The sequence below is a fragment of the Poecilia reticulata genome, chromosome 19 (assembly GCF_904066995.2).
Source record: "Poecilia reticulata chromosome 19, P_reticulata-male-v2, whole genome shotgun sequence".
NCBI classification, from domain to species: Eukaryota; Metazoa; Chordata; class Actinopteri; order Cyprinodontiformes; family Poeciliidae; genus Poecilia; species Poecilia reticulata.
The window spans coordinates 12,264,335-12,386,230 of NC_088848.1; the positions used below are offsets into that span (position 1 = coordinate 12,264,335).

Consider the following 121,896-nt stretch of genomic DNA (forward strand, 5'->3'; position numbering starts at 1 on the left):
ATTTGATGATTGATGTCTCATAAGGTAAATATAATTATTATATTTGAAGATAAAGAATGGGTTGGCTTTTGTTGCTGTCTTTCTTTCCTGGCAGGACTCATATGGGCGGTACCTAAAATCTCCTGTGTTTAAAGAAACCTTAAAGAAAGCCATCTGTCCCGAAGAGCACAAATTCAAGTGAGGGACATCTTTTAGACGTTTTTGCATTTGACGTCCGATACTTGAAGAATGCTGAACTATCTATCCACTTAAACGTGTTTTGGAAAAATCACATCCATCACTCTCCACTGTCTCCTTTTTCCATTTCCCTCAGTGAAGTCCAGTTGGAGCAGAATGCCAGGAACAGACGGCCCAGTCTTAGCCCCATCATCATCCGGCAGCAGGAACAGGAGCAAAGGGCCAAGATGGCCGCCAACGCGCCGGTTGACATTACACAGGTCATGAGCAAACTCAGCAAGCAGGGCAAGGAGATGGGTCCTCGTCACTCCAAGTGAAAACACCTCAAGTTCAGCGACAAACATGACTAGCGTTTATGTTTTTTTCCATTTCTGCAGAGGTTTAGTTTGAGATTGAATTGGTACTTTAGTAATATTCATTTCGATCTCAAACTGAAGAGAAATGTGAAGTGAAGCTGTAGAGTAAATTCAATGTGACTCATGTTCAAAATGTTGTTAGTTATACAAAACCTTTATTTAAAATAGTAGAAATAGTCATATATTTTTGGTAAGCCTCCTTACTAGAACATATACTGAGCAACAGTGAAAATGTTTTTTGTGAGCAATCCTGTTTTAATCAAACTCAGATGAGAAGTTACACTTGTTAAATTACAGTTTTACGATGCATGATGAGTAACGACAAGCAGAGGACCAAAGTTTGTTGTCTTATCAGTGAAAGCTGCCATTGTTTCTCATAAAGTGTCCATCTTTTTCTGTTGTTGTTCTGTAGTGCTGCTCTCTGTCTTTCTTTGTCATCAGTCATAAGTGAATAAATCAAAATCACCTCATTTTTATTGGTTTGTGTTATTTACTGTGTTTCAATGTAATCAGTTTGTTGCTATGCACGTTGTTAGGATCAGATTTATTCCTTCCTTTGTTTCTTCTTTCCTTCCTTCTGTCCTTTTTCCTTTCCTTTCTTTTCTCTTTCCTCTCTTCCTCCCTCCCTCCCTCCCTAATATCTTTCTCTCCTATATTCTTCTTTTTTCATTCTATTTGTTGTTTCTTCCTTTCTTCATCTCCTTGGATGTTTTCATATTTCTTTCTTACCCTAATCCACTGTTCTTCTTTCTTTCTCTCCACTTAACATCCCTTTGTCACTTTCTGTCTTCCCTCATATTGTACCTTCCTTCCTTCATTCGTTCGATCATTCCTTTTATCTTTAATTTCTTCCTTTCAACTTGACTCAGCTGCTGCACAATAAGATATTTTAAAGGTAATTAACCAGTGACTGTAATTTGTCTGTTTCATGAAATATTCAGCTGTAATAATGTTTTAAACTATCAGTTAATATCAATATCTCTCAGTTAACTCTTAGTTGGTTGATTGAAATATACAAGATAGGAAACTTTAGAATTTTCCAGATCCCACACACTGACTCTTCCCAACCCAGATGCCCTCTGACTGTTGTGTCTTGCCCTCTGATCCAACAGCTGTGCCGATTTACCACTCCCGTCCCTCACCTCGCTGTCTACACTGGAATCCCTGACCCACCTTCTGTCACCGCCTCACCCTCCCTCCCTTTCCTCGCCCACACCCCAGTCTGTCCGTCCCCAATCAGCGTGGCCTTAGACAGCACCTCGGCTTCTGAGCGGCGGATGGAGGCCAGCGACGGTGAGGGCAACGCAGAAGTTCGGGCCCCTGAGGGGGGAAACTTGTCCAAGTCTCGAATGGCCCTGTCTCTGCGCCGACTGCTGAAGAGAGGATGCAGCCCCTCCGCCATGTTCGCCAGCCTGTCGCCCAAATGCCACACGGCGGCCACAACAAGTAGCCGCATTCAGCCAATCACACCAGATGAGCCCAGCCAGGCTCCACCCAGAAGAATCGGCAAGTAAGTGGTGGCAAATACAACCCTCAGTCGAAAGCACTTAGACAACGCTTTAGCTCTGATTAACACTTTAGTTCATGTAGTGCAATCATCAAAGTGCACAAGCCACAGCCACAAAAGAGGTGAAAATGGTGGGAAAACATTTAAGAACAAAACATAGATAGGGACAAATACACACACTCTTTCTATTGCAATTTTAAGAGTAAGAACGTATCTTTAGTACGCTCCATGCTTCTTTGTATGTGTTAGAAACGTTGTAATTAAACCATCTCATCTAATCTCATCCCATCTCATTTGAGTTTGATTAAAACAGGATTGCTCACAAAAAACATTTTCACTGTTGCTCAGTATATGTCACTAGTAAGGAGGCTTAGCAAAAATATATTTCAAATGTTCTGTATGAAGAAAAAATAGTTAATGGCAACAAAAACTCCTTTAGTGGCTTTGCTTAGAGAGACACAGCTACAGTCATATGAAAATAATGAACACCTCATTAAACATTCAGTTTATTTAGATCAGAACACCAAAAAACAGAACAAAATCCTCTGTTCGATATCTTTCAGCTTCTTCCAGATCAAAGTAGACATTCCTCCGGAGTGCCGGATCTACCCCATTGAGTCTGAGGACGAGGATGAGGAGAACAGGCCTGCATCTCGGGACGCGGTGGTAACAGAGGAGATCATTTGCCCCTGGGAGAGTCTTACTCGACAGAATGGGACAGGATAATTGGCTGGATTTAAACAGGTGCAACGCCACAGGACATTTAGGGTGGAACATGTAACACAAATACCAAACAACATCAAGACCTGCAAGAATCTCTCAGTCTGGGACACCAAATGACAAGAACCCTTCAGCATCTGACCGCCTGCTGCTTTGAAAGGTTGTTGCAGAGATGTTCCATTGCTTACCCTGTTTTCTGTCAAACACCATGAAAAAAGCAGCTGCGAAACAAAAAGGCTGGTGAAATTTTAAAAGGTCAATTTTTGTTTTCAAAACGAGGGTTTATTGGGGTTCAGTCGCCTGGTCCTGGAGTGTTTTGTCGACTTGAAAGAGACATTTTGTAGGGAGGCTGCAGAAGTGGGGATGGTCAACATCAGTCCCAAACCAAGAGCTGTGTCCATAATCTGAACACAAAACAAAAACATTTTTCCAGACCGAACCAGGTCTGTCTTTTGTCCCCAATCCTACTTCTGGTGTTCATGGACTGGATGCATGACTTAGTCTCGTCTTTGCTTGTTCAAGCCAGGACCTCCAAGTCAAGAGACAGCTCCCGTATGTCTAATCCATGGGTCTCAGTAAGAAAATGATGGATTAATCTTCCAGGGCAGAGTCTGTCTATTCCTCTAGAGGCGGATGGGAGAGCTACTCTTGTCTGTTGTGCTGAGAAAACCCCCCAGAAAAACAACAAAGATCTCCTTTTTATTTAATAACCCATTTACATTCCATTCTAAAGCAGTTTTAAAAAATAAGGTAAGAAGCTTTGCTTTTAGGGAGGAGATTAGAGCAGAGCTGCAGCTCCTCTGCATTGAAAAAAAAGTCTGTTGACGTGGTTTGGCTATCTGATTATAATTCTGCCAGGACACCTCCCTTTGGCAACGTTTCAGCCATGTCCCAATGGGAGGAGACACCAGAAGACAATGGATGGATGCATTTTGCCTTTCAACAAAAGCAGAGCTAAGCAGCTCACATGGTTTAGGTCCACAAGACGTAAAAAGTCTGTCTAAAAGTGTTTCTTTAGTTACAGCCTTACCAACCAGGACTGATGTGAGCCCCAGCGGAGCTCTGGCCGGAGGATGGTTTTAACAAGAGTCACTCCACATGGGGATATCAGAGTTTACCAAAGTTCAAGCGCTTGAACTTTAACTTTCATGTTGGAACCTTACTCTGCATCTCAAGATGAACTGGAACCCAACAGCAGCCTTAAACCACATCTCAGTTTGACCTCGAAACTTTCAATAAAGTAAGACAAAGACATCCAAGGTGTTATTTTCAGAATGGCAAGGATAAAGAAGTCAAAAGCATAGAGTACAAAGACAGACATACATTCACTGACATCGTTGTGGCTGTAAAGGAACATTAATTCAACAAGTAACTGAGTGTGAAACCCTAGGCGGAGAATAACCAAAGCAGACAGAGACCTGTAGACTCTGCTTCCACATGCTTGTTCAGATATTTCTATATACTTACTAATGTAGAGACGTTTTCTTGTACTGCAAGATAGATTTAGAAGCCTCTGTCTATCAAATGATCTATTTTGTGGAGAAAAAAAAAACTGAGCCAGACCAGTTTGGGGTAAAGTGGGAGCACAGGAACAGTTTGTATAAAAAGATATACAAGCTGTCATATAAAAAGATACACCCTCTTTTAGTCCTAGGGTTATAAATAATCTTGTCTTTATCAAGTCTTAAAATTATAAATGTAACCTCAAGTGTGTAAAAACAGACAACAGCTTCCATACTGCCACTATTTAATAAGCAAAGATCAAGTCAAAAATGGAGAAGTTGTGTGTGCAAAAATAAACAAATAGCAGTTAGATTTTCTCATTTGGTTATTTTGGAGGAATTTTGGCCCATTTTTCTTTGCGGCATTGATTTTGTTGTTTGAGGTTCTCAGATGTTTGTATCTGCACTGGTTTCTTAAAATATCACCACATTATCCCGCCTTACTTCTCATCAACAATTCAGTTATAGATTTGCTGGAATGTTAAGGATCATTTTTGACTTTTGATGGCCCAGTTTAGACTAAACTTCAGACAGGAGGTCTAATCTTTGACTCTAGACTTATTTGGTTGGAGATGAGTTTGTGTTTGACTCAGTGGCCTTGAAGTGCAAAACAGGTCTAGGCCCATATTATCACACTTCAACTATGCTTGAGAGTTTTTTTATGAGAATGTTGTGCATTCTGGTTTACACAGGAGTTCATGGTATCCTCAATAGGGCCTTTCGGGTAATAGTTTCTACAAGAAAGGTTTGACCTGCAAACCCTTGTTTATGAATACTTTTGCCTATATTACACAGGCTGATCTTGCAAGACAAACAGGTAGATGTTGTGTTTCAGAGCATGATGTTGGAGTTTTTGCTCAAATAATCATTTCTCCATCACAATGTATTTTATAGAAAATGAAACAAACTTCTCTCATAAGATTGAGTTCTTCCACTGCAGTGGAATTAGCTCCAAGTCTTTGATGCTCAGTAGCATCTCTGTCTTCATCTTAGTGTTTAACTTTTAGACGAATCCCATTTGATTCAGGTGTATTCGAGAAGGGATGCATCTAGAAGTTGCAGGCGAGTATCTCCTGAAAGTTGGACATGTCATGCTGCTTTTTTCATTCAACACTCTCAAGGAAGCTATAGATGTTCCCTTTTATTCTTGCTATTCTCTCATGAGAATAGCAAGAATAAAAGGCTGAGGCTTATATGGAGCTCTTGGGTTTTGGGCTCTTCTGGGTTTGACCAGCAGCTATCTTAAAAGCTTTTTCCACTTGGGTGTAATCGCTCTCTCTTCCGAATGATGGACTTCTTAATGTTTGGAAAAAAGGCTTTATGACCCTTCCCAGACTGATGGACAGTCACTACGGATGTTTTTCTGCCTTGGCATCTGCATTGCAGAAACTCCTGCTTTTGTAGCAATTGTCACACTGACGGTAATCATTAAATTTAATTGCATCTTGCTGACCCTTTTCCTTTTCACCTCCATGGACGCAGCAAAGGTGTACTTAGTTTTTCAAACACTGATTTCATTGTTGGGATATATTTGTTTCATAAATGACAATGTTGAATCTGGTGTGTCTTCTTATAACCCTAGATTTAAAAGAGGGTGCTCTTTCTTTTTACCCAGGAGGATACAAGTTGTAGTTTTGTATTTGGCGCCACTGCTGTTTTGTACCCTCTGTGTAGCTGTTGTGTACCAAACACCAAACAGAACGAGATGTTTATGGTCTCTTCTTTTGGGGAGGGACAGCAGAACATGAACTAACTAACTGAATGTATTATATTTATCATGTTTACAGATGCAAGAATGTGAAAAGTACCTTGAATTTGTTGTAATTGATATGTACATTCCATGGCTAGTGTCAAGTGCCTCAATAAAAAAAAAGTGTCTTTTCAACAGTTTCACATGTATTTTTATTTTTTTTTTTGTCAGGGCTTCCCAGGTCCAGTCCTCAAGAACTATTGTTTTGCAACATTTAGATGCATCCCAACGCACCTGAATGAAATGAATGCCTCATTATCAGGTGTCTGCATAGTTAAATATCATGCAGATGAGCAAATTCAGTCATTTGATTCATGTTTTTGGAGAAAGAATGCATCTAAAAGTTGCCGGATACCGGACTTGGGCATCCCTGTTTTATTTTGTTCCAACTATCATTGAGTTGTAATGATTATGTCTTACCACTAGGTGGAAACATAGAGAAGAAAATAAAAATATATGTTGTTGCAAACAAGGACAGTTCAGTTTATTCAATAAAACAGAATTATTTCCAGAAATCAGTATAGTTTTTGGACATGTTTCCTTTTTTTATTTACATTCTGCAAATTACCAAGATCTTCACCTTGCACATCATTTTATTATACAGACAAAGAGTTCTCAAATGTCTTAACCATTTTTTATTTTGTTGGTGAAAGTAACCTAATATCCAGACATATATAACTGCGATCTATACACATGCCTGTTTTTTGCGACCACATTACTTCTGCTGTTTCAGATGTCACCGACTGATGTGCAGAAAGAAGCACAGCGTCACTGAGGTGACTGAACAAAGACTGGAGCAAAGCTTTGATCTGCCTCTGTTTTTATGGCGTCTCTGAGCTCAACAATCTGATTGCTCCTTTTCAACTCTCACGGTGGGACATTCACACAAAGTCCACTGATGCATTAGCCCAGCAAAGAGACAGAGAAATATCCAGGTGTTCAAGTGTTAAGAAGCATTTCTGAAGATGCATTCACATCACACATTTTAAGTTGTAGTATGATGTAAAAAGAAGTACACATGCTTATAGGTAAATGTATTTGTTTGTAGTCTCTAAATTTATTTGAAATTATGCAAAAGGAAATAAAAGAAAGGAATAATTTAAGGAATTAGTCGTAGAACAAATCAGAAATCAACAAACATTTCAGATTCATGGGAACAATTTGCAACAAGAATAGCTGAAAAGACTAATAGCATTACTGTCAAATATATATTCATCAGTTGGCTCAAGTTTTTCATCCATCAAGTCCTGAGCTAAATTGTCTGAAATAACACTTTTATTCATTAAACAAAGCTTAAAGAGTGCTGGAAAACACATTTGTAAGAAGTAAAAGCTGTTTAACATATAGCAAGATCCACATCACAACACAGTGGGAAAGGGCCACATTGTCATTTAAAGTGGACTTCCTGCAGTCCAGACTTGCTACTGTGACAACCATGCAGCAGCATAGGAGTTGAACAAATTACACTCTCTTCTGTCACTTTGAAGAAAATATTTAATTAGCCAAAACCTCCCTGGCTCAAATACTTACATAAGAAGATTTAGAAAACATGTGGAACGCAATCCAACATTTCACCATCAAATATCAACTCTGTCGATACAGACATGATGGTCGCTTTGCGTGACCTTGCCGTGACATGATGAATGACCAAATCAGAAGTGTAATGAAACTCCAGACGTTCTCCTGCTGCTCCCCCGTGATTTTCATCTATATACGTGTGTGTATGTGTGTGTGTGTGTGTGTGTGTGTGCGTGCGTGTGTGTGCGTGAGTGCCCAGAACCTCCATCAGACTCACAGGTGACCCAGTGTTTCTCCCCGAGCCTCCAGTGTTTGACGAGAACAGGTAATTATCAGTGACCTGCTGCCTTATAAAATTTAACAGAGTGAGAAAGTGATGTGAAAGGATGAGCAAGAAGCAACCTTGAAAGTTTAACATCATCTTGATGTCTCCTTACACCTTTTTTCCCTGGATTCTTCCCTCAAGCCACCAAAGCTCTTCTTGGCCCCTTTTAATTCTGCCTCTTTGTCCCTGAGGACTTTGATCATTAAGTGAAAGTTGATGCAATTCTACTGTAAACCTGCGCCTCTCAAAATGATTTATATTCCTTAAACTTTTCCCAAATTTGTTAGGTTATAACCACTAACTTCAAAGCAGTCTTAATTCTTTAAAAGCCACTAAAGTTATTGGGGGTTATTTTGAACTTTTTCAGTAGTTATGCTACTGTATATTTGGGCCTCCAGATATCTTACTAACTACATTTCCTTAGTCTTTTCTATTAAGCCACATTTGTGCATTATTAGTTTAAACGCTGTAGCCATTCACAATTTTTTCCATACTCTTTTTGTCAGTAAACTACTTCTCCATACTTAGTGCTATTTCAACCATTCCACATTTCCCATATTCTTCTCATTCAGAACATTACAACTATGTTTTATGGTATTGATATTTTCAGTGGTTTATGAAATATTCAACTTTTTGGGATCAACTTGGGCCCAATTGAAATGAATGGAACATCCCATAATTTATGAAAAATTCTGCTAAGAATTTTGTGCTCTTTCACATCTAAATACCTCCTTGTTTTCAGTGAGAAATGCCATTCAAATTTTAAAATGTAGTCACATCCTTCAACTTCTTCACTTTATATATATATTTTCCAAATTTCATAAAATCCCTCTTCAAGTTTTTGCTTGCATTATGCTCAGTCGTCCGAAAAAAACCTCCATAAACAAAACATTGGCCCATTACCTCTGAGGGTTCCCAATCTATCCCTAATTCAAAAACTTGGTGCAATTGCAACGCTCCTTTCAACCCTAATCCTAACCTATACATGCCCCTAATTTCAGCATACGAACAGATTTGCACTGTTCTAGATGAGATAAACTTTTTTCTTAATTTTTAAATTCTTCAACATATGATAAGCAGAAAGTTTTGCTTTGAACGAAGATTGCAGTTTTTTTTTTTGTTCCTGCTTTTTTTTTCACTCTGCATGAAGTATGCTACTGTAGGTCAAGATGCTGGTCCTAATCTAGAGGCTATCATTAGTAATTCAGCTAACTTTAGCTTTTTAACTCATTTTAGCTTATAATCTGTTGTGATCTTAAAGTTTAGCTTTGTAAACTTTGTTCTGAATGTAGTGGTATAGAAATATACATAATTCTACAAAAATAGTTTCCAGGTGAGAAGTTTCGGTTCTTAAAGTGGGCGTGGTGTTTATATAAGGAGCTGCGGCGCTCATTCAGGCATGTGTCCCACTGTGTGGTTCGCGTCCTGTGGGCTCTGGCAGCGAAAGGCAACAAATCGTCGGATTGTGCATGTTGCGCTGATATCCTGGTGGTAAAACGCCACTGCGCTGCGCTCCTTCTCTCCCTCGTTTTGCGAGTGTGTGTGCGTCTTTGTGCATCGGCGCGCCCATTTCACCTCCTGCCTGGTCCTGATGTTTTTAATTTGTATTTTCTATTGTTAATTAGTTTCTATTTCTTTTACTTATTTTGTTTACGGCAATTTTTGTTCTTTAGTCGGGCTGTTATTGTTTTTATTATTAGGTTGAAGATTGTTATGTTGGTTAACTGTTTTTCTTTTGTTGTTTTGCAGTTGCTGAGGTCCGGTGGCGGTGTTGGTGTGGTGATGGTGTCTTCCTCTTCTGCGTGCTGTGATTGGGTGGTCTCACTGCGTCTGGTGAGACAACTAGACGCAGTCTTGCTGTGTTTGGATGCCGTCCCCATAGTGTCCCCTACTGCCGGTAACTTCAGCTACAGCACTTTCTTTGATTTCCTTTGTTTTCCTCTGTTTTTCTTTGTGTTTCATTCTTAAAAAGAAGCTGGTATTAAAAAGAATTTAATGTTTTTTTTTTATTATTATTTTTTTTTATAAATTTGAAACTGTCTCAGATGTTTCAATCCGTGCACAACCAAACCTGGTGGCGTTGTTGAGCAATTTATTAAAACAAAAATTCCACAAAATCTTGAGTTTCATCTAGTGTCGCCACATGTACAAATTTCTATTGTCTTTTTTGCATTGGCTGAAAGTTTTCACTTCACTTCTACAGTTTTTCTATTTGCGATTTTTAGGCTTTTGCTTTATTATGCTGCTTCTGCCTATTTCTTGCATTTCTGCAAGTCTGCTGCAGCCGACTTCAAATGCTTCACTTGAAATATTCAGTTTACAGCATTCAAACTGCATTTTCTGAAAATTGCAAGAAATGCAATTTTCCTACTGGCATAATTTTTCTGCTCTCCTTTCTTTTCCCGTTCAGGTTACGCCTGGCCCTTCTTCAACTCATCTCCCTCAGAAATAAAATTTCACCCACAAAATCGAAACATGAACAAGCACACGTAAACTCATGCAAGCCTATCGTTTGTCTTTTGAGGAACGATATTAATATCTGACACATTTCGAAATGTCAACCAAACTCAAACAAGGTGCACAAATACCTAATTTATTTATAGATCTGACACCTCTTATGTCTCTTCGGCTCTCAAGCTATTTCTGTTTTCAAAGAGTGTTTTTTTCAGAGAGAGAGGGTGGATGAAGAGGGAGATGAAGACTGACAGACGGGTCAAATGCAGGGAAAGGTGTGTGGCTAAAGAGATCAGCCAGCAAAGCCCCTGAGAAGTTAGTATTTTAATCAACACTTGCGGGGGAAAAAAAAAAAATCCTTTAAGACGATCCTTCCACTTGTGACACATGAGTGTGATCAAAGACTCGTGTTGAGTGATAAAAATACCCCAAATGTGGGCTAATCACAAATCTGCATTCAGGCCTGATGGCTGCTTTCTAATATGGGCTTGTGGGGTTTAGTTTCTCCTCCTCCTCGCGTCGGCTTCCTTTGTGTTTTCAGATTCTCTCTCCGTCTCTCTGTCCTCCTGTCTTAGTATTCACCTCCTGTCATGCAAATGTTAGTTCAATCTCTAGAGCTGTTTACTCATTGAGTGATGATTGCCTGTTCAAACATCTGTCCTCGGCCGTGTACGCACCACCACACATACGAATGCTTCCACACTTCTAGACATTGAGTGGCATCAGTCTCAATTTAAAGTCTAAATAAACCAGAAGGGTTTGCTCATTACGTTATTTACATAACTCTTTAAAACAATTTACAGCAGAGCAGCGTGCTTGACATTTAGAGTGGGTGATTTGTGAATTGCACTTCTATTTATTCCGAGAGCATCCATACCTGTTGAGCCTTTCCACATAAGCTTCTGAATGTTTCAGTGAGTGCTGTTGGAGCCATAATCAGAAAGTGCAGGATTTGACTACACACCAGTGGTGGGAAGTAACGAAGTACAAGGACTTCGTTACTGTAATTAAGTACAATTTTCGTGTATCTGTACTTTACTTAAGTAGATTTAACAATGGATACTTTCTACTTTTACTCCACTACATTTTACAGTAAGTATCTGTACTTTCTACTTCACTACATTTCTACAAAACTGTCTCGTTACTCGTTACATCCAAGTCGCGTTGCTCTTTTTTTCCGTTAAAATGTGAAGTTCAGGGATTTAAGGTGGCGCCGTAAAATCCGAGCAATAACGTGACTTTGTGTCTGCTGTCACCCATCGGCTCCACCTTTACTCGCACGCGAAGCTCCAGACATGCGCAGTGGTTTCCTCTGAGCGAGTCTAATCAGTAATATAATAGCACTGCATAAATTGATATGGCTACATGTAAAATCAGCAGCGCTTCGCTTTCACAGATGGTGGGGACTTCATCCAACTTTTAGCGTCACTTGGAAGGAAAGCTTAAAGAAAGGTGAGGTGTGTGGACGTGATGCTAGCAAAGCTAGCTGTACTGACTGAGACACACATGTTGCATCTGCGATGAAAGAAAGTTGTCACTCATGCACTGAATTATTGTGTGGAGGTGTTACTGAGGTGTTGCAAATATGGGGCAACGCTGGTACATTCAGGAACGATCCGATTCTTGTGGACTGATCTTTACTAATTACATTTATTTCAGCTCTAAGTATTTAATATCTAGTTTTTTAAGGGAATGTGGATCTTTCAGATCAATTTGAGAAGCAATTTTGATAAGTAAAAGTTAATTTTTTTGTGTCACGTAGCGCGGGTTGCTGGTCTTGACTTGGTCTTGGGTAGGTGGTCTTGACAACAACACTGCTATTGACTCCTTGGTTGCCTGTCCTCTCCCACCCACCTTCTTTCCATCCCCTTTCTGTTGGATTTCTTTAAAAATAAATGCCACTAGTGGCAAAAAAAAGTGAAGTTCATGTTGTTAGGACAGGAGACGAGATGTTTCCATCCCTGAAATTATGATGGATAGAATCACATGTCTAAGTCTAAACTATGTTACAGAGTAAACATAATAAAACCATGCTTTATCTGTGGCATTGTTCATTAAAATGGCACATTTCTAAAGTATTAAAATTAATTACGATCGGTTCCCTTAATGATTAGGTAATCCATTCAGCAAGTACTTTTACTTTTAATACTTAAGTATTTTTAAAAGCCAGTACTTTTTTACTTTTACTTAAGTACAAATGCTAATGTGGTAGTTTTACTTTTACTTGAGTACATTTTTGTCTGTGTATTTGTACTTTTACTTAAGTACATTTTTTGAGTACTTTCTCCACCACTGCTACACACCATGTGCGCTCATACGATCTCTGACAAAAGGAGTCAAACTAATAACCAAAAGAATATCCCAAGAGCCGAGGAGCAGTCAAAGAGAGCTTCAGAAAGACCTTGAAAAATAAAGTCGAGCTTTTCCTGTGAAAACAATACACGCTGCTTTCATCTGCACTGGTCTCAACACACATTCAATGCTGACCTCGTATAACTTAAGGAAATGTGAATGGAGAAATGTACCTTAATAAAAACGGGGAGACGAAAAAAGTGTGGACGTCCAAACAAGGCAGTGGTCTCCAACACAAAGCCAGTGAAGCGCTAAACTTTTAGTTTCAGAGAAAAAAAGAAAGAAAAAACTTGGATTTCTAGAAAGAAAGTAAAATTACTAATATGTCCCAGTCAATCAACTGAGTTGCATCCAACTCAAAATCTATTAAAAGATCTGAAGATCAGAGCACATAAAGACCTCTAGTACCTTCTAGACATTATGAAGGTTTATGTAGAAGAATGAGTCAAAATCACACCTGAGTAAGTCATGTGACAAGCTTCTCAATGCATGAGATCTTTTAATACTTCACTAACAGAGGTGCAAACTCGAGTTACATGGCTAATATTCGAGTCAAACTCCAACTTATTGTCATTAGACCAACTTGGACTTTCAGACCAATGACTTGAGACTTCACTTTGACTTGAACCCTTTTATTTGAAAAGCCTTGATATGTTACACCAGATAGAAGGTGTGTTTCTGGGCATGTAACAATGTCACCATACCTGTCCTGCACCCTTTGTGGCCATTTTTTAATATTTCCTTATTTTGTTGCTTCAACAAGCACACTTGATCTACCTTGTTTACCTGATTTTCTTTTACATTACGCAATGACAGCAAAGTCTCCAATGGTGCTAGAGAGGTTCCTTTTTCCAGCAGGAGGGCTGTGCGAAGTTGAACAAGGAAAAAAAAATAAAAAATCCAATTGGCATTATCCAAAAGGCAGACTGCTTTGCATAGTAAGTTTTTAAAGTCAGACAGAAGCAAGTGTCCCAGACACATTCTTAATTGCGAGCCAAGAGGCAGTGACTTGAAGGATGTCAGCAGCTGTATTGACATTCTGTGAGAGATCCCAGAACTGCCACAAGTGTGTGGGCATTGTGTTGAGTGACAGACTAAGTGCAAGAAACACAGAGAGCACACGGTAGCGTTTTCCCTGAAGTCATAATGGAAGTGATTTTTTCTTCTTTAAGAAAAAAAACACAGAATAAATAAATACATTCAGAAATAAATCTTGAAGGACATTAGGACGTCTTTTGGCAAATATCAGGCAGGTCTTTGTGTTTTATTATTATTTAATCAGCAATGGCTTTGACCAAGCACCTCTCCCATGAATGCAATTTTTACCTACAGCTGCTTACTTAACAGAGGCAAATGAGGCTTTCAGATCTTTAGATGTTGCTCTGGATTTGTTTGTGACCTCCTGGATGAGTTGTTTATTGCACTCTTTGAGTAATTTTGGTAGGGAGAGCACTTCTGATGTGTTCTGATCTACTTCATTTAACCAGACAGGTTATGTTAAAGTCTGCAATGGACAGGTGGCGTACCCTGGCTCTCGCCCGGTGATTGACTGCCCCTCTTAATCCTGCTGGACGTTCCCCTTTATTGATCTACCTGTCAGTGGCTGCCGGCTCAGTGTGATGGGACAATCGGCACTTTTAATGTTGATGGTTCTTGCAAGTCCTTTACAAGCTTGATGTTGATGGAGCTTTTATGTCCACTGAAAACACCTACACACACACACACACACAAAAAAAAACCCCCAATAATTATCCTGGAAATTGATCTTTTGTAAATTTTTTATAATACATTTAGAATTTTTTTTCAATTTTATAATTGAACTTGAGACACGTATACTGTTATTGGTCAAATTGACCCGCTGGTTAAAATCAAGACAAATGAGTCATGCAGAGAGTATGTTTTCCACCACCTCTGCTGAGTGTCCACTCAGTGCGAGTGGAGTTCAAGACCATAAAAAATTTCCTTGACCAGTTAAAAGTGGGTCACCACTATGTAAATGAAATAAAAATTCCTCATTAAATGAAATAAAAATCCCTCATCCAATTCAACAATTACCACCGCTTTCCATTGCAAAACATTATTTGCTCTGACGTTAGAAATTCCTAACAAAGCAACATTCCTCACATTCCATCTGCTTTATTCTGCTCTTCACATTTGTCACTGCTTTATTCTTTTAAGGTTGAAACTTTCAGTAAAACATGCTACACTGATTTCAATCCTGCAGTCTCTTCTGCGAATGGTGAGCAGCTTCGTTGAGTCAATTCAATATTTTACAGAGAGCCAGTGAAGGGAGGATGAGTGGGTGAAACAGAAGAACTGAACCAGTAATAATGTATAAAAAACCCCCCTTGCATCTGTATTAGACCCAAACGTCATTCCTGAGTGGCAGCTGAGCAAAGGAGGCTATGACTGAAAGCATAAAAAAGCTATTTGAGTCAAACATCAAGAGTGTATGTGTTGCCATGTCCGCTTAGTTTAGAATATTTTATTTACACTTTTGATTTAGTTAAAAACCAGATCTGCATGTGTTCCCATCTTTGTTTTGGTTTGATTTAATTTTTAAAAACCTTATTAGTGATGTAAATAACACGATGCGTGGACCACTGTAAGGATAAAGGCAGCATTACTGCAGCTAAACGTGGATCGTAAATTAACTAAAATGAAACTGTTACAGGTGACCTTACGATCAACTGTCTTGACAAATGACTTGGCACCACAAAATTTACTTTTCAGTGAAAGTTAATGAAAAATTCAAATTTTGGCAGTGCTGCCATGAGCCTGGCTCCTTTCACTCCATTCTGCTCCCCATGGTTCAATTTATTTGGTCGCATTGTTCTGCATTTACACTCTTCCTTAAGGGCACACAATTTGTGAGCTTGCTTATTTGTAGGCATAAAATTGGACCTAATTGTTATGCAGATGACATTGCAAGTGAGACTTAACGAGGCACGCTGATGCTGGTAACTTCACTGACTCTGTGACCGGGATATTAACAGTTCGATGCCTCACAGTTGGGCTAATTTAGAAGAAAAAAAAAAAAAAGATTGACACATTTTTACCTCTGGAGAGTAAAACTCTCTAAATATTCTTCATACAATGCTGGTTATTGAAGAGTGTAGAATATTTTCCCAATTTGTTTAAGCAGATGCAGCTTAAACAACACTTTCCTTTTTGGAAGACGGATGGATCATTTCTCTGATCAATGTTCTCCGTAACTTTATTTTTTTACCTGTCGGCTGTGTTGCTTAGTCAACTTTTTTTAAATTTGTTTTAATCTTTTTCAAAATCTTTTTCTCTTTCTCACTGTTTATTCCTGTTTTTATTTTAATTATGTAAAGCACTTTGAAATGCCTTGCCGCTGAAATGTGCTATACAAATAAAAATTGATTGATTGATTGATTGATACTGTTTGTTCTCCAATGTCCTCGTACATGTTAGTCATTCACAGAACAGCTGGATTTTTACTGAGATTAAATTACACACAAGTAGACTCTCTACATTTGGCAATATCTGAAGGAATTTGATTGGACTTGGTTTTGTTTTGTGGCATCACTGCAAAGGCACCTGAACAGAACTGCAACCCCAAATTTTAATATACAAAACCTTTTGAAAACTGTATAAACTCCTTTTATTTTATGCCATGAAATTCCAGTTAAGATTTGATGGTTTTATAGGAATACTTTTGAAACCGTCTGTGTAGTTATCTAGAAATTGTGTATTCAAGAACGTTCCGCTGCCTTCTTGACCCGGCTCTGTCAGAAAAAGAAAGACAATGAATCAGAATACAGCGCTTCAAGAAAGCTAATGTCTCTGTCTGACACGCTGATGACATCTTTTGCAGACATGGGGAGATTGGTGGAAAAATGACACCAGATATCCTCCTCAGCAAGAAGAATAAAGGTGATTAGAGTGATGGAGCTGATTAAGTGCAACACATACAGCTGAGATGAATGAGCAGAGTGGAGAAGCTGTGGCAGCAGTGGCAGAGTCAGATTAAAACAGGACGTTTTAGATGGTATAAGTAATTTGTTCAAATGCCTGGAAGGGCAAACCGCTTACATTTACATCAAAAAGACCTTGCAGCAAACATGACTTCCATTGCTTATCTTTAAAACGAAAATCATGCATTTAATTTCCTAAAAAACAATAATTTTGTTTTTCCATGAAAAACAAAATTATTATTCAAAGGGAAATTAAATGTTGCTGTAACTCCTATTAATTCAAATTCTTCAAAGGGTAATTATAAATGGTGATGGCAGGAAAGACATCATGTAGCGGCCTGTGCTACAGCTAATTTGAAGAAGCCTCTGACTGAAGACACCCTGTTTTTCTAAGACTCATGAAGAGAAAATCAACCTACAAGAAACGAAAGAGAAATTGAGACATTTCCACATTGTAACCATTAATTTGAGTAGGATTATGAAAACAGAAGTGCTTTAACTTACAAATAATAACATACTTAGAAAATATATAATAATAATAATAAAAAAATGGACTGGGCACAGAATGACTCAACACACCTCTGAAACTCCTGAAGGGAATTTGATCGCTGTTGATAGGATTTGATCAAAGCCTCTGAGAGAGTTGATTCATATGATGATTCCAATCACGTTACAACTAAAACTACTTATTTGGAAATTACTTAGGATCTTAAGATTTAACATGTTGCTCTTTGTCAGTTAGGAGGGGCATTGTGTGTCCGTGGAGCTGCACTCCTGGCTGTGATTGGTTGTTTTTCTGTATTTCTGCAGATGAAAGCAGGATCATAGTGAGAAGGCAGAGGAGCATGATGTTTAACTGTCTCATACTATGCTGTCATGACACAGTGACAGTTTTAACAAATATGTAAAAAAAAAAAAACACACACACAAAAAAAACCACTTTTTTAAATTACATACTGAGTGGGGAAAAAGAAATGTTTGAAAGTAGTTCTTCAGGAGCCTTGAATGTTAATAATACTCAATATGAAGCCACAATTAATCTAAAATTACTCATCCTGAAAAACATATTGAGACATTTATTGATTGTGAGATTGATTGTCTTCAGCTATAAAGACAAATCATCAAACATTACTTTTACTATGATGGTTCTTGGTGAGCTGTGCTCAGACATGGCTTTCTTTGTATCCCTCAATCCAAGCTCTCAGTTGGAAGGCAATCATCTGTTTGCAAGTATTAAAAAAAAAAAAAGCTCAAAAAAAGCTGAAAGAAACATAAATTGTTTCAAGTATTCTTCCAAACTTGTTACCGTACAGGCTGCAAACAAAACAGCTTTTCCAAATGTTTACTTCATATGTTTTAGTAGAGCATGTCTACGCAAACAACCGTCACAGCATGTCGCTCAAATTCATTTATTCATTTCTTTTGCTCCCTTCTTTCACTCACATTGTAGGACAGCTGTTTTATAAGCAGCAGCGCGGTCATTTCTAATAAAAGCCTATTTTCCAAAAAGGCGAGCCTTTTAACGCAGCTCTAAAAATACAGACAAGTGTTAAAATAGCATATCAGATGTGAGAAGCGTGACTGAGGTGTTTCTGTATGAGTAATGAGCAGGAAAGCGACTGAGCGATCCCGCTGATGAATGCGAAGTAACAATAACAGACACGTTTTAACGGGTGGTCTCTCTCTGTGTGTCAGAAGCTGGACAGCGTGTGAACCAGCCAGATGAGAACATATGTTCTCTGACCCGCAGCATGATCACAGACTCCCAGATTAAAAATCTACAATGTCTTGCAAACATATTCACAACCCTTAGGGTTTCTCACCTTTTATGGAAAAAAGAAAAAATACAAGCACAAATTTGAACACATTTCAGAAAATAAAAACCCTAAAATCACATATTACAAATAGTGAGACATGGATCTGTTCTGCTGGGCAGGGATGGATCTATCATCGAAACGCACTGCAGCTGTGAAGCTGTAAAACAGAGTTATTTAGATTGTGGTTTTCAGTGTAGACGGCGCATGAAAAAAAAGAGAACTTTATTCTCTTTGTCTCGTCACTGTAATCTTTACAGCTGTAGAGTCATCTACCTAGAACTCAACAGACTGTAGCTATCGCTACATGCTTGGGACACTAGAAAATATTGAAAACAGGCTGATTTAAAGATTCGCAGAGGGATTATTTTTAATCCTATTTAACCAGTTAATAACACACATTTCATGCCCCCAAATAACTCCACAGGCTCTGATCGGGAGGCAGCTGCGCTGAGTAGACGGAGTGGGTGGACAGGAGGCAGATGCGAGCTCCAGATTGGCTCCTGCTGGTCTAACATAATGGGGGCTTCTGGTGTCGTACAGGGCTTGCCCCCATGACTTAGCAAAAAAAATTAACCAGGATTTTGAAATTAAAGAAATACAAGAACCTTGTTTTGATGGCACAGCTGATGATGGCACATGCTATCGTAATCAAAATGCTTCCATAGTTTTACTAAACAAATGCTACATCTGTGACTAATAGATCTTGATCTATTAGAAGCTCTGAGGGTTTAATAATATCCCCCTTAGAGGTTTCATGGTATGTAAACATTTCAATCTGGAGAGACTCAGACGGAGAAAGACAACGATTAAAAGAGTTTATTGACACGCGTGAATAAAAGTTCTTTGGAGCTCGGGCGCCGGCTTTGGACATTGAGTTGTGAATTGCATTAGCTCGGATGAGCATTCCCAATACTGATTAGGAAAGTCATCCTCGGGGTCCCGATACTGGTGGTGGAGGTCGGTGAAGGATGGGAGTCTGTTGGATGGAAGTGGAGAAGGGGCGGAGGTGGGTTGAGAGCAGCTGGAAAGCCAAAGACGCCATGGATGGAGGTCCTTTTCAACGGGAGCTTGGTCAGTGATTGGTCATGACATAGCTGGGTCCAGCAATGATTGGTTGACGATGATGAACGAGACACGCCGATTGGATGTTGCAGGTGGGGCTTAAATTCAAGCCTTGGCATTTTGCTTTGTTCTGGGATTTTTTAAACTTTATTCTGTGCTTAGAAGAGCAAGACCAACGGGTAGAGGTGGTGCTCTTCGTCTCACGTAGCAATGAGGAATACTTGTAGAAGCACCTTATTGCTGAAACAACAGCTGCAAATCACAGTCAAAATCATATTTGCCCATCCTTTGGCAAATAACTAGTGAACGCTTCCGCAAACTTAAGTTTTCAGTTCCTGCTACAGATTCTCAACTGGAACTGGATTGTGGTTTGGTCTTTGACTGGATCATTCTAATACATGCGCATTCCTGGATCCAAATCTCTGTAGTATTGCCTGTGTGTTCAGGGTTTTGTCGTACTGCTGAATGCGACACTCTTAACAGGTTTCCTTCCAAGGTTGCTCTTTATTTATCCCCGTCCTTTTTCTCAACAACCTGACCAGTTTCTCTATTAATATTCCTATTAATAACGACTCATACATGAGCTCAAGCTTTAACCAGAAAACTTTCCCCGGCTTGCAAATGCTCAAATTTAAAACCTATGTAGTTTTCTGCAACGCAAAGCTAGAGTCAGCCTAAATATACGCTTTAAGATCCCCACTTGAGAAACCTTATGAAACTGTTCTGGAGAGCTGACAGCTGGGCCGTGAGATAATTAAGCTTTACATTCATAGCAATTGTGTATTGCCGCTTTAAAGGGCGTATTCCAGCTCATTGTGATATTTGTTTTAGCAGTTTGTCCAAAAGCTTATGACGTGTGAGAGAATCTGTTGGTTTATTGACTTTGCTAAACTGCATACTCACCGACGTACAATAAACAGAGCCGGGGCGCCTGACTGTAAAAACAAACCTGCTTGTCAGATTTGTGTTTGACCTGTTGATGCTGGGAGAGAATTGTAAAAAGCATATAGATGTAAGTGAAAAGCACAGAGTGGTGATTGGAGAGAGGGGAAAAAAAAAAAAAGGAAGCAGAGATTGAAAAGATGAAGGTGAGTAACGGAGGAAACTAGAGCAAATGTGGGCCGGTAGAGGAGGAGGAGTTGATCTGAAGTGAAGGAGAGGGAGGAGAGAGGGGGGGAAAAGGGAGGCAGGCTTAAATCCTCGCACCATCATTACCAAGGCGCACAAGCAGCCCCTCCTGTGATGGAGTGAGAGGGGATGGAGAGAGATGCAGGGAGAAAAAGATAGAGTTGCACAGGGAAAGGAAAGCAGGATTACTGGTGTGACAGCACAGGCAGATGAGCGTCAGCGCAGCGGAGAGGGAGAAACTGCTGAAGGAAAAGAAAAAAAAAGAAGAAAAAACAAATCAGTGCAACAGGATGAGGACCTGCTAGTGCACAGCCTGCCCGACCCCACAGACCTGCCATCTGTCCTGCTTTTTTCTCTCTCTGTTCCTGACGCTTCCAGCATCCTATAACATCTGGATCACCTCGCATCCATATGGGAAGGAGGGCAGGAGGGGAGGAACAAACCTCAATTCGATCCTTTTCTTTTTGCTGCTAAAGCAGGACCTGAGGAGGAGCATCAGCAACTGGGGGGCCTGATAAGTGAAGCAAAGGAGGAGGAAAACTTTCTTCGACCATGTTTAGGTTCGGACAGGATCTTTCCCCATGCGTGTGGGAAATGTTCTAACTTTCTATGGATTTTTTTTTGTCTCTCTCTCTGAGGAGGGAGAGGTAGAAAAAGGAGGAGGCTCCACCGTCAGCAGTGCTGGAGTGTTACAGAGGTTTGTGCTCCTGTCATTGAGGAAGCATTTTATCACTCTCCCTCCCTCTCTGCCGCTTTCACTCCTCCTCTCATTCGAGCAGCGGGGAGCCTGACGGATACAGACGGAGAACCAAACACAGCTGCTTCACACACACACACATACACACACACACACTCAGGCTGCTGTGCCAGGGCTCCCACACCTCCCTTTCCTCCTTTCACCCTCCGTCACTTTCCTCTCCTGTCCCGTTTTGATGCCCTGTCTTCACCTCCACGACCACTTGTGAATGTGATGCACGCAGGAAAGCAGACGGGGAGCAGAGCGCCCAGACAGTTTTTTTGGGGGGAAAAAAAGACACACACACACACACTTGTCATCACGTTGTGAAGTCCTTCAGGAGAGTGTGTGGATATCAAAGGCTGCTTTGCACACACAAACACGCGCCCGCACACGCACGCGGAGGGACTGATGAACTCACACTCTCCTGCTCTCGCTGAAAGACGTGGTCTAAATGTGGACTCCTACAGGTGCTGAGAGGGGAGAGAGGGGCGGGTGAGGAGCAGGTGAAGGCAAAAGGAGACGCTTTGAGGAGAGAAAAAGAGAATAATGATGGAGCAGCTGGAGTTTAAGTTGGATGAGAGCAGAAAACACAGGTAAGTGCATAAAACAACCATTCTGTCACTATTGGAGACCTATATCCTTTATGTCTAACAAGTATGAAGGGATATAAATCAATGGATACAGGCAGAGTAGGGATGCTCAGGGGCGTTCTGAGAGCCTAGTGCGAGTAGTCACACTTTCAGTTTTCGTAAGTGACGGGTTTCCTCGAGAGAAGGTGCGCATCTGTTGCTGACAGAAACGGAGCAACGGTTTTGTTAGTGGAACACCGAGATCCTGTGTGAGACTGAAGACATTTGCATTTCCCTCCCAGGGGTTTGATTCTTACCTGGCGTCTGAGTTCAACCTGTTTCAGTTGTGCTGTTGATTTGCCCTATAATCATCAGCAGCTGTCTGCTCCAGTTTTACTACTGAACACCGAGCTGCAGCGTCACTGCTACGCAGACCTGTAGGTCCTGAGCAGGGGCTTTGGGCCCCTTCACTAAGGCTCAGAAAAGGGGGTCACACAAAGATTTATTAGAGTGTTTCATCAGAAAAAGGAGCAATTCTCATTTTAATTTTCATTTTGCATTGATTTATTTTTCTTCCGTAATCAGGGAATTCCGTATTTCACATGAATGCTTTTCACATTTGAGTTACACGTAATTATGATAATAATTTCACTTGAGCCCATGAAATTAATAAAAATAATATGTTTACATGATATACTACATATCAAAGCTGGGCTTGGGCTGAATTTAGATGTGAGTAGGATGACCTTGGGTGAAAAAGTTAGTCAAAAGGAATAATGCTAAGTATGATAAAAGCGTTTATATTTAAAACAATCACTCATTTAAAACAATGATATAACATATGGATTATTTCATTATATTAATGATGGCATGTTCATATGTTTCTGCTTTTATACATAGCTAAGCAAAAATAGTGAGCTAAACACCCATTTCATCAAATAGCAGTTTTTATATTAACAAGACTATTACACAGACTATTACATACACAAGGTTTACGACTTTAACTAGTTCCTTCATTGGGTTTTGTGCTCTGCTACCTGGCCTGCAATCAGCTGCTTAACAGACATGTTGTTTCAAGATTTAAAACAGTGGTAGCTTAACAAAACAAACTAGTTACCAGCTACTAGTTTTCAAAATATTTCCGAATGGCCAAAATTGAAAATATTTGAGGGAACATACAAGAGCTTTGAACGTCTTCCTTCAAATTCACAATACAGAAAATCACAAAGTAAATGTAATAAAACACTTCAATGATGAAAAAGAGTTGCTAGCATGAAACGAACGTCAACAGGGTATGTTAGGAAAAAGGATATAAGTTCTGAATGTAACTGTTAGGTGTATGATTTTATGTGACTTAATGGGAACTAAGTGTGTGGTTACAGATGGGCTGTTGGAGGCTCAAAGAGAGAAGGGACTAAACCAAAACAAAGACAAAAGAATAGCAGAACCAGAAACTAAAACTAAAAAAGAACAGACATCAACAAGTCAAACCACAAGCAAAAAGAAAACACTAACCGAGTCTTTGACATCATGACATCTGAAGAAACATGCCGGGTCATTCATACCACTTAAACTTTTTTTGGAGTTTGTGTCATTGCAACCAAACACTATCCTTTATTAAGATGTTATGTGACACCAGTCGAAGCTGCACATTAAACATTCGCTTGTAGAATTTGTAGCATAAATACAGTACAGCAAACCCTTCATCTGATGGTAACTCTGTGGCAGAATCATCTGTAAACACAAGAGCTATTAATCATGAACTCCACAAACTGACCTCTGTGGAAGACTGCCAAGAAAGTCACTGATGAACCTGAGAAGTTGTTTTCAGTTTGCAGTGAAACATTTGGAAAATTAGACCCATTCGGACATTTTTGGCCATCAATGCAGACTAACACTCCACATCACTGTGAACACAACATTTTCAAAGTAAAAAATGAAAGTGGAAGCTTCATACAGTGGGAATAAATTTCTTTAGCATTGACAAGAAAGTTGGCCATCATTGACAGGAAGATACAGGGGGCCAATTGTAGAGGAAACGCTGTTAAAGGCTGTATAAGACTATAATGGAAGTTCACCTTTCAGGATGAGCCTTACATCAGGAGCTGAGAGTGGCCTAGTCAAAGTTTAAGCCTAATTTTACTTCAGTATCAGTGACAAGACTTTACAACTAACATTCACAGACAAAATCTCTTCTACCTGAACTTGAGCCACTTTGCAAATCATAAAACAGCTGTGTTTCAAGAAGAGACATACTTCCAAAGACTTGCAGCTGAAACTGCTTCGACACTTTGAGGGAAATTCACACCGCACTTTTCTGATTTTTTTTTTTTTTTTTTAGCTGAACGTGTTATGGTGTCGTGCATGTATCATCATTTTCAGTGCACGTGTATGGCTATAACCTGTCAAAATTAGAATCATAAGGGACATGAAAAGAATGTAAAGCTATAAAAGAATCCATGTTTACATTATCTGTTCAGTTCTGTGCTATCTTGGATTGTTTTTTATCATAATTTTCTTTTCCATTGTTGTAGGTAATATATTAACAGTGCTGGATGTAATAGATATTTGTCTTAAGCTACTTAAAAGGATGATACCTGGGGCTAGTTCTGCACAAAAGTAACATAAAAAATGTTGCATCGGTGCAGTAACAAACAGGACAAATGCAAAATGAGAAACAAATGTCCGATCTTCACTCAAATCTCTGGGTCCCCTCTTATTGGACAGATGTAAAGTAAACAAAGGTGTATTGAGGACATTTTCCCCCTGATACGTGGAGAGGAAATTAATTTCCGTCTCTGATTTTCGCAATTCATATAGGCCACAATAATTACTAAGAATGAAAAAAGATGAAAGGAACAAAGGAATGATTTCAGTTACACTCGAATTAATGGGACTGTGAAGCACATCAATCACTTCTTACCCTTAAGTCGCCATCAAATCAGTTGAGTTAATACAGTGTTGGACAGATAACATGCTATTTACCCCTGAACCAGGAGCAGCAGCTCTGTCCTCATCAGTCAGCTCAACTGAGACACCATTTTCTTTCTTTTCTTTTTTGCACTTTCATCCAGCCATGTGGATGACTTGATGGAGACGAGCTGACGTACGGCTCTCACAACCTCCCGCTCGCATACGCTTAACATCATTACTCAAGCTTCCAAATATAAATTAAACTCTCAATATGAATAAATACATGTGTCACGCTCAACCCTGGAGCTTATTATGAAACATATCACATAACGTCTGCCACATGAATTTATCATAATTAGGATTTTAAGTGCTAACACTGCAACCCTGTCTGTCCGGGGGGGGGGGTTCTCCTCTCTCACATGAAGATTTGACAGCTTTACAGGAAATCGTTGCGAGCTAGACGTTATCGTCTGGATGACTGACGTTGACAAGGTGAGAGGATTTCTAAATCGGCTTGGGCCTTCACCACTCAGATCTATAGCAATGAAAATCTCAGAGACTCCAGAAGTGTGGCTAAAACAGTATATATATATATATATATATATATATATATATATATATATATATATATATATATATATATATATATATATCCTTGAATTTAGTGATTATTAATAGCCCATAAATGTAAGAAGAAATCATTTTATTTTACTTGTGTCGTAAGTGTCGAAGTCCTTTTTTTTAGATATCTCAAGGGGCTCACAATTTCTTCAGACTGTCACTTTGAAAATCTCAGGAAAAAAGCAGCAAGAAAATGAAACAAGTGACTTTGTGAAATGAATTTGAATTTATTAGGTAGATCTGGGATATTAAAACAAAGTACAGTAAATTGGAAACCAGGGAGTAAAGCATTCCCTTGTGTTTTGCTTACTTCTGAGTTTGGAGTGCACGTCTGTCCCTTAAGTCAGAATTGCAAAGTAAAAAAAAAAAATCTCAGACAAAAAAATGTGAATACCGAGAGAAAACATTATGCCATAAAGAGTCCCTATCCACATAGCTTCCTGCTTTTAAAATCTTAAACTTGGTTCACGCAGCAAGATTTTTATGCTTATTTTTTTTGCCCTACAGATAAAAGGTAACATCTCTATATTTATAGTCTTATATTCCTGCCATGTGCGGTGTGTTAAGAGTGATCTAGTTTGCTGGAATGATGTCAGGACCACTAGATTCTCAAATCAGTAATATTCATCATGTTGGATTGTTTACGCCTGATACTCCAGCGTTTTGGGTGTTTCCCAAGGACAAAGAATAGTGCAGCCTGTTGAATGTGATGTGTAACAAATTAGAAGGTGATCTTTGGCTCTGAACTAATGTTTCAATTCAGTAGAATTCATGAGATTTCCCTTCTGACATGTGTATGTTTATGTGTGAGATCTGCTGCTTGTATAATCAGTCTTGTCCTTGGTCAACATTTCATTACCATTGATAGGGATCGGACATAGCCCAGTAAATAAAGATCTTCTTCCTCGGGTTCAAGCTCTTGCTTTGCTACAATAGACTTGTTTATCTTTAAAGCTAAAAACCCATTTGGAAATAAGGTTAAAATGGAGCCAGTGCTCCTCCTAATCACAATTGAGCCAGCAGGAGGGACTATGTCTGCCCTTTTGACATGGGGACACTTTAGGACCTCAAGAATGAGCTGAACAGTGTTGCTGTAAAAAATATGTCTTGGTTTCCTCGTGGATGGATAATGCAGAGCATTAAATATGACAACTGATTTCACGCAGAAAATGTGGAGAAAAATCGGTAGTTCAAAAAAATCAAGGCACCAAGTGGCTCAGTGTTAGAGTGGAATCGTCGTACACAGAGGCTACAATGTTGGGTTCAATTCCCAGACTCGGGCCTTTTACTGCATGTTCTCGTCTCTCTGTCTGCCCTTCTTCCAGTCAAGCTCCTGATAAATAAAGGTCAGTAGGGCCAAAAGACCTTTAAAAAAGTTAAACAAATTTAGTGCAATCGCCCAGAGCTAATTACATCATAGACTGATAAGTCAGTGATTGACAGAGTGACTGGAGACAGCTGTAGCTTCTAGATAAAGACCAGTCAGATGAATCTGGGGTTGTGTTTGGAGAACACTATCATGTTGTATAAAATTGATCTTTTGAATGAAACTACTTTGGACTTTAAAAGTCCTAATCATGAGGGATGCATAGTTTACAGCGTGAAGAAAATCAGTCACCTGACTTGATCGAAAATTGCACGGTATGACTTCGCCCAAGGATTTTAAGAAGGGTAGCTACAGAATAAATGCTCTCACTGGGACTTCTTAGACCTCAAGTCTGCATAAATCATCTTCAGAGATTTCTGATGTTCCATGCAGCTGACAGTGCTGTGGCGACTGCACGCTGATAGGAAGACGGCTGTGTGTTACGTTAGTCTAAGCCTACTAATTCATTCTTCCCAATTAATGTATTCAAATCAGAAGCAAGAAAAAAAAAAAGAAAAACCAAGGTTCAAGGCAGACATGTAGATTATTCTCTGATGATGCTCATCCCTTTAGCTACATCCTCTCTGCTCATTTCAGGATGACTCCTAATAGTTTACACACTGATCATGGGAGTGTGTAAACATGGGAGTTTTTTCTTAGTAAAGCAAGAAAAAAATTAAACTCTATTAAACCATAAATATCTTAAGAAGCATGCAGATTTTTAACAGATTTTAGACTAATCTTGATTTTGCAGCTGCACAGATTATATACATTATTCCGTTTTATAGGTGAGTCTCAATTTTTGTAATCTTGTTGACGCCAGAGCAGGTATAGATTTAGGATTATCCTGCATGATTAAGCTGGAAGGAAATATGACAGATGCAGTTTGCCGACACCACTGTAGATGCTGATAACTTCAACACATGCGGAAATTGAACATCTGCATGTCTCGAAGTTGGCAAATCGGTGTATGTGTATCGGTGTTTCCTGCATGTTTCGCATACTAGCCTCATCTTAAAAATTGAACATTTTCAAGCTGTGCAGTTTATGTGTGGATTTCGTGTCTTGTAAGATGTTGTAACTGCAAGCAATCTGGAGCAAACTTCTACTTTCTACACTCGCCATCCACACACACAGTGCTTATCTCTGACCCCGTTATGTTGCACTATGCAATCAGATTACACAGCGAAATGAACACTTGACCTGATATCCAGTCAAATGATCCACCCAGTAAACACTTTTCTGCTTTCTCACCTCCCCTCTTTATTTTTGCCATAGCTTTGTCTTTTCATAAGCATCATTTGCTCCTTTTGATTTCATCAGCTGTACTTAAGAATCTGTTTATGATGGCCACTTTATGAACAAATAATATTCAAAATAAGCTGTGGTGATTTTCATATTCGTGTCACAGTTGATGTAGTTTATTTATTTATTTTTAAATGTCATCCAAATATAAGGTTATTTTCATACTTTTGTAACTGAAAAATGAGCAGTGGTTTAGTAGGATTGTGTATCTGTGGTTTGTGTCGGATATGATTCATGTCTCGATTCATTTTTGTGTTTCATACGCAGAAGAAAAAATAATAAGATTCACTAATTTCAGGATGAAATGACAGTAATTTGATGTGAATTGTTATGCTTATGTCTTCATTTAAATAGAGCTTGCTTGAGCAGGTATTTTGTTTTATCATCAGTATAATTAGCTGTATGCTTTAGTTATTACATTTTCTTTGTTTCTTCTTTGGTATTTTGAATTAGACGAGTTAGAGTCAGCACGCAGCTTCAGTTGTTACAACTAGAAACTAGAGATCAGGCTCGAAATCTGAGTGTAGTGACCAAGGTGTTGTGGCCAGGGTTCAATAAGCTTGTTTGTGCAATGTAAAAATATGAAAAGTGTAGATTTTTGTTGGTTCTATAAACCGTATTGTTAGGCTAAAAAGATAAGATCAAACTAAACTTTATTTTAATATAGAAAGGGAGATCTGTAAAGTTGCATTCATTGCTGTAAGATAGATTCCTTTTTGGTTTTGGGCTGACATAATTTGATTCATCTCCTCTTCAGGCAACGACTTAAAAACTTGTGCAGCTATTTGTATTAGTTTTGGGAGATCTTTACAAAAGCATACTCCATCCTGTCTAGTTTAAAGTCCATCTATGAGCAGGAAAGGCAGTGACTGTTTAAATCCTTTACTGTATGTTCTTTTTTTTTGTTTTAACTCAACAGGGATTTGATGTGGTTCATTCGTTCCCGTTCATTGGCCTGATTGGTTGGTATTCGCTTATTACAGATGGAGGGAGACAGATGGTTCATCCAATCATTTAATGCCCTTGTCCTTTTGCAAACACTTTTCATGAACCTCTTCCCCACTGCTCTTTTATGACAAATCCTCTCACATGCCAGGTTAAGGATTTCCTACTGTAATCCCCCTGTCTTTACTGAATCAATGACACAAATCAAAAGATCAAAAATTGTTTTGCATGTTGCAATAGTCAAAACAAAAGTATGCTTTTCAGTTCATACTAAAGTATTCAAACCATCTATAGGCCTAATTTACATCTCCTAGTCCACTCTGCTGTCCATTTAACAGCAAATCCTGAGTGACATCATTTTCATCCTCCCATCCTGTCCACTAGGCTTTGTTACTCTCTGTCGATGTCTACATACAGAGATTTGTGTGTATGATGTCTGAACTGTCTGCCGGTCATATTATTTGTGGAATGAGGAAAAACAACAAAAGGTTTATTTTAGAAGAATTTCAGGTGGGGAAAGATCTTCTGTCTATTTGTTGTAGTTCCTGAATTTCTGTCAGGAACTACAGCGATGCAAAAACTACATTGATGATTTGGTGAAAAATGACCTCTTGCTTAGATTTTCTTCCTTCTCCTCTTTTCCTCTTCTGAGTTGACACTGACCAGTGCATTATTGTTCCCTGAAAGCTCTTGTATAAACCGCACCTCTACATGGAGGGCGGTTTTTTCGGCTGAGCTAAAATGATGTGTTTGTGCTTATCTGTCCATAAGAGCTAAACAACTTGAGAGGACTTTTCATATTTTGCCACAATGACAAATGTCAGTGTGTATTGGGGATTTTAAATAAGGATCCAACAAAAAGTTGTGCATAAAATGATACATGTTGTAGCTCCTCCACTGTGACAATGGGTGTCGTGGTTGCTTCTCTAATTAAACCCATGTTTGTTTTTAAAGATTTGCAGATATGCAGCTGGTGGACTGAACGTTGATTGCTTTTTGAGATGTTCGTAGCTGGGAAAATAATTTGCATCCTAATCTTTTAAACTTCCCCTCATATTGCTGCTTGTTCACTAATATTTTCTAGCAAATCTCCAAGGTTTTCACAGAAGAGTTGGATTTACACTGAGGATAAATTGCACACAACTATTCACCAATTAGGTGACTTGTAAAGGAAACTGGCAGAATTATATTTCATCTGTGAGCCCAAATGTCCATCACACATTTCAGGTTTTAAAAAGTTTAAACAATTTGCAAATGTGAATTTTTACTTCCACTTTACAATTACACGCTAGTTTTTATTTTGTGCCACGTAAAGTTCTGATTAAATTTTGGATTGTGTTGAGGCAAAGTGTGAAAAAGTTTAAAACATCAATTTCAGACGCCCTTTGTAAACTTTTCTCAAATTAGGCAATCTTTGACCGTTGACTTGCTGCTTACATCCGGCTGGTTCTGATAACAACGGATTGCTTCTAGGTTTCAAATTGTATCTTTCTTCATATGAACTCCGAAATCCCAGGAGCTGAAAACCTTATTAAGATGAATGATTGGTGTGCCAGGTTGGTGAAGAGAGTTGAAGGAGGTGGTGCACGTTTAACTCTGTGTTGCTTTGAATCAAAGCTGGGAGCTGTTGTTCATTAGCGGAGAGTCTCTGATGGCCACCGACTCACTGTTTATCCCGTTCTACCTATTAAATATGCCCGTGTACCTGAAGATCTCCCTTATTTTAAGCTTCAAAGGTTCTGCTCCAACGCGGGGGTCGATCTTCAAACAGCAAACGTTCCAATGAAAGGAGCCTAATTCATATGCAGATTCCGAAGGCGTGAATTGTTAAGGAAATTAATATGGAAATGATGATTACAAAACTGACCAACTTCACCAAACTATCCTGTACTTTCAACAGATTTTGAAGAAAAAACTACATTTATTAATTTTGGGTTTTTCTTCTTGTTGCCTTTTTAGTTTTCCTTTTGTCCTCTGGTTTTGGACCATATTATAAACACTTTGTTATTCTAATCGTGTTTAAATTTTAGTTTGGATGCCTAATTCTTTTGTATGATCTTTGTAAAACGTAAAACATAAAACATTTAGGTTACTCAATGGTTAGAATTACTATCAGATCCAATCCTGTGTGTTGCCTCAGAAAATGTAGCTTTTAATCTTGATCTGGAACAGACATCAGACAAGAGAGTGAATAAATTATCTAAAACAAGCATGATTTTTCTTTTGATATCACATAAACTGTATAAAAAAAAAATCCAAACCCTAATCCTTCCCTACACCAACTAGAAAAAGTAGCAAAATATCTACATAAAAACACGCCCACATCCAGCACTATTTATGTCTCTTCAACGTTGACAACCAAGCAGGAATTAGGATGATGTTATTGTAGAGGCATAAAGTCCACACTAGGATTATGTCAGAATGAATAGATGGGTCAAAATCCCACATGCTAACATTCGGCATCTGTGGCATTGCAGAATCGAGTCATGTTGAACTGAACAGTGGTAGTTCCCTAACTAAGGTCATCAAGATAAAGTAACAGTTGCTCAATAAATAATTTTCCACTTACATATGTCCGGTGGTTAATAGGGAAGTTGTTGAGGTCTGAGGTCATCAATCAAACCAAAATAGAGGAATAACAGAAACCCAATCAAGCATGGACTTACTCACTCCTTAAGAAAGGAAACATAGCATTAGTTATTTTTGGCCTATGGGATTAACCCAGAGAAAACCCAATACATACAGCAGGGAAACATGCAAACGCCACACAGAAAAGCTCCAATCTCGGTCCAAGCTCTTCTCGCTGTCGCTAAAATTAAAGCGTGGAAGAGCCTACACTTGAAAATTTTGTGATTATAGACTGTTGATAGTGTAAACATAATTCATTAAACATTCAGAGAATCAAAAGAAGCACAAAACGATCAACGACAACAAAAAAACACGGATTAAGCTAACACCCCACGGTATGCTCCCATTTGTGTCAAAGTTCTGAGGTGAAAATCACTGCAGGGAAGAAGTGCAAGTTTGCTGTTTCTGCCCATTTCCAGCAGTCAATGCGTGAAAAGATTGGGTACAACCTAGATGTGTTGCCAGTTCATTCCATGCAGCACAAACAACCATGCACACACAGTCACACCTAAAAACAATTTAGCAAGCTCAATTAGCCAAACAGTCATGTTTTCCTTCCTCTAAATAGAAGTTGTTTGGAAAAAAGACAGAAAGAAAGCATTCACCTACTGCCCATTGTTTGATAATCCTACTGCCGTAAAAGTCCAAATAAATCCAGCCGGCCTATTTAGAATTTTGGTCGAACAAGAATTAATCGTTTTATTGTGGCAATATGATGCAGTCACTGGACCCATTTCCTGCTAAAGATATTTTTGGACCAACTTAATGAAAAACAATTCTTGACCACATTCATAAACATGAGCCAAAATGTTCTCAAAATTGATTAAAGTCGTTTAACGCAGCCAGATGTTGTCTAATGAGGCTCTGAATGTACTTGTTTGTGTCATGTTGTCACTTTGAGTGCTTCTGATGGCAGACTGATGAAATCACACCATGTGGAGAGATTCTGTCTGAAGTATCGTAATGTAATGTAATGTAATCTCAGTGATGAGGATTGAGAACCTGTGCAATAATTCTGGCATCCTGTCTTTATGTGTGAATGCGCGCGCTGAATCAGAGATGTGTAGAGATGAAGAGGTGATTACAGTCATGACACTGGGGGTTGGATTATGGAGGATTACATGCACACTGACTCTGACACACATACATGCACAGATTTCATGATGACACAAGAGTCTAAATTCAAGGCTAATACTGTCATACAAAAGGGTCAAACAGGGGAGAGAAATAAGGGTTGGATGTATAGGGTCGGATTAAGATTCGTGTCAGAAACATCAGAAATGTAATGCAGCTTGAATGTGTGACCGTTGCTCTTTTTGCTTCCCTCCCTCTTCCTCCTCTTCCTCCTCTCCTTTCCAGGCAGTAGGCTGCCAACATGGCCATACCCAGGAGACCTCCTCCTCCTCACACTCCTTGGCCTCCAGTGTTCCTGCTTGTCCTGCTCTTGCCCCCACTGCAGGCTCGGCCACTGCTTGTCCACTCGTCCATTAACGTGGCGGTAGTGTTCAGCGGCTCCAGCTATCAGAGCGAGGTCAGGGGTCGCCTTAGTGGGGAGAACTTCGTCGATCTGCCAGTGGTAGTTAGCCCTGTGACCGTGCTCGTCAACGACACCAACCCCCGGGACCTGCTGACACATCTCTGCGACACGATGGCAACGGAGAAGCTGCATGGGGTGGTGTTTGAGGACGATGTGGGCTCAGGTGCAGATGCTCAGGTAAAAGTCTTTTTTTTCCATTATATATATATCTGACTTTACCATGGAGTGATCAATCAATCAATCAATCAATCCTTACCCACAGTCCCAGCGGCATGGGAATAACATAACAGAGAGTGGCCAACTCTCTGTTATTCCTATGTCGATTTGATACAGTAGGGCAAGGGTCCCCAAAGTCGGTCCTCGAGGGCCGGCATCCTGCATGTTTTAGTTCTCTCCCTAGTGGTAGTAACAATCTCCTCAGCAAGTCAAGGTTCTCCTTAGGCCTTCTAATAAGCCATCATTTGATGCAGGTGTGCTAAACCAGGGAGAGAACTAAAAAATGCAGGATGCCGGGCCGGCCCTCGAGGACCGACTTTGGAGACCCTTGCAGTAGGGGCTTCCGCATTTCCAGTATTAGCGCCTTCTGTCACACGTCGTGACCTGTTTTTCCGAGCCGCCTTTAAACGCAACATGAGCGCTAAGACGCTCGCGCTGGGTTTACACCTGTGCGGCAGCGAAGGAGACCTGCCGTTGCTGTGCAGAGCTGCATGTTGAACATCTTTTATCTGGTCATTTTGTGGAATATTTAACAACTAGAAAATGGCAAAGAATAAGATTATTTTTTCACTCTGATTGGCTGCTGTTAGGCCTATACCGATTTTAAGTTGAATGTTCATTGCATTTTTCGTAGACACCTCTAATTTCTATTCCCATGACTTTTTTGTTCTCTGGGAAATTATTTTTGATGATAAATACAGAAACAAACATAAAAATCAAAACATCTACAATAGTTATAGTAATATTAATGATGAAATAATGGTCAGTGCAAAGTAGCCTGCAAATTCTTTGGTGGGGGACGGTGAGGGACCTGGATAAAGGCTGGGTGGGGGGCGCTGGGCCAAAAAAGGTTGAGAAACACTGAGCTAGAGGAAGCTTTGTAGAGCAAAAAAAAAAAAAAGCACAGATTTTTTTTTATATGAAGATCATAATAAATTGCTGCCATTGCCATGAGACCAACAGCTTTCTTTTTCTTATGACAGCCATTTTATTTATGGTGTGAACCATAGGTGTCTCAAAGTTGGAACAAGTGGAACAACTTATTTCTACAAATGTATTGTTTTGCAACCCCATTTTTTCAGTCAAATAAACCTGATCACTTCTTGCAGACAAACTAATTTGTGATCAATGTAAATTCTCGATGTACTTTTGTAAAAAAAAAAAAAAAAAAAAAGATAAAATCTACTTTTAACAATTAATGAAAGGCTAATGTATATGTGTCATGGCTCCTCTTGCTCATCAAAATGAATTCCAATAAAAATAAAAAGCACTTGTGGTGAGGATTGTAGTTTAAAAATAGAGTTTAACTTTGCTTATAAAAATAACTGAAATATTCTCTGGGTTGATGTCAAACAAATTCCCTATGTATGTAAATGTTATTTTTGTGGTAGAAACACTCGTTCAATGCAAACAATCAGACCAACCACAACCCAACTACAGCAAAGCACTTATAGGAAGCTATTTTCTCTGGTCGTGATGTAATTAAGGATCTATGGAGGTCAAGTTGAGGTCTGAAGCATTTCAGAGGATAAATAGGATTCCTAGAAATGCCAACCAAAGCCTCCATTTAACTCCATTCAAGAAGATTTACTTCCCTTAAATGGTGACGTACTGCTGGGAAAAAAAAAAAAAGAAAAAGTGTTTTGTTGAGTCAGACGTAGGAAAGACTTTCAGGTGTGATCGCCACAAATTCAGCCTCGGTTTGCAAACTTTAAAAAAGAATATAGAAGTCAAATCCATACATGTAGAGCCTGGGAATTACGCTGATCTCCCTGTTAGGGAGATATATTTGCGTAGCTCTGTGCATAAAGGAAGAAGAATACGGCAAAAAAAATTTTATTGATCCTTTATTCATCTCATTATCCACAAAACTAGATGCACAAAATAGAAATATAGACCAAAATCTCTCTAAAAACAAGCTAACTGACAATTAGATGCCATAAAAGTGTAAAAGATACAACATGTCTTAATGAGGATATTACAATAAATTGATGCCATATGGCTTTATTCTCAGGACTGACTCAATATAATACCTTGTAAAAGTATTCTTTTGAGGGTAAAGAATGAACCTTTAAAAGAATGAACTGATTTCTACTTAATCTTGTTCAGTTGTTGTACCTTTTTAACAAACTGAGAAGTAAACTGGAGACTCTTCAACTTAGCAAGCTTTCACATTAACGGTGTGGCCAGGGTCGAAAAAAACAAACAACAACAACAACCACAAAAAAACATACACCTTTAAGTCCATCCCATTTTTATGCTTTTAATATTTTAAAGGACTGGTGTGACAACTGTTACCAACACATTTTATTATATGATCACATTCAGAAATAACCTCAAATGAGGCATAGATTATAAATGCTCTTTAATTTGACATACTGCAAGAGATAATTCAGACTAACACTATTTATCTCAGCAATTCATCTTATTGTCATTTTTTAAAATGAGTACTAGAGGACATAAGCACTTAATGGAGCATTAAGAGAAGAAAAATCGCCATGGCCCAGTTTTGGAACCAGTAAAGAACTTAAGAGCATCCACACAGCTTCCCAAAGTGTGTACCTCCTCACATGCTTGGCAGTGGCACAACGCAAGCACCTAAACCTCCATTCAAGCATTTGATTAAATTCTTTGAAGGCAACCTTCTGCTGGTAGAAGTTATTTATTGAAGTCACTTAACATTTACTTACAATGGGCCATGAGTAGACCATAAGTAGATAAGTAGGTTACTGAAATATACATAAAATTTTTGATGGATTAGGGTTAGGGTTTAGGGAATGATGGGTTGGACTTGTCACTCAGTACAAAACGATGCCTGGCAGACGACTCCTTCTTGTAGCACGCCTGCCATCATGGAAAAGCTGGGCACAAAACTGTCAAAAGTACAAATGTGTAAAATGGTGAAACTATCTACAAAGCATCATCAAGTCTATTTCATTTGTTAGTGAGTGTATAATTTCACAACTTTCACAACTTATGATTTTGAGACATCCGCCAATTTTCTATCGCAGGCCATACAGAGCTGTTTCGAATCACCTGGTATGATGCAAGCTCAAATGTGACCTCCATCAAACTTTATGAAGTATCGGTAATGTTCTGTTAGGCATATTTGTCCCTTCTCTGATTTATCACCCCGTTTTGCTCAATTCTATGCTTTGTCTGAACAAAATGTCCCATGGCAGATGGCACCTTTGGTTGTTTTGTACCCAACTTGTTTAGAAAGGAAACAACCTAAACCACAAAGATATAAAAATGGAGCAATGGGAAAAATGACCAGCACCCACCTACAAGGCATAAGCACCAAATTCCAGTTTGTTTCTTTTGGTTGCGAGTGTATGATTGGATTCCTGACTGTTAATCGATTTAGCTAATCACACATTTTCTTAATCTGCTCGCTGGGAGTCAATGAGCAAGAGCTGGGGTGCAGCCCGAGCAGTTTACCAGTTCATTTCAGGATACCACAGAGACACAACCGTTCTCATGCCTACAGTCAGTTCACAGTAATCTTTTTGCACTGTGGGAGGAAATCAAATTATCTCGAGAACATGGAAACTCCACACAGAAAATCCCAGTCAGGTGTTGACCTCAAATCCCTCCAGCTTCAAGGCAACAATGGAACAACTGTGCAGCTCTAGTTTTAACCATTTCGCAAGAGATTAAAAGTCTCCCATGAAGATGTGTTACGGCTCATTTTCTAAATGTTGATGCCACCTTTACTTTTTTACTATTCCTGGGTTCTGTGTGTGTTTCTTCATCCTACCTAAAATGATTTTAAATCTGCTTACACTGGTTTCAAATATCTCTGGACTTTTTTTTTTTTTTTTTTTTACTTTTAAAAATGTTTCAGTTTCTCATTCAGCAGTCTTAAAGGTGATTTCCATCTGTTTCCTCAGGTGGCAGAAGTGGCACAAATCTTGGACTTCCTCTCCACACAGACAGCTCTGCCAATTGTGGGCATCAGTGGCGGCTCCGCAGTTGTTATTCCATACAAGGTACTGTCAGTGCACCGACATGATGTCCGTGAATGATATAGCTATTCACGCTGGCAAATAGTCTCCACTGCTGATGTTGTTTTAAAAGAGCATGCAAAAATGGTGAATATATATGGTGTGTTTGTGTTTTGGTGTAATATGTAAACACGTCAGAAGCTGTGCTTGCTCTTCACAGACTCCTGTCTTACGTAGGATCTCTTTGCATTGACATTGTTCACTTTAGAACAACGTATGTAGGTCAGAGCGGTGAAAACTACTTTGGCAAGAAACTTGCTGCATGCAAATATTTGGATATGAGCAATAAAGACGTGTGAAAGATCAGCCTTCGACCCTCGTTAGCTCGTTTAATCCCTGCCTGGGAAGAAGTCTGAGTTGTTGGCAACGAAACTTTGCATAGACAGACGACTTTAAGAGGCGATCTTGCCTTCAGTCAATCATCCTGATGTAAAAGGAGAGCGGCAGGTTTTTTTTCTGCTTATATGTAGCTTGTGTCTCCTTGATGAATGGAGATGCAAAGCACTGAGCTGTGTAGTTATTGTAAAGAAAAGATTGATGACACCAGATGGATTTTTAATCTCTGTTTTGTCTCGACTTTGAATCAGGAAAATGGATTCATCCCTTCTTCTCCCACTTTCCGCTCATCTGACCTTTTTCCTTAGTTGCTTGAACTGCCACATTTGAGCACCTCATATTTATAGAACCGACTCTCACATAGTGAAGCACATGCAAATAAACCCTGTCACACATGAGAAGACACACACGCGCAGGCAGAGAGGCAAGGCGAAGTATTTTTTCTCACACCTATCTACCAGCGAGGGTTCCACACTGAGTGTAGCTGTGCGTCTGTAAATAATGGATTCCACATTTTTTAAACTGTGTTGCATTCACCAGCTTCCTGTTAATCAAAAGTTATCCACAGATGTCAAGTTATATATGGGTATTAAACAGGAGGCATCAGAGCTGCAGGGGGCTGATTGATTTACTGTATTCTGATGGCAAAGTGGGAAAGGCAGAGTGAGTGAGAGAGTGAGTGAGTTAGAGGCTGAGAGAGGAGAAAGATGCTCCGATGAAGCTTGGCTGACAGCTGCCTGCAGGCAGCGTTTTACTGTCTCACTGATAAGTCTCCCTCCTCTCTTTTGTGAGGGGAAACAATCATCCTCATTCTCACACTTCTTTTATGCTTTCTATTTCAGTTTTGTTCACCTCCCCTCTTAATTTGTGTCGTTTGAATTTGCATATTCTTTATTCTTGCAAAAACTCTTTGACAAATGTAGATTTAACCCTTGTGCGTGCAAGGACTGAGGTAAACGTAGAGGACTATGGCAAATGATACAAGTTTTACGTGTGTGGGGTCAGTTGGACCCCATTTCTACATACAAGGGTTAACTAAGTTCATATTTATGCAGCTGCTAAACTCTTTAAGGCGTGCCCTGGAAATATGCCGGAGGCCGACACTCCTTTGTGATCCCTTGAAAATCGGGAATTGTAAAACATTTGCTGATGAGGAGTCTGCAGTCTCTCTGTTCATTCGGTCTGCCATCTTTGGTTGCATCTTCTCTGTGTCCAATGAAAAATAAAGTTTCAGTAACTGTCATTACAGTTTTGTAAAAAAAAATAAATAAAAATCTATTTTTCTTAAGATATCACAGTGTTTAGTGACAGCTCTCTGTGTAGCACCTCACTCATCCCTGTACACTCCCACCTTTACTGTATTTTCCTTCCTTGAATGTTGGTTTGTTGTCAATAGGAAGACAAAAGCTTATCAGCAGTGTCTGGCTCAATGGGGCAGGTGGATTGGATGAAGAAAGACGCATGCATGAGCGCACGATTCTCTTAAGGGATAAAAGAGCTCAATGCTACTTAATTATCAATAGCCTGATGATGATGATGATGATGATGATGATGATGGTGATGATGAACGCCTTTGATGATGGTTTAAAAAGAAGCGGCAGCCGCCCGGGCCGCCTGTTTATGGTTGCTGTCTCAATGATCTCTTTCTATTGCTAACAACAAGGAAGGAGGGAATGAGACAAAGATGAAAAGATTGAAGGGAGGAGAGGAAGTGTGTCCTTTGTCATCCGGTACATACATCAAGCAGGAGCGAGGAGGAGGAAATGAGAAAGCGTGAGGAATGGCTGAGAAAAAGGCATAAAGACTGTTCAATGGGCCCTGCGAGGGAAGAGGAAAAAACACGCACCTCTCGAAGGAGTTGGAAATCATAACCTGGATAAGTTTCCTCGTTCAGTTTCTCTGCTCTTAGCTGCTGGCAGTCCTGGTAGCGTGTTGGGTGATCCTTAGAGGGTGCTGCCTCCAGATGTGTGGTCATCATGGGAGTTATGGAGAAAACGTCAAGAAACCTCAGCACGTAAAACAAAACTTTCATTTAACTGCTAAAATATTCCACAGATGGATAAATTATGGCAACACTCTTCCAAAGGTCCCAGGTAGACCCTTTTGGATCAAAACAAAGTAGGGGATAATGGAAAACAAGCATAATCTATAAAGGTATCTGGTTGTATGTTTATGATTTATATTCTGCTGGAAGGGCAACGAACCACCACCCCAATCTTGAATTTTGCAGCCTGTAAAAAGTTTTCAAGAATTGCCCTGATTGTTGTTCCATCTGCTTTCTACTATCAAAAAAACAACCACAAAGTGTGACGCTGCCACCACCACGTTTCACTATAGGGACTGTGTCATAAGGATGATGTGCAGTGATGGTTTTCTACCACACAGTATTTTACAGGGCAGTTGAAAAGTTTTGTATTGGTTTTATTTCACTGGATCACTTCAGTTTTACATGTTTGCTTTGTCCCCTGATTTTGCTTGAGGCAAGTTGAAAATGGGTCTCATAATTTACTCGTTTCAAGAACGGCTTTTCTGTTGCTTTCTCTCCATAAAGGCCAAATTTGTTGAGCGCACAACTAGTTGTCCTGTCAATAAATTCCAAATCCTGAACTTTGGATCTCTGCAGCTCCTCTATAATTATCATGGGCATCTTGACTGTATCTGATTATTTCTCTATGATCTGGCCAGTGAGTTTAGATGAATGAACAAAATGCAACATGGCTTTAGCCCTCATCTTTCTTATTATTTTAACTAAAAGAAAGATCAAGCTTTGCTGTTCACAATATTTTAAAATAAAGAAGCATCTGTGCTTCAGCAAAAGTTACTAAAATGTACTTCTTGTTGTGATTACAAAACTGAGAATAAATAAAGCTACTATTACTACTGTATCTGCTAACAAAGTGGATGATGTAGTTGCTTCAGGGACAAATGTATGCCCTCAGAGCTAGCTACATTTGAAGGTCACTAAACTTGAGATGTTGGATTGCACTGGTTCAAGGAGCTAGACGCCTCTAACTGGATCGTGGTGTTTGTTTCTTTTTTGAGGGGGTTGTTGGTTTGTTTATGTGGTCAAACTGACCTGCTTTCTCTGTTTAACCTTCTGTTCTTGAATGTTTTCAATCCACCCCTCCCTCCCCTTCATTTTGGCTCATCCTTGCCCTCATAATTCAGAAAGCAGAGGCTTCATAAAGAGGTCATAAAAAAAATCGGAGCCGCTGCACAGCGTTCCCACTGGAAGCTAGAAACTACGATAATGGCCAAGTCACCCCTAAGCGTGACAGCTGGCCTCTCGTAAGTTTAATGAAGTTGTCAGTCATACTGGTAATGTAATAGCATATGCATGGAGTCAGGCATTGTGGTTTTGTATATTTTAAAGGTCAGGTGTCAAAAGTCACTTAAATACATATCCCACCATGTTTAGTCACAACCAAATTTGTATCAGTTTGATGCTTAAGCATTTCAAGAAACTATAACCTGATACTTTTGAAACTGTAATCTGGCAAGAATTAGAAATGACTTACTGTTATTATTGCATGAAAAGGTGCAATAATATTTTGGAAGCGCAGCACCCTTCAGAACTTCACTCGCAAAATGTCTTTAAAACTTTCCCTCCACTACTTTGTCTATTGTAAAAAGAAAATACAAAGAAATACCAAAAATACCAGAAAATACATTTACATTTGTGGCTGTAATGTAACAAAAAGTTCAAGCAATATGATTATGTATGTATTCTTAAAGGGGTGTCCTGGGGTATAATGTACAGTGTTTTCCAGGAACATAGTGTAATTTTTAGCACAATCAATTAACCATGTCACCTTCAGTTGTTAAGAAAAAGCTGGACATATCAAACTTAGCTTAAACAAAATTCGACTTCACAATTTGACACCTTGAAATTGGGTGTCTGTCTCTTTAAGGAGCTCCTGCTCCGTCTTCAGAATGTCATCACAACAGCGTTCCTTTACAATGCCGTTTACTACTCTTCTTTGGAGCGTTGCACTGAGTAGTTTGTATTATAGGCTTTTGCAGACTCGCAGTTCCACCAGGAGCTTGCAAATTGCAGCAGATTTACATAAGGAATGTTTTTATTTAAGATTAGCTACATGATGATAATTCATAAAACTATTTCCAGTTTCTAATTTAATTGCATAATCAATTGATAGTTTCACCGGCAATATTCGAATTGAAACAATCCATTCCAACCATTGTATTTATTGTGTGCTACAGACTGTATATTGGCAAAATAACTAAAGTCAGAAGTCTGAGTAAAGTGATGTGGTGAGAAAATGTGTATACTTAGCTAGAGAAACATACTCTGTGGTAAATTGCAACTTCTACAGATGAAATAGATAAATCTGAATAATAAAAAAAAAGCTCAAAATATCATGCTGAGTCTGGCAAAGATTTTTTGGAATGGTTATTGTAAAACCCTGCTTCTCTATCCACGAAGCGAAGCTTCTTGAAATGTCGGTGACCCAGTTTACCGAAAACAATCGCAGTTTTATTCCTTAAAAATCACAAACGGATCAATGCAGTCAATTGCAAAAAAAAGATCCACCTGAAGTTCGACAGCACAAAGCTACCCCCCCAGGAGGGAAGGAGTATGCGAGCAGCCACCATGTCCACGGTCTTCCTGTCACATTACCATACGCTCCTGCAGTAAGACTGCTAATTACGCCTGCGTGTGACAGCCGCGCTGCCAAGGTGGCGGCAACGCAACGGCTGGGAGGGATAGATGAGAAGAGGGGAGGGCGAACTCTTGTTTCTTCGTATGGATGTGCTCCTGTGAGAGGCAGATGTGGAAAAGAAGGTCACTTTGTTGTAATTCCTATTAGAATTCACAACCGGCTGAGTGAAAGCGAAAATCCTGGAATAAGTCTGATTTTCGCTTTAATTAGACGGACATAAAAGCGAGCAGACCAAAGGTTTTATCAGATTAATAGTTTGTGTAAAAGCTCAAACATGTCTAATAGCCATTAAAATGATGCACCTCAGCAGTTTTCTCATATGTCAGCTGAAGTAGGGCACTACGGTGAACTCCAGCTGCCAGTCCATTTTTTATTTATTTAGTAACAGCCTGACATGCCTGTGTTCTGCTATTTTTTTTTTACGAGCTATTCTGACGCAAAGCCCAGCCAGTGGTCTGGTTGCCACTTTGTCTGCGAAGGTGAGCCTCAAAACAAGCTCAGACAGAGATAAAGCTTGCGGAAATTCAGCGAGGAAGAGTCTCGCTCTGATATTCCTGCGGTAGTCCTCAGGCTGCGGCGCTCTCTTGGGCTTTGCAGAAGCTCTCAACTGTGGGAAAGAGAAAAATCAACAGAAGGGAGCGATGACAGGTAGTCACCTATGAGACTCGAACAGACAGAAAAGATCCGAGACCTCGCCCCCAGGGGTGCTCCATGGCTTAACTTCTTCTCCAATGCATTCTTTCTTAAACGTACGATTACGGCTTCTTCACATATTCCTATATTTGACTCACAGAACAAACACATGTTCAGAATTATTAAGAATACTGATGTTACGCTGATGTTCATCTTCTTACACCAGCTGCCTGTTAACAAATCAAATTCAGAAAATGAAAACTTGTCGAAGCCCTGCATGCTCTCTTACACCTTGTTACATCACAGACCTGCTCCTGCTCCTGCAGCAACATTAGCCTGCTTAGATCCCCAAACTGTTAACTTTGAGGCTGGGATAGACTGTCTAGATAGTGAGGCATATTTCTTTTTAGAGAATTCAAAGTTTTCTAAATGTCACTTTTAATTCTGTGTTACTGTAATATTAAAACACACAAAAGAGAACAGAGTAAAAAAAAACAAAAACAAAAAAAAAACTAATTGAGAATATTTTTATAAATTTAGTGAAATTAACGCAAAATCCTCTTCTCATAAGTGTCTGGACTCTTTGCAACAACCCCGAACACAGCTGAATGTCTTTTTTTTTCTAATCTTGAATCCTTGAACTTTATCTTTTGTCATGTTACAACTATAGACTAAATTGTGTTTTATAGAGATTTTATGTGAGAAAGTACTGTGTGAGTGGAAAGTTGAAAGGAAATAGCACATCATTTTCAAATGTTTTTACAATTTAAGAGCTGAAAAGTGTGGCGTGCATTCAGTGGCGCAACTACACATTATTTAGGTGGATGCGAAAACATAAATCGGCGACCCCCCCGGAAGGAATGTCAAATGTCAGGTTGAAGGAGCGACGCTCACTCGCTCCACCCCCCCATACCCCACACCAGAGCGACGATACGTGAAGGGTAAAACTCGTTACATTTACCTTATTATGTGTGCGAGGTGAAGGAGCGTAAGGTGCTCTAAAGTGTATGGGAAAACATTATTGGCACGCCGCCCCCTCCAGACTGGGTTTTGGCGCCCCCTCTGGTGCTGCGCCCCTATGCGTTGCATACGCTGTGTACGCTGCATACCCACTTTTTGCGCCACTGCGTGCATTTGTATTCAGCCTCTTCTTGCTGTGCTACCCACATCGTTACTTTTATTTTTCCCCTCTTTCCCTTTCTTTCCCATCTCCACAACACAAAAAATAGGTTCCTCATTGATCCCTCATAATTAATTGGCAAGCTTCTTCACTGTCGCTTCATCCAGTTACATCCCACCACCCCGCTTCTTCATTAGGTCAGCGAGTCTGAAGGTGAAAAGGTCATTGCATATGAAGCACAGACTTTGGATACTTTCATATCTTTACATTAGTTTTGCCAGTATGCTCAGATAGCTCTGGCCTTATTCACTGCATGGGCAAGTGACTGTCTGAGTGCATTTTTGAAAGACATGTTCCAACATGAATGACTTTCCACACTACAGAATGCACTGAATCATGCATATGTGTTTTTCTGCAGCAGTGATGTGATAATCAGACTGGTCAGAGAAGGGAGGAAATGGACTAAAAATTATGCCGTCAGAAAATATACAGCTGGCTGTGAGACAACTCTAACAAAGTCAGGCAGTGACCCAAGTCTCTCTGAATGGGGCTTTAAAATAGATGTTCACTGATACTCCAAATCTGAATGCCATATCTGGACAAAACAGAACAAACTCCCAGAGAAAAGAGGGCAAATAATTTCAGCATGAGAAAAACTTGAGGATGTCGCTTTTTATTTAAATAGGCTTCAACCAAATTAAGTTTGTTTACTTTGTTGCCTTAATTCAAATTCACTATACCCATTTCAGCTTTTGCAAATTGTTTGAATACATGATAATCTTATTGCATATAATTCTGAATTTTCAGAAGCAATAAAAATAGTATGTCTACAGTGTGCTTTATGTTTACATACAGTGTACACAGTTGTAGTTTTTTTTAAAATATGTACTATCTGATGGGATTTCCTTCCAAATGATTCTGAAAAAGTTAATGATGTAAAATCCTTTGAGAGATTCAAAACATTTCATCAGCACTGCCTGCTTTGAAATCTTGACATGATTTGGTTAATTCATGTTTGCACTATTATTGTTTGAACACGTCTGTTCAAACAATAATTACGAGCAACCTAATTTAGTTGTGAAAGGTGAAATTCTGATTAATTACGACTCGGTTTTATGTTCTTCCTTTACGTGACAAAATGATTCTTTTTATTTGCTTGTCCTCTTAACATCGTACCTGCATAATATTTTTTGAATAAATAGGAATGCAACGTTTCTTAGATGGATAGACTGCAGGAAGATTATTTTATTGGCTCCTCTGGGGAAATTTGTCTTGACCTATAAAGAACCGTTAAGCCAGTGATGTCCACAAAACAAATATAAAATCTACCTAAAAGTACATTTTGAATTTATTTTATAGACTCACCCCTCAGTGTTGCTTGTGATCTGTATAATGTGTTCCTGGGGCTTCAATAATACTATTAACCAATATGAACTACTAATATTTTTGTCAGAGCCTGTATGTGATAAACAGTTATTCATACTATAATATTAAGCACTTCAAAACACATCATAAATATATTTTTAAAAAGTTAATTGAATCTTTTGGTGAGCCACCAGTGGCTCCATCTGGTACCCTCTTTAAAAAACTTTCTAGACGCACCCCTGTTTGTCAAAGTGTCTTCAGTTCTGACGGCTGGATGACAAGAATACACATGATTCATGCTTCACGATTTGTCCTTGTCATGTTTCCACTTTGTCATTTATTTCTCCTCCCCTCACTCTTGTTGCCATTTTTACGCTGAAGCTTGTTAAATGTGTTTAACAAGCCCTCCCCTGTCAATGCACTCTGAGCCGGTATTTAAATGTATGCAAACACGCGGACATGAACAACGTTGGACCTCCCCTTTTTGACAGAAAGAGAGCAGCAGGACTGAGTGTTTGCACTTTGAGCACACTTGTACAAGACTGAGGCAGAAAATGAAAAATCCCAGGCTTCTGTAAAACGAATGCATCAATAAATATGCAAAATGCAATATTTATAGTCAGAGCAGAAGTTCATCATGTAAAGCATCACTTGTATTTGTGTCATTACTGCTGGAGGACACGTGCTGCAGCAGATGTTTATTGCCTGTAAGTCGATAGCTAGAAGTCTATTGTTTGTAATGTTTAGAACATTGTTTGATTACTGACCTAATTCATCTAAGATCAACATTTAAAATGTGGTTCAGATTCATTCATGGTATTTTCTTGAACTTTTGTCGACCTCTTTATTCTGGACATAATACAAGGCAGTCAAATTACTCACTGTAGCCTTACGATGGAGTCCAGTCAACAGAACATGAGAAATGATAGCATTCATGATAACTCATAGAACTGTATCAGTACATTTTGTTTGTTTTTTACAGGCTGAAGGATCCTCCTTTCTACAGATGGGAGCTTCTTTGGAGCAGCAGGTCATCTGCATGTTCAAGGTACAAAAGTCAATCAGCCAAATCGTTCTTCTACCCTTGAGAAAGAAAAGGGTTATCATAACAATTAATTAAAGGGTCAATCATGACTCCTGAGGTCTTCGTAGGCCGATTAACACCATGAAGGGACATCCCAAGAGACTGTGGGGAATCCCTGATTTGAAGTCCTGGCCCAATTTCCACAAACCCGTACAATCTGGATTTATGGCAGATTGTAAATGTTCTCATGGGACTGGATAACATCATTGTAAAACATGTTTCCAAGTCAATTGGACAATCCCGGTAAAATCTGTCAGACCCTAATTTCACCTCGCTGACATTTGCAGAATATTTTCAACAACTTTTGTTATATTTACAAGTACGGAAAATCATGCAGGGCATAATTATTTGTCGAGTTGAAGCTCATTTTGACAAACTAGATCAGTGGGGAAATTATGGAACACTTTAGTAATTCTGCAGCATGTAAAACAACCAGATCCCACAATTTGGTCCAAAAGAAACAATTACAGTGCCTTGCAAACGTAGTCATATGTACAGATGTATTTGCTAATCTAACTGAGGTTGATCTATTTCATAAAGACTAATGGGGGGAAAAAAATCAGTCACTAGACTGCAAATCATATTTGTAATTTTCTGCCTTTGCCTTTGCATGTCTTTGTCAGATCTTGGAGGAGTATGACTGGGCAGAGTTTGCCGTAATCACCAGCTTGATGCCGGGCTACGACACCTTTGTGGATATAGTTCAGTCCTACACAGACACATCCTACTTTCTCTGGAATCTGCAGGATATCATGTCTCTGGAAATGTCGGTTGGTGCCAATGATTTGAAGACCAAACGCATGCTGCAGCAGGTAAAGTTAAAAAGCCGTTTGCATATTTTTCTCAACATTAACTACACTGCATGAGATAGGAAAGCAGATGAATCCCATAGTTTTTTTTCTTCTTGTTCTTAAGCATGGAGCAAACTCATCATTTTCCAGGCTATAATTGCTATGCAAAATCCAAAGAAATTCATTCAAGATTAGATGGGGAAAACAATAATTGACAACTATCAAAGATACAGAACCAATTTATAAGGTTTTAAGACTTTGTTGAACCACAGTGAGAGCCATTGTAACACTAAGGTGGTGGAGCTTTGATTTATCTTTTGCCAACAATACATCTTGATTTTTGTGTCAACAAATGTTTTTGAGTTGAAACATTTTGGATGCAACAACAACAGAGCAATCTGGGAGAAGGAAAGTGTTTTTTTTTTCATAGCACTGTGCATACTAGTGACACAACTTTTAATTTTTTGTCACCACAAAATCAGTCCGTCTGATTTAGGAATCTCTGAACCCAACTAGACTCAATTAGGCTGAAGGCCATGCAGCACACAAGAAACGTTGGTGTTATTATGGATTCAGACCTGTATTTTAATATTGTCACTATCTGTAAAACATTGTCACAATAATGATTTTCTAGAACAATAGGACAAAAAAAAGTGTGCATGCTTTTATTTTCACTGGGTTAGTCGGCTTCTGTGGAAACAATGAGGTTTCACTGATTCCCTCCTAGTTTCTAAAAGGGAAGAAAACAAAGGGAGGAAGCATTTCGTTTTGTTGGTTCTCAGCCCTGGAAAACCTGAAACATGGAGAAACTGTTGGCACCTTTAAATTAAACTGGAAATGTTGCCATTTACTGCAGCTTATCTGTAAAAATCAGATAGTCCATGTGAATCATGTATCTGAAGTATGGTTTTTTTTCTTCATCTCTGTTGTTTTATTTTTCGATTACTATGAAATACAGTGCATACATGGTGCTATTGTAAATAAATCTCTTTTCTTAAAAGTTAATGGCCTTTTATTTATTTATTTTTTATAAAAATGACAGGCAAATTATACTGTCAAAGTGCAAACATTTACAATTTACCAAAAATTGTTGTAAAGGTTTTGAGCTGAAATCTTAAGTCCTAAGTGTAACAAAAAAAACCCTTTGGATATTGTGTCATGTTATAAAGGGAAACATTTATAGGTTTTATATTTCAAAACCTGAATTGTCCATTTGTTAAAAAAATATCCAGAATACTGCAATATTACTGACTTGAAAGAACCAGAAGAAGTTCATAAATCTGATGCCATGTCCTGCATATTTCATAAACAGCAGATTTCTTGTCTTTTTGCAGTTGGACTCCCAGGTCCTGTTGGCGTACTGCTCCCACGAGGAAGCACAGTACCTGTTTCGTCTAGCAGGCGAGTTGGGTCTGCTGGGGCCCGGCTACATCTGGATCCTCCCCAGCCTTGCCGTAGGCAACCCCAACAGCCCTCCACCTGCCACCTTCCCAGTAGGTGTGATCGGTGTGATCACGGACCAGTGGAGGAAAAGCTTGCGGCAGAGAGTAAGGGAGGGCGTCGCCATCGTAGCCAAAGGGGCAGAGAGTTTCAAGAAGGTTTATGGTTTCATTCCCGAAGGACATGGAGATTGCAGTAAACCAGCAAAACAGTCAGAGAACAACACTCTGGTCAGGTGGGGCATGTTTAATTAATCACTTCTTTATTTTTTTAACAGCATGACTTTTTAATCATCTCTCCCTTTGTCTTACATCGGATGATCTAAATATTGTTTTGAAGTTTGCGCCATGATATAAAATGATGCTCAAATTTGCCAAAAAAGTCACAGTACAGATCAAAACTACTGAGCCAAGATACAAAAAGAATACCGGTCATAATTATTTTAAACAGAGTCAAGTTTGACTTGTCTAATTATGTTATTTTGGAACAAAAAATTATCAAATGCAGCCAAGATCCATTTGAATAAAACCTTGAAATTGCCCTTTGTCTTTTGCCGATGGGAAGCTTCAAAGCTGATTCAGGCTGCAGCATTGTTACCTGCTGAGCTGCTGTATTCTCACAGCGCTCACAATTTGCTTGTGTCTAGTCTGTGATTACTTTGCATAAGTGGTGGATTCTTACTGGCCTTTGTTTTGTGATACCTCTATATACATTTAAAGATATTACAATTATAGGGCTGCACAGTGGTGCAGTTGGTAGAGCTGTTGCCTTGCAACAAGAAGGTTCTGGGTTCAATTCCCAGCCCCGGTCTTTCTGCATGGAGTTTGCATATTCTCCCTGTGCATGCGTTGGTTTTCTCCGGGTACTCCAGCTTCCTCCCATGGTCCAAAAACATGACTGTCAGGTTAATTGGCCTCTTCAAATTGCCCCTTGGTGTGAGTGTGTGGGTGCATGGTTGTTTGTCCTGTGTGTCTCTGTGTTGCCCTGCTACAGACTGGCGACCTATCCAGGGTGAACCCTGCCTCTCACCCAGAACATTAGCTGGAGATAGGCACCAGCAACCCTCCCGACCCCACTGAGGGACAAGGGTGCAAGAAAATGGATGGATGGAGATTACAATTATGTTTTACCGATAAACAGTCACAAGGATGTGGCTTTTAAGAATGGGAGCAGCAGACAGCAGTGTGTTTGTATGGTGCTAGCAACCTTCTCTTGAAAAATGCAAGTCTGAGTACATTTTCTGATGCATTATACGTGATAAACAGTGAGTAAAAGAGAAGCAGAAAATATAGCACGAAATAGTCAGATGCAGATAAATGTACTTTTTCTCTCCATGGCTGTCTGACAGACCAAGTTTAGGTTAAACAACTGTCAGTCAGAAATTTGACTGTGATTCACCGCTTGACTTGGACTAAGCCAATCTAGCAGTTCTAAAATGTATATTTATTAACAGGATTTTGTAGGAACGTTTTAAATTTGTCAGAACACAAGGGGTTCTTGGCCATCTGCGACTCTTTCAATACATTTTGTCAAAGCAAACAGTACTTCCTTTTATACTTCAAAATACATTTTAAACATAGATAGTACAGTTTCAAAATTGAAGCAGTGCTGCATTTCACTCAAGTCTTTGCAGTTTTGAGCTCTCGAAACAAGATAATATGCGATTTTAGCAATGGTATTAGAAATCTAAGAATCCACGGTTGTGTTATTTGTAATGGTAATTTCTCAGACAAGCTTTTTGTAAAGCTTTTTTTAAAGGCACTTCAATCAGTAGATTGAATCTCCAGTTTTTTTTATTGAGGTATTTAACAAAAAGTATCATATATCCGTGTATTGGAATACGTTTATTAGTACCAATCTTTTGTACTTGCGTTAACAACTGGAGACTTTAAAAATGTCTTTTACAGGTAAATGTATTTTACCAGTAAATCTTTTGACAGACCCGTAAGAGCACTTTTACACATTGAGTCACATTCACTCAGCCATGCTTACATACCTCACTCATTATACACAGATCAAGTGGCAACAGATCCGATGGGTTGAGTGCCATCAACATGTTGTAGAAAGCTGGAATCCACTCCAAATCTCCTGATTTCCAGACAACTGCTTGTATGACAGCCACCCTAAACACGGCCTTATTACTCGATTGGATCTGCCCGATCAAAACCAAAATGAATGAAAATTGGGTGTCATGGAAAATAATATACAAATAAATTAAATTACATGTGAGATTGGGCAAGTTTTTCCATACCCATCTCTTCAGTTATATTAAAAAAAAATGCTTAACTGCTAATAAAAAAATCAGTTTTACTTAAAAAACAATTTTAAGTGAATATGTGAAACTGGTTGGTTTATGAAGACAAAATGAAGGGAAGAAAAGAGGAAATGGCAATCCGCAGGGGCAAATGAATAGGTAAATAGTCAACGTCATGCACAAACTGTGTGTAATAGTAGCTATAATAACAACAAGCAGTCACTTCATCACATGAATTCACATGCTGAGATCAACTGGACAGGCTATGAAATCCTCAGAGCATAACGTGGCGTAAACGCTGTTGAAAAGACATTGTTTGCACCTCTTTTACATTTGTTGTAAATTTTAAATCAGCCTGCGGATTAATTGTTCAAAACTCAGTCTGTCCTGAAATTAGACCTTAAAAAGTATCAAGACCATTTAGTAGTATCATCCCGACATTCAACCAATCAACTAAGATGAGCTGCTTCCCGTCCAAGACATTAAATTAAACCCTCTGAGGAAAGCTTTAGGCTTGATTAGAATCAGGTTGTTGTGAGCGTGTGTTGGTTTAAATGAATATGGAACATCCAGTGCGTGGAATGCTAAAGCTACGCCCTTTGATTGCTTACTTTTTGTGCTTTTATCTCTGTTGGACATGTAGGCACATGCTGAATGTAACGTGGGAACAAAAAGACCTGTCATTCAACAATCAAGGCTTTCTATCCAACCCTTCTATGGTCATCATTGCTTTGGACCGGGAGAGACTGTGGGACAAGGTAAACAGCAGCATGACCATGAATCAAACGCTGATTAATGAAAACTTGTCTGTGGCACCAAAATTCAGATTTAAGGGTGTTTACCTTGTTCTCCATAGTGTTGGTGCATAATAAAAATCTGCCTCAGATATATAACTGTTGTGCAAGAAATTGATATTTGCATTCACCAACATTACGGACGTTTTTTTTTTTTACTTTAATGTTCAAATTAGATGCAAGTGAAAACAAAAAACTCCTTTTAGGGAGCAATTTCAAATTAGATTTGGGATTCATTTTATTGTTATTACAGAATTTAAAAGGCTAAATATAAATGTGCCATCACCCTGAGCCATATGGCCCTGAGAGCATCTCTTCATCCATGTTTCTGCTTGCTGATGCCTGTGCCTGTCTGTAATCCAGCTACTACTGAAAACATTTTCTAAATTATTTCACCTGCAGGTTTAAAAATGTTAAAAACAAGCCTCAGCTTTAGCAAATAAAATACAGACTTTGCAATACAAACACACACTTGCTTAAAATGTAGCACGCTTCCCTCATCACGATGCTTTGAGCTCTAAAAGCTCTTAATGTCAATCATTTGGAACATCAATTAAAGCAAAGATGGAGTCTCCAAATGTATTCTCTGATTCATCTAGAGAATACGGAGAGATAGTTTGAAGATATCTCTTTCCCTTTAATTTAATTTTCAGTAATTGAATTATAACAGTAGAACTCATACTGTTCTAATAACCTCGACTCACACTACTGAGTGAGTGTCACTCAGTAGTGTGCAAAACCCCTGTTAACATGCTGGACAGGTAACAAACCCTGGAGACCCTTCAATAGGTTAAAAAGTCCATTTAAGAGATTATAGATTCACAGAATAGTGAAAAAATAACCACAACCAAGTATGAATGCATAAACTACAGAACGCTGACGTGTTTTTAATTGAATTCTTGACATTTTAAACTAAATTTCTAATTCATTGCGGTGCACTTGTGTGTTTAAGAGGACACAAAATTCATTATTCAAATGCCTTCTTGATTTGCAGAGGAGACATCTCTTTCTTGTTGTTCACAACCTTTCCATGCACTCTACAGTGTTTTTACTCCCTTTCACACACTGCAGCACACGCACACACACGCACACACACACACCCACACACACGCACACACACACGCACACACACACACACACACACACACACACACACACACACACACACACACACACACACACACACACACACACACACACACACGGTTGGAGCCTGAGGGTGTATTGGAAAAACTGCGACTAACCAGAAAGGTCTGAATGTAATCTCACTGCTGCGGTTGAACTCATTTATTTCTGTCCTGGGAAGACTAACCCACTTTGTCAATGTCACTTCCTGGCAGAACTGTATGTTTTAATGTGTGTACAAACCTGGATGTGTAATTGTGCTGTAAATGTGCAAAACTCTCAGATGATCTCCGGTCGTGTTGTGTCTTCATATTCCCATGAGAGTCAAAGTTGGCAGGCAACAAAACAGACCTCATGTTAAGCTGGAAATTGGCCTCATCTCATCACATTCTGATACTCTGTTCTACCTCTCTCCGCCATGTTGTGCACCTTGTCTGTTATAATAACATGTCAGTGCTCTTTTGAAGCTTTTTTACCTCAACTGTGAATACACGGCTGTTTAAGTTGCCGCAGATCATTTTTAATATCCGTTTGGTGCTCTTTAGGGACAATTTGTATTGGCAAAATCATATTTGTTTCTTCAGTAGAAATGATCTTCATTTTGTTTTTATTGTTTGATCTTATTTGCTGTACACTTACATTCTAGGTACTGAACATCCCTTTAACTTTCAACATGTTTTGTTTCATTGTAATCACAATCTTAAAATGCCTTGCCACGTCTCGGTGGGTTTGCATATTTCCTATTTGCTTCATTAATTAATGAAGGATGGAATAGTACTCCTTGAAATATTTTTTTCACAATTTAAATTTTCTTCAAACTTCTCCAGAACTGTATCTGTCTGGTATGTTTCCGTTCAATGACGCTGTTTGATCACTAGTGTTCTCAGACATTTGTCACTGGAACTGAATAAATGAAGTGTAACTTTTAATTAATCAGAAAGATTATTAACTGAAGTATTAGTAAAAAAAAAAAATCAACACATAATGAAGACAACTCATAATGAACTATATTATAAACGTGGTGCTGTAGCTGTAGGTGTTTGTCACTCCCTTTGTGCAGAATCTGTTAATAAACTCGACTCTACTCTCCTTTTATGTTCCAGTCCCCAGGTCAGCACATGCAAATGCTGTTAAATAATTTAATAAATTCACCTATGCCTGTGGGGAATGGCATGTGAAATAGAAAAAGGTTGACATGAAGGTCGTTTCAGATCCGAACGGGAATGTTCGTGTTACCAATGAGCTCTTTCTCCCCTCCCCCACCCCACGTTTACCGTTTCAGGTGGGCACGTTCGCTCGCGGCATCCTTCAGGTTCGCTACCCCATCTGGCCGCGGTACGGCAGCTTCCTGGAGCACATATCTGATGACCGCCACCTGACGGTGGCCACCCTCGAGGAGCATCCCTTTGTCATGGTCGAGAACGTGGACCCGGGAACCGGCACATGCGTCCGCAACACTGTGCCCTGCAGGCGTCAGTCCAATCACACAGACAGGTACGCGCAAAGATACAAACTTCCTGCATGTTCATACAAATGACCTTCATATTCATATGCACAAACATATAGATTTTGTCCCGGATACAGTTAGCAGTAGATCTCTGAGAAGAAAAAAAAAAATAAAAAAAAAATATATATATATATATATATATATATATATATATATATATATATATATATATATATATATATATATATATATAAAATGTGTGAAATCTATGAACAGAAACATTTTGAGTATGCCTCCCTGTCCTTAGATTTTCCTATAAAACACAATAACGTGTTTTATAAGAAATATAATTAATGAAATATAATTCTAGGCCCACAGAGCTAGACGTTCCAATAAGAGCCAGACATCTGCCCCCTCCCTTTTTTTGTCTGCTCTAGTTAAGTTCATTGCAAACCTCCACAGTTCATTTAACGCAGAGTAATTGTGTCTGCTTGAAACTGTTTAAAAACACACCTTTGGTGTCAAACACAGATTGGTGCATGGCAGAAAACAGACATTAAACAGCTATTACCTCCAGCTGCTTCCACACCATCAGCGGGATGCAGCTTCTTCATTATGTTCAAATCAGTACAAACATCGAAGAGAATGTTGTAGCACAAGCCTTCATTTTTTATCTTCACAGTTTCCGACTCGACAACAGAATCAGCATCCTGCACAAGCGTTCATACCTATTGAACTTTTGCATATTTTGTCAGTTTGTATATGTATTTTGTGTGGTAGGAATGCATTATGCTAAAGTGGAACACATGCGTTGAATATTTATTTGTTTTTTTAACCGTTTCATGGACATTCATTATAGAAAGAGATACGTACCGGCTGTTCTTGGGTGCAACCAAACAGTGACTGCCAGTAAAGAAGATTTATCTGTCCAACACTGGGACATCTGTCAAAGCATGGGACAACGTAGCCTCTTTCTGGTTCTCTTTCACTATTTCGCTCTGTCCCATTTGGACTCATACCAACAAACAGGAAGCAGGAAAGCGGACTGCTGCTATATAAATCTCATAATCTTTCTGTGGCTCTCTGAGAAGCTTCACCGTACAGCAGATGTTTAGCATGATTAAAACTTTTTGTCTTGCTCATTAAGCCCCCTTCCCTTGGACAGATGATAGCTTCCTTTGCCAGGGGGCTGAGCCCACCTCTCTGTGCTGATTAAGAGCATGAATTCATCCCTAAATTCCAGCTTCTGTCTATCTGATGTATTATAGTGTGGCGAATTATGCACTGACCAGATGCTAATTTAATGTGGGTTATGAAGTAGTTGCCCATAATTCGATTAGGTGTTTGACAGAAAGTTGCTTGGCTTTCATTACCAGGTTTGGTATTTTTTGTCCAGTTTTGACTAATTTAAGAAATTTCTTCTCCTCAGAGTTTTATCCAGCTGTCCCCCAACTTCTGACCAAAGTAAAATCGAGGTACACCAAGTGGGCATATCATTATGACCACCTCTCTAACATTGTGCTGGTCACTGGTTGATGTCCATTCCTTCATTTTGATTGATGTGCTGAGACCCACTTGTTGAATTTTCACATAACATTGTGCTGGTCACTGGTTGATGTCCATTCCTTCATTTTGATTGATGTGCTGAGACCCACTTGTTGAATTTTCACAATTTAGACCTTGACAAACTTACTCCAATCCTGACACTTTTTCCTTTAACTTGTTTCAAGCACATAATTGGTGAGTAAATAAATGTCCACTTGCAGCCGATGTAAAAATCCTATGCAGAATTGTGACTTATGAGGCTTTTTTTTTTAACATTTAGGAATGGCTAATCTTGAGGATGACAAAATCTAATGATAAGAACAAATATGAAGTACTCATTTCCTATTGCGACTGTCAGTTCATTCATCATCTTTAACCCCTCATTCTCCAGTTCAAGACATTTTATCCAAAGATTTTCAGTTAGTTGGTGCACGCAGCAGATTCATCAGATAAGAAGCCCATTTGAGATCCAGGCCAGATGCCTTCAGGTGCTTTCACTGGAAGGTTGATTTTACAGTAGTTGAAATGCCATACCGCTGATCTGTCACTGGTAGTCGTGTCCTATAAAATATAAGTACAAAATTATTAGGGAAAGAGTTGATGCATTTGTGTAAAGATTTATTACTAAGCATCAGTGTTTGGCCTTGTGAAAAGTGGAGTCTCTTATAGACAGCTGAGGTTATGAAGTCTTTTCCACCAGCTACAATTAGTTCCTGCGATGGATATTTTTACCATTTTTTTTTTTGTACAGTGAAAAGAAAAACATTAATTCAAACATTATGGGTTTGTGATGGACCGAGCAGTAAAGGAACAGCCAGGCACCAGTTTTAAGTCAAAAATAATTGTTTTTTATTTAACCCAAACAACACTTGGGTAAATAATAGAAAAAATGACAAAAATTGGGCCCATAAAAGAGGTCAAAGTAACAGACATCAACTCATAATAACTCAAACAAACAGACCTAACTAACACAGACAAAAGGGGAAACTTAAATACTGGCTGATCAGGCCACATACAACACACTAAGGGGAAAATACACAAAACCTAACTGAAACTAACAGAAAAATCCCATTCCCCCCCCTCTGGATGATGAGTAGTGGTATGAACCAATTTGCAGTCTCAGCTGGCTTGCTCCACCCCATCTCCACCTCTCTGCTCTCCTAAAGGATTGGAGCAGCCAGCCCTGAGGAAACTCAAAAACCAAACAAAGGTTAAATCAAGCATAACACAACAATGTAGACTAAAATGTGCGCACTTATTCCAGAATACAATGCCATGTGTTGCCTTCTAAACAAAAACCAGTTATTCTGTAAATTGAATCCTAGACTTAAAGAAACCCAAATATAAGTGAGGTGAACCCATTTGTAGTGAGAGTGAATGTGAACCTGTTGCGTGTGGTGAAAGTGAATGTTACCACATTTGTGTGGCTGTAACTGCAGCCATCACAGGGTTCCAGGCATCTATTTCTTTCACTATTCACCATTTCAATCAAGTTGAGGTTTGGACGTCTATTGGTCCATTCCAACAACTTGATTTCATCCTTTTTTAAAGCTATTTTCTCATGGATTTACTATTGTGTTTTAGATCATTATCCTACTTTATGACTATGGCTTTTTTGTGATTGCAACATTTTTACTTGCAGTTTTCTTCTTTGTTGCATCATTCATGTGTTCTCAGCTCGTTTTACTTATTGCTCTACTATTGCAGCTGGTGACCACTGTAGTTTTTATGACCTAAGGCTGATTTTAAAACCTATTGCATCTCCATTACTGTAAACCTCATCTGCATTTCTTGGTCTTCATGATCTTGTTTGTTCTCTAATGTTCTCTAACACACCTAAACAGAACAATTAGGTTTATACAGAGAATAGATGACACAGGGATGGACTTTCTTCACTTATTTGGTGACTTCTGAGGGCATTTGTTTCAGGTTAGCTTATAGTAAAAGATGCTACATTGGTGAGAGGGGTGTTGCTTACCTCCAGCAGTCATTTGAATGGAAACGACTGCAGCAGCCATTTGGTAAGACATTGGGGTAAACATTATAAATTAATATTAAAAAACAAATTTTTTTTTTGCTATTATTCCAGTTAATGTTTTTCAACAGCTATAACTAGAACAGTTATATAAAAAAATGCTTGTATCATTGATTCTTTCAGACAAGTTGGAAAAACAGATCATATTTGAATCATATCCTATTCATTCATTACAACTTCTAGTGCTGCATAGCTTCTATACTATAACATATTTTTTAAAAAGTACTGGTTATCCTCCCCACTTCTGTGTGGTATTCCATTTTTGTTTGTATATTTCAGGCTTTAAATAGAACATTAGAAAATTAAATCTCTGCTTTCTAAAATATACATAATAGATGCTAGATTTTTTTTAACTGCACGGGAAATATAACACCTAAAGTTTCTTTAAAAAGAACACAAAAGCTGTGTGCAGCTGTTCCTGCTTGATTCATTTGGATGTGATTTTCTCTGAAACCACAAAGCTTGTTTTCTTTGGAGAAACAAACTTTTGTTTTCTCAACATAACAAGCTGATAATGGTGTGAATGGGTGGCTCTCGTGTTTACATCCAGTTTCATCATTCAGTATCACAGCTGATTCTGCTTGTCGAAGATGGATGATCCTTCATGTGACATTCTCATCGCGAGTCAGCCAGCATCCATGACAAACATGTGCTCTGTTTAGTTTTCCTGTCATACGTATAAAAATATAGTTTTAGTTGTCATGTAGATCACAATTAAACCCTTTTGATTTAAAAGAAGGGCTGCACAGTGGCGCAGTTGGTAGAGCTGTTGCAGCAAGAAGGTTCTGGGTTCGATTCCCGGCCTGGGGTCTTTCTGCATGGAGTTTGCATGTTCTCCCTGTGTATGCGTGGGTTTTCTCCGGGTACTCCGGTTTCCTCCCACAGTCCAAAAACATGACTGTCAGGTTAATTGGCCTCTCCAAATTGCCCCTAGGTGTGAGTGTGTGTGTGCATGGTTGTGTGTCCTGTGTGTCTCTGTGTTGCCCTGCAACAGACTGGCGACCTGTCCAGGGTGTACCCCGCCTCTCGCCCGAAACGTTGGCTGGAGATGGGCACCAGCAACCCTCCCGACCCCACTGAGGGAAAAAGGGTGCAAGAAAATGGATGGATGGATGGATGATTTAAAAGAACAGTTTTATTGTAATGAGGTGAAAAAATATACATCATATCTTTCAAGCAAAAAGTTTACAGCATTTTCTGTCCTTTTTTCGTTGATTACAGAACATAAACTTCCGTTTTATTATCCTTTGACTTTGAGCTCTGAATAAGTAGTAGACAGAAAGAAAATGTAATCAGATACGGTCTAATTTAGCCTATTTATAAAGTGCATTTCTGTTTAATAATACATGCTTTCCAATTGATCCTACTTATCAAATGGTGCATTAATTTCAGGTCTTTATTCAAACTGATTTAAGAAGTTTTCTTTCTAAAGAAACTGGGACCAGAAAATGGCCCTGGCATTTGTGGCTATAGTGCCTCAATGTGATTATTTATATGATATGTAAAAGGAATGTGACATATCAGGATATTTGTGTGCACAATGTACTTTTCACTCAAAATGTAAGAAAAACGTCTAGTTATAAGTGCAAAAAAACCCAGCACTTTCTATCAATATTCAAAGATTATTGACTTAAAGCAAGTTCCTGTATTTTGCAGAAAAGTCGCTTATAAATCAGTTTTGTCTTATTTCAAGTGCACAAAGATATTTGCACCAGGAACTAGACGAAAATACTTGGTAAGATGTTGTGTTTTTTGCAGTCTAGCCCACACATTAAATTCACAATAAAAAGCAATTTGACTTTATTTATTTTTTAAATGAAAGCAGTTATCGGTTAAATTAGAAACTTTAATAAAATTAGGTTCTTGATTATGTGAGGAAAATAACTGCTGTGATCATCTGTAGCTCAGGGACTGGAATAACTTAACCCTGTTTTACTTTTCAGTTTCTGTACGAACCCAGAAGTCACAAACTCATCTCTTGCTTCATCTTCTCCTCTTGTCCTCTTTTCCTCTTGCCCTCCTTTCCCACCAAACGGAGCCGCTGCCCTGTGTGACTTGTCAGCCGTTTACCCTTTCCTTTCCTCTTTCTTGGTCCAGCTGCCTCATGCACTGTGGCCACTTTCTATGCATTTTTTTGTTGTCATCCGGTGACCACACACTGCAACATAAACACATAACTTTCACAAATTCCCAGATGAAAGTTAGCTGCATGTGAACATGTGTTTGTGTGTTCGCGGCCCAGTTTCAGACTGTTTGTGAGGAGAATGGCAATCAGAGTGTGGTTAATGATGACAGGTGGCCGGCTCCTACAGCAGTTAATTAACACTTAATTTTCCGAGTTAGTCTCATGAAGGCAGCAAAACCTCGTGAAGCTATGTTATTCACAATAAACATTCTAGAAAACAATCAGCAATAATCTTAATTGCTCATTTGACTTTTTTCTTTGTTTATGCGTGGCTCATTTATTCCCCCCTGACAGGTTGTCTTTATCATTTTTCAAAGCTTATGTTCACTTGCTGACATGCTGAATGGATCCTTCAGTTAATAAGGACACAAACACACACAGTCCTTAATAGATTTTTGGCAGGAATTGTAGCTGCTGCTTCATCTGCTGACCTAATTTCCCATCTAATTTAGAAATAAACATTTTCTCTTTGCGTTCGATTACATTTTGCCTGTATTTACGAGGACTTTCTTGTCTTATTTTTCACCTCGGTAAGTAGCAAGGTTACACAGAGGAAGCTGGAAAAACAACAGACCGTAATAGATGTTGATTGGAGGCCATCGGAGTCATGCAACCCTTCACCAAGGCCTCTGTGGGACTGTGTGAAAGTGGATTTGTGCAGCTTTTTTGGCATCCTTTCCAAGTCTTTGAAATACACCTTTTAACCGCCATTGATTTTAGCTAATGAACCTTAGCGCTCCTGTCCTTCACTTTGCTGCAGCTGACAATGGTTGCTGTCAGCATGAGAGTCTGGAAGTATTTAGCACTCACTCTGCGAAACGAGTACAACCGCTTTGATGCCTTAAGCCAAATATAGCAGCGGAGAGAGTCTTTGATTATCAGATCAGAAGATGTAAAAATAAAATATGTTGTAATATGTCTGACAGCATTTTTTCTTTATTTTATCTCATTTTTCTAACAACAGTGTCCAATCCGAGTCCTACACCAAACTGTGCTGCAAAGGTTTCTGCATAGATATCCTGAAGAAGCTATCCAAAACAATTAAGTTCTCCTTCGATCTCTACCTGGTCACCAACGGAAAGCACGGCAAACTGGTGCATGGGATTTGGAACGGGATGATTGGGGAGGTAAGGCTGAATCCTGACGCAGTTTTACACTAACGTGTTAGTAAACAGTGTCCCTCCAAAGACTTAAAATTGTTCCTTGATGTATATTTATCACAAAGGCTCATCGGTTATCCAGTATCTGCAACCTGCAGCTTTAGAATTGCATATAGCTTTTCATATCTTCCGCTGTGACTTTAAATAACTTCATTAAAATTAGCAGTAGAAAGGTAATTTAAATAATACAAGCTTTTCCACTATTCTCCAAAGTGCCTTCATGCAATATATTTTTAACATTTTCACAAAAAATGACACTAAATATCAAAGGAGTATAATTTTCATTAAGTATTTCTTCAAACAGTAAGTTACCAAGTTTCTCAAATTCTGATATCATTTTTGTTAAAAAAATAAAAATAAATAATTGAAAGTCCCATTAAGAAAACATAATAAACCTATATAAAAAAATTGTTAATTTAGAAATCTAAGCAAATTTCCAATGATGATGATAATAAATACAGGGATCTTTACAAAATTTCTAACCTTAATTTAATTTTAAAAGCACATCGTCATCACTTTTGCTTAAATTATATGAAGCTTTCATTGTTGGTCTGAGTTCATCCCAATTGCTGTTTCACATACTGAAAGTAAAAGGTTCTGACTATAATGCTACATGACTCACTGAGACCGAATGAATCTCTCTTCAGTTTAGAGACTGTGTACCTGCCAAACTACATCAAACTGAGCACCAGCAAAATGTAAAACATTCTGAACAGATGTTCTGCAGCGAAGCCTTCACGCTTGTGTTTCTGTGCCCGAGGGTATTCAGCAAGTGTTACTGTATAATTCTGTTTGTGTGCAACATTTATAAAGCCACCTTGGATTTGAGCGATCTCGAGACGGAGCATTCAGCTCCTCCTTCATGCTCAAATAATGAGACAAATATGTTTCCCTTCAGACAGCTGCTTTCCAGGTGCCAACACACAATTGCACTCTAATCCTTAGTCACATGAAGAATCTGTAAACTCGACTCGCTGCATGAGTGAAATTTGAGAGCCTTCCTGCTACGAGATAGCAAAATGACACTTTGTCACCCTAAGTAAAGACTGGTCATAAAATTAAAAATGGTGCTTGTTTTAGGTACAGGAAATGCAGCTGGTCAGTTTCTCTCACGCTCTTCCTCCAGTGGTTTTATTATGCTTTCTTTGGCTGCTTTTCCTCATCAGGTTTTCTACAGGCGTGCTGACATGGCCATCGGCTCGCTTACTATCAACGAGGAGCGCTCTGAAATCATTGACTTCTCTGTGCCGTTTGTGGAGACGGGAATAAGTGTCATGGTAGCGCGTAGTAACGGCACAGTATCGCCGTCTGCCTTTCTTGGTGAGAAATAGGTCTTCAACGTTTGTTTTGCATGCTCCCCTGTTAACACCATCTTTCTAAGTCTTTTTTTTTCCAAGGATGGCGTAGTTACACTTGTTCTGTCTCTACAAGCCTTTCAGGAAACTTCCCGTTAAGATTTAATCCCACCTGTAACTGCAATCTTGAACTAAATCTCCTTGTATACCAGCCAATCACCTAAACAGCCTTTCTAAATGTGTCCAACATAAAGTATCCCAGATCCTTTAAATAATTTTCAACTGATTTCAAAAAGCAACATGAGTAGCTTAGATTTTAGCACTCTCTTATTTAATTCTTGTTTGAAAATCAAAGTGTGTGGTTTCACTTTTTTTCTTTCCTCTTAGAGCCCTACAGTCCAGCAGTTTGGGTCATGATGTTTGTGATGTGTCTGACCGTCGTGGCTGTGACCGTGTTTGTGTTTGAATATTTCAGCCCAGTGGGCTACAACCGCAGTCTGGTAAGCGCCAAAGGTGAGTTGTATTTATTTATTATTTTAGTTTCACATGTACATTGCCTTCAAAGAGAATAAAATGCCACTTTTTTGCAATTTTATTGTTTTAGAATCACAATTTTTTTGCCCCCCACAAATAAAGGCCTTGACAAAAGCCTGTGACTTTTGTATAATCACTCGAATATTCAATGCTTTGTAGAAACACTTTTTTGTATACGTCTTGTGTTTTTCCCTACAAAAAACATAGGGAGTTGTATTTCCATTTGTGTAAAACATACAAACAAATGCAGTAGTGTGTCTTCTGAACACCCAGAATGGACCGATGTCAGGTTCCAATAACGACTGACATGTTAAGACAATCCCTAAATGCGTTACAGGCTAAGCAACACATTCTGTTGTTCTTCCTGCATTACAGGATGAGACAGTGGGAGGAAATAAACATGCTTTGATGATTTGACCATAACAGACCAGTTCTAGACCAGTTTTGCTTATGAGACATAGCAGATAGTCACTGAAGGCAGACGTACCTCATGGTGACAAAGGGCATACATGTGCAGTTAGATCAGTTTAACGCTATCAGAACTAGGGTTCACATGCACACAGTTCGGATCATCAATTGGCACTAACCACCATTCTCATTCAGATTATAATTTCATTCTGATTGAGCTGAATCCAATCAGAATAATCCTATGTGGGAGATTGGACTATCTCCCACATTTGCATGCTCCCCAAAGCCATGCAAATGGCATGGGGCAAAATTTTGTTTATTAGGGGAATGCCATAGCAATGCATAAGGAGAGCAGTGACTGACTTGCGAACAAAAAAATATTTTCGTACCATTTTTTATGCGTCAAGAAAATAAAAAAATAAATTGAAAAAAATCTTGACACAAATGATCATAATTCATGCATTAAAGGGTTAAAGTAAGCAGTTTAGCTATTTTTTTGTCTCAGGTTTGTAGACTGCCTTGAGAAGCAGTCCACTAAAATAAGCATTTCAGCTATTTTTGTCCCCCTCTCAGGTTAGTGGGCTCCCTTGCTCAGTCTTTTTTAAAAATAAGCATTTTAACTATTGTTGTTGCCTTTTTAACATTTGTTGTTTTGCAAAGCTGACTGGTCAACAGAAGAGTATGTCATACTCGCTGGAAAATGTCAATCTCTGATTGGCTGACACCTAGCATCTTGTTTCTACACCTGTGACATTAGGTGCTATAAATCTGTCAGCCAGCTGTGTTGACAGTCTCAAAAAAGCTATTTTGTTGCATTTTTTTAAATTGTTGTTTTGCTGAGCTGACTGGTCAGCTGTAGGACACCTCATACACGCTGGAAAATGCCAATCTCTGATTGGCTGACATGAATTCCCAAGCTGCTGAAGCTTCTGGAACTTTCTGGCACTCTCTGCTTCCGAGTCTGCTACGGTCAAGGTAAGACGTGTTTGTGTTTTCTCCATAAAATATAGTATTTTAATTTTTAATTTGATTAGAATATTATTGTAACTGCTTACAGTTGTTAGATTTAATGTGTTGTTTGAGACAGTTGGTCGATTTTAAAAGTTTAATTGTTGTGGAATATTTCGTTGTGGCTCTGATTGTGTACTTGCTAGCTTGATGGAACAGGATTTTTCTGGATTTATACGGGAAGCTAAATGTTTGTACGCCCACAAGACGCTAAGGAATAAATTGCTGTGGTGTTTTTAATTAGTCTTCTGTAAAACAACCATGCACAAATTTTCATATTGGTGCATCCCTAAATATATAATGGTCAAAGATAAATTCTGATGAACATTTAAAACAGGAACTGGAAGACATTTTAAAATATCCAAAATTAATAAACAAAACAGAAACAACAAGTAATATGAATTATGAAATCTGTGAAAACAAAAATGCCCTTCAAAAAAAAAAGGTTTGGTTGAGACCAAAGCATCAGACTGAAGACTTTTATCATCCTGTTCTTGGTAGAAAGAGGAAAAATATAAATTATTGAGCTTGTTTTAATTTGACATGCGATTAATTTATTTGTCTCAACTGAGATGGATCAGAGAAGTTGGTTCAAATCTAATCTGTGTTTCCCCTCAGTACCACCTGACCATACAGGCGGTGTCTTCGGTGGAAAACTCCCTGGAGACGCTGCTGGATTTACTGCAGAAATACCGGGAGAAAGCTGGGGACAAAGTGGCCGAAAAGGGCGGCAGCATCTTCACCAAAGCCTGCTTCCTTCTCGCTCTGCTGCTGCAGGACGAGCGCCACGCTCAGGTTTAAGGCAGACAGAAAAAAACTTCTTTCCCACCATTGCTTACAAAAACATCTTAATTTAATCCATTTCCCCTCAGGAGGTGGTGAAGCTGCCTAAAGTTTTGGACCGAATAGGCAGCATCTACAGGCTCACGGCGCGGAAACACAGGATGGACAAAGAGCGCAGCATCACCAGGCAGAGAATCAATGGGAGCTTCTACGTCCCGCCGACGCTGCGCAAATCCAAACCGCCACCAAAGTAGGCAGCATCTGATCTGTAAAAACCCAAACAGGACTTCTGGTTCTGTGGGAACTAAAATGCTGTTTTCTATGGAGCTAAATTAGTGTCGGAAAGATTCACAGTAAGATCTGTGTCAAGTTAAAACAGCAAATTTGTGAGTGCATTACCATCTCCATTCAACTGGCACGCACCTCACAGGAAATCAAGCGCACCAATCTCTCTCACTCAGGCCTTCAGGAGCCTATAAAGCAACTCGGCACACCTGTGTTCTGAATGATCCCTTCAGACAAAGAACTCAGCTTCAAGCTCCTACAGAGACACCACTGGTAGAAAATGAACATTAAATCATTTAACCTGCATTCAGAGGACCTAGTTGATGGAATGGGTTTATGTTTGGAATGTAGTTTGTTTTGTTTGTTTACTATAATCTGTAAGTAATTTTGATTCATTTCTTTGTAGGTTTTCAACCTGCTTGGTGTCCACTCTGACCACTCAAATAAAATTATGGTGGTCTTGTATTGTAAACTAAAGTAATTTAAAGACAAAAGAAAAGAGAAATAAAAGGATGTCACTGAGATGAGTTGTTCCTGCGTCTCTTTGATGGGAGCAAGCCTTTTTCAAGTTTGGGCAGAAGCCGAGGCGGTTTGAAGAACCCCAAAAACTTGACAATCTGCATGTGTGTAATAAGATCCAGAAATGTAAAAGAAGGTTTGTAAATGTACGACGTGATTCACTGTTCTGTACAACACAAGGTGAATCTTACTGTGAATCTTGGGACTAATTTAGCTCCATACTTTTGTGTCGTTCAGGTTTGCACCGGATTGGGTTCTGAGGAAGGACATACTGAAAGACATCGTCGATCCCCTCAGGGCAATCCAGATGGTGACCAAAATGCTCACCATCGTTTTATAAACGGGAAACCTTCAAGAGTCTTTTTGTTTTTATAGAAAACCTCATATTTAAGGATTTTTGGTTTTTAATCCAATTATTTGCTTGTAAATACTGAATTTGATCTATTGTGATAATAAAATTTATCTTTAATCTTTTTCCTTTTTCTATCTTTTCTTTCTGTTTCGGGGAACTAAAAAAACGCCTAAAAGCTATACCAAAGAAAATCCTTCCAACTCAGACATGGTTAAATACAAGGCAAAAGATTTCTAATGCACCTTTAAACATGGGACGTAACAAAAAGAAAAACACATTTTACAGCCAAACAGTGAATCGGCTTTGATTTAAAAACAAAAAATAACGTATATTTCTTATTTGCTCTAATTCTTAGTTTATTTAAACTCATTCGACCTCCTCTTGTCTCTGATAAAAGTATTTTTCCCCAAGTTTGCAGTGCTGAGCACACTTATGCTAATAGCGGAGCTAATCTTTAGCTTAACGCTTTTATGTTTTTTGCCAACTTTGAAAACGGCACACCAAACTTATTTTAAGAAAATATATTTAAAATAAGCTAGTTTTAACCCTCTGGTGCATAGCGGTCACTACAGTAGACAGCTGTTTAAAAGTCATTGTTTCCTAAATGCAGTGGTTTCTATGGTGGAATTGCACATCAGTCCTTAGAATGCTCTCTACTGCTCCCCTCCATTGAGGTTATTTCAGTGGCAAGTTGTTGTAACTACAAGTTAATGTCATTGGAGTCCAAGATGGCTGGCAGACAGACACACTCGATGACCACTCCTGGAATATCCTCTCAGTCCTTGTATTCTAGGAGAATCCTGGAGGTAAAAAAAATATGCTGACATGCAGAAGTATCTAAGTAACAATATTATTAACTTAGTTTGGAAAATTTTATTTCACATAAGTAGGAAATTGTGATTAACCATGTGTCCAACACAGTGGACATCATGCATCGCTGACTATATTTTTAACATAAGTCATGTAGTTGATTTACCTTTCATTATAACTGTTTTGCTTTTAATTTAATTCATTTTGAGTATATCTATAAGTTAGTTTTAAAAAATATGCTTTCTTATGCCGATTAGTTGTAGTTTGTCTTAGTAAAATTATCATTTTCTCATACTTTTAGACTACAAGTGCAGCAAAGAATAAGGAACACTATAGAATAGTCAAGGAAATTCCCTCCAACTCCTCTGATGATGAGCATAGTGACAGCAGTGATGAGGAGTGGCTACCAGAGAACACTAGAAATATAGGAGATACGGATGATGAAGGAGATGCAGACAGTCAGGATGCTGAAAGTCAAGATGATGGGGGCCAGGATGATGAAGGACAAGTTGCAGAGGGAGGTCAGCAAGATGAGGGAACTGAGGAAAATGTCCACATGGTGCCAACTCAGAGAAATGTTCACAAGGGCCATGCCCGCACCCAACCCCGCAAATATGTCTGGAAAGTCCAAGACAATAACTTTGATGGAGACCTGCCACCTTTTCTAGGAGAAAGAAGGGTAAATGTTGATGGAAGAGAACCAATTGATGTCTTTAGGTATTTGTTTCCCTTAGATCTCATTGATGAAATAGTGCGTAACACCAACATGTATGCGCTACAGAAAGGGAAAGAAAATATGGCAGTGACCAGTGAAGAAATGCAAATTTTTCTAGGGATCAACATGGTCATGGGGTGCATTCGGTATCCTAGGACACGGATGTACTGGTCCAGTGAGGATGGCCTCCGTCTTGGAATAATTGCAGATGCTATGTCTGTAAACAGATATGAGCAAATTCTGAGTTATCTGCACTTTGTGGATAACTATACCTACCAACCAGCAAACACAGACAGGCTCTTCAAAATAGCACCAGTGCTAAGTACACTTCAGAAAACATTCCTGGCGGCAGCAAACCCTGAAGAATTCCAATCAATTCTGCAAGTTCAGCTTCGTCAACATGCTTCTGCCTCTCCACATTTATTGACTACATTGCAGCTTTCTTTAGTATTAATGCAAATTTTTAGCATCATAACGCTGGGTCAAAGCCAACGGGCACACTTTGGCATGCCCCTTTAAAATTTCTGCAGGGATTTTCTAGTTCCACTTATTGTCCATGTGTGCATCTTTCTGCTGTGGCTTTGTGCTGACACACACTTGTGCTCCTCAGACCAGCAAACTCCCTAAAAGTTCAAAAGTGAAAGTACAGAGGGTTGGACATAAATACTATGCGCAGTTTTCATATTTTTAATTGTGAGATGTTTTGAAAGTCAAGTATAATTTTTCCTCTCAGTTTGTATTTATAGACCACTCTGTGTTGGTCCATCATACAAAAATTCCCTCAAAATATATTGAAAGGCTTCAATATTAAAAATGTAAGCAGGTTTCAAAGGGTGTAAGTAATTTTACAAGATGGATGAATAAAAGAAAAGCAAGTTTTCATAATAAAATCCCAATACTATTTTCTATTATCCCCCACTCATGGGTTTACATTTTGCCATCTGTATAAATTTTTCTAGAAATACCCACCAAATACCTCAAAGCTTCTCAGTTTCCATCACACCACGTATGATACAGTAAGCCTACCTAAATCCAGTGCAGTCTGCATGTCCTGCAATGGGTAGAGTTCCCAAATAAGATTTTTGTGAGAGACTCAATCAATCCCAGAATGCAGCACTGGCAGATCGTGCCCGTATCTAGGTCCAAAAGGTCATTTCCTTGTTTCAATTAGCAATCTTGGCTGCACTAATTGAAGTGTGATTGATGAAGGTGGCAACCTCTGTTGCTGTGCTTGAACAACAGTGGCAACACTGAAAATGGGCTGAGGCAGTGAAATTCCTCTCTTTTGTAGGGTTTTAAACAAGGGCATGAAAAGGTTCAGGATTACTTACACAGCGCAGTGGACAACAACGACGAGGGAAAGTAACTAAAATACAATGTTATCACTTCTGCAATGAATCACTGTGAAAATGGCCAATTCCACTTAAGTATTCAGGGAATATACACAATGCAATTTTTTTTTTTTTAGGTTTTTTATTTATGATTTGTTGAGTAACAATTAAAAATATTGTTGAGAATGTATAAATAGGTGCCTACTGATGATAATCTCATTTTATCTTACTTATGGGGTTATTTTCTTTCATCTTAGCCAAAAGCAAATATTGATCAACTTCAAATGGTACAAACTGCTGCAGCTTTAAACCTCAGCCATAACACTTGTGGCTTGTATTTCATTGTTTCTCCATTAATTAGCTGATGCTTATCTTGACATATTTAGTACATTTTTTTGCACTGTCAAGGACCTTATTGTTATTTGAATTAACAAAAACAAATCCACTTTCAGGTCAATTTAGAAATTAATAAGTCTCAGAATTAAAAACCATTATACAGACTCTTTTTTTCTGAAATATTAGAATTTATGTCAAGCATTTTTGAGTCCGTTTTCACAATGTTTATTATATTTTTTTATTTTAAGAAGTACTAATGGTTTTCATATGAGGAACCTAAAAGAAACATTTGTATGGGCATTCCAGATTTATTATTCAAACACCGACTCTCCACAATTTCCTTCCTTAGCTCCGGGTGGGCCGACGTTCACGATAGGGAAATCAGTGTGGCTGCTGTGGGGAATCGTCTTCAACAACTCCGTCCCCATTGAAAACCCCAAAGGAACCACCAGTAAAATCATGGTCCTGGTCTGGGCCTTCTTCGCAGTCATCTTCCTGGCTTCTTACACCGCCAACCTGGCTGCTTTCATGATCCAGGAGCAATATATTGACACTGTGTCTGGCCTTTCTGACAAGAAGGTAAGGAACAGAACACGCAACAGTTCAATAGTAGCAATTAGAAAGTCGGCAGTAATGCAAGTGGGCCGTGTTTGTAATGCTTTTGAGACATATAGAAAACATCCTGGCCTTTATCTACAGCTCATGCTGACGTGTCGCGTTCTCTCCATTGCGTTTAAAATCCATCGCCTAATAGGCCATGACCACAACCGAGCCAGCGGACTCACAGAAATCCTCTGAGATGGAATCCAGCAAAAGGATTTTGTCGTGAAAGCCTCTGTCCTTTGCCTTTCAGTGGGAAGCCCAGTGGTGTGAATGACTAATCAATTACTGCCGTCTGTCAATATGGATGCTGTCTGAGTCTTAACTTGTTCTGTCAGTATTTTGGGTCTGTCCATCAATATTCCCCACTATGTGGTCTCCGTCTGCAGTGTATCTCAACACTGTTGGAACTAGATTGTAAAATGTCAAATGATTTTTGAAAAATAGTAAGCCAAATAGAAGAGCAAGTCTCAAACACATTCTTTATGGCTTGAATGTTTCCACACAAACATTCAACCTGGAAAAAAGTTCTAAAAGCTCTAATAAATAAAATCCTAAGTGAATAGGTGCTATTTAAAGCCGAGATACAACACAGCAAAGAGTTAGGTTTAGATTACATCTCTCTGCTATAAAGTGTAATATAAAGGATAGTTCTCTTTCTTATCTACATACATTTTTTATCATCAATAAATGTGTGTTGATAAAAAATTTATGTATATAGGAAAGAGCACTATCCTTTATATAGTACTTTAAAGCAGAGAGATGTAATCTAAACACACATTTATCATCAATAAATGTGTGTCCTCTCCTTTAGATTTAGATTCATTTAAATAACACAGGCACAATATGACAACACAATTGAAATTAATTACTAGCCAATACAATCTGATATAGTTCCAGTACACAGAATTCACATAATGTGCTGTATATAGTGTTTAGCTATTACAGATTTTTTTTGTCTACATTTGATAATGTAGAATCACAACATTTTCAAATGTCCAAGTCTGCTAAAACTACTATAAATTATACATAACATGTTAAGACAATAGCGTAGTAAACATACTAAATGACACACAAATAAAGCAAACAAAATCCCCCCGAAAAAGAAATATATAAAAACAAAACAATTAGAGAAACCAGACAGTTTTTTTCTACTTGTCAGCATAAACTGTGAGCCTCCGATTGGTCTTCTGTGTAGTATTTTAGTTGACTCTATTGGCTTTCCATCTGAAGAGTGATTATATATATTTAACACGCATACCGACTCACAAACTCCCTGGTTGATTGGATCTATTCATTTTACTCAGCTCAAAAGGTCAGAGCAGTTACTAAGATGAATAGCTTCTTTCTGTTTACTGTCTCATTGAGTTCCAACGAACATATTCCTGCTTCACTACGCTGAACGTCATGCAATGTGAACTTCAGCTGGATCACAGTTATTCTAGCAAATACAAAGTGGCTGCTGTCCAGTTTAATCAAATTGAGATGAGTGATAGCTTAACTGTCCATTTATAATGACGTGATGCTTATCCAACTGGTTTTTGATGCAAAATAAATTTTGCATTAAAAAAGGAAAAAACACAGTTTTTTGTTTCCCTCCATATCATCTTTTTGGTCAAGTCTTCTCTCTTTACCGTGAGTGTGTTTTTTTTTCTTTTTATTTCATGCTCTTTCCTCACCGCCAATCTTTTCAATGTTGTTAATTTTCTTTTTTCTTTTTTTCCCCCCAGACTCTTTTTTCCTTTATACACCTTATGCATTTCTTTATTGAACCATTTTGGCTTACAATTGTAAACTGATTACATGTGGAACAGTTAGAGACGTATGAATCCTGTTTCTTTTCCTTTTCAATAATCTTCTTCCACCTCTCCCCTCATCCACTGTGTCTCTGCAGTTTCAGAAACCACAGGAGCATTATCCTCCTTTTCGCTTCGGGACAGTTCCAAATGGGAGCACAGAGAGGAACATTCGCAGCAACTATCCTGATATGCACACACACATGATGAAATATAACCAGAAGGGGGTGGAAGAAGCTCTGGAGAGCCTCAAAACCGGGTAAAGATTTGTTCACACTATAAGCATAATTACTGACTGGAAGCTATATTTAACCGATTCTTGTGACAGAAAAGGCATCAGATGACAAGGCGGCGATGATCATAATTTTGGTGACATGGCAAATGTGCTTTGTATTTTACAACCTATTTTTGTTTTAGGCCAGTGTGATGGCTGTATTTTTAGATGCAGTCATATCTATTGTTATTTAATTTGTTGACTATAAAAAGCATTGTCAAACACTTGATGTTATCATCTCATTTTGAAAAAAGCTCTTAGATTTAGGATTCTTTGAGCTTTTCTATACACACACACAGTATATGTACTGTATATATATATATATATATATTTAGATAGATATAGATAGATAGATTGGAAGAACAAGGAAGAGTATTTGAAGATCACCAATTCAAGATTTTGTGCATTTTAATGAAGCCCTACTTTAAAAGTATTTCCGAGTGATTACAATTATGCAATCAAGCCGTTTTCTTTGTACTTTTTCCCGTACAAACATGTTTGTCAGCAAATGTTGCAGCAGTTTTGTAACCATCTATGTTTTTTTTTATGTCTTTTTTACACTATACAACCTCAATATGTTAAGAGTGCACTGCACACTTTTGAGATATAAGAGCTACTTTTGATCCATTTCTCTGCAGGAAACTAGATGCCTTCATCTATGATGCTGCTGTCTTGAACTACATGGCTGGTAAAGATGAGGGTTGCAAACTGGTGACCATTGGCAGTGGGAAAGTGTTTGCCACCACGGGATATGGCATTGCTTTGGAGAAAGACTCCCGCTGGAAACGACCAATTGACTTGGCATTGCTACAGTTTCTTGGAGATGGTAAGCTCCTTTCTAAGCAAACTAGACATATTTTACATCCATCAAGAAATAAAACTACACCTGCAACTCTAGACAGAATCTCAGCTCTCCCGTTTTGACCATAACTGTACGGTCTCATATAATCTTAGCATATAATTAGAAATTGTGTAGTGCTTGAATTCAAAGTCATGTCCAACTGACTTGCCTTTCTTCTCAAGGATCACCGCCTGATCTAAAGAATTACCCATCAACCAAATAGACTTTGGTGCAAGGTGCACAAAGTCTTGCCACTTCAAGACAGTTCTTGACAATTTAATTTATGTATTATTCATTGTACAATCATTCCCTGGGGGGAATATCCCTATGTCATGACAGATATATTTCTATTTCAAAGTCTCAAGCCTTGAAGAAGCTCTACTTTACACATCTTATATATAATGAAGTAGTACAGGGGCAAAAGGACAAGTTAATATGAGGTACCATCTGTGGTTCTGCTTTTATTTCCCAAAAATGTCTTCATTAAAACAAAGTAATGATTACCATTTCAAGTCAGGTAAACAATTCAATTCTAAATCACAAACTTTAAATAATGTAAGCTGTAAGGTGGAGCCTCAATAAATAAAAACTTATCCAGCACTTTTCTATGCTTCATTGTTCTGAACTCTAGGAAATATGCCTACCAGACTGACACCTCAAACACACTCAAACCATGTTTGCATACTGGCAGGTTGCATTATCCTGCTGAAAGAAACCACATCCAACACCAAATACTGTCTTCATGAAAGGGTGAACATGGTCAGCAAAACTACGTAGCTAAGTGGTACATTTCAAAGTAACATCCACATGGAGGTTGGGACCCATGGTTCAGTTCTGATGCTAATGTTCCTATTGTTGGTGTTTTCAGCGGTTGGGAGAGGTCAGCAAAGGCTTCCTGACTGGGTTGCAGTTATGTAGCTTCATGCAAACTGTGATGCACTATGCATTATAACACTTTTGTATTAGAGCCAGTATGAAGTTCTTTAACAATTTGGCATACAGTAGTTTGTGTTGTTTACTACTATTTGTTCAATGGTTGACTTTTGATGGGAATACCCATTCTAATCTGGAGATTGGGAAATATGCTGACTCAATTATTCGCCATCGTCATTTGGTTCTTGTCAAGCTCATTCAAATCCTCACTGACACATCAAGCTTCAGGACAAAATATTCACTTACTGTCCCATATATCCCAATTACTAACAGATGCCTTGATTAATCGCTTTACTGGTTGAAAAGTTATCTTTGATTGATGTATAAATAATTTGGTAGTTACCAGTTTATAAAAGCCTTAATCTAAAGTCCATTAAAAATGCCAACTTTGCATTAAAAGTGTCATTTACCGAATGACACCTCATGACAATTGTCATGAACATTCATAAAGACTTTTTTATGTTCATGACAGATGTTATGTCATGTTTATGACAGTCAGTCTTATGTACACTTCTTCAAATAAAGTGTTGCCAATTGCTTTTGGCAATCTTCAACCACTGATTTAAAACAAACATCCACAGTAATGAAATACTGTGAAATATAGGGGAAGAAATTGTTATGTAAAGATATAGCTGTGCAGTAAAGAAAGGGCAATCCCTTGACTTCTTTGTAGGTTATTTCCTTTGCCCCTTTGCTCCTGTGCTCTGTGACGTGTGAAAGATAAGGGCAGTTGAGCCTCCTCCGTTCAGTGGGATCAAGAAATGTTCTAGATAATCCTCTGCTAAATTAACTTCTTTCTTCTGCCAACAAACCTCCTACAAAGAGAGGGATAACACCAAAGCCAACTTTACTTTTTCATCCAATTCAAAGGATCTTCAAGATCTCTGAAAGATTTTCATTTATCTCAGTTTCAGTTTTAGATGGATTTGAATTGAAATTTTGCGATTCTAGTGCAACACCATCTAAAAAGCATTATATTTACCTTTCAAACAATATCTAAATATACTAATATAATTTGTGACTGTTATTTATGCCCTGTTTTAGTCTTCATGTCATTTTCATGTTAGCACTGTTTGCGACCTGGGCCTGGGAAATGTGATGATGTTTGATACAGTTTAGGATTAGATGTAGTACAACAAAACAGATTGAGGACACATGCACAAAAAAAAAAAAAAAAACTTCCACCCTGTCCACCTTGATCAGTGACTCATCATTGAATTTACACTATGCCTGATGTTTTTGCAAATTTGATGAAAATTTTATGAATTGCTATCAATTGAAGTCAAATCCCAACCTGACAAATGTAAAAAAAAAAAAAAGTTACAGAAATCTTTGTATAATATTTGTTATTTATCGCATTATCTTTTGTAGAAAATTTTGTTTTCTCAAGATAGTAAAATTGCTAATTTCCCTCAAAGAACCAGAAAGTGTTTTATTGGGACTTGGTGTGATAGAACAATACAAAATACTTCATAAATTAGAAGTAGAAAAGAAATTAACAGTAGATATTCAACATTTTGTTTGACAATCATTTATTTGCCCAAGCCACAACATGCATGTCACCGCAGGGCCACCCCCAACCAGCACACAAATATCGAACACATGCTCTGGCCCGTGGGGAAGAGCAGCAGGAAGAAGCAGTAGAGGAAGGGCGGTCCAGCGCACCAAAGACAGGGCACCCTACCAACCCCACATCACAAACCCAGAGGCGTCCAAGCATGCCAGGAGTACACACACACTCTAACACACACCCATAGGAGGGCTGGTTCACCCCTCTTCCCTCTCGCCAATATTAAAATCAATAGTACTAGGCCTTTCCTATCTTCTGTATAAATATATTACACCAGCAAAACTGGTTTATTTTCTATGCTCAAGAAGAAATATTACCATTATAGACAAACAGGAATGCAAATTCTGGATTAATACTGTTGTGTCTGGGCTAGATAGATTATTTTTGAATAAAACTATGTTGGGATGATGTCTTCACACCTTTGGTTCCGCACATTCAATGCATGTTTAATAACAGACATTAGTAACTTTCAGTCATCAGATTTCAGGATGTGCATATCATCATCATCATCACTTTCTGAATGTTCTGACTGTCCCTTCGTTCTCATTTCTCCTTTAGGAGACACAGAACGTCTGGAGACAGTTTGGCTTTCTGGTATCTGCCAGAACGAGAAAAACGAGGTGATGAGCAGCAAGCTGGACATTGACAACATGGCTGGCGTCTTCTACATGCTTCTGGTGGCTATGGGCCTCAGTCTGCTGGTCTTCGCCTGGGAACACCTGCTATATTGGAAGTTGCGGCACTCTCTCCACAAGTCTCATAAACTTGACTTCCTGTTGGCCATAAGCAGGGTAAGGCTTTTGTAAAACAAAGAAAACCCCCCAAAAATCAAGAGTAGCTTATTCGTTCTCCGTTTGTGTAGAAGTGGGCCAAGAGACCAACTAAGTAGTTAGATGGCCAGCTGTCCTACTTTAATTGAATCAGTTGCATAACATTTTTGTAGAGATATTTAAAGACTGTTTTAATAATTCTTATTACATTTTCAGTTTTTTTTTATTCCAAGTCAGATTAATTATAATCAGTGGGTACATCTAATAGTAGGGTGTTAACTGGAGAACTTCAATAGTAGCCGAAGTACTCGGCCCAACACCACACATTGAAAAGCTTCTGTAATCTTGTTAATTTAGCTTTTAGATTTGAAAGCTATTGCTGTAGTTAGCCTAAATTAGTTCTTTGCACGTAACGAGAAATCTCTAATGGATGGTCTTCTTGAGTATATAATTATACCACTGTGCCTGGAATTGATCAGATTTCTAAAGAAATTGCTGTCATTAGTTCCTAATGAGCAGCTCTAACTCCAAATTAAATGTGGCCCTTTTTGGATATCTCTGCCAGCTGTAACCAGAGAAAAGTCAAGGGATTTTGTTTTTTGTTTATTCAAAAAGACTTGTTTTCTGAAGCTGACTTGAGGCTTATTTCTTTTGTGGATTTTCTGGGCCAATCCAAATGGTTTGATCAGCATTTTTCTGTTCTGGGAGAATGCACAGTAAATTATTGCCTTAAACATGCCTCAGCAACAAAGTGGTTCACTGGAAAAATTAAGTTTTTTTTTTTTTTTTGTTAGCGGGTGACTGTTTCAGATGCACCAGCTGCTTAGAATTCTGCCTGTGAAATTATGAATTTTGGACTATTTAGCTGGTTGGTTTGAAGTAATTTACATATCTTATTTACTGTGTTCTACTTCTATTTCATAACTAAAATGTTCTTTGCTTGTCTTACATACCATACCAGGGTATTTACAGTTGCTTCAAAGGAGTAGAAGATCCAGGACGCTCATCTGGTTTGGCCAAACCTGACCTGACCTCCAACTATGCTCAAGCAAACATGCTAAAAATGCTTCGCACTGCCAAGGATCTGGTCTCCACTGCGAATGTTGAGAGCTCCCTGGACAATGCTACCAAGACCATAGAGCAGTTGACTCGTCATGGAAGTAGTATGCCTGTTCGTGTCCCTCAAGTCACCACTGAGGCCGTTCCGGGAGGATTTGCTTATGTTGCTGAAAATCACTGCTCCATTCCTCAGGGGTCCCTCACCCCACCTCTAACTGGCATTACTTCTTTGAAACAACACAGGGGTGTAAGTAGACCAACACCACTGCGCTACACACTTCCAACTCGTTCAACATCGTGTCTGTATGACAGACCACTTCCTGTGTCCAGTTTGAGCACTCCTCACCTGGCTGTAGGGGAGACGCTCCCTCATCAGCACCCACACCACTACCAGACTACAGGGAGGGTGTATGTAGACTCCCATTCTCATTCCCCTTACATTGCCTACTCAGAACTCCAGCTACCTGACATTTACACATCTCATCCAGTCTCTTTACCCCAAAACCAACATATCCAATTGGGCCTTTCACAACCAAAAAGGAGGTCCAAGAGTTTTCAGTGTGAGAATGGGGATGTGGAAAGGAGAAAACACGGGGATCAGGGTAAGTGTGACAAAAGTACCATCAGTCTGACTGAACTTAAAGTCAATCACCTCCAAGAGAATCATATCTCCGCCCCAAGTGTTGACAATGTTTACTCAGGAGAGGGGATGTGTCCCCGGGTGGAGAATTATAGCTCTTGGCCTCCAGAGGACCTTGTGCTGAGGGGCCGGCGGAGGCACCGCCGCCCCTCTTTTCTTAAAGCAACGTGGGGCAATGACCAAATTCATCATCTTGATGAATCACAGTCTTCTTTATCCAGCCAATCACCTTCAACCTTGCCGGACCTGTTTCCATGCATGGTTACTCCTACAACATCTGCCAAGCCTTACAATCCTGCCCATGTTCGAAACAACCTGTGCCTCCCAAGGAACCAGGCCTACCTCCACATAAGGGAGGACCAGAGGAGGCCAAATGGACGAAAGGGCCAGAGACTGCGCTACTCCCACTCCACCCACCTCCCAACATATGGAGAAGCGGTTCGAAATGGAAATGGTTTAGGGCGGGGTATGGTCCGCAGAGCCACAAGCCTGCTCAGCCGACAGTACGCACACTACCTGAACTCATACCCCGGTCTCCCAATCTATCACAGTCCACTGGACCTCCAGCATCACAGCCAGAGTTCCAGCCCAGTGTGCCAACTGTTGGCCTGTGGTGGTGGACGATGTGGGGGGCAGCGGACACTGCTGTATCAAGACAATGTGTATGGAGCTTATGGGGCCTATCAGGGACCCCAGACTGGCTCCGACGCCCAGATAGGGCAAGGAGGAACAGGACAGCCTGTTGGGAGTCCTTGTGTACTTCGGCCTTGGCGACGGGTTTCCAGTCTAGAATCTGAAGTTTAATTGACAATCTTGCTGGATGAAAGCTGTGGAGTTAGAGAAGATGAGAATAATAAATGTTACAACTTTGGAAAGTTTTTCGTTGTTAGATTTACAGTTATGTTGATTTTAATTGTGTCATTGTGTGGTAAAGAATAGTAATTCAGGTCAGACTCTTGGATAAAGACTTTCACCAATCTATCCTTGATAAAGTTGTGGAAAGCTGGGTTTGACTGGTTTAACTCAGTGGCTGCTTTCCCACAAAAGTGTTCCATCTTTCACAGGAGATCATGTTATTGACAAATGGTTCAACTGTAACCTGAAATTTATTGCTTTGTGTGTGTGTGTTTAAATTTTTATTGTGTGGATTGCTGGTATTCAACATTGATTATTGTCTGGTAGACAAACTGTTTACATCTGGGAAGAAGCGTTGGATAGGCAGCCATCACTAGTCACTAGATATCTAAAAAAAAGTTGTGATGTAGATGTGAAGTGTTTATTTATGAGATGAGGTCATCAGTACTGATTTTTAAAAGGCATAAAAGTACACCAGTTTTCAGAAGCAAATATAATCAGTCCAAGTCATAATGATGAATCACAGGAAGCAGCTACTTTGTGAAAGCAGTCCGCAACAACACGATCTGCAAAATGATTGCCGCATTAGAACAGCATTGACCAGCACTAGGTGTCTTAACCCACGGATTTCATCCTCACTGTACCCAAGTGTGAGGCTTCAACAGCACACAAGCCTCACGTTGAATAAATTATGTATTCTAAGTACTATAATCGCATAGTCGAATGTGTTATTTGAGGCTGGTTAATGTAATATTCATATATTCCACATATAGGACTTTATAATCACCAGTTTTTTCTAAACACACCTCTGGCACATTAAAAAAAAGAATCTGTTTAAAAACTGCTGTAAGTTTATGGAAGCTTTTGGTACTACTTTATTAACATCAGTTAACCAATGATCCATTCCCCCTTTTCGACTCTTTTATATTTCCTCTTCATCCCTCTTTTTACCATCCACTCAAACTGTTTATTAAAAAAATGAGGTTAGTGAAAACGATTATAGTATCTATATTACCAGGCTTCTACACCCTGTAATTATCCACAAAGACCAATTAAAGAGTCTTTTTTGATGAACATATGTGTGTCTTTTTCTATAGCCTTAACTTCTTTTCTGTGTAAAGTATATGTAAAAACAAAAAATCTTTTTTTTTTTCCGTCTTTTCCTTTTGGGAGGCTTTTAAAAGTCTTAATGGGATTTTTCCCCTTAGGATGGTTTTCTTAAATGTCACATCTGTCATGATAAATTGTTTGTAGGTGGACCCAAATGCGGTAGAGAGGAAGAGTCGATGTGAACGTTTAATGAAAAAGGTGATCATCAAAAACTTACAAAAACCACAGGGAAACAGAGCAGACCACAAACACAAGAATTCAGGAACAAAAAGCCAGTATTAGAACATATGGACACAACAGGGAAATAACAGGGTTTAACAGGAGGAACCAGCAAGGAGTGTGAGGAAGAAGAGGGTTTAAATACTGTGAGGGTGAATGCTGGAACAAAAGACCTGGGATGATTAGTTAATGGGTTGCAGGTGTGAGGGGAGAGAGGAAAATGAACAACAAGAGAATAACTATACCCAAGAAACATAATTAAACACAGAATAACTGCACACAATAAGTAAACATAATGAACTAAAATCACTGACGAAGCACTGAACTGAAGTAAAATAGAAATCAAAATAGAAAACACAACAATAATGGAACTAGAATTATAATAGGGTGCAAAGTCTTAAATATGTAGCCACACCAGCCTAAAAGTAAGATATTGCTAATTCCTTTTTCATGGATAATTTTTCATTTTCTCTGATCGACAAAGAAATGAATCAACTTCCTAAGAAAAAAAATAAGGTTGCGTGTTTTAGTATCTGTATGTCTTTTACATAATTTTAACACATGATGATGCAGGTCATTAGAAACATGTAACATATCAATTGAAATAAAACAAACCGAGGGGCTCCTTTGCTGTAGCCTGCAAAAATGCATAAATATTGTCATTGAGATGGAGATGGTTGAGTCCTCTTGTGTGGGTCTGCACTGTTCTGGGCTTCACCTACTGGTATTGTCACTCATGGTAAGTGGCAAAAACACAGAGAGATTTTGGCAAACACAATGATGGTAGATGAAAACAAATGCTTGTGGACACATTTAAACTTACGAAGCCTGACTGTGCTAAGGCCAAAAAGTTACAAAAGACAACTCTTTATGGATACACCACTTGTACAACATAAAATTGAGGTTGGGGATAACGAATTCCAGGAGGAGTTATCTACAAGTGTTCAGATCGAATGTACGGTATATCCCTTTTTGCATGGTGACACCTGGGGACTGGAAAGAGTACCATTGTCTATCCACCCATTGCCATTAGAATAAGATAAAGATAAAATAAGATGATCTGCTCATCTTTCCTGAAGTCAGTTGATCACACAGAGTAACTGACGTTATGTTGTGTTACTTTGGTCAGTTTGAGTGTGCTACTCTTTTATTATAGGAACTACTGAAGTGTCAATAGGAATAAGGACATGGTACTCTAGTTTTGTTTGATGCTAAAGTTAAAAAAAGTCGTGCTACAGACAAAAATAAGTCTGAATAACAAATGAAGAACAGTATTTGGTCACTGATCCAATCCCCCTTCTCTGATCTTGTCATATGGAGGTCAGTCGCCTGCTGTAGCCTTCTGGGGTCGTCCTAGGACTAACACAAGCACACAGCACAAACAGACCAACTTTCAATTTGATAATTGTGGTAAACCTGAGAAATTTTGGGTTGGGTATGATGAGTCTTACAGATTTTTAAGCAAGACCCACCTGAAGTGAATTTACTTCAGACTAGGGTTTTTTTACCTGAAGGTGACCGGTTGCTACAGCAATTACTCTCTACCACTCTTGCTCTCTCTCTTTCTCTGTGTGTAGTGATGATGAGATAAGACTCCATTCAGGAGAGCAGATGAGTAATGTTACAGAGACCAAACATTGAGCGCTTTGATTTTTCCATTACTCTATGCTTTGTTAGTAGAGCATTGCCTTGGACTAGACTGTAATATTGATTACATCCCCTGCTCTGCTACTGATCCCGTATTTTTAGGGTTCAAGGTAATTTGAAATCTTTTCATCCTTTAAGAATAGAAAAGAGTTCATCAACCTTCAGTCATTATTTGATAAGCTTGTGAGGACAACAACAAAGTGTTCATTTTCCCTCAATGTGTCGCTTTGGCTTATTGTTAAAGCATTTGAAGACAAAAATCTGTCTAAAAACGTGGATGAAGTCTCTTCTCTTAATCACTTTGAAAATTGGTCAAACAAATCCACCTTTATCACAAAGTAGGGTACATGAATGGTGTATATCTAGCAAAAAAAAAAAAGCGTATTTTTTGTTTTTATTTTATTGTGTAATCTGTGTTTACAGATATACGGGATATGTCTGAGAAAAACCTTTTTGTAGCGTTGCAACAATATAGTTCCAGTGTTTTATTACTGGACTTGAATTGCCACAATATATTTTGAAATGGTGCCATGCATCAATTCATACCCCTCCTTGGGAACATTTTGTTCCCTCCACGACAGGTAGCAATTCAAATCCCTTTTTCAATCATTTAATCATTGTTTATCTTTCCCAGGGTTAAAATTTTCTTTTGGTTTCAAGAAAGACAGAAGTGACTGTCTGGAAATATTTCTAAATTGCAAACGTTCATGGTTTAAAAACGAAACGACTGGCGAAATGCTGCAACTACCGTTGGCAAGCTACAAGCTGCCTAGAACACTCTAAAAGGCAATACCTATTCTTACTTAAATTAGGTTTGTATGCTTTACTCAAGTTTCACTAAATTGTTTATTCAACTCAAGTAATGTGAGCAATGTATGTGTTTGGCCTGAGAAAAGTAAAAAAGTACAAGACTGTGTTATTTTGAGTAAACTGGATTTGACTATTTTTGTCACTGGAGTGAATGCTTCAGCTCAGCGGTGCGCATGTGCAGTAAAGTGCGGGAAGCTTCCATCGGAAGAAACAGAGCTTCTTTAAAGGTGAGTTATTCGTCTTCAGTATAGTTTCATGTGCCATGTATGCCTTTACTACTCTCATATATGGTTACAGGTTAATTTTTCTTTGAAAAGATGACGCATAAAAGTCTTTGCAAGCTAATATGGTAATGTTAGCATTGGCTCATGGGTCCAACATTAGCTAAAACTGCCACGCCTTTTACTTGAGAGCCTTTAATGTTTTTGTCCATTGTTGTGGAAAAAAAAAAAACTTACCAAGCACTGTTCAGGTAAAATCACTCAATCAGGTTTATTTATGAATTATGCACAATACAGAGAGCTTGTAGGACAATCAATCATGAAGCAATTCTGGATGGAAAGCTCTGCCAGGCAGAGACAACGCATGAGTCTTTTACACACATTAAAGTTAATTTTAAATTGACATCTATTATGTCTAGAAGAATGAATTTCTAAACTCTTAAACATTCTTAGGAGTCAAACAACTAAGAATGATCATAATTAAGCTACCAAATTTCATGTGTTTTCTAGGAAACCCAACAAAACAAAAAAATTACATTAGTGCAGTGAAGGTATAGATAAGTGTCCGTTCAAAACCCAACAAGAAAGCGCAGATTTTCCATCTGGAAAGTAGGTAAAGCGTGGAAGCAGGAACACTGATCGCCTGCTCAGGAGGATTTGTTACCTCCTGTCATAAAAGTATAAATCTTCACTCTCTGCTTCGGTCACTCGACAGTGGACCAGCAATAGTTCTTTGAGTGGAGAGCCTTTCAGAAACATCTAAACCAGCTGTTGCTCTGGACATTGTCCTCTTTGGTGTCAAAAGTTGAAGTACTTGATACTTGGTACTTGGTAGAGTGAAGTTTTGCTGCTCACTCTGTTGCTCTGTTGTTTCAGATTTAAAGTCGTGATCTAGATGAACATTACAGACAGGTCGTCCTTCACAGTGGTTGATGTGGATTCATGTTGTTCCTTCCTTCTCGCTCCTCTCCCCCACTCGGTCTCGGCGTTGCTGCAGCCAAATCCTCCCCCGTCTCTCTCCTCCAGCTTCCTGTCAGTCCAACTGGTTCTGGTGTTGGATCTTTGGGTTGTCCAGATCGTCCATGTTGTCCACAGGTGAAACGAGCGTCAACAGTTCAGAGTCGTCTTCTCTCACAGCTCTGAAGCAGGTTTAGCTTTTCTTCCTCTACGCTGATACTGGACAGCAGACCAGCGGAGATTGTTAAAGCTCAGTCTCACACAGTTTTCAGTCCAAATGCCCAACAGGAGACTGACGGTTGTCCCCTGGAGGTGATGGAGGTCTTTTCTGTCTTCTTGATTCTCCAGATCTTCTCGATCATTTTCATTGGCTGGTTTTGTAGGAGGGACATCATCTGGTCCATGGGAGGACAGATGGGAGGAGTTGAGGTCAGAGGTCAGATGCACCGCGCAAGGCTCAGACAGAGAGAAAGAGAAAAAGCAAATAGAAATCAATTAGGGTTTGTTTTGTCATTTTCCTTGTTATTTTCTATACATATATATTTATGAATCTTATTTTAATCTTTTACGTGATCATATAGTTTTAGTCATTTATTATCCATCAAGTATTATGGCTCCTGTTTGTGGAACAGTTTGTCAGAGAAACCTGAGGGCTAATTGTTCGTACAGCTCTTAGTGTGAGGATCTGTTTTTCTGTGTATTTAGTTTTGAGGTTTTTCTGTGTCTGGATCTGTTTTCCTCTGTGAGCCTCTGTGCCGTCTTGATTGTTCCCAGATATGTCTAGTCTCCCTAATTACCCTATGTGTATTTAAGCCCACCTGTTGTCCCTGTTCTTTGTCAGATACTTGTCGTATGTCGTTCGTTGTTGACCTTTAGTCAGTCTACTCAGTCTACTCAGTTGGACTGTTAAGTCCTGAGAGTCTGTACAATTAGTCGTCGTCAGTTGGACTGTTTGTCCTGAGTCAACGTTAGCTCTAGTTCCAGCTGCTCTGTTGCTACCGGTATTAGCTTAGCCTCAGTTTCTGCCGCGCTGCCAGTTCCTGGACTGTTGTGAGCTTCTCATCATTTAATATTCATAATCATTCACCTATCTACACCCTGGGCTTCGTCTGCGTTTTCTCTCACCACCTCACCTCAACTTCATGATACTTAGAGCTGCTTTTAGTATGAAAGAGTCCCTAATAAATCAAATTAATTAATTGATTGATCCTTTTAAGAAAATCTTTTTAAATTTATTTTTCAAACACACGAAAGAAAAATTAAACATATTAAGGCCTGTAATTTATCAACAAAAGATTTATGTTCAGCATTTAATTCCAAACAATTCACCCTGAGGAGGAGATTGTGTGCTGGAACCACTTAGACCCATTCTTCTTGAATTGGGTGGCATATTCTCTCTAGACTGCAAACGTCTTCACAGAATCCAATAAATCAACTTTGTGGTCGCTCTGCCTCTTAATCCTCTAAGAGGGGCCTTTATTTCCGATAAAGGTCTTTAGGATTCCAAAAAGGTTTGGTTCCCTCAATTTAGAAAACTCAAGGAATCTACCTGCCTTATTTACCTTCCCTATGACTCGTGTTTAGTCAGAATGCTGGATTTGGGGTGAAACCCTCCATGCATGGTCAGTAGTTTCCGAGTGTCTTAACATCGGTGGTCTTCATCTCCTCCTTTGGCCAGCTGGTTATTCCTGCAAGGTCTCTGATTACTGGATCTTGTTCTTGCCATCAGGGGCGGATCTAGCAGAGTGGCAGGGGTGGCAGTTGCCACCCCAAACGAGAGCCTCGCCACCCCTGTTGCCACCCCAGCTAGCGACAATAAATTCAATAAATAGTTATGGCAAATCGGACATTAAGCGCATGAAACTCTTTTTTTCCCCGACAACATTGAATGCAACACAATGTAACCTGACACCTACTGCTACGGTAAGTAGCGGGAAGTGCGAGAGAAGGACAGAGCGCAAGGCAGCAGAATTGATAGATATATATGTTACTGGATTGGACATTTATGTGATTTATCGTAAGTCACACATGCGCCATTGCTGCCCATTGAGTCAGGAATATTGGTGGTCAGGAAACTACTACAATCACGCAAAGAATCAGAACAACGGACGCAATGTTTATCTATGGTTGAATTAACTGCTAATGGTAATAAGGGCTTCAGATTTCACAGGTGAGGAACTTTTAATTTAAAGAAAAGATTGAACAAGTGAGCAGTGGGTCAGTTATACTAGCCTAACTGTTATTAGCTTGCTACTGACTTTGATAACCTTAGCATGTTCGGTGTGTTTTGGTTCGGTTAGCACTAAAAAAGGTCAACCCGCACACCACGTCATCAGTAGAGCAGCTGTTTATTAAATCAGCAAATCAACCGCCGCTGTGCTCTGCCGAAAACGTATTAATAATCCAAATATAGACATTAAGCCTGACAGCATAATGTAAAAGACTGGATGTTCTGTATTAGTGTTTTTTGTTACTTTTTTGTGTGGGAACTGTTTGTTTTTTGGTGTTGATTCCCCTGATCGGTAATCTCTACTCTATGTGCTCATTGAGCTGTTGTCTGTCGGTTGCCATGGCAACGGGTCCGCGTTGCGAGAAAAGGCAGAATTAAAGTTGTTGGAGATATTTTTCTTTATTTCATTCTCCATTTGAATTTTGTTACTTTATTCTTAAATTTCTATTTTTTGTATTATTTACATAGTTTATTTGTAGGTTGATAATTGTTGATTTTATTTATTTTTTTTGTTTTATTATTTTCTTATTTATTTTCTAAATTTAGACAGGAAGTAATGTTGGTTAGTCCACATAGATAAGTGCAGGGGCCTGGAGAAGGACCAGCCGGCATTTGGGTTTGGGGCCGATGGTTTTTAAGAGTGGTAGCATGAGAACAAATGAAAGTTTGATGTCTGTAATTGTTTGGTGAAAGAGGAAAATAAATCACCAAGAACAATCATTAAGTTTGGATATTGAACCTTGTTTTGCTTGTGTCGAGAATCATGACCCCAGTGCCTTAGTCGTGGCTTGGTGGAACTTTTATTGGATGTTTGGTTTTGCGAATAGTCAGAAGTGGTTCTGTTTGGTTCTTCACCTGTTTATCAGCTTTATTGTACCTTTTATTGTGGCGCTCTGCAGCCGCTGCAATTCCTAAAACAAGTGACAAAAACTGAGCTAATCCCGTGTTCTAAAAACATGGTGATATTTATAACAGTTGTCAAACTACGGCTCCTACAGCATATTTAAAATAAAACGATTGACCAGTATAAGTAGATATTTGCCCTTTCTTGTATCTTGACAGAACGAACAGAAACTAAACTGTTTATAGATTTGTATCATGGTGAATTTATCAAACATCAGTTTTCTAATCTTTATTTTAAGTCGTATTTAACAGATATATTGAATAACGAATGATGGCGCTACTAATATTTTTGTGACAGATTTCTCCTTGTCCTGTATTGGGATAAAATGGTTTTCTGGACACAATGCATGTCAACTGATATGCATATCAGTAATGCATATCAATTATCAGGAGTACAAAAGATGTGAAAATAATTAACTATACTACATTAAGAAATTGTATTTAAGCCTCGGTGCTACATAAAGCTCATTTTGAAACAATGCAAGTTAAAAACAATATTTTGTATTGTTTTTAATACGAAATATAAAAAAAACATATATATATATTTATATGTATATATATATATATATATATGTTTTTTTTTTTGTTTTTTTTTAAAAAGCAGCTCTCATATATATGCTGCCACCCCTGAAAAAGTCCCTGCCACCCCATAAATATTTTTCTAGATTCGCCCCTGCTTGCCATTAAGCTGGCTTCTCAGGACTTGCCTTATTCGTTGGAGGTATTTGGTTGTGCCTCCTTTCCTTGTGACCTCATTCAGGTTGCCATTTGCTTGTGGTATTCCCAGGTACTTGTAACTGTCCTCAATGTCTGCTATTGTTCCTTCTGGGAGTGAGACCCTTTCTGTGTGGATGACCTTCCCTCTCTTTGTAACCATCCGCCACACTTCTCTAGTCCGAATGACATCCCAATGTCAGTGCTGTAGGTCCTGGTGATGCGGATCAGTGAGTCGATGTCTCGCTCGCTCTTGGCGTACAGCTTGATGCCATCCATGTAGAGGAGGAGACTTTTGGTGGCTGCATTCTTGAGTCTGTATCCTTGGCCAGTCTGGTTGAAATTTGGAGCCATCCCGTTCTTCCAAACAGCGATGGTGCTCAGAGGGGCTTTCCTTCCCCATTGCTCCTTTCCACCTGCCTCACCCGGAGAGCCAGGCCGCCACTGCTGGGACCTCTGTCCGTGGAGCGCCGGCTCCTTCGTCCAAAGAGGCGCAGGCGATTCTTCTTTGTGGCTGTGTCCTTGAGCTACAGGCGCGCCACCTGTAGCTCTGTATGTTTTTCTTTTTTTTTCCCACCATTCGGATCACAGCCACTGGAGGGGGGGCATCTGCCTGCGCCTGCTTACCAGCAAGTTTCTGGAGGTCCATATGGTGGCTAGGGTGAGCCACATCTCCATGAAGTCTTTTTTTGCTGTTTTCCGGTGTCTCACCCCATGCAGCACTAGCTGCGTGTCGAGGACCTCCCTTGCTGGCAAGTATGGGAATTGCAAGGAGCCTGCCTATGCCCACAGGTCCACAGCAGCGCTGCACTCTCACTGACTCCGGGTCGGGGACAGATGTTGCGGGAGTCCATGACGGCTCTGACCGGGAGGATCCCATGAGCCACCATCCTGGAGTCTGTTTGGAAGGACGGGATGGCTCGCGTTGATGATTTGGCTGAGGGGGTTCAGACCTATGCAGAACAGCAGTGGGGCAGAGAGTTTCCTGGAAAGAATTATGATTCTTTCCAGAGTTTTTGATTTCTGCCCCATTTGATTGACACTTGTGCAAGTGGTTTGCAGTTGCAGGGTTTTTAAAAAAAAATTTTTATTTTATTTTTTTTATATATATATATATATACTGCAAACTGCACAATTGGTTTGCAGTTGCAGTTTTTTATCCATCCATCCATCCATCCATCCATCCATCCATCCATTTTCTTAAACCCTTGTCCCTTAGTGGAGTTGGGAAGGGGTGCTGGTGCCTATCTCCAGCTAACGTGCTGGGTGAGAGGCGGGTACACCCTGGACAGGTCACCAGTCTGTCGCAGGGCAGTTTATTATTTATTCATTTATTTATGTATTATTTTTTTAAATATATACTGCAAACCACTTGTACAATTGGTTTGCAGTTGCTGTTTTGTTTATTTTATTTTTTTATTTATATATAATGCAAACTGCAAACCACTTGCACAAGTGTCCACTGCTGTTCTGCATCTGAACCCTCTCAGCCAAATCACCAACAAGACTGGCTATGGATACCGACTCAAGAATGGGGCCACCATTAATGTTACCCTAACCCTCCTCTACATAGATGACATTAAGCTGTGCGCCAAGAGCGAGCGAGACATCGACTCACTAATACACACCACCAGGATCTACAGCACTGACATTGGGATGTCATTCGGACTAGAGAAGTGTGGTCGGATGGAGGGAAGGTCGTCCACACAGACGGGGTCTCACTCCCAGAAGGAACAATAGCAGACATTGAGGACAGTTACAAGTACCTGGGAATACCACAAGCAAATGGCAACCTCGATGAGGTCACAAGGAAAGGAGTCACAGCCAAATACTTCCAACGAATAAGGCAAGTCCTGAGAAGCCAGCTCAATGGCAAGAACAAGATGAGTGCAATAAACAGCTACGCCTTACCAGTAATCAGAGACCCTGCAGGAATAACTAGTTGGCCAAAGGAGGAGATAAACACCACGGATGTTAAGACTCTTAACATCCGTGGTGATACTAACTAACCATGCATGGAGGGCTCCACCCCAAATCCAGCATTCTGACTAAGCACGAGCCGCAAGGAAGGTAAATAAGGCAGGTGATTTCTTGAGTTTTCTAAATTGAGGAAACCAAACCTTTTTGGAATCCTTTACTGTGGTGATTTAAAATAAAACCTATTAGGTGTATGTACAGTAAAAAGAGGAGTGGGCCCGAGACTGAACCTTGGGGAACCCAAGCTGAGCAACAAGGTCCCAGAATACTGAAATATTAAAACTGTACAATTCATGTTTAAGGTCAGAAATCAGCAACTTCCACCCAATATACAGAAAATGTTTTGTGACAGTGAGGGCGGTTATAATTTAAGAGGTGAAGGACATTTTAAAAAACAATGTATTAGAACAACCATGCAGAGTTTTTGTTTATCGGTGCGTGGAGTAGATGTATAGAATGGATTGAATGATGAGTTCAAAAAAGTAGAAATATAAACCAGCTTAAAAAACTGATTAAAAAGGAGCTTATTGCAAAATATGTTATATAAGATGACTGTTTTAAAGTCTGTAAATACTATTGATGATATAAATATTGTTTAAATAATGGGACATCTTTAAATGTCATGTAAAATGGAAACAAGTTGTCTCGTTTTGATGTTTTGACAGTTAATTGATTATAAATTGATAAGTATGTAAGAGGCAGGACATTATAAGATATTACATCTTCTACCTGCTCCTTTTCAAACAGAAAATACAAAATTTGCATGTCACTAGGGCATAATGATTTGTTTTACCTCTTATTTCTGTAGTCTGTTACATTTTATTTTATTTTTTTCTTTCTTGATTGTCTTTTCTGTCTGTTAGAAATGAAAATAAATACATAAATAAATAATTAGCTGGCCAAAGGAGGAAATGAACACCACAGATGTTAAGACTCAGAAGCTACTAACCATGCATGGAGGGTCCCACCCCAAATCCAGCACCCTGAGACTATCCACAAGGAAAGAGGCAGAGGACTAGTGAGTATGAGAGCCACTGTCCAGGATGAAACATCCAAGATCCATAAATACATCAAGGACAAGGTCTCAGCAAACGATGTGCTCAATAAATGTCTCAGACAATGGGGAACAGAGGATGAGGGGCTGGAGGTACCATCATGGGAGGACAAGCCCCTACATGGGATGAACCACTGACAAATAACTGAAGTGGCTGATATCAGGAAATTCTACCAATGGCTGGAAAAAGCTGGACTCAAGGACAGCACAGAGGCACTCATCCTGGCTGCACAGGAACAGGCCCTAAACACCAGAGCAATAGAGGCTCAGATCTACCACACCAGACAAGACCCAACGTGTAGGTTGTGCAAGGAGGCCCCTGAGATTGTCCAGCACATAACAGCAGGGTGCAAGATGCTGGCAGGGAAAGCTTACATGGAATGACATAACCAAGTGGCGGGCATAGTGTACAGGAACATCTGCAGAATATGGACTGGAAGATCAAAGTGGGGAACACCCCCAAAGGTGGTGGAGAATAACCGAGCTAAGATCCTGTGGGACTTCCAGATCCAGACAGACAAAATGGTAATGGCGAACCAACCGGACATTGTGGTGGTGGATAAAGAACAGAGGAAAACCGTTGTGGTGGACGTAGCAATAACAAGTGACTACAACATCAGGAAAAAGGAGCTTGAGAAACTGGAGAAATACCAGGGCCTCAGAGAGGAACTGGAAAAGACCTGGAAGGTGAAGACCACAGTACCATACCATCCCATACCAACTTTATTTATGAAGCACTTTATACACCAATAAATTGATTAAAAACAGAAGAAAACTGACCAGCAGTAGAAGGGTTAAGAACACGATAGAACCGAGCTGCAGCGCATGCTTTAGCTTTAGCACAGGACAGCATTATCTCAAATAAAACAGGCATATGGTCTGAAAATAATGAGTCACCAATCACTAAATTACAAACTGGTAGACCATAAGATAAAACCAGATCAAGACTGTGACCATGCTCATGGATAGCACCAGTCAGACTGCACAAAATTAAAAGAATCGGTAACATTAAGAAATGACTGAGCCATAGGTAAAGTAGGACGACAGACATGAATATTAAAATCACCAACAATGAGAACTCGGTCATACCTTGGCATGATATCAGCCAGGAAATCAGAAAAGTCATTTATAAAGTTTTTGTTGTACTTCGGTGGCCGATAGACCACCGCACACAGCACAGTGTGAGAGCTGCCGAGTTCAAATAGGCTGATCTCAAAGCTACTAAACGAGGCCAGAGGCAACTGTTTACAAGTAAAACTGCTTTTAAAAACAGTCACTATTCCTCCGCCGGACCCTGACATCCGGGGGAGGATGTCAGGCTCCTGCAGGGATAGCTGCAGTTCCGCGGTACAAGTTCATTAAAAATGCTGGAGTCACCAAACCACTTGTCCATGATGCTGTTAATAAAACATCCAATCAATAAGAGGAAAAGAAATCCCTAATGACGAAAGTTTTATTTGTCAGCGACATGGCATTTACCAAACCGATCCTGGCAGAAATCGGCGGGTCTACACCATCAGGTGGCATTCGGTGCTCCCGGCAAAGAGGCCGCAGGTTGCTAGGATTCACTCTGCGTCTACAGGGCCGAGTAGCGCAGGGACCTGTGGTAGTCTAGCCTGTGGTCATCGGGGCCCTCGGGGCAGTCACCCCCAAACTGGAGCAGTGGCTAAAACAGATCCCAGGAACAGCATCAGACATCGCAGTCCGGAAATGTCAGGTTCTAGGCACAGCCAAGATACTGCGCAGAACCCTCAAGCTCCCAGGCCTCTGGAAGAGGACCCGAGCTCAGAGGATGAAAGAGTTCACCTGCGGAAGGGTGAGAAGGGAATTTATATAAATATGAATAAATATATATGCACATTGTCTGAGTATCTCCAAGTAGGTTTGATTTTAACTAGCGTTTCACCTAGCAGTAAACTACATTATTTTTTTCTTATGTGCACAACTATCAAACGTTTCCCAAATACAATGTGACCCCAACACTGAAACTGTGAGTTTCTGTAACAGTATATGTTGAGTAACTCAGGGAAATAACATAAACATACAATATTTAGGGCTCTCTAACAAGCACCATGATGTGCAGAAGTGCTTACATCCCATAACTATTTTTAGCATTTGCAATGCTGCAGCCACAAATTCCAAGATATTTTACAACAAAGATGATTACTTCAGATCAACACAAAGTGCTGCATAACTGTAAAGTGTAAGGAAAATGATTTGCAAACTTTCTACCTTTCTTTTTTTTTTTGAACTTTTATTTGAACAATTCCTTGACAAAATCCATTCTTATGTATTTTTCCATTGCAAAACAATTACAGATATGACATTCAAACATACCTCTTCTAAAGCTCCTTCTTTTCCCTCTTTCCTTACACTATTACCGAAAATCGAGTTTTTGTTCCAGATATTGAATTACAGAAGTCCATCTTCTATTATAGATGTCTTTCCGCAACCTCAGAGTTGCTGTAATATCCTCCATCAGGTTGACAGTCTTCAGCTTCTGAACCCATTGTTCCAAGGTAGGTGAATGTGGTTTCAGCCAGTTCACAGTGATCACCTTATGAGCAATCAACACCAGGGCTCTCAGCATATATTTAGAGTCCTCTGTCGGAAGATGCACCTCTTCTAGAATCACTTTATGTATTTCCCAATCCATAGTCAAATTTAGTATTTGTCCTATTTCCCTTTTTACCGTCTCCCAGTAACGTTTCACTTTTGGACATTCCCAAAAAATATGGGAAAAATCTCCTATTTGTCCACACTTCCGCCAGCAGAGATTACTGGCCTTATTATCATAGCTGGCTATCACTATTGGGGTCCTAAAATATCTCATTCTTATTTTCCAACTAAACTCTCTCCAGTTTGGACTATTCAGACATTTATGCCAATTATCCCAAGTGTTTTCCCATTCAGTGTCCTCTATCACCACGTTTAGTTCCAGTTCCCATTTGTTCTTGACATCTAGCGTTGTTTCTTCCTGGTCAATTCGTATTCTCTGGTATAAAGCTGAAACGATCTTATGAAGATCTCTTCGGTTCTCCACCACATCAATCCAGTATTGTTCAAAATCTGTTGGACTCTTTTTTAATTTCTCTACTTCTTTGTGTTTTTGAAGGTAGTGTCTGATCTGAAAGAATCTGAAAAGATCTGTGTTAGCGATATTATATTCATTTCGAAGTTGGGAGAAGGCTTTTAATGTTGTTCCTGTAAATAGTTGGTTTATTGTGATTAAACCTTTATCTGCCCATTCTCCAAATCCCCTGTCCATTTTATTAGGTTTAAAGTCAGCTATGCCATCTATTCTAGCTGCTCGTGACAAGGAGAGTGGTAGCTTCAACTTCTTTCGGACTTTGTCCCACACTCTCAAAGTAAACACCACCCACTCATTTTGGATTTTAAGTTTTCGCCATTGATTTCTACTTAAAAAAGGTATATCTGTTATCGAAATACTCCTTACTAATGAGCCCTGCTCCAGCTGTACCCACATTGTATCCAAATCCAGTCTAATCCATGCAACAAGTGCCCTTAGTTGTGCTGCCCAGAAATAACTTTCCAGATGTGGAAGAGCCAGGCCTCCCACACTCTTTGAAGAACACATAACTTTAAGTCTTACTCTTGGGCGTTTGTTTTGCCAGATGAATCTTGATATAAGTCTGTCTAGTAACTTGAAGGTGGTTTTAGGAACCATGATCGGTAGGGAGTTAAAGAGGAAAAGAAGCCGTGGTAGCACATTCATCCTGATCGTCTCCACTCTGCCAACTAGGGATAGAGGGAGAATCTGCCATCTTTCCAAATCCTTTTTAATTTGAGATATAAGTGTGCTATAATTGGCATTGTATAACTGAGAAGAATTACCGGTCAGAGTGACTCCCAAATATTTAAGGCCCGCTTTTGGCCACTTAAATTTCACTTCTTTCTCCAGGTGCTCTGGCCAGAGTCCTGTCATCATTATTGCTTCAGATTTAATTTCGTTAATTTTATAACCTGAGACATGACCAAATATGTGTAGGCATTTCATAAGAGGAGGGATCGTACTTGATGGGTTTTTTAAGTACAAAAGTATATCATCTGCAAATAAAGAGATCTTGTGTTCTAAACCTCCCTTGTCTACTATTCCTTCTATATGTTTGTTCAACCTAATCAATTCTGCTAATGGCTCTATACTTATAGCGAAAAGAATGGGCGAGACCGGACTTCCCTGTCTCACCCCCCTTTTTATGTTGAAAAATTCAGAGCAGTAGCCATTTACCCGTACCCTCGAGATAGGATTTTTGTTAAGCGTTGCTATCCATCTTATGAAGGTGGAGTTAAATCCCATCTTCTTCAATATGTAATTTAAATAATCCCAGTCCACCCTATCAAACGCTTTCTCTGCGTCTAACGCCAGGAGCATTGATGGTTGGCTGTCTTTCTTAGCGATTGACTGAATATTCAGCGCTCTTCTAACATTGTTCGAACCTTGTCGTTTTGTTATAAATCCAGTTTGATCCGGTTTTATTAATTTCTTTAAGTACCTTTGCATCCTTCCTGCTAAAATTGATCCAAGGATTTTCAAATCATTCCCCAAAAGACTTATGGGGCGGTAGGAGGCACATTTTTTAGGGTCTTTCCCTTCCTTATGTATTACTGTTATTAATGCTTCTGACCAGCTTTTTGGGGGATCATTTTCCTTCAAGGCGTAGTTGTAAACAGCACATAATTTAGGGGTAAGTTCCTTAATGAAACTTTGTAAAACTCTCCATTTAGACCATCTGTCCCTGGACTTTTATTGCTTTTTAATGATTTAATTACTTCCTCAATCTCCATCTCTGTAATTGGTCTATTCAGATCATCTGCTTCTTCCTGTGTCAATTTTGGTAGATTAAGTGTTTTAAATAGATCCTCTATTTCTTCTCTTTTCTGGGGTAAACTTTCGGAGTCATATAGCTCTTTATAAAATTCTCGGAACGCCTCTGCAATTTTTCCGGCTGGGCTAGTTCTCTTCCATTTCCCGGGTGACTTATGTTGGGGACCACGCGGCTGGCCTGTATTTTTCTCAATTGGAAGGCTAATAAGCGGCTCGCGCGATTTCCCACCTCATAATATTTTTGGCCAGTATATCTCATAGCCCTTCTGCCTTATAAGTAAGTATTTTGTCCAGTGCTTCCCTGCTTCTTTTAAGTTTTTCCAGTGTCTCCTCTTTTCTATCTCTTTTATGAATTTGTTCTAATCTTTTCACTTCATTCTCTAGGTCTTTTACTTTCTGTGCCCGTTGTTTCTTTAATATACTTGCCATTTCTATACATTTACCCCTGATTACTGCCTTGGCTCCATCCCACAATATTGCCCATGATACAGCCCCATTATCATTCAACCGAAAGTATTCATCTATTGTTGTCTTCATTCGTTCTTGAACCTGTGGGTCATTCAGCATGGAGACATTCAATCTCCAGTATTTAAAATGTTTTTCTTTTTTAACCTTTAATGTTATTCTAACTGGTCCATGGTCTGACAATGTTACAGGCTCTATACTACTATGTACCACCCTATGAAGATCTTGTCTGGATATAAGTATCATATCCAATCTTGAGTATGAACCATGCACATTTGAAAAGAATGTGTAATCCTTGCCCTGTGGATTACATGCCCTCCAAGAATCTTCCAGTCCTAGCTCCTCTAACAGATATTTCAGGACTTTCGTTTTTCTGCCCAATGGGCCCTGATCTGATGGCAATTTGTCATGTTTTGGATCCAACACACAGTTAAAGTCTCCAGCCAAAATTATTACACCTTCTGAGTCTTTTGCTAAGACAGAAGCTACTTCTACAAAAAAATTTGGATCTTCTTCATTTGGGGCATATATATTCATTATTGTTATATCCATCCCTTCTATTGAACCTACCACCATCACATATCTCCCCTGCTCATCTTTAACCTCCTTCTGCATCAAAAAGTAAGTTGTCCGGCTCAATAATATTGCAACCCCTCTCCCCCTACTTTTTGGACAACTGGAAAAGAACACCTGGTCTACCCATTCTCTTTTTAATTTTTTGTGTTCCACATCGTTAAGATGAGTCTCTTGTATTAGAGCTATTGAACTTTTAAACGATTTTAATTGAGCTAATATTTTTTCCTCTTTATTGGATGGCCCAGCCCTCTCACATTATAACTCACAATATTTAAATCACTCATAACCAATAACTCTCCTCCCACTGTCAACCTCCTCCTTTACTTTTTGACCCTTCAAACTTAATTCTAAATCTTGCATCATATCCGTATTTAACTCCTGTTGGTCACTCAAAATGAACATAAACATGTCAAGGAACAAGAACATAGTAACATCAAAGCAATTTGAACAAAATAAGCCCCTAAGACTCCCATCAATCCCACTGGCCATGATAAGACCACAGGTAACCTGTAGTGACCGCATCCTGGCCAGCCCTCGATGTGACCAAGGCAGAGCACTGTGTGCCCACAGTTGCTCTGGGGAAAAAGCACTAAGTGCAACCCAGATCACAAACCAAAGAAAAACAATAATTCCTTGATGAGATCTCCACCCAATTGGAATGACAATAGTAACGCACGGCGATAGGAACTACCCGTGAGATATTAAACAACTGAGATATAATTTCTCAATACAAAGTAATTTCAATTATCTTTATAGCATCTTCTCCCCCTTAATGATTTTCTCAAAACATACCTTGAAGTCTTCACAAACTCATCTGTTTATGAACATTTTTCCCCATCACAATCTTAAATGTAAGCCTTTAAATCCGCATCCAGTAACCCCCCTTTTCCTTGTCTCTTGTTGAGTCTCGGAATCCAGGCCTCTTTGGAGAGCTCCGCTTCCATCTTCTCTCTCTCACTCATCTGTACCGAGATATTTAGCTTCTCTAACGTTGGTATCGCATCGAGAAGGGTCGGGAAAGTTTTTGAGCCATTTTCCAGGTCCACTCTGAGTTGTGCAGGAAAACGACATTTAGCCTGTATTCCTTTTTCTTTAAGTTGCTTGACTTTCTACCTTTCTGATAACATTTTAAAACTCGTTATCAAATTTCTGGGTCTCGTCAGAGAACTTGGGAACAGGAAATTTAACAAGCCAAGTAATATCGGATCTGAACCTGTCCGAACAATATCAGATGATACATAGGATGCTCACAGAAAGGAACATTTTAAGTCTGCTTTTAAAGCAGGTGTTTCTGTTTTTTAATAGAATTCCTTTAACTCAAGAATTAAAGCCAGTTCTAGGAGTTTAAGATAAATTGTGTTTTTTTTCTCATTTCTGCCTTTGCAATGATTCTGCTTAAACATCTCTTTTTGTAAATATGTCTGCCTTTGTTCTGTAGCCTATACATTAGGCAATATCAAGATCGAATAATGGTAATATTAGCCTAAATGCAGCCAGTGGCATGTGGGCTATAACTAGCATGTTGTCTTACATTGACTTCCTCCTTTCAGTGTGCTAAACATGGTTAATAAATAAACAAAATAGCTAAAAAGCTTATTTTAGGAAAAAGGCTACTTTTAATGTGAGAAATAGTTACATTAGAAATGTTTGTGCTCTGCTTTTTGATTTTTAATTTTGCAAAAGTAAAAATCTGAAGTTCACTTCGTGGCACTTGGTTACCAGTAAACACACTCATCTCTTAGCAACAGATAAGCAACACAAATTGTTATTGTTCAAAAAACATAGGCTTTCTTCTATTCTCTCTCAGATGTTTACTTTATGGAACTTGGTTACCAGATAACGCGATCATCTTAGCAACAGATTAACAGCGCAGCAACAAAAATTCTTATTGATAAAAAATCTAATGTTTCTTCCGCTCTTTAGAAATACCACTTATTTTACACTAACAAGAATTATGCAGTTGGTGAATTTTGCAGAAAAGTTAGTTTTTTGTCATTAGGGGCAGATATACTAAACACACATTCAACACAAAAGTAAAAATCTCTATTTATACTACTTTGTGGCAGTTCGTTACCGGAAAAAAAAACGCTTATCTCTTAAAACCAAATTAATAACAAGTAGTTTATAAAACAAAAGCTCTTTCGAAATAACGCTTACCTGTTTAGATACAAGACATTTACCGTTGGCAAATTGCGCAAAAGTGAAAATCTGAATTTCACTTCATGGCACTTGGTTACCCAGTAAACACACTCATCTCTTAGCAACAGATTAGCAACAAAAATTGTTATTGTTCAAAAAACATAGGATTTCTTCTGCTCTCCCTCAGATGTTTACTTTATGGAACTTGGTTACCAGAAAACGCGATCATCTCTTAGCAACAGATTAACAGCGCAGCAACAAAAATTCTTATTGATAAAAAATCTAATGTTTCTTCCGCTCTTTAGAAATACCATCTATTTTACACTAACAAGAATTGTGCAGTTGGTGAATTTTGCAGAAAAGTTAGTTTTTTGTCATTAGGGGCAGATATACCAAACACACATTCAACACAAAAGTAAAAATCTCGATTTATACTTCGTGGCAGTTCGTTACCGGAAAAAAACCCGTTTATCTCTTAAAACCAAATTAATAACAAGTAGTTTATAAAACAAAAGCTCTTTCGAAATAACGCTTACCTGATTAGATACAAGACATTTACCGTTGGCAAATTGCGCAAAAGTGAAAATCTGAAGTTCACTTCATGGCACTTGGTTACCCAGTAAACACACTCATCTCTTAGCAACAGATTAGCAACAAAAATTGTTATTGTTCAAAAAACATAAAATTTGTTCTGCTCTTTTGAAATGGAGTGGAGCTCCATAGAGCGGCAAAGTGAGAAGGATGGAAAAGCCACATACTGGACACATATTTTGTTCGTCTTGGAGATGAAGCGGAGTTTTTTGTTGGCAGCGATTCAGACCCGCCAAAACTGCCAGCCCAGCCAGGAAGCCAGGATAGTTAAACAGGTAGCAACTCTAATGTTAATCACAATGTGTGAGTTAACTGATTATAAACTGTACCAGCCCAGCCGCCGATCTTTCATCTCCCTTTGACTCTCCTGATGGCTGAGTTAGTCGCGGTTGTAACAGTTCGCGTTTTTGAGCCAAGACAGCGGTATGGCGTTTATAGTTAAGGTTTACATTGGAGCCGCCTGGGAGAGCGGCGCGCGTGATCCGCACCGAGTTGCAAAGATCCAGAGATGCACGAGGCGCTGCGACACGCTGCGCATGCGGCGGCGTTAGCTCGTGCCGCTGCGTGTCCGCTTCAACGCGCACAATGAACCGAGCTCCGTGCTCATGATAAATTAAAACAAATTCAATAATTTCCATTGGCATGATTTATCACTTCTGTTTTTATTTCTCTTTCTTTCTACAAAAAACTATGATAAAAGCTTTCAGGTTGGTGCTTTGGTCTCAGCTAAACCTTTATTTTTGAAGGAAATGTTTATTTTCCAAGACTTCAAAATTAATTTTATTTGTCGTTTTGTTTATTTATTTTGGATATTTGAAATGCCTTCCAGTTGCAGTGTTAAATGTTCATTATAATTTAAAGTTTACTGATCCTTCAGATTGTGTTCTTGCATTATAATTTTGCCATTAACATTTATTACTAAAAACAACAATAATATTGTTTATCAAAAATCAAAATTTGTTATTGTGACAGGTCTACACACATATGATATATAGTGTAGTTAGTTTATTGCCATGGATGGCATAGTTACTTTGAAAGAGTAATTTGATCACTCAATGAAAAATTCATCCATCTGCTAGAAAATGTGCATCTCTTTTCCCTCCATCGTTTACGTTTGTGTCGCTGGTGTTACATATGAAACGTATCTCCCCAAGGAAAAAGAAAGCAACAATATGTGTTTTCTAAAAATAATCACAAATACGTAACTTGGATACGTAATTTTAATCTGATTATTGGATTGTAAATAGTAACACGTTAGATTACTCATTACAAGGGGTCAGATTAGAGTAACACGTTGATGACACCATTGTTTGACATTTTTGCTCAAGCTATTTATGGATCTTTTCAAGTTTATGTGTTATCCTTCCCCCCCAATAATAAACTTGTTCCTACGCCCTTGCCTGCCATGCAGCCAGCTAAAGACTTCTTCAAATAAGCAGAAAGTTTAAATAATGAACAGGAAAACGGCAACTTGTTATTTTGTGCTACTCCAACAGCAAAACGACTGAAAAAAGTCAAATTTTCCATGCAGTAAACATGTGTAAACTATCAGATGTTTTGTAATTTTATATTTTTTGAAGCATCCAGAAAGTAACCAAAGCAAAAATACATATTACATGATTATTACTATTTATGCCAACTGTTATTCTGTGAAGCTGTTGTATTCATTTGGAGGATAAAAGTGGGAAAAACTAAAGGGAAAGACGACTACAGTGAAGTAGTCAAGTTGGATAAAAACAAGAATAAAGACTTCTTTTTTTTTCCTTCTAGGAGGTATTTGTTAGGAACACAAATGGAATAGAAAATAGGTAGCATAATATATAAGCATAATTTCAATGATAATATTCATGAGGATATAACTCCTATTTTTGTTTGACTCCTTTCTATAATCTTTGCAGTGATAACTAAACCCTACGATTAGGATTCACTGCAGTCGCTGTTGTCACCCGTTGCCTAAGAGCCTTGACAGACTGTGGCGCATGTGCGCAACTGCGTGTCTTGTGGCGGCATCAAAGCTGATGAAGGACCCGTTTCGCCGTGTGATGAAAGATGAGAGACAATACGTGAGTCATGCATATAAAAGCAATCAATGGGATTGGCTGCAGACTTGAACAATCTAACACCAGCCATCATGTTTCACAAATATTCCAATAGTCTTTCCTCAGGGAGGGATGAAGATTGAGAAATTAAGAACAATTAGACGCCCTTACCTGCGTAGAGGTTTAATATTCACATCAGGAAGACTCAGATGCCTGTAAGGACCTCCTAAGAAGCTGAAGCATTATTCATTTATTCGCTGACGTTCTTACACGGACACACATCACTTCCTAATTTTCCACCAGGGACGCTCAGCTTTTTTCATCAGGTGCATAAATCTGTTTATGGTTTTGATTTATATATTTTTTCAGACGAGAATAATTCCAAGAACTGAATTGTGTTGCCTGCTAGGACTTTCCACGTATGCAGATGAACTGTGAGCTGCAACCTTGACGGGGTCGTCAGCCACAATGTTTGGAGTCACCAGAGGGCAGGAGTCCGGTCTCTTCACAGCTCCCGTCTGCGACTAAATTGCTTCGTATATTGTGGCGAACAGCTCCAGATGCTCCGAGTCACCTTGAGACAGCGGCCTCCAATTCTAAAAAGGGGATGGAGACAAAGAAAAAGGGAAAACATAAGATAAGTGGGCCAGCGACAAAGGTGTTGTTAAAGTGGAAAGTAAGGTTTTAGAGTGGAGAAGATACAAAGGAGAAATATAATTCATGAAATGCATGAAAGCCTGTGTTTTTCTACTATATTTTGGGCATATGGATATTTAATTTTAAGACTAAAATGCAGGACAATGTCTAAATGTTTTACAAAGTAGAATTGATTTATTTATTTTTTTTGTACATTTTGGAAAATATGATTGAAATTAGTGCGCCTGTGCCCTGTTGTAGAGATATTTGATTATTTACCTGTTATCTTTCCCTTCATCTGTGAAAATTCAAGCACTTTTTAAAAAAAGTTTTAAATAGCTTTCCTTAGGGGACTCCTCCACACTTAAGTTTTAGGAAATTAAAATATAAAAGTGTTTATGATGCACGTTTTATTTCATATCTGATGCACAAACTAACCAAATCAAACTGAGAAAGGAGGGAAAACCAGATGAAGCAACAACAGCTGGGTGGAAAGTTGAGATGAAAGAGTAAAAGAAAGTCATGAGAGCAAAGAAAAGTAAGGAGACAACATCTTTCCAGTTTGAGATGAAAAAAAAAGGATAATCATTAAAATTGTCTGGCGATGATGAAGGAACCAAAGAAATTCAGTTGAGAAAAAGTCACAAGATCTCACACGTCATCCTTTCCGATTGAACCAATTGCAGCCTTACGATGGCGTCATTAAAGAGATATTCACCAGCACAAAAAACGGCAAACTATTTCAGCGACATACATTCAGAAACGTGACGTAAACGACAGCTGCTCTGGTTGTTTTGACTTCCACTTGCACATTAACCAAATCATCAAAGCAGCACAAAATTCTGAATGTGACAGCTGTCTGCGCGTATGAGGACACGTTTTATTGTGCTGCAGGATGCAATTAAACTTTGAATTTGGAGCTCTGTTGTGTATGCGCGCGCGAGCTCGCGTGTGTGTGTATTTGCGTACGACGGCTCCTCCTGCATCCGAGACAAGACGATTGGATCTGCCAACCAGCCGCGAATGTTAATTACTTCAGCAATCTTCAGGCTCACTTCTCCCCAATCACTCCCATCGCTGGAAATGGAATGAGCTCGGCCCTTTCAGCAAGGCCAGGCCCAGACTGAGCCTCCGATTGGAATCTGTTTTGAAAAAGGAGGAATTCAAATGAGTTGAACAATAAGGAGGCTATTCAGAGCGTAGCTGTGTTCCAAACATTTAGTTGGTCTCCGACTCACTCACTGTACACCAATCAAGCAGAACAATGCGACCACAGATCATCTTTTCAGCATGGCGCCTGTTGTTGCGTGCGATATGTTAGGCAACAAGTCGGCCTTTTGTCCTCAAAGTGGGAGAATTAGAAGCAGGGTGTAAAAATTTCAGGGCCGTACTGTGATAGAGTATTTCCAAAACTGTAGTTCTACAATGTTCCTGTCCTTATTTCAATGATGGAATAAGGCTGAACAGGGCTCAGGTGGTTTTATGCAACAGACAAGCTACTAAAGCTGGTACTCCTCCTGGCTCTGATTGGTTGTTTCTAGCATTGGAAGAAGACAGAAGCACAATTTTTTTTTTTCACAGTTTACCTGTTTTATAGCGTACTGTCACAGCATGGTGACAGTTTCAACAAATATGTAAAAAAAAAAAAAAGTTTTATACAAGTTACGTACTGCAGCTTTAAGACACACCGACTTCTCATTTGCATACTGAGGCAGAAATGCACAAAGGAAAGCAAAAATAATGAGACAGAAAAATGTGAAAGAACCTGAAATTAAAACACTCGTGGGAAAAAACAAATAAGTCACGAAAGAGACGTAAATGCATATATGAGTACAATGAAAAACATGAAATATATTTTAAAAACAGCAGAAGTCACACTATGTGCTTAAATATGTTATTTGATAAAACTATGCTAAAAACAATAAATACTAATTCATAAAGGTGAGATGAAGCTCTCCTTTTTAAAGTGTATCGATTTATTTGTTGGGCAATTAAATTTAATTTCATTTGTAGACATAATGCACATCAGTTAACATTTCCCTAAATACACCAGAATTAGTCAAAAGGCTGCTTTTCCCACAAGTTTTTTTCTTATTTTAATTTTAATTCTCGGTTTTCATCCTCTATAGAATGTAGCTCTTCTTTCGCTAAACCTCTGCCAACTATGACATTACACAATGTTTTGGAAGAGAGTAATTGTAGCTTTCATTAGTAAAGTAATTTTTAGGTGGAAAGAAAAAAAAAACTGCAAAAATGATGACGTTCTCTGTCCTGCACCTGATCCGGCTCTTTTCTTCAGCCTGATTTCTTCTGCCCTCCAAACTGTCATCAATCTCTGTTTAGACCATCGGCTCCAGTCCGGATGCACACCTGGTTACTCAATGAGATTTTTGGGGGGGATAGCAATTTCTGTGTGGTACATCCCGGTCTAGTTAGTGCGTACACACCCAATCTATCATCAGGGATGACCTCAACGAGGAAAGCAGAGCGGCAGGAAGTGCTTAGCTTCTCATCGTCTGAAAAACAAATCAGTTTGTGGAACACGAAGAAGGTGATTCAAAGGCAGAGGTTGTGATTAGCAGGTTTCACAAAGCTGACATCCTGGGAAAATCAGAATAAACCACACACTCTTCTCTTGTTCTTATGAAAGGTCGCTGGGGTTATTTTGGCAACACTTGCCTCCACAAATTAATGAAGCACCAAGATGAGCCCCCAACAGCATAACCAAGGAACCAAATGCATACATCTCAAGGTTTGTGACACCTCCAGCTCTCGTTCATAATGTACCAGTACTGCAGGCGGGGGAAGCCAAAACCATGACCCTGTAATTAAGCAGTCCCACCCTTTTGACCGCACAGCCAGGAGCGATCTGATTCTCAGGCCCATCTTTTCCCTTCTCTGAGCATTAAGAAACTCAGCACTACGTTCTGCTCTAGGAGGCGCACTGAATGAGAGAAAAGTCAAAAAAAAAAAAAGACGACTAATCTGGAAAAGCTTCTTTTCCTTTTATTTTGGTACTCCTTGAATTTTTCCACACTTTGTCACATTTCAAGCACAAACGTCTTTGTGTTGTATTGCTATTTTAAAGCACAAAGTAGAGCATAACTGTGAAGGGCAATAGAAAGTGAACAAACAACATAAAAAAATATGGATATTTTAACCTGTTTCCTTTCTGTATCATCCCTGAAAAAGGAAGAGTTCACTCCATTCTACATAGTCCATACAGTTTCCCCCCCTTGTTTTGTTTGTCTGGCCGTGTCTCCATCAAACTTATTAGATATAATCAAGCTGTTTTTAGTGAATTTTATGTGATAGACCAACAAAACATCCATCCATCCATTTTCTTTACACCCTTGTCCCTTGGTGGGGTCGGGAGGGTTGCTGGTGCCCATCTCCAGCTAACGTTCCGGGCGAGAGGCGGGGTCACCCTGGATAGGTCACCAGTCTGTCACAGGGCAACACAGAGACACACAGGACAAACAATCATGCACACACACTCACACCTAGGGGCAATTTGGAGAGGCCAATAGACCCTTTTCACATGACGTCACACAACTTCCGTTATGGCTCGAAACGGTGTATCTTTATGTAACCCAGTGTTAAAAACACAAGTAAAATGAATAGATGTTGATTTAATATCTCATTCCACAACGAGATTAAAAAGTATTTAAGTTTAAAAAAAAGAATGTTTGCAAATATGTTCTTAAATATTGATAAAAAAAAGTGCTAAAAATCTTTTAAACCTGTGAAATATCCCTTTAATGATTGCTTTTAGTGACATTTTAAACAACCAATAACTGGCGCCGCCTGATTTCACATCAGCCAATCAGGTTGATTGTCCCGCCCCTTTAACTGCAGAGCTGAGATTTAGCTCAGATTGCGTCTAACTCCCGTGAGAGCTGAGAGCTGACCGTTGTTCTGTGAATCCCCCCGTAAGATTCTGTTAAATTCTACAAAGAATCCTGGAAATTGGTAAGACAATGTTAAATTAGTATCTCAGAATTCATAATTCAAAATAGTGAATCTGTTTTTTTAAAATTAGATCTCTAAAAGCTTCTAACAGCTGACGTCCGGAAAAATCCCTGGTAGTTATATAGCATTGAAGCATCAGTGAGTAATCGCACGCGCTCGGCCGTTGGCCCAGTAAATTCACTAAAAATTGGCTAAAATACCTAATAACTGCTCAAATTTAATAAAAAATAAAATTGTATTATAAATTTTATATCATTATTATTGTGTATGTTGTATTTTTTCCATGTAAATTTCTTTTTCTATTAGTACGTTTTAATATTTCAACGTTGTTAATGTGATGGTGCTGTGATGTGTTCTTATTACTTAGGAACTTTCTGTTCTCTATAGGTCAGAGCGAATGCGGGTTCTAATCCACATTTTGAATGTTAGATTTAGTGTTAGAAATGTACTTTGGCACTTTTAGTTTGAAATTTGAATTGTTACTTAAGCTTTATTAATATTAGCGTCCTGAATTTTAAGATACTTTACTTTGACCTTCTTCCAGGTCAGGTTTTTTTTTCCTATGGTGCACTTTTGAAACATTGTGCCAGAGACATCAAGATCAACCTTACATTACAAGAACTTGGATGGCGAGCCCCAGCCCAGAGGACCAAGTGAACTGGTAGACAGTGACCCGACTGGTCACCAGCCATGAAACATAAAAAAAATATTTCACAGACATATTGGAAAGACTAAACAAACTTTGAAAGAACATTTGACAGAGACATAAAAGACTGGGTTATTTTATTTATTTTTTATTTTTTTAGAGCGCAATTTTTGTTTATTTGTACAATGTGGATCCACAAATGTTGTTTATAGTAAATTCTACTTTTTTTAAATTAAATTCTATTTTTTATATACATTGTGTGCTCTCTGTTGTTCACACCTAGGCTCCCTCAAATTTAGAATCTCCTTATCAGGCCCAACTTACTTATACTTTTGTAGTGTTGGTATTGCCATCTACTATTAAAAGGTATTTAAAGTAACCCTTCTTGCGGGTTACATTTAGTTCCGGTGTGTATAGTTAATGCTGTTTCTGGACTCTAAAGCTGCTGCCACAAATATGATTTGAAGATATATCACTATTTGCAAACAATTTTTCTTCATCAACATAAACTAAACTGTACAAATTCCTCGCTGAATGACACCAGTTTGACTACGAAGGTACGTGTCTTGGTTTTTTCTAGCTGTTAGTTGATATGTTAGGCAAGCAATAGTAATTTGTTAGCTGACTAACATTACGTAGCCTTTCTGTTTTGGAGATAAAACGTATTTAGGCTCTAATCTTAATCAGATATTTATAGTATAGGCTGGGGTTGCCATCCGTCATGTAAAATGCGTGATTGTATTAAACCCTCCTCACTAACTCTAGTTTCACCACCCGCTAAGTAGCGACATTACATGTAGCCACAAGTCCAAAACTTAACAGTTATGCCAAACACCCGCTACTCCATCACGTCCTGAGAAGTCAAACACTTGCTACGATCAAGACATGAGGAGGAATACGCTGTTTTAGATATAGATGTAGATATTAACGTTTCATTGGAAAAATGTGATGAGCTGTCTATCTATCCATCTATATTAGCTCATTAACTTCACATTTCTCCAATGAATATTTATCAAATGTTATGATTAGAAGGTTAAGTTTCTTATACTTTGTTTTCCTGCGGTTGTAGACTTGGCACTAGAAAATTGATAACAGGAATAATAACTTCATATCCCTTTTAACAGGTTACACTTGATTCTGCTGTGGTGCCTGTGGAAACAAAGTGCATGAAGTTTGCTCAGGTGGGAAAACCCTGTGGATCACATGGTGGGACTTCTGGTTCAAACTGCTCACTACAGTGTACCATTGCCTCTGTCATCCACCAGTTCACTGCAGACTAGCACCCGTCAAGGACCCTACATAGATGTCTTCTTAAGTTGTGAACCCTGAGTACATACAGTTGAAATAAAATTGATATGCCTTTTCTAAATGCATTTTCTCTATCAATGACTTAAATAGTTAACTGTGGTAATTATGTTTGTGTAATGTAGTAACCATATAGTGTTTAATATAATTATTAAATAGATGTTTTAAAGAAACAGCCACAAACCTTATGTCTTTGTTCCACAACGGCAGCTTTAATTTTAGCATTTCCTCTCCTCCACATCTGGCAACATTTGTTGCCAGATGCTTCTTTAAGCATTTTACATTTAAAATGAAAACTCGAAAGCTACTAACCATGCATGGAGGGTTCCACCCCAAATCCAGCACCCTGAGACTCTATACAAGCCGTAAGGAAGGAGGCAGAGGACTAGTGAGTGTGAGAGCCACTGTCCACGATGAAACATCCAAGATACATAAATACATCAAGAACAAAGCCTCAAAGGATGATGTGCTCAGCGAATGTCTCAGGCAATGGGGAACAGAGGACGAGGTGCTGGAGGTACCGTCATGGGAGGACAAGCCCCTACATGGGATGTACCACCGACAAATAACTGAAGTGGCTGATATCAGGAAATCCTACCAATGGCTGGAAAAAGCTGGACTCAAGGACAACACAGAGGCACTCATCCTGGCTGCACACAGGAACAGGCCCTAAACACCAGAGCAATAGAGGCTCAGATCTACCACACCAGACAAGACCCAAGGTGTAGGTTGTTCAAGGAGGCCCCTGAGACAGTCCAGCACATAACAGCAGGGTGCAAGATGCTGGCAGGGAAAGCTTACATGGAATGACATAACCAAGTGGCGGGCATAGTGTACAGGAACATCTGCAGAATATGGACTGGAAGATCAAAGTGGGGAACACCCCCAAAGGTGGTGGAGAATAACCGAGCTAAGATCCTGTGGGACTTCCAGATCCAGACAGACAAAATGGTAATGGCGAACCAACCGGACATTGTGGTGGTGGATAAAGAACAGAGGAAAGCCGTTGTGGTGGACGTAGCAATACCAAGTGATTACAACATCAGGAAAAAGGAGCACGAGAAACTGGAGAAATACCAGGGCCTCAGGGAGGAACTGGAAAAGACCTGGAAGATGAAGACCACAGTGGTGCCTGTGGTCATCGGGGCCCTCGGGGCAGTCACCCCCCAAGCTGGAGCAGTGGCTAAAACAGATCCCAGGAACAACATCAGACATCTCAGTCCAGAAATGTGCAGTTCTAGGCACATGCAAGATACTGCGCAGAACCCTCAAGCTCCCAGGCCTATAATATATATATATATATGCATATAAATTTATTTATTTTTTTGTCATAGTACCCCCAAGAATTTAAAACTACTTTCACCCCTGCTGTGTTTTTACACTTGCATGATAATCAATCCAGTCCTTCCTCTTTTTCAGTAAAATAGAGGATTGTACATTTACGGCTTTGCTCCCTCCTTCTATTGTAATTCTCCCCAAAACAGTAGATACTTTAAGCAGGGACCTAAGGGTACAATGTAGAAGGTAACTTTAAAATTGATTTGCAGTGTAAATAATTGTCCTTTCTCATTTGTGTGCAGATTGACTGTGATGTTGCAGCAACGCTGGAAAATTATGAAGACGGAATTGCTGTTTTAAATTTCTGCTAAAGCAAAACCTTGTCCAAAAAAGGAAAAAAGGCCTTCTGCTAAAGACTGTTCCCTTCTTAAAGTGAAAGAAGCTATAAAATGTCAGATTTGGATGATATCATTAAGCTTTACTTCAGTCTTTAAGTAACAAAGAATCCTTCATATTTTAGCACACAGTCATCATAAGTAATCAAACTCTAAAAATTATTTGCAGAAGACATGGGCTTTTAGAAGAAAGAATCAGTCCGACCTCGAAGAAGTGCTGACCTTTGTCCAACATATATATATATATGCCTCTCCTTGGGCTGCCACCTTATCGTGGTGGAGGGGTTTGAGTGTCCCAATGATCCTAGGAGCTATGCTGTCTGGGGCTTTATGCCCCTGGTAGGGTCACCCAAGGCAGACAGGTCCCAGGTGAGGAACCAGACAAAGCGCAGCCCGAAGACCCCTATGATGAATACAAACTTTGGACTTCGTTTTCCCTCGCCCGGACGCGTGTCACCGGGGCCCCACTCTGGAGCCAGGCCTGGAGTTGGGCACGATGGCGAGCGCCTGGTGGCCGGGCTTTTGCCCACGGAGCCCGGCCGGGCTCAGTCCGAAGAGGAGACGTGGGTCCCCTTTCCGTTGGGCTCACCACCTGTCCGAGGGGCCAAAGGGGTCGGGTGCATTGTGCTATGGGTGGCAGCCGAGGGAGGGGACCCTGGCGGTCTGATCCTCGGCTGCAGAAGCTGGCTCTTGGGACGTGGAACGCCACCTCTCTGGTGGGGAAGGAGCCGGAGCTAGTGTGTGAAGCTGAGAGGTTCCGGCTAGAAATAGTCGGCCTCACCTCGACACATGGCTCTGGTTCTGGAACCAGTCTCCTTGAGAGGGACTGGACGTACTTCCACTCTGGAGTTGCCCACGGTGAGAGGCGCCGGGCTGGAGTGGGCATACTTGTTGCCCCCCATTTGGGCGCCTGTACGTTGGGGTTCACCCCGGTGAACGAGAGGGTAGCCTCCCTCCGCCTACGGGTGGGGGGACGGGTTCTGACTGTTGTTTGTGCTTACGGGCCAAACGGCAGTTCAGATTACCCACCCTTCTTGGAGTCCTTAGAGGGGGTACTGGAGAGTGCCCCTCCTGGGGACTCCCTTGTTCCACTGGGGGACTTCAACGCTCACGTGGGCAATGACAGTGAGACCTGGAGAGGCGTGATTGGGAGGAATGGCCCCCCCGATCTGAACCCAAGCGGTGTTCTGTTGTTGGACTTCTGTGCTCGTCATGGATTGTCCATCACGAACACCATGTTCAGGCATAAGGGCTTCCATATGTGCACCAGGACGCCCTAGGCCGCAGTTCGATGATTGACTTTGTCATCGTCTCATCGGATTTGCGGCCGTATGTCTTGGACGTCTTGGAAGAGAGGTGCGGAGCTGTCCACTGACAGCTCCGGTGGTGGGGGAGGAAGCCGGTCAGACGTCTGGCGGAGTCCCCTGTGAGGCGGAGCTTCAACTCTCATCTCCGGCAGAACTTCGAACACGTTCCAGGGGAGGTGGGGGACATCGAGTCTGAGTGGACCATGTTCCTTACCTCCATTGCCGAGGCGGCCTATCGGAGTTGCGGCCGCAAGGTTGTTGGTGCCTGTCGTGGCGGCAACCCTCGAACCCTTTGGTGGACACCTTCGGTGAAGGATGCTGTCAAGCTGAAGAAGGAGTCCTACCGGGCCTTTTTGGCCTGTGGGACTCCAGAAGCAGCTGATGGGTACCGGCGGGCGAAACAGCATGCGGCTCGGGTTGTTGCCGAGGCAAAAACTCGGGCGTGGGAGGAGTTTGGAGAGGCCATGGAGACAGACTTCCGTACGGCTTCGAGGCGATTCTGGTCCACCATCCGGCGTCTCAGGAGGGGGAAGCAGTGCAGCACCAACACTGTTTATAGTGGGGATGGTGCGCTGCTGACCTCAACTTGGGACGTTGTGGGCCGATGGGCGGAATACTTCGAAGACCTCCTCAATCCCACCAACATGTCTTCTGTTGAGGAAGCTGAGCATGGGGACTCTGGGTTGGGCTCTCCAATCTCTGGGGACGAGGTCGCCGAGGTGGTCAAAAAGCTCCTCGGTGGCAGGGCCCCGGGCGTGTATGAGATCCGCCCGGAGTTCCTTAAGGCTCTGGATGTTGCGGGGTTGTGTTGGCTTACACGACTCTGCAATATCGCATGGACATCGGGGGCAGTTCTCCTGGACTGGCAGACTGGGGTGGTGGTGCCCCTGTTTAAAAAGGGGGACCGGAGGGTGTGCTCCGATTACAGGGGGATCACACTCTTAAGCCTCCCTGGTAAGGTCTATTCAGGGGTCCTGGAGAGGAGGGTCCGTCGGATAGTCGAACCTCGGATTCAGGAAGAGCAGTGTGGTTTTCGTCGTGGTCGTGGAACACTGGACCAGCTCTACACCCTCAGCAGGGTCCTGGAGGGTGCATGGGAGTTCGCCCAACCAGTCTACATGTGTTTTGTGGACTTGGAGAAGGCGTTCGACCGTGTCCCTCGGGGGGCCCTGTGGGAGGTATTCTGGGAGTATGGGGTACCGGGCCCTTTGATACGGGCTGTCAGGTCCCTGTATGACCGGTGTCAGTCTGGTCCGCATTGCCGGCAGTAAGTCGGGCTCGTTTCCGGTGAGAGTTGGACTCCGCCAAGGCTGCCCTTTGTCACCGATTCTGTTCATTACTTTTATGGACAGAATTTCTAGGCGCAGCCAAGGTGATGAGGGGATCCGTTTTGGTGGCCTTAAGATCGCATCTCTGCTTTTTGCGGATGATGTGGTCCTGTTGGCTTCATCGGAACGTGATCTGCAGCTCTCACTGGAGCGGTTCGCAGCCGAGTGTGAAGCGGCCGGGATGAGGCTCAGTGCCTCCAAATCCGAGGCCATGGTCTTGAGCCGGAAAAGGGTAGAGTGCCTTCTCCGGGTCAGGGGGGTCGTCCTGCCTCAAGTGGAGGAGTTTAAGTATCTGGGGATCTTGTTCACGAATGAGGGAAGAAGGGAGCGGGAGATCGACTGGCGGATTGGGGCAGCGTCTACTGTGAAGCGGGCGCTGTACCGGTCCGTCGTGGTGAAGAGAGAGCTGAGCCAAAAAGCGAAGCTCTCGATTTACCGGTCGATCTACGTTCCCACCCTCATCTATGGTCATGAGCTTTGGGTCATGACCGAAAGATCGAGATCACGGGTACAAGCGGCCGAAATGGGCTTCCTCCGCAGGGTGGCTGGCCTCTCCCTTAGAGATAGGGTGAGAAGCTCGGTCATCCGGGAGGCACTCAGAGTAGAGCCGCTGCTTCTCCACGTCGAGAGGAGCCAGTTGAGGTGGCTCGGGCATCTGGTAAGGATGCCTCCTGCACGCCTCCCTGGTGAGGTGTTCCGGGCACGTCCCACCGGGAGGAGGCCTCGGGGAAGACCCAGGACACGCTGGAGGGATTACGTCTCTTGGCTAGCCTGGGAACGCCTTGGGATTCCCCCGGAGCAGCTGGAAGAAGTGGCTGGGGAGAGGGAAGTCTGGGCCTCCTTTCTGAAGCTGCTACCCCCGTGACCCAACCCCGGATAAGCGGAAGAAAATGGATGGATGGATATATATATATGTGGGAGGATATATATATCCTCCCATATGGATATATATAGGATATATATATCCTCCCATTTGCCTGACTGGCAAGGACTCCTCGGGGGGAATCCCAAGGCGTTCCCAGGCCAGCTGAGAGACATAGTCCCTCCAACGTGTCCTGGGTCTTCCTTGGGGCCTCCTCCTGGTGGAACATGCCCGAAACACCTCAACAGGGAGGTGTCCAGGAGGCATCCTGACCAGATGCCCGAGTCACCTCAACTGGGTCCTCTCAACTTGGAGAAGCAGCGGCTCTACTCTGAGTCGCTCCCAGATGTTGGAGCTTCTCACCCTATTTCTAAGGGACAGTCCAGACACACTGCAGAGGAAACCCATTTTGGCCGCTTGTATCCGTGATCTCGTTCTTTTGTTCATGACCCAAAGCTCATGACCACAGATGAGGTGGGAACGTAGATCGACTGGTAAATTGAGAGCTGTCTCTGTTTGACTCGGCTCTCTCTCCACCACTACAGACCGGTACAGCACCTGCTTCACAGCAGGCACTTCCCCAATCCGCCTGTCGATCTCCTGCTCCCTTTTTCCCTCATTTGTGAACAAGATCTCCAGATTCTTACACTCCTCCAGGAACCCCTCTCCCTATCTCTCCCAGAGAGGAGACATTCCACGTCCCAAGAGCCAGGTTCTGCAACTGAAGATCAGGTCGACGGGAACCCCTCCCTCAAGCACCATCCAGATTCCGAAGAGGACAGAACAGTTTAGGACAGGAGTTTTGTACCAACAATCAGAGCAATGCCTGCAGCCGCTCCAAAACCCAGGCCAAAACTCAACCCGCTCACAAACGACTCTCCACAATTACTTAAAAAGCCCCACACACTTCAGCTCGGATGCTGCCGCTCTTGATTAATTTGTTCAAGAATAGTTTCCACCATTTCATCTTCTGCTGACGGATTTAAATTGTAAGATCTTTTAATTTTTTTTATTAGTCCTGCAATTTCATCGAGTAACTCCTCTGTACTTAAATATCCTAACCTCCTTCTTTGAACCCTGATGTAAAATTCTTTAATTTCTTCAATGAGATTATTGTCCATGTTAAAAGTTTTCTTCAGTCTTTCTTCAGTACTCAAATGAAAGATCTTGGGAAAGTTCAAGTACTTAGAGACTGTTTTATGATGTCATAACAAAAGAGAATTATATTATGACATCACAGAGAGAGTGATGTCATAACTGACATATTTGTATTTGCATATATTTATGCATTTTATAAAATATATTTATATGGTCTTTTTTACATATGTTGAGAATGGAAATCTTAATGAATCATAATTTATATTGACACATGGAGCATAAAATCAGCTAACAAAAGCATTCCGACTTTACTTATTTTATTCACTTTCAGCGCTGAAAGGAGACGCTTTAACCATTACATTCGAGGAGAGTTTCTAAAAAAAAGTCTGTGTAGCGTCTGAGGAGAAGGAGGAGGTTAGCTGACTATATAGACTGAAGACACTCCCTGAAATCACACCATGTCTCTGTGGCCTGATAAGTTTTTGTTTTTCTGAGAAATGGGCCTTAGCGTCTAACAGAATCAAAAATGTAACTCTTTACAATGGGCCCTTTGACTAACAACGTGTGACTCTTTTTCGACCTTGGTAAAGCGTCTCAACATCCCCCCTGTTGGGCTCTGAAGAGCCCAAAACAAAAGGGGGAGACAAACCCTTGAGCAGACACTGTCCCTATCCGGAAACATCCCCCGAGGCTATTACAGATGTTCACATGAATTTGATCATTGATGTTCTCTTCCATTTCATCATTCATGTTGTCTTTCATTTCATTTCACTTGCACTTGGTGGAGGTAAAAACAGATGGGGCAGCCCACGCCTCCGAGGCGGTGGATCCAAATCACGATGTCCCCCTTACAATCTAATGAAGAGTATGTAAAGAAATAAAATGTTAATAGATGTTAAAGTGTTAAAAAATAGCTAAATGTTAAAAAGAATAAAATATTAAGATATGTGAAAGTTAATGAGCTATAAAAAAGTAAAATATTAAAAGAATATTTAAAAGTTAATAAAATGTAAAATAGATAAAATGTTAGGACAATATTTTAAAAGCTAATAAAATGTAAAATAGATAAAATGTTAGGACAATATTTTAAAAGTTAATAAAATGTAAAATTAATAGTGTTACGGTAATATTTAAAAAGTGAATAAAATGTTAAGATAATATTTAAAAATTAATAAACCATAGAAAGGATGCAATGTTAAGAAATGAAATGTTAAGATAATCTTAGGGTTAATGAGTATTTAAGGGTATAGAATATAAAACGAATACAGTGCTAAAATTTCAAACCAACAGAGTAAATAAGCATTACATGCAGTCCGATAGAAATATAATGAGATTAATAAAATCAAATCAATTCAGTCTTTGTTACAGCAAGACCTATCAACGTCAGATCAGTTTCTGCGTGTGTCCAGATGTTGAGGCGGTGCAGCTAGATAGGAAACCCCGACAGCGTCCGCGAGGCTTCAGTGGCGTTTCAGCAGCATCCACAGGTGATGAGGAGAGCAAGGAAGATTCTTTAAGATTGTGCATCATCTGATTAGTAAACATGTTCTTTTTTTTTTTAAAGGCTGCTCCTTGAAGCTTTTTCTTTTTTGCTAAGCCAATAGAGCATCAATATATCAATAACATCTGTTATTTATTTAACCAAATTACCCTCTTTTGTAGGGTTTATCATATTTATCAATACGTTTTTGGTAGTTTTGAGGAGAAGTTTGATACAACTAAATTTATTAAATGATATAAATGCTCAGGTTAGACCTTTCTGCATGACTTGGTTAAAAAACCTATTGCTTCAAATTATAGCAAGAGACAGAGAGGCAGCAATCAAACAATCCGTTCCATGTTTTAAGAAACACTGTTTTGTAAAATCTATTTGACACATGATATCATTGTTAATTTTAATGTATTCAATTCAGAATATTCAGTATTAACTCCAGAAGTATCTGTTAAGTAGTATCTGAAAACATGCCATGTAAAAAGTCTGTTTTAAAGCAAACAAGTAAAAGTTTCAGCCATTAAACAAGGAGCATTTTTAACGACACTTTAGCATTTTTGCCTGTCTCCCTGCATGAGGACATACGGGTTCCATGTTGTCACATTTTGTAGATGCGCCACCAGGTTTGTCCCAACCTGACGGCGAGAAGACAGAACAAACAGGCTATTAGTGATGCACTTATTTAAACAGTAAACAATTTGAGCATGATTCAGAGATGAAGGTTACAGGCTGGATATCAATGAAACCTGAAGTTCCAGGTTGATGGGTCTGAAAATCTCCCAAATGTGTAAAGTGGAGCATATATATATATATATATATATATATATATATATATATATATATATATATATATATATATATATATATATATATATATATATATACATATACATATATATATATATATATATATACAGTATAAATATTTATTTATTTATTTTTGTTTTTGTTTGTCATAGTACCCCCAAGAATTTAAAACTACTTTCACCCCTGCTCAAAAGTGATTGTCACTGGACGTCATATCCTCTGCAAGAATAATAAAGTAAAATGGATATTTTTTTTTACAAGTACAGTGATATCTAATTTTGACTATTTTTTCTCTGTTTTCTCTTTATTGTCCCTTCACAGGACAATAAAGGCTGTTTCTATTCTATTCTACATTTCTGAAGCCACCTTCTCCACCTGACAGTGTTACGGTCTGCTTTCAGAGGTGATAAAGGCTTGTAGAAGATCAAATCTTACAGAAAAATGTGTGTGTGTGTGAATGATATCACAGTTGAATAGGTTACATAAGGATAAAGAAGGTGATAAGATGAGTTCACCTTATCCGAGGCAGCAAAAAAACGCTTCTGAAAATACCACAGGGTTTTTCTGTCCCTATAGGTCTGTGCACCTTCATTACCGATATGGACATTTTTCCACATGTTTATCTATAAAATACTGGTATAGTCAACACATTAAATATCTGTTTCCCATTAAGCTTGTTTGTCACATTAAAAGCACCTTTTGAAAATAACCTTTAATACAAGTCTGATGTCATTTCATTCAATTTCATAAGCAGGTATTAAACACTTTTACTTAATACCACATTTCTGCATTAAAAATAGGTTTTATTGGTCTTATGTAGTATCCTAATATTAAATAAACAATTAAATATCAATCTCAAATAATATGGTTTAATAAAGATAATCTAATGGCAGCAACTCAACTAGGGATGTAGATGTGCTGAGGAAGACTCGTTGAAGCTTGAACTTATCAGCAGAATGAGAAAAAAGGGAGATTTTGATGCCATAAAAGATGGTCTGAGTATTTAAAAAAAAGATGTTGATCTGCTGTTGTAGGAGCCATTTATTCTTTCTTGGGTTTGTCGCCACCAGGGGACGTATTTATTTTGAGTTCTGAGTGTCTGATGGGGGATGGGTTATTTAAGGTCAACCATGATTCTGTTCAGGTGTGGTTAATAGGTAGAGGCAAACAGTTTTCTACTGTGCTTGATTTTGGATGTATGTCGAATTTTTGTGGATCTAAATGGAAACAGTGAGACAATGGACTTTTGTACTGGCAATAAATGACTTTATTTATGTCAAACGAAAGATCGGCATCCTGAATCTTAATTGAGCGCACGTAAAACCAACGCCTTTCAACAACAACCACCAGTAGCCTAAAATATAGGATTTTAGCCGCTACAGCTGTGATTTTCATGCTAAACTATATCTCAGGTTTATAGAGAAGCTGTGTGGACAATACGTTAAAAATAGCCATTGTTTTATGTCAGGGGAGAATAGGTGAGCAATACATAAAGGCTCACCAAAATCAGACAAAAATAGGTCGAAAAGAGATTTTCCAATCTCATAAGTCTGAATTTAACATCCATATGACACGGTCATAATTTGGTGTAAACAACATAAAAGCAGGAATCTACCTTGCACTGCATCAACAACTCAGACTGGAGAGAGTGACAGTTGTTCACATGCCAACACATCTTGTAAACCTTTTCCTTTGTTTTCACAATCCCCTGAAGCTGCACTTATCCCTGCTTACACACCTTCCACTTTACTTTCCATCAATAGGCTTGGATACAGCACTCTGTGAACAGCCAGCTTTTTTTTTTTTTTTGGTAATGGCATTTTGTGACTTATCTTCCTGGAGGAGGATGTTACTGACTGTGTGCTGGAGAACTGTTGAGTCAATATCCTTCGTGACAAACCAATTCTGATTCATGATCTTTTTTAATCGGTCTGTTGTGATATTTTAATTAGCTGAGAAACAGAAGTGTTGTGTTTTCGTTAGCTGTAAGGAATAATCAATGACATTTAGATGATCTGGGCAGGGTTAGGTTGGTAAACCTTTCAATTCAGTGAACTTCTGTAAGAAACGCATCCACGTCTGATTCTATGGTACCAAAACGTAGCTTTTTAATCACAAAAACTGAAGTCACAGACGACGTTTCACAACACTGCAAAGTACCTAAAAGTACAGGTGGAACGCTGAAACATAAACACCTGCGAACATTATCAATCTCTAGCATTAGTATCTGCCCAAATACCCTATGGCAGAAATATGAAATGCTTAGAGTAGAGAAAAAACAATAGGGAGACTTTTTGGAGATGGAAACGTGCTGGAATGCCAACAGACACGGGTGACAACTTTTAACGAAATTGACTCGCGCGACGCCTGACTGCGAGACATTAATGGTCAAAACATCATACTTGTTTCTTTTTGTGTTTGACAGCTTGCTGCACACGGCGAGAGCGATTCAGGTAAGGAGGCAGTGGAGGCACGCCTGAATGGGTTGAAAGCCTCCAGAAAAAGGTGGTCATAAAAGTTGGATTCCCAGCAGACGCCTCAGCTTCTGTCAACTCAGTTTACAGTGAGACACTAACACACCGGCAGTTATCGTCTCAGGGGCAGCCACCAGCTCTTGAAGTGTCTGCAGCTCAAAGGTCAACACGTCATTCTTTAAGGTCAGACGAAAAACTTTTTGGGAATACGAATCTAATGGTACTAATATGAAAGAAAAAAATTATTCTTTTTTTTTTTTTTTTCAGGTAACTTTCAAAGTTAGTCAAGTTAGTCAGTTAGTCATTTACTACAGAAACTCTACAAAAATCCCCACAGTGATTTTTTTTTTTTAGATGCTCTCTATAAAAAAAGAGATGTGAAAAATAAATGCCTAACAACAAATTTAACAACACTGAAATGAACTTTAGCTACCTGTGACTCATTGGAGTAATTTTGTCTTTGCTTCTACTAGTTGCACTATAATCTTTCTTTTTATAGCCAACTAATGCGAGACACGCTGTCCTTTCATGTCCTTTTCATGTCCTCGTCTCCCCATCTTCGCCACCACTTGCCCGTTCGGCTGCCTCTCCTCCAGTACATCTGGGCCCATTTAGTTTTCAGTGGGAAAGAACGTTGCATTTTTCTGCTCGCTGCTGTTGAGTCACAAGGCCCAGAGGATGTGAAGTCAATCCGACCCATTGGGGCTCGGTTAGAGAGCTCACTCTTGTTCCACTCAAGACAAAGACAAACGCAGGAGAGACGAGAAGGAGGAGAGGGGACTAAAAGAGTGAGAGAGGGGAAGAAAGGAGGAAAAGACAAGTAGAAGTGGAGTAGCAGTGGAAGAGGGCTAAGACGTCAAGCTAAGTTGAAAAGTGAAATAAAAAACAAGGGGACATCAACAGAATTAAGGTATAAAAAATGCATAAAAGCTTTGAATGAATGGTATAATTAGCCTTCTATGCATATTAGGCTAATTACAGTATGTATTCAAAAGTAACATCAATGTGTGGGTGTTTATGGTATATACTTGCTCTTGACTGCGCTCCAGTGGGATGTTCATGGTGACATGCAGTGTTAATTTTCCTCCAAATATGTAAGCCTAAAAAGCATGGTTCCTGTCCTCCCTGCACGGCCAAACCTTTTGGACCAGTCAGATTAGATGGACGGTCAAGTTTAGGGGGATTTACAGATGAAATAGCAAGTTTAGTGTGCCACCCTTCTACAGTTTGTGCCCCTGCCTGCCCCCTGAAGCCCCCAAATAAAAAAATAAAAAATCTAGCCATGTCCCTGCTATCTAACAAGAGGATGCATTAAATATACATCGAGTCCAACCGTTCATGTTTGTTTACTCTTATTATTCATGCTGATTTCATTGCTGATGTAGATTCCCCTCGCTGCATTCAAATTAACCCTCATTTATTCATCTGTGACAAACACTCACAGCATGGAAGTAATTGCGCCACAGTGTTTAATGCTCTTAAATTCCCTAGAATCACATTAGGCACCTCTGTTTTTTTTTTTTTTTGGTTTGTTTGTTTTGTTTTTTTTTCCTGTGCTTTTTTTTCTTCTTTGAGATTTCCTCCATGCTCGTCTTGTTGAACTTTTGGTATTTCTTTGTCAAAACCTTCTGAGTGAATGCTGCAGAGTACAAAACTCTATTACAAGATGGACACTTTGCTGTAAACTACAATTAAAAAACAATTACTGAATAATGAAAACTGTCAAGTTATGTGCACTAAATGTTAAGTAAGATCTACGAGTCATGCAGCGTCTACTCAATTTACGCTTCGATGTTATTAAAACATGACTTCAGTTGTGGCCAAATTGAGTTGGGCACTTGCAAATGGAGGCTCAATAGCAACTTTAATACAATTACTGGTTAAAATATTCAATTGCAATTTCATAATACCTTCCAGCAATACTTTCTTCAGTTGCACAGTTACGCACTATTTTGTGTTGATATATTACCGTAAATCTCATCTTTTAAGCAAATTCGTTTTTACATTTTATGATTTAGGACTTTTTGGAACGACCTAAGAGTCTCGCAGATCATTACTTTAGGTGCGTCACCAACGATGCTCATCAGGTGGTTGATACAAATGACAAATCGTTAAATATAAAAGACGACAATAAAAAGACAGAAGCAATTTCCTGAGTTCAAAGTAATCTACAAGGTAATGACATCATTACTTTGTCAAAAGATGTTTTCAACACATTCAAAGCCTGTTATTTATTTCCTTTTGCTATCGGCACGTAATGTGCGGCTGTAAGGAGAAGAAATGAATGTCGAGTGAGGTTTGTGCATTGTATGTTTGACTTCCCTGTTAAATGTCTTCACGCTCTACATCTCTCCCCATCTCCTGCAACATCACGAACAAAAAGTGGGTCTATGCAACAGGTGGAAAATTAAAGTCAAACTGAACTCTGCTCAGGTGAGGATTTCACTTCACACAAACTCAATACCTAAACGTTGTGTGGTCGTTGGGGTAATTTCTACACTTGGACGGGGGACATGATGTATAAACGAGGACATAATTGGTGTCACAGTTTGATTTTTCTTCTGCTGCATTTAGCAGATGTGTAGAGCTTGTTGTCATAGTAGCCGAGTTAAGGTTTGTAATTGAGGTCAAGA

The 121,896-nt window shown here is 39.5% G+C and overlaps 3 protein-coding genes and 3 long non-coding RNA genes across 12 annotated transcripts in view; 5 read left to right on the forward strand and 1 right to left on the reverse strand.

The window, feature by feature from the left end:
* LOC103481632 (regulator of G-protein signaling 9-like) overlaps nt 1-6,147 on the forward strand; it is a 16,719-nt gene extending 10,572 nt beyond the window's left edge. For 2 of the 3 annotated variants that reach the window (XM_017310929.2, XM_081600623.1), the window contains 4 exons: nt 95-177; nt 314-437; nt 1,646-2,043; nt 2,604-6,147. In XM_017310929.2, coding sequence (XP_017166418.1) covers nt 95-177; nt 314-437; nt 1,646-2,043; nt 2,604-2,766 — 768 coding nt within the window. In that variant the 3' untranslated portion in view covers nt 2,767-6,147. Of the gene's footprint in view, nt 1-94; nt 178-313; nt 1,004-1,645; nt 2,044-2,603 lie in introns of those variants that run through there. The other variant, XM_017310930.2, reaches the window with a different exon arrangement.
* Nucleotides 6,148-19,173: 13,026 nt separating this feature from the next.
* Nucleotides 19,174-80,239, forward strand: LOC103481634 (glutamate receptor ionotropic, NMDA 2C-like). Its single transcript, XM_008437258.3, has 16 exons — nt 19,174-21,941; nt 33,055-33,409; nt 37,342-37,440; nt 46,574-46,639; nt 47,299-47,487; nt 48,801-49,141; nt 51,804-51,918; nt 54,362-54,573; nt 61,256-61,418; nt 62,618-62,771; nt 63,134-63,259; nt 70,177-70,406; nt 72,322-72,482; nt 73,136-73,323; nt 76,400-76,632; nt 77,573-80,239. Exons 2-16 carry the CDS (start codon nt 33,071-33,073, stop codon nt 79,112-79,114), a joined length of 4,158 nt encoding a protein of 1,385 aa, XP_008435480.1. The 5' UTR covers nt 19,174-21,941; nt 33,055-33,070; the 3' UTR covers nt 79,115-80,239.
* LOC103481633 (abnormal spindle-like microcephaly-associated protein homolog) lies at nt 63,266-66,757 on the forward strand. Of its 5 annotated transcripts, none has more exons than XR_014085065.1 (4): nt 63,266-65,491; nt 65,569-65,729; nt 65,941-66,429; nt 66,521-66,757. XR_014085065.1 is itself a non-coding variant. In XM_081600624.1 (3 exons), the coding sequence occupies exons 1-3, from the start codon at nt 65,240-65,242 to the stop codon at nt 66,621-66,623; spliced, it is 516 nt and encodes a 171-aa protein (XP_081456750.1). In that variant the 5' UTR covers nt 63,266-65,239; the 3' UTR covers nt 66,624-66,757. The 5 variants fall into 5 exon arrangements, 3 of the variants coding, with proteins under 3 accessions (XP_081456750.1, XP_081456751.1, XP_008435479.1); XR_014085064.1 differs by having other exon boundaries at nt 65,941-66,419; XM_081600624.1 differs by lacking the exon at nt 65,941-66,429.
* A 3,185-nt stretch (nt 80,240-83,424) lies between the features above and the next one.
* Nucleotides 83,425-99,665, reverse strand: LOC145549169 (uncharacterized). The gene is made up of 2 exons (XR_014085149.1): nt 99,570-99,665; nt 83,425-92,813 (listed from the first exon to the last, which is right to left on the reverse strand). It is a non-coding gene; the product is annotated as an uncharacterized LOC145549169 (long non-coding RNA).
* Nucleotides 99,666-99,728: 63 nt separating this feature from the next.
* Nucleotides 99,729-103,901, forward strand: LOC103481635 (uncharacterized). Its single transcript, XR_536330.3, has 4 exons — nt 99,729-99,899; nt 101,523-101,687; nt 101,779-101,989; nt 102,073-103,901. It is a non-coding gene; the product is annotated as an uncharacterized LOC103481635 (long non-coding RNA).
* Nucleotides 103,902-116,888: 12,987 nt separating this feature from the next.
* LOC103481636 (uncharacterized) lies at nt 116,889-120,152 on the forward strand. Its single transcript, XR_536331.2, has 3 exons — nt 116,889-117,192; nt 119,215-119,446; nt 119,860-120,152. It is a non-coding gene; the product is annotated as an uncharacterized LOC103481636 (long non-coding RNA).
* Nucleotides 120,153-121,896: the final 1,744 nt, after the last annotated feature.

Bases quoted from the DNA above. Each gene is read 5' to 3' on its own strand.
- LOC103481634 (XM_008437258.3), top strand. From the start codon at position 33,071: ATGGCCATACCCAGGAGACCTCCTCCTCCTCACACTCCTTGGCCTCCA. The intron at 33,410-37,341 runs GTAAAAGTCTTT...CTGTTTCCTCAG, and splicing joins GCTCAGGTGCAGATGCTCAG to GTGGCAGAAGTGGCACAAAT. The intron at 61,419-62,617 runs GTAAGGCTGAAT...TTTCCTCATCAG, and splicing joins GGAACGGGATGATTGGGGAG to GTTTTCTACAGGCGTGCTGA.
- LOC103481633 (XM_008437257.3), top strand. From the start codon at position 65,240: ATGCGATTAATTTATTTGTCTCAACTGAGATGGATCAGAGAAGTTGGT. The intron at 65,492-65,568 runs GTTTAAGGCAGA...ATTTCCCCTCAG, and splicing joins AGGACGAGCGCCACGCTCAG to GAGGTGGTGAAGCTGCCTAA. The intron at 65,730-65,940 runs GTAGGCAGCATC...TCTCTCACTCAG, and splicing joins AAATCCAAACCGCCACCAAA to GCCTTCAGGAGCCTATAAAG.